Raw genomic sequence first — 110384 nt, 5'->3', positions numbered from 1 at the left:
ATTACCCAGCATTTATCATTGCCCTAAGATCCAGCTGGATGAAAAGATTATAATTAATTCTAATGCAAAATGGGTAAAACTTTTAGAAACAACCATAGAAATTGAAATATCAGATTTATATGGAAAAGAGGATTAGATTTTACTTTTAAAATGATTAGAAAAATACCAAATTTATTTTGGATGAAGTGTTACTTAGCTGGGCAAAAGTAATAAAATCAACAAGAGAGCAAACTGAAAAACAATTTAATAATGAGATTTTATGGGACAACCCAAACATTCTGATAGGAAATTGTTCAGTATCTTTTTAAAAAAATTATTTTAGAGTAGGGTTTATGCTAATTAGTGATCTGTTTGACTGTAATGGGGATTTTCTTAGCTTAGAAATATTAAATGACATGAAAGTGAATACAAATTTTATTGAATATGCAGGTTTAAAAAAAGCAATAAAAATCACATAGGTAATACAGATATGAGCAAAGAACATGGACCTAAAATTCCAAACTCTATTTATCTTTTTTATAGGGATACAAAAGGATGTAAGGACATTTATAACATTTTAATTGAAAATAAAAAAGAACCGATAACATCATCAATTAGATGGAGAAAGCGGTTCAAGAAAGTAAACTCAACTGGCTTCAATATCAAATTTTACATAGAATTTTACCTACAAATTATTATCTGCACAAGTTGAAATTAATTGATTCTCCCTTATGTAGCTTCTGTAAAACAAATATTGAAACAATTGATCATCTTTTTTATGAATGTTTTTATGTATAAGAACTATGGTGTGATATTGAGGAATGGTTTTTAAATGATTATGATATTTCCATAGTTTTTGATAGGAAATCTGTTTTATTTGGTAAATTTCTAAAACCAAGCATCTATAAAATGTATAATTTAATATCAATGGTTATTAAATGGTATAATTTTGCAACCAAATATAACAAAAACCCATACCTTAGTTTTTAATTAGTTAAACATATTATGATAAAAAGAGGATTTAGATGTTATTGAAAAACTGTAGATACTCAGATTGTGAAAACCACTGGCAAACAATTTGTGAGAAATTATAACTCTGTTATGAGAAATCATAAGTTTTATGACATCTGTGATTGCTTAAATTATTCTTTTTTTAACTATTGACTTGTGAACATGTATTTTGATACATGTCCCCCTTTTCTATTGTATTTTTTTTATCTTCTTCTTTATCTCCCTTTTTCTTTTTTTTATTCACTGCTATTATTTATTTTTTTTTGCAAGAAAAACACATGTTTTCACACTATACGGATTATCCATTTTCTTTACATTAATAAGATATTACAATATGTAGAATCTTGAAATGTATAAAATATGTCTGAAATATGTGTGTATTTGGATTTATTTGTAAATAAAAATTAAAAAATTAAAAAAGAAAAAAGAAGAGGTGTGTTGGTAGGGGGGTGGTTACATATCACGCCACCAGAATTTCGATTAATTGTAGACTTGTTTTTTTCTTTTTTGCTATATATATAATCTGCCTTTTTCTAAGGAAACAATAAACATTTTCAGCATTTCGTTCTGCAATGTATTATATACATCTGCATTTGATAAGGAAAATATTTGGTAATACTTTTAAAAAGATGAATAATTCCTTCAATCTTGTTATTTCTTTTTTGTTTCACTAGAGTTACCGTTCTTTTCTAATACTGTAAAAGATTATGATCAGAATACAATGATGTATATAAAAAAATTTTAAAGTGCAGCTCGTAACGAACTTAACTTCGTTACTCGAGGGAGAGGGTAGGGCAAGGGTGGAGTTGTCTTCGTAGTTGGTAAATGACCGAAATCTCTCGCAAGGACTAATTTCCTCACGTGACTCTATATTCGGTGACTTCATGGAAATCAGTACCGACTTGAAACATCACTTTATCAACATATTCAGAACCGCCCCCTTGCGAGGAGGGTCGCTAATTAAGCACGGGGGGAATCCTGGACGGCTTCCTGGCTCACGGTATACATGTAAAAGGTTTCATCTGATTCTGGAGACATGGAGAATGTAACATGTCGGCGGGCTAATATCAATGTAGACGTCATAATGAAGAACAATTATGTCATCAACGACCGGCTCAAACCGGAAAAGTCGACGTCTGTGGCGTAGTTGGGGAATAGTTGACGTACAGCCAAAACTTATGATTGCTTCTATATTGTCCTCCCCCTATCTTTTATTCTTGCATCTTCTGATCTTGGTATGCCACAGAGAAAACGGGAACAGAGAAGGAGACATACGGACGAACAAATAGACAGACAGGCAGAAGGTCTTATTAAATAAAAAAGTATGGGGTTTTCTTTCGAGCTAAACGTCCTCTTCAATTTCAATTTGCTAGATGCAATTAAACTGTCTGTGTATAGGTAAGTGCATACAGGGGACGGGAGGTGGTCAAGGGTATACCTATATTAAGTAATAATATAATTAAGGTTGTCCTATTAAAAATTATTAAACATTTTTTCTTAAAGGGTAAGGGTGGTCACAATGAAATTTAAATGAAACTTATGCTTGCGTTACAGAACATATAATTATGATCCTATAATCAAGAGTTTGTGTCCTATATATTACTCAAAGGTTGACTGTGAGAGGGATTTACAGACAATCATAATGAATGGTGTAATAGCTGTCCTGTTTTATCGGACCCCTTGTTACACAGACAGAGACAGACAGATGTAATAATCAGCATGTAATATCGTTGTGGTGGCGAAAGCATGTGCATTAGAAGAAAGCACGTGATGTGCATGCAATTATAAGAATAACCGAGTAGTGGGAGTCACTTGGCGATAGATAAAAAGTATGTAAGTATAATGGAATAGACTCGGGACGCGTGCGGAACATTATATCGCCTGGAGAATGTAGCAAATGATGCCTAGCCGCATTCCGTCGGTCCATTGTCCTCAAAGATCGGCAACGGGAGACACCATCTGTATTCATAGGGATGATTTGTGTAATTAATGTCAGCGATATCAGATTCAGGCACGATAGAAATGAATCTATCACTCTCTCTCTCTCTCTCTCTCTCTCTCTCTCTCTCTCTCTCTCTCTCTCTCTCTGTGTGACTCAGTCACACAATAAAGAACATGTGATCTAACATCTTCACACAGGCACATATGTGCACACACATACACACGCATGCTTATTCATAAATATCGCTGCATGACCCGCGGTCCATCACTTTTCATATACTGATAATTTGCCTGCCATTTTCCTCTGTTAATCATAAAGAACATACGGATACAACATATTGTAGAATGACTCACTTAACGAGCAGAAAACGAGAAGTAAAAAATGCAAATTGGTTCTCTCTCTCTCTCTCTTTCTCTCTCTCTCTCTCTCTCTCTCTCTTACTTTTTGTTATTCTCATAGTGTGCCCGAAAGTCATTCGCTCATTCGTTTTTCTGTTTTACAAACAATCACTTTTAATTCACTTTAATTCACTCTTAGACCTGCATGAATTCTTTTATATTTTCTCGCATGCATGGTTTTTCGATATAAATTTTTCCGTGTGAACTTTCTTTCTTATTTTTAAAGTACTTCTGTAAAAATAGACAAAACAGCTAAATCCTTAGATCTGAGAAATTATCATTCGTCAGTCATCAAGCTCTGAACGAAACAATCCCCGTACATTATGTATAGATAGGATCGGAGGCTATATAACTAAGTGAAGATTCACCATTTACTATCCCAACTTTTGTCCATGACACAAAACAAACAGTTTATGAAAAGACAGCGAGTATAAGAAAACAACGAGGCCCATTCATTCCCTAAATCAGGTCACAGGTAACCAGAAAAGAAAAAAAAAAGCCAGCTTTCATTCATATGCGCCCCTCATTACGGCTGAAGTGCATTCCAACCCCATTGATAAGCAGATTAGAGACGGGCCGGAACTACTTTTTTTCCATCCTTTTAAACATTTCTTTTACAAATAAATACTTAGTCTTTTTTCACAGTACAATGATTTGTTATGTCTAGTGCGTGACGAGCAAGGCTTTAAACATGCCAAAGGTGTATATAGGTAGGACATAGGGGCTTGGTATGACCTGACCACGAAATTTGTTATTTCATAATTCATTTTTTTTTAATTACGGTGTACGTCAAGCATATATAAGTATATGTAGATAAATATATATGTACCTACTCGCTGACTCGAGATTTACGTGAATTTTAAGTACATTTTACGTCCCCTCACAAACGGTGTAAAGAATCTGTCGTCTTATAATTATATGTACACATAGAGCTTCACTGCGAAGTTTTAAAAGTCTACATGATTAGGAACTGTACATAAGACTAAGTGATTTTATGAAAGAAAGTCCTTTTAATGAACTTCGTAAATCTAATCCCAACAAAGTCCTGTAACTTCGTTAGTATAGAATGACCATTCCTTACTAATTGCTTAATGTAGATGCAGTATATATAGGAAGATTATATGAACAAACAAAAATTCATTAACTATATTTACGAGCCATTGTTGAATTTCCTAAACGACGAAGGTAAAATAGTCTTCCTTAGATATACTTCAATATTAAGCTTGACTCTCTCTCTCTCTCTCTCTCTCTCTCTCTCTCTCTCTCTCTCTCTCTCTCTCTCTCTCTGACGGTAGGCTATAATAAACAAATCTAACTACTAAAAACAGAAACGTTATCACGTGTATCGTTTTTACATTTCACATTTTACAAAGTTTACACATTTGATTTTTTTAAGTAAAAAGCTAAATTCATTCTAGTGTATGGCCATCGATCATGCCTAGAACTTTTGATATGTGTAAAATAATTGATAATGCACTCCTCTAAAACATTTGGTGCCCTTTACTCAAAAGTTCTGGTTATAAAGAATATAAAGCGAAATTCATTTTTTTTCCCGAGACTAATAAAGTTTTATCATTTTGCACACGTAAAACATTGTTTCATCGATGGTACTTTGATTATCAATTTTCTATACGTAAATATTACGTGGGTGGGGTAAATAGTTTTGTGTGAGAGAATTCGTCGCAACCCCCCCCCCCCCCACCCCTACACTAACCCACCCACCACTTAACCGATTTAACAAACCTAATTTAAGGGGACTGGAGGTCAACAAATTAGCCATAATATCTCCCTATCTTTACGAGCCATTGTTGAATTTTCTAAACGACGAAGGTAAATAGTCTTCCTTAGATATACTTCAATATTCAGCTAGACACCTCTCTCTCTCTCTCTTTCTCTCTCTCTCTCTCTCTCTCTCTCTCTCTCTCTCTCTCTCTCTCTCTCTCTCTCCTCGAGTGCATTAATACAAATGCATCAATATGATCAAAATCATTATTACATTAGCCGAACAGGATTTAACTTAATCTAGTTCATGCAACGTAAAAACCGCTGTTTCTTTTAAATATATATATATATATTATTTATATTGATTTATACGATTTTTTTGCATACTTATTTTCAATTGTCAGTCATTTAATAAAACGTACGCCATCCTACAAAGTACGCAATAATTTTGCCGCAATTGCAATTCACTTTGTTCGCGAACATTTCTAACAACCCTCGTATTTTATCTTTTAACGTTTGAACATTTTCTATGTTATGATAAAGAACTCTTCTTTTTAAGGAAATTAATGAAAGCTAAAAATGGTTACGACCACTGAGACCTCTTAAACGCACTTAGTTTATACATACTTCAGCAGTTTTTGACATATTTTGGCCAACCTAAACTTGACCTAAATTATATAAAGAATAGATATCTACGTGATATACTGTCCCTGGGATACTATAACCAGAGGAACTAAACACCCGGTATAGGGAACAAGCACGCACATTTACCGGGTATGATGCCAGAATCGATAATAATTAATTTTGTGTGCATATGTTTCGCGGTGCACGTCTGCAAAGTTGTCGGGGGGGGGGGGGTCGATTGACTCAGAGGGGCATACAATGGCGTTAAAAGTAGGTTATTGGGGCAGATCATGAGATATCAACAGGCATATAGCAATGTATTTTGTCGGTTGTCAAAAGTTACTTACTTATCATGCATTACTTTCTCTTTCATCTTTGTCTCATTTCGTGTAATTTACAATTCGTTGTACAGGAGAGGGGATACAATGTTTGTTCCAGTACATGAATTATACATTTGAGTGTGGTTTAATTGTGCAGTGTACTAACTTTGCCATTAAATGAGAGAGATTAATTTGTGTGGGGGTTTTGTGTGGAGGGTTTTGTCCTCATTAACTTCGCCTGTCAAAATTAACTTTCTCATTTTGACCACAATTTAAAAGCACTTGAATTCATATAAAAGGCTTTGTTTTAACTCTTTGTCGAGTTAATCACAGTCAGCACATTTAATCGTTATTTAAATCAATCTGTAAAAAAGAGACACAAAACAAGTTAATGCTAACGACACATTTGTACAATTTTGTTATAATGCTTGAAAATATGATTGAATTAATTAATTAATTAATCCTTAAGTTAAATCCTTTTCCGAACCATGAAACATCGCCACTGAGTCATGTGCTCCACAAGTTTAAATGAATACCAGTGTTAATTCTTTCCGTAAAATATATTCTTTTGTTAATTATAGAAATGTATTGCAAACGGAGATGTTATGATAATATTTGGCGTGTACCTTTTTAATTTTATACAACTATATACTCCAACCCCCTCCCTCCCACACACACACACACACACACACACACACACACACATACATACACACACGCCAATATTGTATCTCATATAGTTATGGTTTGTAATAAATGGTAAATATGTACCTATAAAACTAGTTTCTCAACGCAAACAAACAAAAAATCATAAAAAGGGGAAAACTTTATTACGTAAAGTTGAAAAAAAGTTCCTGATTGTGTCCTTTTGAATAAATCATTCATTTCTTAAAAAACAATAAAACAAATAAAACATGTTGCAAAATTATTTGAGAAACTAGTTTATGGTGTCTGCTAAATTGAGGTTTTCCAGGTGTCACAAACGCCAGGTAAATCTTACCTGCATGAATAGAGTCGCTCGATCGTCGGGCCTAATTACGATGATTGATACCTCCACTTACCTGCATGTCTTCAGATAACGAAAATTGAATGTCTATCTGCATGCATGTACAAACGGACCTTCCCATTTAATAAATTATTTTAACAATCGAAACGCCGTTATCTCTTTCAATCTTCACTCTTACTCACTTACTTCAGACATAATATCAATCAATATTCTTTTTTTATCGGCCTTTTTCACTTTTCTTTTTAAAAGCAATTACAAGGACATTTGGTTAAATAAATTTATAGATGCGCACTAAAACACCTATTCCCCCTCAAATGCACTAATTCCCTTTCTGCAATTGTCTAGTTTGTCAAACCTCGAAAGAAACGTTGCGAAAAAGCCCAGGGCAGGTTTTTTTTTTTTTAATTGGTGTCTGAAGAAACTAAACTGGTCCTTACAGTGTTTTCTCGGTGCAAACTCATACAGAATACAGGGATATTGTTCTCTTTGATCTGTTCAACAAGCTTGTCTACAAGCTTCCTTTCAACTTGTGGACGTTCCTGTAATGTGATTGAAACATCTCCTGCATTGTATAGATTCTCCTTATCCTCTCTTGTAATGAATTTACCTCACATATCGGATTTCTTTGATTTTTTTCTTCTTCCCATTTTTGTTTCTAGTTTGGTCTGCGTGTGAGCAGGTGGTATTTTTCTTACATATGAAATATCAATTTTTGTCTGAAACAGCTGAAAAAACTAATTTTGATTTACATTTTTAATTTTGTCTTTTTTTTTTTCTCTCAAATGCATGTTTAATAGGATTCATATAATTATGTAAGTTTTGCATTGACACTACACATCTCATTTTCGCCATTCTTCCCTAAATCTACGTCCCCCCCCCCCCCCCCTAAATCTACGTCCCCCCCCCTAAATCTACGCCCCCCCCCCACATGCACACATAATGATGTCGATTTCATTTATAATCTTTTTTCTTCAGCCTCTATGCATGATTCTTTTATGGCATTATATCGCAAAAACAGTATCTTTCATGATATCACTAAAGCGCATATGCTGTAACAAATGAATTACTCGTGCCTTTCGTGATTACACGTGAGGGAACAATTCAAAATACTCAAGTGAAATTTACGATTTTCAATTTTCACAAATTTACATTACTTTTTGTTTTGTTGTATCATACGAAATCATATTTTGTGTACTAGGCCTATATTTAGTTTAAAAAGAAGCGAACTCATTATAAAATTCATTGAACGAAAATATCGCTTCTCAAAATTCAGTAGCGCTCATGAAAAAATGACTTAGTTGCAAATGGCCGCTAAAATGGTATGTTAAAGAGGTAGTTCATAAAAATACTGTAAAATACGTTTCGGCGACTTTAACAGAATTATCCTGTTGTTAATTTGTTTAAGTACAAAGTTTGAACAAACTAGTCCGGAAGTTTGAAGATGAAAACTACGGAAAGTATCTTTTGTATGGGTGGTTCCAATACGACTTACAATCGTGTTAGCAAATTGGAATGAAAACTTTACAGAAACTACATGCATATCAATATGCATGCGACTGTTTCACATTATCGATTTTTTTTCGTTGAAATATTCAGTCGTTTTACACAAAAGCAGTGTCAATTTAAGAAAAGCTCTAAAATTGTAATGAAGAAATTGGGATATGTCTTATATATCACACAGGTAAATCAATTTGTCCTTGTACTGAACTTCTCAGTGAATACACAAGATCGATTGATCCTCACCTAGCACCTGTGATCGACAAAACTCCCCGGTAACTCAGCGTCATCACCGCATTAGTCAGCAGACGACAAAGCTGTCACGTGGCTTAAACGTTGTTACAATGAATAGATCTATACATTGTAGATGCGTACAAATGCTATAGGGTTTCTTTTTTTAAGATCTGATAAAACATAAAATATGCACACTAATTACTTTCTTCACGTACATGCATGGGTATTATTGTTAGTACAAAACTTAATGATTTCATGCTGATTATTTGGATTTTACTCAATTTATAACTCATTTTGTTAAAACGATTAAGATATTCTCAAATTTGGTATAATCATACATGTATACAAAATGTATTAATACATATATTGCACTGAAAACTTTACAGCAACATATTGACCCAAACATGTAGAAATGCATATACACAAAAATCATGATATAAAGTTTTCACACTCTACATGCATATGATATTCCACAAAAAACAAAAATGTAGAGTTTGATAATCAGGTAAAAGAACAAGATCTGATCTTGAACATATAGAAGTTACATGAACTAACAGAATAAGGACTGCATAACAGCTGTTTTAGACTGATCTGTCGCACAGATGAATCTACTAAGCTCTGATATTCCATAAGATATACATTATACATCATCGCTTTTTTAAGCGCAGTCAAATGCACACAAATCCAAGACATACTGTCTTCTCTTAATTTATATTTATACTTTCGCACTGGCGAAATTAATATAGAAATTGGTAGGTGGAACTCAACGTGAAGACCGCAAGTGCAGCTTATAAATGTGAAGCCAATCGGATTGGCGATGAATTTAATTATGTTTTAGAATGTAGTGCATTCTCACATGTAAGAAAAAGGTGTTAAGTAATTATTCTCCAAAAAACGCAAACACGTTAAAATCTAGAACACTTATGTCATATTCAAACCATGTAATTCTTATGAAATTGTGTTCTTTAATGATCTGGTCGGTCATCCTACGTAACAACTATATAAATTCATTGTTTATTTTTTCTCTTCTGTTTCTTTTTTTGTAAATCCTGCTTTTCTTATAATTTTGTATATAATTCTTCTGTACCTCATGTAACATATGTTTTGAGTGATAATAAACTAACTTGAAGGCATGTCACAATCTTTTTTTCTATTAAAACACCTGGCCAATTTTATTAGAAATTCTGCGACTTGTTAATAGAGCAAACACTTTAGATGTCCCATTCTCCATTTCTTAAAATCAATTCCGTTAAAAACCACAGTACGGAAAGGAAACGAAAAAAATATCATTATTAAATATAATTATTAAGCAGTTTAAAGTGCGCCAAGTGGTTGCGGCTTTAGGAATCAAAAAATAAAATATCACATGCAGACATGGGTTTTTTTGTTCATTTCCTGCATGACAAGTTAATAACTGCGACGATTAGTCACACTGTATTTTTGCCAAGCTTCTATAGAGTGAATTAAGACCCTATCCGTCTCTATATAGGACCACGACTCTCGCGCCTTCGTGTTTACACGACTGTCACAAAGACCAGTCGGCGAGATTTCGTTTCTCGGATACCCGAATGTACCTACTTACCCCAACTTCATAAACTTTTAAAGAAACTAGGATTGTAAATATATACACCCCAGAGTCTACGCTTTGGTCTACATCTTAACTCGATGAATGAAACACCTCGTCGTTGATAGGGGCTCTTTTTCATTAACTTCCAAGGGTGCACTTTTTCTTCCCGTCCTTCAGCAAAGGAGGTCTAATGTGTGTAGGAGGTTAATATCGTGTCTGCATGGGAAGATATTTGTCACAGCTCTGTGCAATTTTTTGACAGGCGAACTAAGTAAAACGAGGGGAAACTTATAACACTTCATCTCAGATCTCTATCGCCACTAAGAAATGAACGAGAGAGAGAGAGAGAGAGAGAGAGAGAGAGAGAGAGAGAGAGAGACACTATTACGTACCTTGACGAAAAGTAAAGGAATATACACAAACTAATACAAAACAATTGTTTCTTTTATTTTATATACGTTGTATGTTCCATCAAGAGAAATTGTCGAGCACGCTGTTTGGGCTAAGGAAGATAAAATTACGTCACCAACCTTCACCGATGCTCAAAGCACCTGCTGCAAGGAACCAAAACCACGTGAATAATACTTGATGGCAACTTTTTTCACAATTAACAGTTTTTTAAAAGAAGATATATATATATATATATATATATATATATATATATATATATATATATATATATATATATATATATATATATATATATATATATATATATATATATATAGTTCTATGATGTCAAGGGCTCTTGCGTGTTTTAACGTAAAAAAGGATCATTTTACTTTTGATATTTAAAAGGAAGATCCATAATGATATTACGTATATCCACGTGGAAACAAATATTACAATTATACGATAATACAAATTAAGGAGAAATCGGACATCAGATCGAACTGACAGGCTGTAACAGAGGAAATTGTATTGATATTTAGAATACAATTGTTGGAAAACGGATAACTTGCCTAAGTTACAAAAATGTCGAATTCTCTTTTTTTTTCAGCATAATAGCAGCAACTTATTCTTTAATGAGATTTTGACATTCATGAAACACGTCCTAAATATTAAAAAAGATAAGCTCGACTGTGCCATTTATGTCTTATATAAACTTCACATCGTTTTAATGAAGTCGCTTTCCCATTTTTAAGTACACTGACATTTTCGTAAGAGGACCCATAAACCGCTTGGGACAAAAACAGAGAAAAAGCCACAAGTATCTCGACAAACACTTCATCTACATATTTCCATTCCCTGTCAACAACAATCCCAAGGGATGCTTACGATGCAAATCACTCTGCTCTGACCGATCACGGGGTCATCCATGAAGTTCACAAGGTCAACTCGTGACCTCTCTCGATCCCCGTCAAAACATAAAGGAATGTGTATATATTTCGTACGCACCTTTCCCCCTACTTTTTTTTTTATTCAAGGCCCGCGATTACAAGAAAAGGTCACTGGCTTAGACAGACCGGTCATGTAGTGCAAAGGTTGTTTACTTTTTTATATTTGCCTTCTAGGGTAGAAGATGGGGGGGGGGGGTGAGAGGTCGCTAACTTACCTTGTATATAAATGTATTTGGAAAACAATACATTTTTGACCTCTGCGGTAGAAATTCGTGAGGGCGGGGGATTGGGGTAGGAGGGGAACAGGGGAGGAATAGGGGGTCATCTAAAATATATTATAAAAACTTCTTCGAAATGACCATAGTGCATGATTTCCTATTCATGATTTCCTATTCATGTACTTTTAACTTTTATGTTAGATAGAAATGCAAATTTGGGGATTAGATAAAACTCGATACGAAGACTTGAAAATATGTGAAAATGTAAATGTGTTTCTGATCTGTATACTTGAAATTCATAAGCGAAATTGCGATCGGGTTCACTAGCTTTTCATAATGAAATTATGAAAATAATCCCCCTTACCCACCCCACTCAATAGTTCAGATAAATTTTAAATAAATGCATTAATTTGAGGTACAATTATATCTTTAAAAATGCAAAACAATTACACAGTCAGTTTGTTTTTGCATTCTAAATGTATCCTTATTTAAAGTTTTGGATAATAATACACCAGTAATTGAAAAGACAACCATTCATAAAATTATAATCTTCATTTTATGTACCAGAATATGTGTATATACAATTGATCATGTAAGCAACGATTTTAAGAAAAGAAATTGATTCTAGTAGATATATTATCCATTTGCATTACTGATTAACTATATCTCAGGCTACAAAACATAGAAACTGTTTGTTATCATGGAAACGCTATGTGATCTACATGAATATACAGAAAAACAATATACACAACGATTCACTGACCAGACTTATTAGGCCCTGCAGGAGATACAAACCTACAATTTGCTGAAATTAAATAAATTGAGTTTTCGGCTAGTATTTCTGGAAATCAAAGTCAATCGAAGTCCAGCCGCTCCTCTGAAGCTGACCCTATTTCACAACTAATTGTAGACTCAGACCTTACTTCCTGGCCACACATGTTCATATATTTTTGCAGCTCTTGGGATGCAGAGGTGTGCTGAGAGTGTGAAAAAAAAAATCAAAATGATTCTATATAGAGTTTAATACACCAATGGTCTCAAAAAACGAAAAAAAAAACATATATTTTAAATCTAGAATCAAATTTATTTTCTTGCCACACAAGACTAGGACTGCTTTTTTCAACAGAACTTACGACTTATGACCAAATTAATGAATGCTAATTAAAAACAAACAAATCAATATTTCATTTTCATGGCTGTAAAATATTTTCATGGACATTAGAGTAGTTTTATAAATATGGTTATGTCTAAGTTTTGTTTTATAAATTATCATTCCATGAGACTGAAAATATTTACGACTCTGTTGTAAGTTCTTTTGTAAAATGCAGTCCTGGTTTTCAATTAAAAGGACCTATGCAGGGGTTGGGTGGGTGGGGGTTAAGGGATGGGAGGAAAAGGACCAATGGATATAAATTGAATATGTGAAAAAAAACAACGTTTTTTTCCATCTCTGTACTCCAGTGCTTATAAGTTGAAATGATTTCAAAAACGAAAATGAAATCGCTTTTATTTATTTTTTTATTCATTTATATACTTTATCTAAAATTTATATCCCTTCTCTTTTTTTTTTTTTTATATTTTATCAATAAATGTGTATGTACTCGATCATCGTTGCAAAAAAATTCAAACTCAAAGGTGGTATCCTATACATACATGTATATACACTCGCTCGACGCTGCACAAATTTCAAACTGTATCTTATATACACATATTGATAGATGACAGAGATTCAATGGCGCTTTATGATGACAGATCTATGACGTCGGCTGAATGAACTCGTCGACAAAAGCAACGCGCACACTAGAAAAAATTAAATGAAAAAGTCAATTTTAAGTAAAACTAGGTCGCTCGAATCTAAAACACAGTTTACCTAAGGGTTTTTTTTTATCTTTGTCGTTGTGAAAATGAAAAGTAAATCTTAATGAGGAAATATTCATGGCAAAGTGGCACTAAGTAAATATGAAACTCGGTAATTAAATGCGTGTGTATTAAACACTTTGCTTTTACTAACAGTTCAGTTCAGTTTATTTCACTCAACACCATATAATGGTACAAGAGGTACAGAAGAAGAACAAACATATTTACATATATACAATATAGTTGTAAAGTTCAAGAAAGTAAGTGGGGTGAACGAACAGTATGATTAATTTTTGAAATAAAGAAACACAATTTTCTTAATGTGATATAATCGACTGAAGACATGATTTCATAGAACTTTTCAGTGATAGGAGAAGAACAGTAATATGTATCTAGAAACTGACTTCGTAATTTACTTAATGCCTTGCATTCTAATATAACATGAAATTCATCACCAATTTTGTTACAATTACACAAATTACAATAACGTTTACTTCTTTCAACAGTACCCCACCTTCCTATTTCAACAGGAAGATGATGATTTGTAGTTCTAAACTTAACTAATATTTTTCTTAATTTACTGGGTAACAAGAGTAAGTAGCGTTCACATTCAAAATTTGTTTTATAAATTCTATATATAACACCTTTAGTCGATTCCTGAATATCGTTATGCCATTTTTGTAAAAATTGATCTCTTAACCTTTGGTTAATAGTTGTCTTAATCCAACTGGAGTTATGATGGTAGATAAAGATTCATGATCACACCATAAATTTGAAAGCCCGCATTTATCTAAAACAGTTTTTAAAGAGCATAGCCATGGATTTAATATTTGTCCCTTATCAAAAAGAATACGTACATACAAATATATGATTTTGCTTAACTTGTTTTCACTGCTATTGATTATGTTGGCCCAGAATGAAATCATTCTAGTAAAAATGGTTATATACAGAGGAAATCGTCCAGTTTCACCATATACCATGTAACTAGGTGTACAACTTTTCAGATTAAGTATATGTTTCAAATATTTTGAATGGACACGTTCAATAATCTCAATATTTTCATAACCCCAAACTTCGCATGCATACAATAAAACTGGTACAACAATTTTATCAAATAAATCTAATTGACAATCAATAGGTAAATTAAAAGTTCTTATCTTTCTTATAACTCCGTACATGGATTTCTATCATATACCTGATACATATGCTCCATAAAAGCTTCGCACAGCTTCAAAGAACAGATATAAGGGCATGAATTATATCTTTCACAATGTAGCTATGCAACAAAGCTAAATTATAGCGAAAACAACCAACAAAGAAAATTATATATAGTGTGTTCAAAAGACCCCTCGTATCTATATATCAAAATGGTTGAGCAAAAATAAATATTTGAAATTATTACGTGAGAGTGTTATTTTGACTAAAGATAAAAAACTAGATTAAATCTATCTAAAGGGTTAAAGTTTTATAGCTAGTCGTCATAGTATCTTTGTTGAAAGCCATGGAAATGATACCCCCCTCCCCCCCCCCCCCCAATATAGGTCACTGCTCAAGAAAACGTCGAACCCTTCTCGGCAAACTTTAATTGACTTTAATTGACAGTTCCAATGAATTGTCCTAAAATTCCCGCTTAGTTTTTCTCACTTCTTTCTTTCTTTCTTTTCTTTCATTCTTTCATTCATTCATGCAGCCTTCATTGTAACTTATCGAGCGAAAGAATGACCCTTTCATTGAACAAGCAATCGACAAGCTGGGGAAAGGCAGCATAATAAACGACAGAGGGCCAAAACAGTGCGACGTTTGTTCATCTGTACAACCCCCCCCCCCCATCCCCTCCCTTTCCTCTGTGTCCCATAATGCAACTATTCCCAATGATTAACATTAAGGAAATGGCCACAGAAAGTGGCTTGCCAGATTCTGTTGTTGGTGTTTCATCAGTATTGTTGAATCGCACGAGTCTAGAAAACATTTGCCAAAAACCCTTACTTATTTTCTACTTCACTGCAGCATGTATGTTAATACTATACTACACTAAACGGTGGATCTAAAACCAGTTTTGGCCAGTTTGCTCCCCCCGTTCATTTTCTTTAGGGGGGTCTCCATCGACTATGGTTCTCTATATTCCTCAAGTTCTTTCAAGGGTTTTTTTCCTTAACCCTTGTTTCAAACTTTAATTATAGGTATCGTTTTTCTTTACGCAAAGGTTTCATTTTCAGTAAAAGTATACTAAAATGTGATGTATGGGTTTATATGGACAGCAATCGTTGCATTGCTTGTAGATACGTGTTTACGGATAAACCCAATTCTTACACAGGACAACAATATATATTGCAATTTTCAGCAAATGTTAAACATACATAATTAAGTTAGAATGTATCTTCAATAAAAATAACTATGCTGCAAGTGTATATCATTTTTGATGGAAAAGTGTCAAAGATAAAATCCGCAAGATTTTTACCCGCATATTCTACCAACATATGCGCCTATAAATTATTGTTCAATACACAAAAAATAATTTTATGAAAATAAATGTCCAAATACCAGCATGTCGTATGAAATATATTTCCAGCGGAATTTGATACTAGTACACAATTCCCACATTCATCCGCAAATATGCAAAGATTTTGATCGATGCATGAAAATCGTTTTCCTTGCCAAACCCTTTATTAATTCATATTTCACATGCATATACATACTATATAAATGCCACAAAAAGACTCTCTTTATAGAGGCTTATTTTTTTTCACCGTTTCATCACTTACAACCATGTTAAAGCTTCCCCCTCCCGCAATTACAACATTCCACTAGAACTTCTGGGTGATGGAAGAGCCACTTGTTGGTAATATTACTGACCTATTTCATTATTGTATATATAGCGGCTGCTGGCTCGTTAAAGTGCGCGGGTTTATAGTATATATACTTATTTATAAGTATATAGCATTCCTCATTTGCCAAAATGTCTAGTACATTATAATCTGGCTGGTCAATCTAACTCTCTCTTTTTCTCTCTCTTACACATACACACACGAGCAAGCGCGTGCACACAGATAGAGATATGTTGTATATGGTTTAATTTTACCATTTATCATTAGAAGAGTACATTCCTTAAAGTTTGATATATAGGTTCATTCATACATGTTTTTATTAAAGTATCTGAGTAAATACAAAGTTCTGAGTAAAACTTCTATACACTGTATATAACAATCTATTCTCTTTTGAGAAGAGGAATGGCATAGCCTTCATGTAGGGTATATACCTGTCAACTTCTCAAAAGGAATATTTAACAATCATTTAATGTCTGCGTACAGACCCTAGATAGGCTTGCCCCCCCCCCCCCCCACGACACCTATGAATTAAAACTTAAATGTGGATATTGGATGGATATTGTTTAATATTCCAATCATAATCTTTGAGTATATTCGTATTACATGCATAAATCTAAAGTGTTTTTGTGTGTGTGTGTGTGTGTGGGGGGGGGGGGGGGTCCACATGCGTGTAAGTACTGTACAATTGTATATTTATTTATTCATGTATAATTTATATATGGATACTTGTTGGGTAGATATTCCAGATGTAATCAATTGTACACACTACTACTTTGCTAGCGTATCTATTTACCATGATGCACAATACTTTTCAACAATGTTTTAACCTCAATTTTAAAACAAAAGTTTGAACGAAAAAAGTAATTGTAATGCTGAGACTTTGGGGCTTAAGGCACAAGTGCCTTTACATGTAGTTGGCCGTTTTGTTTTTGGAGTTTTTCGGATTTTTTTAAATTATTTTTTTCTTGTTTTTTTTTGGGGGGGGGGGGGGGGGTATTTTTTGTTTTGTTTTGTTTTTGTTTTTGTTTTGTACTCGATGATTTGTTATTTCATTTCCTGAATACTAGTAAAAAAAAAAAAACCGAAACAACATTATCTTGGTTTTTTTTATTCATTTGGAATGTTATCAAAATGAGATTTTTAAAGTATTTTAAATTTCTTAAACATGAGCCAAAGAGAAATATACACTGCAGATAACTTATCTTATTTTGATCTACATGAATTTCAGTTCACTGGGTTTTCATGAAGCTGCATGGAATGTACGAATTTACATCAGAATTTTTTCTCTTTCTCTCTGTCCCCTCTCTAATCGCTATATCCCTCTTTCCTTTATATACCTGGAGTTCTTTTTATCTTATCAATGTTTTACAATACACAGAATCCAAGGCCGACAGGTGCAATGTAGGTACAGCAGAATAATGCTGAACTATCTTATTTCTTGACAGGATTATTACATAATGCACGTGCGATTTTTCAGGGAGGGGATTCGATTGTATAGTCAAACAAAAGCCATGCCATTAAAGCACGGAGAGAAAACCCATAACGCGTGTAATAATTGTAATAAGTTAGCAAACTTTCATATAACAGCTACATATAAGTACGGAAAACTGCTGACTTTTATAAGACAAAATAATAAATCTAAAAAACTAAAAAAGCCCCATGGATGAAATGTTCTCGTTTGTGAAGAAAGGCGGTTTTTACTTTTAACCGCACGCATCATGATCTGTCTTTAAAAAAAAAAGGGGGGGGTAGACTAATAGGCTTTTTAAAACCTGTACTTTCATTGTTGTCATTTCGATATAGACCCACACGATTGATTAAGTGCTTACACTCCATATATTTTAGTTATCTGAATGAGTCAGTGGACTCTCTCACATTACTTCTGAACAAAAGTTTGATGTAAGACGTGCTGGTCGTCTGCTATCCTAACGTTGGGTAAACTCTTTTTACTTTCCAAGGCCGCTTATATCTTCAGTCCTACTTTACCAGCACCCCTTAGATCATTACGGGTAGATCGCTGGCACCTCCTTTTGGCTTTCATCACCTACATCAACAAGATAATAACAATCTGGGTCAACTGGTCACTCTTGTCGATGTGTGGGCTGACCGTTCTCCCCCTTACACCCCTGGTGGTGCCAATGAGGTTAGGCACACAAATATGGCTCCTACATATTTACCTAAACCTATATTTACCTACATAGATATACATGTCTATTTATCATCCCTAATACTTGCCAATGTAAACGTTGGGTGGCTATATCCAGCCTTATATTTCTTACAATGCACTGATACAGTATACTAGTAGCCGATCGAGATTTTTTTAAAAAATGGCTTATTCAGCGTTTTTTGCTATTGCTTTGATGTTTCATTTCCAACAAATGTATTTAGATATTTTTAATTTTTTTGGCTTGTAGTTGCAGTTGCAATTGGAGGAGTCCTCTTCTATAACTCGGCTATGCGTACAGACACATGACAGGAACATCATTTGTCTTACGGTTTAATCTGCAATGATGTAACTTTCTTCTTTCAAGACATGTAAATTCTTTGCCATTTTTTTGGTTTTTTTTGGAGAAGAAGCCCTCCTAGCTCGTAGAAATGAAGTCTTTGAAGGGACTTTATCAGATCTTTGGTTTCTCTTGTGGTTAAATCTCCATGTCTGCCAGATGCCTGACTCACGTGGTATGTATTTCAGCACCCAAAAAATATGATTTACTCACTCGGTTTATATATTCCCGTTTTATCGCCTGTCAGACGCTCATCGAGATAAGAGCAGATATAGAGAGACTTCTTTTATGTAAAACTTTACGCTATGCAGTCAAATAGAAACCTTAGGTTTACGCACTCATAAATATTCTAGATCTGTAACGTCACCTAAACAAAGCATAATGAAAAGTTCAAGATCCTACAATATCATTTGTGAAATTGTTCAGATGTTATATTAAAGAAAAAGTTATTCAATGTACTCCAGAGCACCAATGGCAGATATGTATTCTAATTGCGGCCATAAGTAAAATGTGTGGATCGAACTATATATGTTGTATAAGGAGGGACTGCGATCTGATAATAACCCGTTGGCAAACGCGTAAAATATTTCGGTTGTGTTCGAAAAGGAATACCAGACTCGCCAGGGGTCTCAACCTCTCAAGTCCCTTTCACACTGGGCCAAATCACGTGATACGTCAAAATTGGTACTTTGAATAATCGATCATTTTATCAATACTTCGACAATCTGAAAAGGGGTAATACGCATGACTTTGTCATTTGTGTCAACGGGGAGATTGCTGTCTGTATGTATATATTACCGTGTGCGTGTTTTGCAAGGCGTTATTTGATTGTAAATTGAGCTGTATAAACCCACAGATATAGAGCTGTACTGGGTGTCGAGCCCTCAACACTTAATTGCCAATAAAAACGTCAATATAACTTCTTCTTTTTTTTAATTCTCCCATTCCCATTATCCTTCTCTATTCCTCGTGCAATGTCTTGCCCTGAACTATAATTTCATCAATTTTTTTTAAACACTGATTTTTTTGCACTTCTTCGTTAAGTTGACCCAGTAAATTCAATGTTCGTCGAAGTGCAATATCTATTGAAACTTTCTATTGACAGAACCATTGTCGACGATTTATGTATCCTTGAAACTAAGATTTTTATTAAAATGGATAATTGATATCTACGTGTATATATGTAAGTGACTCTCTCGAAAGGGAGGTATAGCAAAATAAAACAATAGATATCGATCATATTTATTTGACAATCAGAAACTGTTTCAGATTTTTTTTCTGAACCCTAAACCTGGAAAAATCTACTTTATTTTCAACTAAAAGTTATCTGCCCTTTGTTCCGAATTTTACGCGATATACCTAGTATTCATTAAAATTCACCGAAAAGGGAAACCAGTAATATTAATGAACGTAAAAATGAATGATATGAATCGATTCTAAGTTAAATATTTTTTTGTCTGTGTAATCCTAGAAAAGTATGTACCATGAAGCTACTATCTGAATATTCAATGGACACATTATTACAAAATTGTTACATGAGACAACGTGTATAAAAATCGTTTTTTTTTTTCATAGAAATTTGATAAGTGTTAGTTTGTTGTTTTCTTTAATGTTTGACACACTATAATGTAGTCTAATGCATGTATGACGACATTTTAAAAAAAAAAGCCACGAGTTTATAAAACTGACTGAGGGATCCCTATACATCTAAAGATACGTGATAAAGTGCAAATAACCCTGCCCTTCTTCCGTATAGATAGCAATGCAAATATGACCATTTATATTTAGTTTAGATCATACGTAATAGTTCCATGAATAGGTCAGATTATTTATTCAAGATTGGTTACATAAACATTTCATCTTTGTTTGTTTATGCATCTATAACAATTTGTTTGAATTTAGATATAGGGAAACAGCTGGCTGGTCAATTGTACTACCAGTATTATACAGTACATGTATATTTCATTGACCAAACGTCTTTAAGAACAGCAGACTTTCTTAAATAGCACTGACATCCATGAATTATAATTTTTTTTTTTTATTGTAAAAATGTCAGTCATAGCTGAGGGTTTTTTAATGTAATTATAAGAATGAGAAATTGATATCGTCATGGTAACAAGTTAGCTGTTACTAATTTCAGGGAAGAAAGATGCATTTAAATGTAGTAAAGCATTTCCATCAAAATATTGATTCTGTGAAGGACAGAGCGAAATTTGATACAATGAATATGAATGAGGATAAAAAGATATATTTATAAAACCAAAACAATAATAAATCGGAAAATTATTTCAAAAGTTCTCTAACATTACAACAAAAGCTGATTAATTGTTGAAGCACAGGAATGCTATAGATTACACTTTAGTACATACCCCCCCCCCCCCCAAAAAAAAAAAAAAAATAGATGGTTGTCTATCTTATCTCTGATATACAAGGCAGATGTAAGAAGTAAATAGGGACTAATAGGAGGAAATTAAAGTACAGATGGTGGTCGGATATCGCTTCACGAAATGTACTTTAAGTGTTGTGTTGCTATGTTCCGCGTTTTCCGTCTTCCAGACCATGCTACATGTATTTACGGTTTATATATACATGAATAACACCCGCGCATGTCAACTAAGCAAATAACAACAAATTAACATCCGGAAGAGGGACGTCTGTGCTTAATCTTGTTATCCGGACAAAGTCGGCGACAGATCCTCTCATTATTTAGCTAGAGAGGGGGTGGGGTGGGGAGAAATTGCTTGTAGTTTTATAGAAATTTACTAATTAAAGAAATACTAACTAAAGAAATCAACGAGTTAGTGTAGACTTCATTTTGAAACATTAATAGAATACAGCATGCATACACAATGATGAATTCTTCGAATCACGAATTTTTTCTTCGGAATGTCGACATTCGAACCCTTTTGAGAACCATGCGTTAAATAAATATAAATATTATCACGTCCATTGATTGATGAAGGATTGTTTCTAAATCTGAAATGTTGATATCTTACAAGTGATATACTCCTGTGTTCTGTGTATACAGAAATGATTAACACGGACAAAATATCGAAAAAAGATGTAGTTTCCAAGCAGTATTCAATGTTAAAAACACATGGCATCAATGGAAATTGTCCAATGAATCATCACCAGTCCAATATTTCGTTTGCAAAACGGACAAAAAAGATCCAGAATATCGAATAGCTTCATGGCATTAAACACATAGCTCCAGGAATAGTAGATCTTATTTATGCACTGCAGTTTTATCTTTGGTCTAGTACCAAAGGTCGCTGGCCGCCACGTTAACCAGGGTCTGAAGTAAGAAAGCCAACCCCAAACCCCCCCCCCCCCACAACCAAAAAAAAATGGAAGAATTTACATTCATCTTGCGTTCAGTGTACTTTTGTTTTGGGAGGAATGATGCGTATGTTAATGCATACCGGAACATATGTTAGATACTTTTGTGGGAGTATAGTTATCGTACGTCGGTGCAGTCACTGGCACTTGTTTTAAGTTAAGGCGTTTAAGAAACGACACAGCTAGACAAAAAAAATTAAGCAATTTCTTTATTCATTTTAAATCAAGAACTTCAATTGCAACCTTTAGATCTATACCGAAAAGCGAAATAGTGTTTTTTGTTTTTGGGGTTTTTTTTAGTACTGACATTGTCAGGAATTCATGGTTTTTGGTCCGAGCTTCATACTCGACTAACCAAAGCAGAGAATCTGTAAGTCAACCACAGGATGGGTAAGAAGGTTCTAAGTACTGTAATAACTAATAAGTATATTTCAATAAGTGTAAAAATATGTTTGTTATGCGATGTTTGTTTGCTTAACGTTTACATGACTGAATAATATATATATACACGTATATGTAAATACGAATCAACGATGTCTTGATGGTCACAGTACAAGATAAACGTTAAGAAATGCATGAACGCTTGCCAATTGAAAGATTTTAATTCATTGAATACGAAATGTTGTTCAAGCCGTATATTAGCATCATGAAACCGAAACTCCTGCTTCGCGTTAAAACTTAAAAACATAATAACAAGTATTTATATTTTTTCATATTATGTCATAGGCGTCATAGCCCCCCCCCCCCCCCCCCCCCCCCACACACACACACACAAACACACTTTATTTTGCAAAGTTAGACATAACCATAATCAATTTTTTTTCTTATCAAGTTTTCTTAGTCTAGCATCCATCCTCCTACCCACGTTCAATTTGCTTTAGAAGCCACTGCATGTTATCACATGTACACAAGCACATCAATTATTCTTGGACAATTTTTGTATATTGTTTAATATCAAGTTTAATCGAAGCAGCAGTATAATGGTTCTAACATTAAACTCAAATTGCATGCGTTTTATGTTATGTTCTAACTTGATTTAGTGCGTGATAAAAAAAAATATGCATTTTTAAAGTGTTGAAGAACATATGAGGAAGTAGAATACCAATAAGGAAATTCCAAAAGTAAACTTACGCAATTCTAAATATAAATAAATTCTCTGACATAATTAAGTTTCACATCGGCTGGGCTGCAGGGACCCTTTAAATAAATAAATACATACATGTATCCAGGTTATTATTGCATAACATTAATTCGGTCTCGCTGTCCACTCCTACATTTAAAGCTGAGAGAGAAAGAAAGAAGGGATAGAAAAATAGATAGATAGATAGATAGATAGATAGATAGATAGATAGATAGATAGATAGATAGATAGATAGATATTAATTCACAATACAGTAGCCCATCTGATATAAATGGGTATCACGTGAACCTATACACGTGACTTAAAGTTGTACTCATGCGTAATTGTGTTTTACTATTAAATACGTCACCGAGCGTTTGCATTCATTATTCAAGGAAGCGTGCCAAGGACATCATGCAGCCTATATAAGTCATTTGCTTAACAACACCCCCCTCCCCAACCCCACCCCGCCATTTTCTGAAGCCACGGTCCATAGCAATTAATAGCTCTATACTGATCGGAGATTATCCTACATCCGTGGTTTGCGACGATACCACCATCCACGAGAGAGAGAGAGAGAGAGAGAGAGAGAGAGAGAGAGAGAGAGAGAGAGAGAAAGAGAGAGAGAGAGAGAGAGAGAGAGGAAAGATGGGTGGGTAGGGAAATGAAATTTTTTAAACTTTATTGCCTCTAAAAAATGTCATATTGCTCTAACATATTTGTAGAGTGTGGATTAAAGAAGACCCTGCTGATTCGTCAATTATATTGAATTTCACTTCAGGGACGCTATTCAGTGACGTGTATGGGGGAGATAAAGTTGTCGTACTGGTCCCGATTAGCCTTGTTTCAGTTTGATTTGAAAATAAAATGAGGAACAGCTTGTGACGCATCAGTAGGTGGTGACGCACGCACCACAGAGGATGAAAAGTTCACCATTCCGTCCAGTGAATGGCCATCGGGCTCGGTCGAAGGATTAATATAGACTCTCTCTCTCTCTCTCTCTCTCTCTCTCTCTCTCTCTCTCTCTCTCTCTCTCTCTCTCTCTCTCTCTCTCTCTCTCTCTCCAAAAATCACATAAACTTGGTGACCTCGTTATATAATATTTTCATCATTATTCACAACCCGAAAAATAAAACTTTAAAATAAAACATTTTCTTTCATCTGACGCAGAGAAATTTAAAGTTGGGAGGTGCAAAACCATTATCATTAAAAGATGAATACAAAGTGTAACACAAAACGAAATGTGATAAATTGTTGTATTTCTAAAACAACGCCACTTATTACACATTTTTTCAACTTTTCTTTAGTGTTCAACGTGTGAGAAAATGACGTTTATATCTCTCTCTAGCATTTGCTAACCACTCACAAACTGTGGTAAGAGAAAAGGGCACTTGTTGTTTTTAAGGAGATATCATTTCATTTGTCTTCATTTTTAGCGAACGGAAACCGGTGTCTTTTTTTTTTTTAATAAAAACATATCTGCCTATCTTTTTATTTTTATTTTGATTCGTTTCATAAATGGATCTTGAAATATGGTAAATAAAACTTATATTTATTTTTACAAACAAAAACAAAATGTTTTCCATATATATCGCCGTGATTCATAAAGTAATGAATCGCATGGAAATATCAAGCAGTGGCACATCGAAAATATTCACTTTTTTTATATACTGCATTATTATACATGATGTAGGAAACAGCTGGCGGGGTCACATATAGAGGAAAACATCTGTTGGCATGCCGAAGTGAAAAAGCTTAATGATTAAACGTGGGTGATTCAGAGAGTCTATGTCAGTTATTAAATATGTGGAGAGAGAGAGAGAGAGAGACGGACGGACAGATATACTGACAAAGGCAGGCAGAAAGAGACGGACAGACAGAGACTACACAGGACAGCGATGACAAATGAGCGAGACAGACGTGTTAAATCACAAACGGACAGTCAGAAATTAAAAAAAGGACCCAGAAATGTACCACACGATTATGCTCATCATACAGACAGACCAGCATTATTCATCTAAAAGCAACGATGAGTAACAGCGTGTAATTAGTGGACAAACAAGATGTTCTGATTAAAGAAAGAGGTCTGAATGGTTTATATATATAGAGGAAGGTGTGAAGGGCGTGCGGCCATGTGTTTGTCAGCTGAAGGACAAGGATGAACCATTATAATGAAGGTTTTCTCAGAATTACCCATTATTCTTTGTGTGTTTTTTGTTTTTGTTTCAGTGAATGCTCACTGAGGCATTTTTGTATCGAAATGAATTACTTACTCGTGCATTCATGAATTAATCGTCAATGAATCTACTGGGGAAAATGCTATAAATAGTCATTTAAAACTTACATAATACCAAAAACGTTGATAAATGGATTTTTCCCCCTGGTAAATGGACGGCCAATATACAAATGTACTTAGTACTGGTATACTCCATGTCTATAGTCATTAGTCTTGATGAGATATTGTTATGAAATTTTGTCCATTTTACAATTTTATGCTGATCAACAAAAATTGTTCGTACTTTTAGAGAAAGGTGAAATGAACTTGTATTAAGATTCCCCGACACACGCTCTGACTTCACACCTATACGTCGTACTTGTCAATGCCTATCTGCATGTTAGAAATAAAAATATATAGCCATTATATATTTAATCTGTTTCTCAGAAAATTAATCTGACTTTAAGTATAACGGTACGTCTAGAATCTACATGTACCAGTTTGTGATTTACAATTTTTTTTCTGTAGATAGTTTTGCGGTGAATGAATGTCGCCATTTCAACATTACAAGTTTATCAGTTATATAGAAAATAAATTTGAAGGGTCTATTTTTGAAAACGTATAAATGTGTTATATTTAGCAGCGTTTGTTTATTTATCTAAACTATGTGAATGATGATTTTATTATTGCGATGCATGAGCAAAATGGTGGTAATTGTGTTTATTTATATATCTTCGAAAATATTTCCTATATGTCATGTAGATCTGCAAATGAAATTTAAAAGTGCATGGATGTATGTACTGCCATTCTTATTTTGGGAATAATTCTTGAAATTGTGTATATATAGTTGTGATAAAATAAAACTGTAAATCGGGGCTGGTTAATGTGGTGACGCGACTCGTGAATATAGCTCGAGACTTTGTGTTCTTAAGGTGGAATAACACACCTGGAAACGTCATTCAAAATAACAGTAAATTAATTGATTATGAAAGATATAATGATAAATAAACTGTACATATGTCAAATGAGTTAAAAATTTGCAGTTTGGGGATAAAAAATGAATATCTAAGAAGAAATCCAATTCAGTAAGTAAGAATATAAAAACCCCTGTGGGATTCGAACTGAAGATGTACGGATCGCAAGCCTGACATTTTATCCACTCTGTTATGGGGTAAGTTACATCCATGTTGCGGTCGTTAAAATTCTTTTAATAATACGAAATGTCGTTTGGATCAGCGGTCAGACATTTTGTGATTATGAGTTTTTCCACCTTAAAGTGCTACCCACAGGACCTTAGCAAAAACCAATGTACTATATATCATAGAAGAACAGTGTCCTGTTATCGCACGAATGTACCGTTGGCTCCTCGCACGATCACACACACACACACATATATATAAAACGTAAATAAGGGGTACAGGGAGATAACGTGGGATTAATGAGTAGTTCCTTTATGTACTTAGAGGCCATGTGAATTATAGGAACGTGAAAATGAATCACCCTGAATTTAAGGCCAAAAATCATTCCCTCTCTTACTAATTTATCCATTATATTACAATATACTGAATATACGAATTACATATGGTTATTTCATGGTTATTTAATTCTAGCTGTGGAAGAACAGTTGATCACAAATGGAGCTATATGTACAATTCTGATATTAATTCAGTTTTGAATAAATAGTCATACATTCCCTGTGCTCGGTGCTATCGAACGACAAATTATAAACATATTAACGGAATTCATGTAGATATCGTCTAGACAGCCCAGTATTAGCTTCCCTTCATGAAACCAGTCTGCCCAAATATATATTTATTACACAGTATGGTGTCCTGTCATACACGGGACCAGAAGAAATGACTTACACGCGTGTATGTCGATACTAATTTCGGAAGAGATTGATTTCTCTTCATTTCCTATTGCACAATCAGCAATGGGATGTTTACCTGTCGCTCCACGTCGAACGACCAGGTAAACATATTGCACCTTCCTGTGCAACGCTAAAAATTAATCAAAAATGGTCGCCGATGACGTCATTTAAATCTACCAACGTCATATCTGAAAAGACACCGTGGTTGACCGAGATACGAAACCGAACTCTGATCAGCATGAAACTTGGTAATGAAATGGAAATGATCTTTGATTACCGTAGGCCGCATATTGGGGATAAGTTACAATGACGAAACCGCAGCTTGTGATAATAACCGGTCCCCGCTGAACGAGGGAGACTTTGTATATATATGGTTTATCGATAATTGCGCAATGTGCCGGTCTTTCCGATTTCGATTCTTTTGGAATTGATACACATTATACGAAGATCCCTTAATAATATCTATGGCAACAAGATTTTGTATGGACAATTTATAAGTCTCTGACTTAAGGTGCAAAAGTCCAAATATCGGCACTATAACTGGAATTAGTTTATTTGCCGTCATGGTTAGTATGAGGGTGAAATCTGATCCTTGTTTGTGTATATACAGACGGATAATATTCCCTAGCATTTAAATAAATAAACAGCTTAATGAAGCATGTGTGATTGGCACGTGCGTATATATGTATATATACTGGCACAACATTGTACACGACTTGGTGTGAACAACGACCTTCGGTTTTAAATAAACGTATAGCTTTCACGAGATATATCATAATTCTGTGGAAATCTCCACTTCAGAGTTATGTCATACAACTATATGTTTTAGCGATATTATTCATTTATCACTGTTATTTCCTTACGAAGTCGCAGAATCGTAGATCCGCCACTTTGGTTTGCGTTCGGGGGTGGAAGTGGCGGAGTGCAAATACTTGACGCTGAAAGATACATTGAAGCTCGACAATACTCCCCCAAAAAACTATACCAAATCTGCCTACAACGTTTAGTTATTTTTGACAATGTTTTTATGGTGTATTTTTTGGCAACGGAGTATGTGTTTCTTGCATTGATGAAATGACAGAATCTTATACTTATGTCGAAAACAAATGTCAGTCTTAACCTTTAGATATCTTGTGTTGTTTTCTGTTGGTTTAATGTGTCCATGACGTCATAAGTCTTTTAACGTGGATCGCCTGATAAATAAGTATATATGTAGTAGTGGTGCGAAAAAGCAAGGGTTCATGGGAACTTAACTTATTTATGCCTTACATGAATTATTACCAGTATAATCTTTTAATTACCCAGCGTAAACAAATGTGGAAATGCGTTGTAACAAATTAATGACACTGGATAATAAATTGGAATCTACTAATTACACCGAGTTGCCTTATATTTTGCAACTCGAAGAATTTGACCAAATATGATGCAGAAACAAAATTAGCAAGGCTTGTGCTGCTCTTCAGATTTTTGTGTATAGGTTTTTGTATAAGAGAGAGAGAGAGAGAGAGAGAGAGAGAGAGAGAGAGAGAGAGAGAGAGAGAGAGAGAGAGAGAGAGAGAGAAAAGGGACATGACAAAGAAGACAGACTGACAGAAAGAGAGATAAGTTGAAGAAATAGACGCAGAGAAACAGAGAGAGAGAGAAAGAGAGAGAGAGAGTTAGAGAGAGAGAGGATGAGGATAGTAAGAGATCGGCTGGATAAGTGTCTCTGATTCACGGCGAGCGCTGTGATTAAGTCCACAAGGAGCAGGTACGATCGATATAGCAGCAGATGTAAACAACAGAAATAGGTAAACACACGGGGAGAGGTGAGCGGGGGCTTGAACTCTCCTCCAGCTAAGAATCGAGGTTGTACTGTGTGGGGGTCAATGTGGGTATGCAGGATACTGCAATACTGTATAGGTATGGGCGAAGGAAGTTAGAATGAAAACTTGGAAAGCTCAACGAATCTATGTGTGTGTATCCAGCGTCAAATTATCAGATAAAGTAGGGATTAGATAATGAGTTATATATGTATGTTTTATCGAGTGTGCTTGAGAAAGGGACATTTTTCTAGTATATCTTATCAAAAGAAACCATAGTTAGGTATCTAGGGGGGGGGGGGGGTCTGGGATGGGAGAGGAGAAGCGGGGGTGGGGGTTAGGGGTGGGATGGTGATCGCCAATTGCAATGACTCGTTTCCCAGGTAGAAGAAGATGGAAATATCCAACGTTTTCCTGACTTTTTTTAAACGATTTTGATATTTGACAGGAAAACGTCAGAAATTTTGGACTGATTAGGCGGATAATATAATTTGAATTTAGAGGGAGGTGGGTCCATTGCAAAAGTTTTATATGATCCGTATATGTCTAACTTTAAAATGCCGTTGAAACTATAATTTAACCCACTAAAAACGACGATCCGCCTCCTTGTGGTGCGTTATGATTAGGTCTATATAATTATGATACAATATATTGTTGTCCCAGGATTTAGCTTCTGTAATATGACGCTAGCTGTGTTCTGAAAGTAGGATATGTACCCTGGATGCAGGAAATACTAGCAGCACGGAGAAATCAATCTATGCATGAATGAAGTATTATATATATAAACACAAACATCTATACGTTGTCTGCATGCATTTATATGTTTATACAAACAGTGTTTGCATTCTCAGCTACTTCTCATGAAATTTTGATAATGTATGTATCTAGACAACTTAAAGGGACAGTCTGTGGCTTGTGTATTGACGATGTATATATATGTACACAATTGCTATCTGCAGAAAGAATCGATGAATTAACGTTTTCTTCCATTTAAATAGATACAAAATGCTTTTGCAAATGTTCAATGTTTTCATTAAAATCAGGGCGGAGAGTTTAAGTTTTTCTTTTTCTTTTTTAAATTAATTTGTTAAAGAATGGCTGACGTAGGTCTAAGATTCGTTATGTATTTTTAAGCAACTGTGACAATGTGAATTCATCAAAACAAAAAATGGTTAGGGTCGGTTGTAATTAGGGTATCGCTTTGTTAAGGTTCATTGTTCAAAGTTGTTCCTTGACTTAATTTTATATAACGCTTCTGTAGTTACATAAAGAACAATGGAATTTAAAGTACAAAATAGTCCTGTGAGCTCTTCCATATATATATACGTTCCTGAAAAACTAATTAAATATCTACAACTGACATTCATTTCCACCAAGTTTTAATGTTAAGTTACAGCGAATTACATGAATTGATTTCATCCTGAGCCAACGTTTACATCACAAAAATAACATTTTTACAATTTACATCATTGAATTGAATGGAGTTAATTTGATGGCATGTTTCTCTGTGTGACTTCGGGCAAGGCGTCTTTTGGACAACATGATACAACTACTATATAGTACTAAAGTACTTAGCATATCTCTGCGGAAGATTAAATAAAAACAACATGCCGCCACATGACCTACTTTATTTTTGTCTGTTTGTCGATTTTTTCATTCCTGTTAACTAGAAATATTTCTCATTCCTCAGAAATGACATGGTTATTTTGGATCTCAAGCATAAAATGATAAAAAAAAAAAAAGAAGGTAGGATCTGGTGAATGCGGCGAATTAATTGCATGCGGTACATGTTTGAAAAGTTGAAATTGCTTCTAAGGCATTTTTGTGTGTACTGTGTGAGGCGCAACAGTAAAACATTTATAACATTTTAATTATACAACATTGTTTTGGTTCAGCTCTGGTTGAAAGAATTTTTATTGGCAATTAAAAGCAATGGGGACGCAGTGTTGACATTTGTAAGCTTTACGAAGTTCTAAGAAATTAAATTCTTTTCATTTGTTACCATGCATGCAAAACAAGAACATGCAAAGCCACCTTTTTGCTGCAAATCTATAAAAAAAAAATACAGACAGAAAGGAAAAATCTTAACCCCCCCCCCCCCCTCCCCATACAATGAATACATCTTTATTTCTGCTGATATCTCTTCGTGCGTAAATTGCGAAGAGCAAAAGTTCAAGGACTAGCATGCATAAGTCATGGGGTTATGAATTACGGATATTCATTGATAAAATATAAAGTATATTGTATATATATACATATATTAAGACACGTAGCTGTGTAAATAACATCTTTTAGTACAGCTAGGTGTTTACTGTAAAAATGGACCGAGGTAAGGCGTCATCCCCTATCTACCATGTCCGTATGATAATGATGCATGAATCACCATAGAATTACACAAACAAGTTGGCCCCCATGAAACTTTCGACCAAATTCTGACCTGTAAACATACTTGTAATATATATAAAAGTTGTGGAATATACGCCAGGCCGAGGCATTCACCGAGATATGCCTACTGGGTCAGTATGTGTGTGTGTTAATATAAATTCTCACGGGGACTTTAATATATCGTCTGTACATATAAGCAACCTCTCCAACCTTTTGGTTTATATACACAACGAATAGCTGAAGACGCGATCGACTCAAAATACCGTCTGACTGGTTTAGTAGGTAAAGGTATATACACCCTATTTTAAAACGGGAGGTGATATAGGGAATTTAAATGAAAGATTTGAAGTTTTTTCATTCATAATCTTGACATGTTGTATGTACCTGTTCCACCTTAATGTAATAAACCCTTCGCTATGTTTGTCTGGGATAGGTTGATAAGAAAAACTGAGTTCAAATATCGATTTGATAAAAAAAAAATTCAGTTCAATAGGGATATATTTTATTTCTTCTGTTTTCAACAATTGATTATAGAAATTAGCTTTCGCAAATCTTACTTTATTCAGAGCAATGACATTAATTGCAATACTCAGCATATTCATATAGGAATAAGTTAGACTCGATTGTAAGGACGTCCATTCAAAAGTCATAAAGTGCAAAATCATCATAATATATCATGCGAAACAGCAGTATATTTAAATCAAGGACTTTATTTTTCAGATGAAAATTAAGTGCCATGTTTCAAGTGTTAGTTAGACCTCTCTCTCTCTCTCTCTCTCTCTCTCTCTCTCATATCACGGAAATATTTGGGAAGGTTAAAATTATTAATTTGCAAGTTTGGCAAAGGTTTTTTTTTAAATACTTGAGTCATATATACCCCGTGAGAAAGAGATATAATCCCGTGACGCGATGATAAATCTCGACTTACTACCTGCCTCTATATAATATCTCGGTTAGAGTTGAAACAAAAATAGGAGATTTATAAAATTTAAAAAAAAAAAAAGAAAAAGAAAATAACAACACTTGTTAGACCATGTGTACATTTTTCAAACTTAATGATGAGAATTAATATCAAAATAAACATTTCATTTGGCAAAATTATCTTACTCGATAATTATATATGTATTAATCTTTACTATGGTGTGAAATAAGTTATTTTAAAACGTATCTTCTTTTTGACGTTGCTCTAGCTGACCAACGTACATGTAATGATCACAAACAAATACTGATGAATTCAATGAGATTGTCTGGATTATATATTTTTATTTTTCTCTCGTAGAAGACATATACCCCAGCCACGTCTTGAATGTTGTTCCAGTTTTGGCCTCGTACGTAATTCCGGGATGCCTCCCAGAGGTAAAGCTAAAATCATTCATTTACCAATGCATGTTTTTCTCTCAAAATGCTATTGTGACACACTTGTATACCAATAATATGTTAATATTGAAAAAAAATCTTACATATCCATATATTTGCATGTAAATGAATATCAGGCATGTGGCATCGGGGGTGGGGATGGGGAAACGAAATTACCATTAAAACTAAAGTTTAAGATACCCCCTCCCCACCCAGAAGGTGTTGAAAATTAACAATTTTTCAGTTTTGGTAGGCCTAACTATAAAAAAATACGTATAATATTATTGTAGAAACACTACAATGTATCTATAAGTTTTGTAGGGGTAAACAGTTAACCCCACTTCCCCCACCCCCCCCCCCCCCTGCCAAATAATTCATTTAAAAAAAACGACCTAGACCTGGAACTACTTTGTATCTGGATTTCCCAAGTATGTCTGAAATTTCAAACATTGGTCTTGTGTTAATAAAAACTCGCTGTCAATTATAATCCTACATTTATAACATCTGTACATATACTACACGCACATTCAATACGCCCCAGAAGGAGCGCTAACCGTAGCAGACGATAAGCAGTCGTACTTCCGGCAAAGCAAGTGAAATGTTCGTCACAATATAGTTCTTAAATATTTTATATCATACTTTAACTAGGAATCAGTATTTGCGTTACGTGACTAAACAGTATATTATATCAACACGTTTACTGTATAAAAAAATATTTAGAGAATCTTATAATTTACATTAATAGAAATAAATATCAGTCATATTCATGCGCGAGCCCAATGCATTCTGAGGTGAATCGTCGCCATTGAAAAGGCTGTGATTATACTGTGAACACTGTGGGAAGAGTAAAACTTCAAATATGTGGATTTATATTTGAAAACGAGTGTTTAGGTGTCCGATATGGATATCACATCCATCGGATAGCTTTCTTGTAGGAGAGTAGTGAAATTGTCGGTGTGGGGACAGAGTTTATATTCACACATTGGTTACAAATTATATTCCTGTCTGGTTCATGGAATGCTGTCGTTCAATAAGTGGTCATGATTAATATCAAACTATGACGAGAGACGAGGAGTTAACGGATCCCCAGAAGTGGATGAACATTTCTTTTAAAAAAGCAGGAATTTTTAACTGCGTTTTAGTCCAAAATCTAAAGTCGATCGATTTGATTGAACATAATCGTCGACCTTGTTTAGATTTTGGAAGTGGGTCAGACAGCCAATTATTCTCGTGTTTATACGTATAGCAGGACACGTAATAGGTATATAGTGTGCGGATTATTTCTGTGATACAGTGAAATAGGATAGAAACTGAAGGTTACAGGTAGTGTGACGGACAGTATTGGTATTTACAGTATTAACGAAGTGTTACTGTTGGCTATTATAGTGACATAATGACATTTTTGCCAATGATAAGAAGCTGTACTTTAAACCTGCAGTAGGGCTAGACACTCACTGGTCAGATTTAAAGTATCAGATTTCTTGTATACAAATTTGATTCCAGCTGGTGTTGTGAAAATCATGAGTAAGACTGTCCGACCAAGTGTAAATGGAGATGTATCTCATACGACGGATGAAGATTCTCATGAGTTGCACAGGAAACCTGTGAAACAACAAGGACTGCCTGCCTCAAGCAAAATCAACAAAAGAGTGAGTAATGATATGGGACAAAGGAATACACATCGTAGGATATCTGACAGAACCTTGGGTGAAAGGCAATCTCCAGATCACGTCTCGAAAGTAGGAACACGAAGTTCTCGGTTTGGAGGAATCGGCAAGCAACGGAAGTGTGTTTCGGACGATTGGACGGCAAAGGTACAAGCAATAAACGGAAGTCATAGTGAAAAATATTCACCGTCTGGAAAGATTAAGGGTGTAGGAGTACTTAGAAAAGAGAAAGAGAAACTAAGCAGTATTCCGTCTAGTTCAACAGATAATGCAATGTCTAGTTCACAAAAGACTCATGGAAAGGAGAAAACTTTCGTCAAAGATTCCAACAAAGTAGATACTAGTGTTAGTAATATTAGTAATAATTCAGATGAATCAAGACCAGATCCCAAAAGTGTTCAAAAACCAGAAAATGAAAAAATCAAGCACAAATTTCACGTCATTCCAAGTTCAAGTTCCCGGCGATCTGTTACAATAGACAAGACTACAACTGTCATTCGACCCGATGGAAATAAAGAAAAATCGGCTGTGTTAACCGATGAATCAAGTGATACGATAGACAGTGCGATAGGAAAAAGTTTGAGTTCCAAAGACATTGATGAAAGTGACGATTTGGCACAAGTTGGGGATGGAAGTTCGGAATTCGATGGTGCTACTGAAAGGAAGGATGATGAATCTGGGAAAAAGGAGGATGAAAACGATGAAAAAGCTGTGGCTACGTCGCCAGATGGAAGATTTCTCAAGTTTGATGTTGAAATTGGAAGAGGTTCTTTTAAGACCGTGTATAAAGGCTTAGATACTGAAACTGGTGTAGCTGTTGCTTGGTGTGAATTACAGGTATATAACACACTGGTTTTTTTTTTTTTTTAGAAAAGGAATAAAACAATGATTTAAGGAGATAAGTCATGATTTATGGGATTTTTTTTGGTCATTATTTACTTAAACTGATGAAGGCCATGTTAAAAAGGAAATACACTTTAAGAAACTGCATGTGTAAATCAATTATGAACATGACAAATGATTTGATTTTTTTGGCATTAGACATAACAAATTTTCCCCCTTCTAATACAATTTATTCTGGGCTAAATTATTTTTGTGAGAAGAATGGCCAATTAATACTAGATGATGTTATTAACAGTTATCTATTTAACTGTTTTACAAACACTCTGTTATCTATCATTAAAGTTCCTCAAGCATGTTAATTAAGATAGCACCATCATTTGGCAATAGAAATGTTAGTTTCTTTAAGTAAATTCTGTCTAATTTAGAAGTGGTATAAAGGGTGCAGCTTTTATCACCAAGGAACCCTTGGGGTTCCTTTGGGTTAAAAGACTTGCCAGTATAGTAATTCTCTATGCTAGCCAAATTGCCTTTAGTTCAATTTATCATCATCTTTTATAGTATTTAAAGACCTCTCATGAAATAGTTAAAGTTGAACAATATTGAATATTATCTTTACAATTTATAAACCCAAATACCATGCACAGATGTAGCTGTGTGTAATATTGTTGTGAAACTGTGTGTCTGGCATTGAACACAGAATTAGTTTTATAAAACTCATGATAACCATCATTGGTATTAGCATAAAAAAAGATATGGTGTAACCACTGGAAATTACGATTAAGCAGGAAACTAGACTCTAAAATTATCAATTGTCTCCTCTTGTCCTATCATTTCCTTTTCAACAAAATCTGGGTCAAAGCCGCAGTGTCACACGTTTTCTCTGAAATAGTATCATAGATATAATGCGTCAACAAACATACTTAAAAGAAAGTTTTTTTTTTGGCTTTTTGCACTACTGAATCTCATCAATAGAACTTAAAAAATTGATCTGAAGAAATATTAATTTATTCTGTGATGTTAAATATGACACCACCTATGATTATAAGCTTGTCATGTTCATTATAAATGGGTAATTTTACTTCAGGATAAGAAATGGAACAAGAGTGAAAGACAGAGGTTTCGAGAGGAGGCTGAAATGTTGAAGGAGTTACAGCATCCCAACATTGTCAGATTCTACGATTCTTGGGAAGAACCGAACATGAGGAATAGAAAAATCATCGTACTTGTGACAGAACTCATGACATCTGGGACCCTCAAAACGTAAGTATTGTGGTAGACGAGGAAATGGAATTGGTAGCTATAATACTCAGCTGTCTGTTCCCTGTATTATGCTGTTTGTGTCTGGGAGGCTGGTATTTGAATAGGGTTTCCTGATGCTATCTAGCACGACAGTGCTCTGCTCGCTGCAGATAAAATGCAGTTAATCTGCCAAGCCGCCTCTGTGCAGAAATTGTTGCACCTGTATGAATTATTAAAACGTTTTTTGATTTTAAATCTGTGTGTCCTGCAGACAGCCATTACAGGTTTAACCTGGTTAAAAGCTTTAGCTCTGCAGCACACACACACATGCACGCTCTCATCCTGGCCTGGTTATAATGTGTGAAAAGAACAGGGATAAAATCAATGTTTGTGTGACAGTAACTTGTCCTCCCACTTACATTATCAAAGCGGTCGTGCCGGCTGTAATCTGAATCCTTATTCTGTATTGTAGAAATACATTTATGTTTTTGCAATGCTTTTGCACAGAAAACTTGCCAATCCAACAAATTTCGTCTTTTTTTTTTTATAATGCAATGTACTTTAGTAATTTGTTTTAACAAGATACATATGGTGAAAGAATGCAGAACCATCGACTGTATTATATCCTGTTTAAGCCTCAGAGAATTTATTAGATTCGTCTGGTTCCAACTTCAAGTGTCTTATTAATAAAAGAGTTGGTTACTTCTGCCCCAATTTCTTTCTGAAACATACACAATGGAGAGAGAGAAAAAACCACACTGCCAAGGTTTCTTCAAAGAAAATACAAAGACCAGTGTTCATTGTGTGTGTAGCCAATATATTGATTATCTGTACAGTATTGTGTATCCTTGATGCATGTTGAATACTCCTTTCCTATTTTCTGTATAGCTACATCAAGAGATTTAAGAAGATCAATGCCAAAGTGTTAAAGAGCTGGTGCAAGCAGATTCTGAAGGGGCTTTGTTACCTCCACACACGAGACCCACCCGTTATACACAGGGACCTAAAATGTGACAACATCTTCATCACAGGCACAACGGGGTCCGTCAAAATAGGGGATCTGGGACTAGCCACACTCAAGAACAAGTCTTTTGCAAAGAGCGTTATAGGTAACTATCTACTTTAGTCATTTGAAACATTGTTTAAGTTTAAACTACTTGTGTGTGTGTTTTTTTTCCTTGATTTCTTCCTTATAGGTTTTTGTTAGAGGAGAAGTAAGTATGAGTATATAATGAAAGTTTTAAGAAATGAAATCTTATATTTTTTTCGGAAAGATCTGTCGTTTCCTTGTGATATTATTTTGTTTTGCCCTTTACATTGATTTTTGACCACAAATAAATAGGACATTGCTTTGTATGTGATACATTTGACCTTTGTGTCACCAGACCAACCAAATAGCAAATGTAGTTAAGTGAAAACTCATGTCTGGTCTCAAAGTAAGTATGGGTCCCCACTGAGTGTAAGTATAGAATTTGAAAACCATGTTTAGCAAGTTACACAATTCACTTGAGCTCTAGATTAAAAATAATGGTTTCAAATTTAAAAAAAATCTTTTGAAATTGCACAATAAAAATGAATTTCAAAGCCATGGTAAAGTAATGTTGTGAGAAAAAAAAACCAAAACGAAATATATGATGGTGTATTAATTATGGACATGATCTCTCTGATTACTTTCTTATAGACTCCTATTATTCATGATAATGCCAGGTGTTAAGGTAAGATTCCTGTACTGCTTCTGGTGGTTCACACAACTTACAAATTTATTTTTTCAGGTACCTAACCAATCAAAATCTTCATTTACAGGCAGCAGCATCCATCTTCTCATTCTGCACACCTAATCGGGGTTCCTCCTCAAATTTTCCTTTTTCTAGGTACAAAGAACGTCTTCTGTCTACTTTAAGGTACACCGGAGTTTATGGCACCGGAAATGTACGAGGAACACTACGATGAGTCCGTAGACGTGTACGCCTTCGGGATGTGCATGTTGGAAATGGCCACATCGGAGTATCCGTATAAGGAATGCCATAATGCGGCTCAGATCTACAGGAGAGTGACAACGGTATGTGAAAATATCCTTTAAATTTTGTAGCCAAAAAAATGCAATTGATATTTTCCAGCTGCCTTGTAAAAGAGTTGTTTTTAAGTGTAAGAACTGTGCATTCAAGCTGTTCTTGTCTGTTTATTTTAACAGGGTGTGAGACCGGAGGCCTTTGAGAAGTTGGAGAACGAAGAAATCAAGAAGATTATCGACAGCTGTATACAGACAAACAGACAGGACAGGTGATTACACTGTTGATTTTAACTTTAATCTTTTCAATTTTATTATTTGGAATGTTTCTATGTACTGGGACGTAACAGAAACATGTTTAATGTTACTTCTTCTGGGAATTTTGTGCATGTTGTTTATCAGTCTGAGATTGCACACTAAAAATTGCTCTGTGGACATTTTGAAATTAAATTTACTGCATTTAAATGTAGAACTTTATAAAGTCCCTCTCTGATTGTAGACCCTCAGCCAAAACCCTGCTCCAGTTGGATTTCTTCACTGAGGACACTGGGCTGAGTGTGGAGGTGGCGAATAGGGAGGACGGGGAAACGCCCCCTAACATTGTGGCCCTACGACTCCGTGTCGTCGACCCAAAGAAACGAAGGGACAAGCACAAGGAAAATGAGGCCATTCAGTTCGAGTTTGACCTAGATAATGATCAAGCTGAGGATGTGGCTTTAGAAATGGTACACATGCATTGACTTGTTTTATTTTGCCTTTCTTTTTTAAAAGGAGAATGAAATGTAAGATTTGAATAAACTTAAAAATTAGTAAAAATGACTTAATGATGAAATCTGCTTTATAAGTATAAAAACATTAACGGTAATTGTTTTTGAGCCAATGGGTTTTTCAATAAATTTTTTCATCATTTTTTACAGGTGAAGTCTGGCTATCTAGTGGAGGAGGATGTCAAAACTGTGACGCGACAAATCAAGGAGAGGACACAGCCAATCATTGCGCTGAGAATGGCCAAGGCAGCGGAGGGCGTGTCAGCTAGCTCCTCAGAGAGTGGCCCAGCCCAGTCGACCAGCCAGCAGGCCATGCCCCCACCCCCACAGCAAGACCAGTCCAGTCAGCCCCAGACACAGGTTAGTGTGGAGGAAGATTTACTACAGGTCATTGATTGTTGATAATGTATGTAAACAATAAGAAAACAAACTTAATTATCTGGAGGCATGTTAAACATAGCGAGTACTGATGTTTGCTCACCACAATTCCCTATGCCCACAACACAAATTTTGATGGTCACTCTTGAGCACTCTGCTGAACATGCGTCTGGTGAATATTTCTTCTTTTAAAGTATGTAGTTTAATTCAATATTATTTTACTATCTTTCAGCCTGGACAGACTTCCCCTGGTCAGTCATCTGATTCCCAGAACGTTTCCCAACAGCAGTCCTCCCAACAACAACCCCAGCCCCCGACGGTGAACGAAGCCACCCCCCAGACACAACCATTACAGCCCTCCAGCAGCCTAGAGGAAACACAAGGTGAATAAGGGGGTTGTCACGATATGGGTGTCTCTCTCCTGATTAAAGTTAGCTTTGTAAAACGTAGACTGGTCTTTACAGGAAAGAATGGCAGAGCACCCACCCATGCTGTTGTTCCGGGAACGCTTGTTTAAGGGGGATAATTCAATTGAATGTTGTGTTAGATTTCATTTTAACTTTGCAAAATAATTGATTTTCAGCGGCAATTCCTGTTGGTGTTCCCAGAGAGGTATTTGAAAATCTTTTGGACGGAAATCAGGTTTGTGTTCGGTACTTCTAAATCAATAACCTAACTTTAGTCAAGCCAAAATAAAAAGCTTTACACCCTAAAACACCAATAGTATTTGTACAGTGAAATACAAACACAAGGTAATGAACGTCAATTTTTTTGGTTATATTGGCCGAGTTTGAAGTATCATTTAAAAGTATGAATATTGTGTAAAAGATGGATTTTTTTTTTTGATTGCAGTACAAGAAGGAGAGATCTGACAGTATATGTTCCACTTCCAGTGTGGGTCAAGTGGTCAATCACCAAAAACAACTCAGTCAGGTATTGGTCAGCCAGAAATTGTGCTTTTAATATATTCATTTTATTCTAAAAATGAGATGTGTAGCTTTCAGCTTCATGATTTAAGGCTTGTAAGTTCTGGCCTTTGTAATGGATTTCACAGTTATGCTTTCGAAAGAATACATTCTGTTCTTTTTCTATAAGTTTCTCTTGTCATTTGTTAATTCTGCACAGTTTTCATTCATTTAAATGTTCATGCAGGCATCATTGTCTTTAAGTGTTTCAGCGCATTGTTAGATGTGTCAACTATGTACTAATCATGATACACTTCTCTTCATACATGTCTACTTGGGATTGGTACTGATTGTATCACATCAAATCGTCTATTAACCAGGTTGTGAAAGACGCTCCTTCCCCAATGTTAAAGAAAGTAGCAAGTGTCCCGTCGCGATTATACAGCAAGGTCTGGCAAGAGTATTGGGTCATTTCTAATGTACTACATTGTAGATACTGCCTTACATGTAACACACAACTCTGCTTTTCTCACGCCGGTAGTTCACTTGTGTGTTTACTGCCTCCACCTTGGTTATATTATTTAGGGGCTGTGCTTCAGATCTTCCTTTGAACACCTTTATGTTACAGATACATGTTTAAAGAAAGTCACAAGCTTTTCCACATCTTTTTCTGTATCCATAATCTGTTGGCTTTTTGTAGACTTGTTTGTAATTATAAGCTAGCATGAATACAGTGTGAGCAGTGTTTGACTAACAGAAAAACAGTACAGGCTTTTAAGAATGGGCCATGTGTATGTTTGTGTAGACCTCTAAATAGGCCTTTCCTACTTGTAGTGCTGAATTTGTAGTTTTAGTCATTTAATTAAGACTTGAATGTCTCTTAGGCACTGGAAGTTCTCGTACACTGTAACAGTAATAGAGAACTTTGATTCTTAGTGACGCTATCACTACATATTTTCCCCAAATTTAACCCTCTATAATGAATTCCCAAATGCAACATGAAAACACTACTGTGGTTTCATCAATATTCGTTGAATACCAATTTTCGTGGATTTCGTTGTTAAGTTGATCCATGAAATTAAATGTTCATTGAAACGCAATTTCTATTCACATTTTGAATTGAAAGGGTCATTGGCCACGAATTTACGTATCCTTGAAACTCAGATTTTCACTTTATCCACGAAAATTGATAACCTTCAATATTAATGAAACCACAGTATTTAATTGACATCCTTCTCGACATTTTTCCACAAACATGTAACTCTTTACAGTTAGGAAAGAGAATACTATGGACTATAAATATATCCTTATATATGATCTTTACCCTTCAGACATTAGCCCTTAGTACACATAGCACTTAAAGTTGTCTGTTGCTTTCCACTGCTAAGTGTTTCCTCATTTGATTTTTGTTGACACTTTTCATGCTTTTCTCTTAATTAGCTGCTGTTTAAATCTTAAAGTTTGTAAAATGTGTATTGATATATGTTCAATGTATTGTATGTACCAATAATCTTCCCTTTTTTTCCTGGAAGTTGGTGTTATTTAATTTTCTTTAAAGATGCTGCTCTTTTGAAACATCTTCAAAATTTACAATTTACAAATATTGTTGACTAGAATTTAATGGAAACAAATGATAGAAGTTAACATTTATAATTCATTTTCAAAGTGATTCTCTGTTTTGAAAAAAAATATGTCAGATTTATGACAAAATTGATTCTCTAGTTTATGATAATGAAATAGGACAGAGTAGGTAAACTGTGTCCACATTTTCCTAAAGTTTTTTTTTATAAAAAAATGGTAATAATGGATAAAGAGATCTAATGATCACAAGAGGAAATTTATCCATGAATCTGTATCAAGTGTTCCTGATTTAGAAATCTATAGTTGTGAGACATTCTATATAGCGAATGCACGCATGTACCTGCATATTTGAAACAACAAAGATTTAGATATTAGGTAGAAATTATACTGTGGTATATTATGAGAAAAAAAATTATTACTGAAATATAATGATCAGTTTCAAATGGAGAGAATATGTGGAAAAATGAATTTTATTTTTCAATGCATTTTGATTGACAGTGTTCGAGTTTGGAACAACTGAACATCGCTGCGGCCCAGCAGCACCAGACGAAGCACCAGCCCGGGACCAGTACCCCCAAGGCCAGCTCCTCGGCCAGCAGTGGACCCTCCCAGACCAACCTGGGGGCCAGTCTCTCTCTCCTTCAGCAGGAACAAGAGCAGTGTAACAGAGAAAGGTACAGGGCCAAAACTAGAAACGGAGCGAAACACAAGAGATATACTATTAATATTGCTTTACATATCATGTTTTTAACCTTATATTTACAGTTATTTGATAGCAATAGATTTTGGATAGAAGTTTGAATGCATCTTGAGTAATAATTTGTGTGTGATTAAAGATTTACTCTATAGATTTTTTTTTTTACAGGGGTTTGATTTTTTTGCGAAAACATGATTTCTTGAAATTAAGTCAAAATGATCATTTGTGGTATCTTTGAAAACCCCGCCTGATTTTGATTTCCTTTGTTTTCACCTGTTAATCACATCTTGGTGTGTAGTACTTAAAGAATAGGATGATAAAGTGATTGGAGTTAAAATGTAACACTTCTTTGCAACCACCTTTTTAGTGAAAACGAACAGATTGCTGCCAAGACTGAGGAGAAGAAGAAGCGAAATAGAGTGAAGAGGAGGAAGACGCTGGAGAAGAACCCGCGGCTGACGATCCTGAGTGTGGTGAAGGAGACGGGTGAGGTCGAGTGTAAGCTGGAGATCTCCAACAAAAACACCATCTGCTTTAAGTTCTCCCTGGAGAACGACAAGCCCCAGGAGATAGCCGAGAGCTTGGTAAGGATAGAAAGTGGAGTTAGCAATGTAGATGTGATTTTTTTTCTGCGAATGTTATTTCTCAAATTTTCGTATTAGAATGTTGTTTTTATTTTGTATGTGTTACATGAATTTTGAAAATAGCTGATTAGAAAGTAAGAGAATAAGTGTGTTTGGCAACTTGAAAGTCTTAACATTTTTAGGCTTGAATAAAGTCTGGGTATATTGAAAATGATTAATAGCACTTGTGAAATTAATGTTTACAATGTGATTGTGCAGTAAGTTGGATGGGATGAGTTTTAGCATGGTGGTACAGGAAGAAAGTTGTTGAGATGAGGTTAACATGTCTGTATTTGCATTACAATTGAATATGTTCACAATGTTGGTAAATACATTATTTAAGGTTCAAGAAGACTTGCTGCCAGAGGCCCAGTCAGGCATGGTGATCAAACTCCTGGAGGAAGTGGGCCACAGTGTTAAGGAAAATGCAGAGACTGCTATCTCCACCATCCTCAGCTGTTGCACCAGCACCCCCACCTCCAGTCCCTGCACGGTCAGGAAAGTACGACCCACAGCGCTAGAGGTGGAGGCTGTTAAGGTACGTCCCCTGTAGAAAACCCAATTGTCTGAAATTGTACCAAACACTTGAATTTCACTGATAAAATTCTGTTGTTGGCATGCTGTGTTACAATTTCTGGTTACCTTAGACTTGGCATTTAATCATTTCTCTTCAAGTTGTTGTGAAGTCTTTTGAATTCTTTTTTGACCATCTATATAGGCCGTTAAGCGAGGGCATAAAGGGAAGCGTCATTCTACTCACAAGGTTTGCGCCTCTTGTATCTTTTTTCTCTCCATCCAGTCACCTCTCCTTGCATGTTTATTACTGTGTGTTCAAGTATTCATGTTGGTGAAGGAAAGGAAAGATAAAAAAATATATGAAAATTAAAAGTTGTCTCGTCCAGTGTAACTTTTTCCTTTCAGAAACTAGAAGTAGATGCTAGAAAAAAAAAAACTAATATTTCACAGTGTACAAATGTATTAACATGTACTTGTCTAACAAGGATAAAATTTAAGATTTTTAACTGTCTTCATGTATCCATGAGAAAAGACAATGTAGGATAGATTAACTACATGTACATTGATATCCCATGTATAATCTGGATTCTTGCCATGTATTCAGAAAGTCCATTTTCATTATGCACCATTCACTTTCTAGAATTTATTATTGTTGGTTAAAAGTTTTTTTTTTTAAAATTAGAAAAAAAGTTTTTTTTCAGCTGCTTTTAAAATCCAGCATTTAAAATTTATTTTGTCAGACCTTTTCATCTCGGATGGCATATTCTCAGTGGGGGGGGGGGGGGGGGGGGGGGTTTGAAAAACAAAATTAAAGGATTGTGATCTTATTACACTTTTAATTTCTGGCATGTGAAAATCTGATGTCTTTCTTTCGATATATTTTGGGTCGGGTACATACTCCTTATGAATGCTTTGTATGGTAATAGGGAGTATCTTGGAAATATTTTACGTTTTTGTCAAAATGAGATTACAAAGGTTGACATTTCCAACACATTTTAATTTGCAAGCTGGCTTTTGCACAGAACATTGTTCACATTAAAGCAAGCCACTCCCAGAAAAAAAAAAACTTTGAAGAAATTGCGTATAATTTTGTTTGTTTTTTGTAGAGGCTGCATTTTGACATGGACGGAGACAGTGGACAAACATCGGATGATAGTAGGAACGATGCTGGTGTCCACGAAATCTTGGACGGGGTCGATGGACTTCATCAAGTTCAGATGAGGGAGAAAAAGTCAGAGTCTCGTGTTATAGAAAGCAAGAAGAGAAGTTTCATCGTAAGCAAAGTTATGGAGCCGACAATACTGGAATCGAAAATATCAGAAGACGACAACGAGGAACAAACAAACATTTCCGACAATTACATTTCCCCGGAGAATACCCATAATTCTCTACCAACATCCAATCAGTCCACCACACAGGGCGCTGGGAGTATCATTGATAGTGATGCAGGAAATGGCACAGATTCTGATAAATCCATCTCCAGGAAGGCTGCCGTTCCCGTGGATTTTTCAGCTTTACAGGAGCAGCTGAAACAACTGACCCACACTTCTCAGCAACAAGCTCAAACTGAGGCTACAATAGAGAAAGGGTCATCACCAAGTGTTCCAAATCTGACACCTGTTTCAGAAAATCAACCAAATCAAATTGGAGAAGACCAGTCTACTGCTTCAGTAAATATACCCAGGAGGCGAACAAGTGTTGAGAGTTCACATGCCCCTCAGATGGTGCCACCGAAAATGGCTCAATCTGCACCCCAGGTTAATCAGACAAGCCAGACCACACAAGCAATAACATCACAGCAACCGTCGATGCCACAACAGCCGATACAGCAACAACCTGCAACACAGCAACACCAACAGGCTGCTGGGCAACAGCAGCATCCACAGCATGTCCAGGCTGGACAACAGTCAGCAGTGCAACATCAACAACCCACAGGACAGCAACCTGTGCAACAGCAACAATCCCAAGCACAACCATCTGTGCAACACCAACAATCTCAAGGACAACAGCCTGTGCAACACCAACAATCCCAAGGACAACAGCCTGTGCAACACCAACAATCCCAAGGACAACAGCCTGTGCAACACCAACAATCCCAAGGACAACAGCCTGTGCAACACCAGCAATCCCAAGGACCACAACCTGTGCAACACCAACAAGGGAAACATGTTCAGCAACAGCTGCCACCCCAGCCATCACAGTTGGAAGAAGCAGCTCTGCCTGGTTCTCAACATCAGGTTACGCATCCACAGGTTGACCCTCTGTCCAGTAGCCAGGGAATGGAGCAGAGTTTGAATGCCAGTCAGTCTGCTCCTGGGAATCTCTCCAACATCGTACCGCCAATAAGTCTCCCCCAGAACATCCAGCCACAGCAACCAGTGCAGCCACAGATGTATCCCAAGATCCCAATGATGATGCCGCCAATTCCTGCGTATGATCCCATGTACCAGCTACAGATGCAATACTACAACAACTATATGTGGTACATGTCTTTCCTGCAACAGGCCCACTCTCAACAGCCTCATCCTCAACAGCCTCATCCTCAACAACCTCATCCTCAACAACCTCATCCTCAGCAACCTCCCCAGATGTTCATGCAGCCCAACCCTAACTGGATGTTCCCTGGTCCGTTCTACCACACAGTGACGGGGGCCTCGACCCAGACACAGCAACACCAGCAGATCCCGCCCTCCATGATGATGGACCAGGGCGTGACCGGATCCTCTCATCCTTCCTCTCCGACTTTATCCAGGAGAAGAGACCCGGACAGTCAGGGGAAAATGTCCAGCGCCTCTGATCAGCCACCAGGGGGATCCAAAAAGGCAAACATTGCGGATCTACAGACACTTGATCAGGAGTTAATGAAAATCCGTACGACTGGCTCACGCAGGGAGAAAAATATTGGAGGGGCTGACGTGTTTCCCTCTGGAAGTGAAACACATGGTGCTCAAAGTGTAGGACCTTCTGGAAGTGAATCCGGTTTTGTGACTCCAAGTTTGTCCTTGGAAAGTTTGAAACAGGAGGATGTAAATAAAGTTCCTTCGGAGGTTTCTCAAGAGAACAGTGTCAAAAAGAGATTTCAAGTGAGTGCGGTCAAGGACGATCCTCTCATCAGTAGATCTATCTCCGACGAGTCGCATTTGGTCTCTGATGCTAGTAGATGTTTGACTGACATTTCGGACGATGTGAAACAGACAATGCAATACATGGTGGACAAAGTGTCCAATGATAGAGAACCAAAAGTGGAAACATGCAAGAAAGGCCGTTTCCAAGTGACTAAAGTTAAAACTGAATCCCAAACTGTTGCTCCTACCGAGTCGGTTGGTGACAGTGAAAGTGTATTAGGTGAAGGGGCTAGTGCAGCTAATCCAGAATGTGTATCGTCTCAGCTTGCTAGCAACACTGTAAGTAAATCGCTTCCCAAGCTTTCTCCCTATCTTTCAAACTTCTCAGAACCATCACCTCTGAAGAGCTGCAGCATCAGTGGAATGGGGAGCTTTACCCCACTCCCAGCCTTTTACTTCCCCCATGAGCATACAGTACAGTATTCTGCTAGGTTGCCCCGCAGGCGTAGGTTAAATTCCACAGGGAGTTATGATATCAATGATTGTAAGGAATGTGGTGGTAATTTCAAAGGTGGTGGTTCGTTCTTTGCTAACCGCAAGGCTCATGGTATGCATGTACATGTACCTAAGATTAAGTATGAGTTTTCCTCGGAGGAAAGCTCCACTGATGATGAGAGTAGGGCTGTAGAAACGGGTATTCAAACCTCCCCAGCTTTGATGTTAAAGGACTTCTGGAAATCCCGGGTCCAAAGATTTCGTAAAAAGGTAATTAAATGAAAAAGCAATTCTGTAATCTCAAGTATCCAATCGGAAAGAAGCACAGCTCTATTACTCTGTATCACCCATATATATATATATATATATATCTGTGTGAATATTTATCTCGCTGCTGCATTTTAATGGAATGAAGTTGCTATTGGCCTTCTGTTTTGACTGATTTTTAAGGGTGGGATGGATAAATCACATGATTAACATCTCTATTTCTTTATGACTAAAACAAAAAGAGCCAATGGTACATGTCCTGCCTTCACATTTCTTCCTTGATTTTATTCCTAATTTGAAACATTTAATTGATATTCAGTTCTTTCTTTATTGATTTCCTTTTGTGTTAAACTTTAAAAATAATTTTATATTCAAAACTTTTCTGGTTGATTACTTCATCCTACAATTATTTTGGATGTGTATTACAATGACTTTTTCTATGAACTACAGATGCCCAAGACTCCCACAAGTTACGACGATGATTCCTCGGAGGGTGAAAGTTTCACTGAAACAGAGGTGGTGACAGTGCGGGAGGCAGATGAAGAAGACGAGGAGGGGCTAGAACCTCTCCCTGAGGAATCCTCAGACAGCCAGGAACCCAGTCAGGCTGCAGGGGGGGCCAGTCCCAAACAACCGGTGTGGTGGCAGGATGACCCAGAGTATCAGGAACTGCTCATGAGGTAAAGGACCATCTCCTATACTAGCCAGTTCTATTCAGATAATGCGTGGTCTAGAATAGAATTCTCTGCAAGTACTGTGGTTTCATCTCTATTTGTTGAGTTTTATATTTGGATTTCATTGTTGAAGAGATCCATAAAATGTACAATATCATCAAAGTTGGGAGACGTTAATATAATAAAGCCACTATCATTGAATTCATGCATTCTCAAAATTCTGTGTTTTTAAAAAAATCCTGAAAACTGATGCCCTAGAATTTCATTGAATCCACAGTAAATTTTTTCTATTTATCCTACAAACTTCGTTCTGAAATATTCATGCAATACAGTCAATTACACTAAAAGCTAACATGCTTATAATGAGTTGACACTTACAGTGTAGTGATTTTCATTCCCCATGGGTTTTAAATATATTGCGAATCTTAAGGATATAACGAATTACATTTTAAATGAGGCGAAATCACCTGACCTTGCCACTTTGTCATAAGTGTGTTTACTGTATATCAAATACTTGATCACTCACAATAAGTATTTATTGAAATCGCTAATGTCTGTTTTCTTTATTAAAGGCATGAAGAGGAACGGAAGTCACTGAATTTGAAACAGCAGAGAGAAATCCAGGCGTTCATGAAGAAGAAGGGCATGCCTGTCCCCCCTCTCCCTCCCCCGGCACCCCCACCCCCGCTACAGATGCGAGGCCATGGCCCAGGAAGTCTGATGAGTCCTCAGATGCAATCTTTGCAGACATCTCTACAACAGTTAGGAAGTTTACACATCAATGGCAAACTCATGCCAAGCCTTACCAAACAGCACAGGCGCTCAAATTCTGGGGACATGTCAAAACTACACGATCTGGCTAAGGAGGAGGAGGAGGCTGCATTAAAATCCTTGACAAAACTGGAAGGACAAAAAGATTCTGACTCAATTTCGTACATGTGTGACCTTTCGCAAAGAGGTTCGAGTCAGGGTATTCTCAAGATTGAGAATGATTCAACTGTGATGTCAGACAATGGTAGTTTAGAGAAAAATGTCAAAGCCAGCTGTGATACAGTAGACTGCATGAAACATGGCTTGAACCAAAGTAGTGAGAAACTTAGCGTGGACTTCTATGTCCCGACCAATGTGCAGACTCCAGTGACGGAACAGCCGCTGCACGTGATGACGAGCCAGCCGGGACTTTACCCCACTCACCCCTACTCTTACAGCTTCCCATACACCAACACCCCCAATTCTTCACCTTATGCACAGGCTGGCTTCGGTGGTCATGGGTACTTTTCTTATCCCCAGTTCATTCCGCATAGTGTTGCCATGATGCACAGCAATTCCAGCAGTTTGCTGGCCAAGTCTGGCGCTGCGCAGCCGGTAGTCACGACGGCTATCCAAGCGACGACGGTCCCAGTAGATTCGAACTCTGTGCCCGCTATTTCATCATCTCAATACACCTCATCCCTATCACCGCCGCAACCTTGAACAACTTTAGCCAAATGTCTTTCATAACATTGTACCATCATTCTTTGATACAATATCTAAGGTTTTTATGCTTCAAGGAAAATGCACACAAATACTGTAGTTGTAAATTGTTAAAACTTTTTAGCTTAAGAAAAGGTGGAGTCAGCATCAATGTTATCATTGCCATTTCTTTAGAGTTTGGTGAAATGGGAACAAATATGAACCTTATTCAGGTCATGAGTAAATGGAGTTGGATATATTTTTTTTTGTTGAGAAGATGTATGCTTGTGTGTGTGATTGCTGCAGAACTGTGAATATCTTCACCAGAGTGCAAGTTGTGTTGACTGAAATGCAGTTATTGAATATTTAACATTGTAATTAAAGTATCCTTTAATTTATCATTTATAAGTACATTAATTAATGTGTATTATGCCTGTTATAATTTGTACTGTCAAAAGTGCTATAGAGTATTTAAAAGAAATTTTATATCTACACACATAGACACACAATTTTTGATGGCTGTAAATGGTTGAGAGAGAAATGAGAGAAAGAAAAAAAAAGGTGCAAATAGTCCATAACAGTATTGTAGGCCAAGTTAAAAACAAAAACTCTGAAGAAAGGACTAATTACAGCATTGTGTACAATGTTTATGGTTGCCATGCAATCAAAATGTTTTGATGTAAATAGACTTTTCATTTTAAGAATTGTGCCAGTAGTTTGCACTTTTGTCTCTGTTTTTAAAAATTAGAAAAAAAATCTTTTTTATTCATTGAAAAAGTTTTTTCGTTTTGTTTATTTGGGGGGAAATTTTTGAATGAAATCATCAGTGATGTTGTTAGAACAGAGAACTAGTTTATTTTTTCAGGACAGACTTGGTGTACATATATTTATGGAGGGTTTGTTATTTTCAGTAGGAGTTCTGTCAGCACTCCATCATCTGCTTTCAGTCGTGTAGTGTGGGTTGGTTTTGTGTGAGAATTACCATACATGTACAGGTTAAAACACACTCGCACACAAAGTATTTTAACACTGTTCAGAATCATTTGTACATTGTTTTATTACCCGTTTCACTGGCAGATTTTAAACAGTCATACATTGGAAAAGTGATTCATGTTGAGCCAAGATGGCCTGTACAATCACATTGTTGATCTTTTTTGTGCATAAAAAAAAATAAGATTAAAAAAAACAGCAACAAGAAAATCAAACAAAACTAGAATGCTATTAAATGTTTGGAGTGTATTCTTGCATTGACTTCTCATTAAGCATAACTAGATACAAACCCAGTCCTATGCTTTATATGCTTTAGTTTAAATTTCTAAATCCTATTTTTCTCCAGGGTTACATTATTTTAAACAACAAAAAAAACAAGGTAGGGGTTTAATTGAGCATCAAATAGAAGGAAGAAAATTTTATACACTAGATTGCTTATAGTCATGGATTCTTTGATGAAAAGGAAGAGGTCAATTTTTAGGGGTAAAGATGTAATCTAATTGTCTGGCATTTAGTATCTACGAATATATTACATGTTAGGGCACTTGTTTTTAAAATTTTTACACTTCGCTAAATTTGTTATTCCCCCCTCTACATTTATTGTACATGAGCAAAATTCTGTATATCCTTGGTTTTCACAGATTTGATGTTCAACATGTGAAGTGTTTAGCTATGTAATTATTTTTTCACATCTATATTGTAAAGCAACGTACTTTATAAAGCGGATGAATTATTCAATGCAATATGTATTTTCAATTGATATTCTTTAGTGTTTATAACGTGATTAATTGAAGCAATTGCTTGGTCCATTCAAAAAATGGTAGAATCTGGTCTCATAAGAAAATGTTCTCAATTAACACATTTGAAATATATGTATTTTTCCAAATATTCTAACTTGTATAAGAAATAATTACTGCAATACCTTTTAACCTCCAATAAAAAAGAGCATTATTTTTAATCAAGTTATGCACCACCATGCATCAGTGTATATAACTGAATTGAACAAAGATTAGATTTGGTAACTTGAAAGTCCATTAATGAATTACAGTGGACATTCAGAAAGGGGCTTTGGTTTGTGTGCAATTTTTATTTTATTTCATTTTTTTGGTTTGTAAATCCAATTTCATAATATTTCTGTGATACCATAGTACGTTGTAAACTAAAGGATTCTGAAACCTCCTAAATTTAGGATGGGTAGCCTGTACAGTCAACCAATTCTATGCTTGACTTATTTCAGATAATTTGACGTTTAATTGATGCCACTTTTGCTGTATGGTTTTTAAAGTTTTGTTGCAATGTTACATATTTTTTGACAAAGTTGAACAATGCAAGGTGAAGCTTTTTTGCAGTAAAGCGTGCCGGAAATGATAAATAAGTTGTTTGTTCTTTGTTATTTTGTGGAGACACAAGTGACCTTAAAAATCACCAAAAGGGAATCTGCATTCTTATTTACTTACTTCATTGGAAGTATGTACATACATGAAGTATCCATATAAAAATAGAAACCTGCTTGGTAGTAAAGAAGACATTATTAAGTTAATCAATGGATAAAATACCAGTATGAATAAGAGCCATTTTAACAAGAGCTTGGACTATTGGTGGGACGTTACCATCTAGTTGCTCATCAAATCAAGCTCTCAAATACTGACCTTAATTTCTTCTAATTCAAAAAGAAAGATGGTCGGTTCTGTCCTCAAGCACCTGTGCAGAATCCAAGCTCTTGTTAAAATTCTCTATAATAATTTTTATGTCAAGAAGAATTGGACATTATTGCTCAGCTTTGTATCTTATGACCTTGACCTTATATATATATGACCATGATATACCGGTAATTTATCCCAGTATTTTGAAAATGGCTCAGTTTAAAGAACAGTTATTAACATGACTAAAAATCAGATTCTGAATAAATTTAACCTATAGTATTATAAAGTAATGTCCATTGTTAAACAAAAGTTACTTTTAAATACAATTTCATTGATCACTTCTAATAAAAGCATTTTACTAATAGCCTAGTTCTTAGACCAAAACGCAGAGGAATAATTAAAAATATATTCTGGATAATATCAGATATCATATTGGATATAAAGTGCGTACAATACCAGTATTTCAAATGCCAATGTATTATTTTGTCTAACTTGTTAATTTAAGAGAAAAAAAGAAATGTCAATCCTTATATAACAAGAGGCCCAGAGGCCTTAACAGTCACCTGTCACTAAGTACCATAGCTCATACACAGACCTTTCAATGAATCTGATAAGCTTCATTCTGGAGTAAAAAAAAAGTGAAGTATGGTAATGACCACCACCCTTCTCTTCCTGAAATCTTACAACAAGATCTATGAAATTACTTTTCAAATTGGTAAAAAACCTTAAGAAGTGTGCACGGCAGAATATTGAAAAGGTGCATGACTCTATTGATAAGAAATGATTTACCAAAATTTGATCACTGTCAAAATCAGTAGCATTTACATGCATAAATTTTCATTAAAGAAACTTAAGATGGCTAGTATATTTGTTTTACCTAAACAATACCCCCAATCCCTAGGGGCCAGACAGAAAATCTGCCCACAGGGCGTTTAAATGAAAATAAAAAACCCCCAAAAAACTGGTGGACTGCCTCATTTTTTTTCTCCCTTAATTTGCAATCATTTGTATGTCAGCATAAATAAAGATCAGAATCCAGCCCTTGCTTGGCCAACAGCTAAATGTAGCGTTGTATATGTATTTCTTGAAAAGAAGATTTAATAACATTTTCCTTAAATATTTCTTGGCTGAACTTTGAACCCCTGTTGAGCCCTAGTAACAATCAGGATGATATGCTTTTAACAATTTAGAATCTTCACTGCATTACAAGCTTTAATGTGAATATTGGCATTTGGTGCAGTGGTTCTTGAAAATAATTTTTTTTAAGACACTCACACCATATTTTCACTGTCTGACAATTATCTCTCTTTTAAAAAAGGGTTTTGCCCTTTATTTTAACAATTTAGAATCATCTTTCCATAAGAACGCTTTGTACCAAGTTAAGTTAAATTTGGCCAAGAGGTTCCAGAGAAGAAGAAAAATGTGAAAAGTTTACAGACATATGGACAGACAGATGGACGAATGAACCATGGATAACACATGATCGCTTCAGGTGAGCTAACAATATGTGCTTGAACCTTTGGTGAGCTAAAAACTGAAGCCAACTGGCACTACATTCCTTCAGCTTTTTCAATTAACGGCATTGGCATTAAAAAATAAAATATTTCCATCAAATTAAAAACTAGATTTATTGGCTATTCCATAATGAGTCTCTAAGTAGTCCAGCACGGCTGACGTACTAGCTAACACATTGAACACCCTCCTCTCGGCCCGACAGAATATCCTCTCCATCATGTAAATCAGGTGTTGGTGGAATATAGGGTAGGTCATCCCTGAAGCCATAGAAATGTCAATCTGAAAACAATATTGGAATTGTGTCTCAGTATAGGAGTAACTCTAATACATTTTTAAGAAAGGATCTTACAACTTATTGCCACACCCTCAAAACAGTATTAATAAAGTAAGAGGAATCAAAAATATGTCTTATAAATCAATTTGGACATATGTCCTGCCTGACTATTAGAAAGATAAAGACAGAAAAAAAAAGAATCTTGCAAAGAATGCAACATTTCTGAGCTTTACAGGAACAGTGTTGAAAGATTTTACCCAGTCTTGAACACACTGTAAAGGGGTGTTCTCAAAACCGCTATACATGGCAGGATTCTGTAGTATTCCCCTGGCGGCCATAACACCGTCGACTTTTGTCACAGCCTGTATTTCCTCCACATCTTGTAAGCTCTTAATGTCACCATTGGCTATCACAGGTATGCTAAGACTCTCTTTGATTGTCTTTATGGCTTCCTTGTTGACTGGTTCTGCTCGCTGGTCCTTTGTTCGGCCATGAACTGCTATCCACGACACCCCAGCATGCTCCGCCTTTTGACAGAGGTCTACAGTTTCCCTAAAAAAAATTGAATTCCACCTTTAAAAATTTTACGAATATTTGTGAAAAATATTGGAAACAAGAGGCCCATGGGCCACATCGCTCACCTGAGGAACAATAGGTATGATAAAATCAGCTTAATGGAGTCATAATACAAACTATCTGGACAATGTACAATAATACATGTAGATCCTGTATAAATAAAATCCATTTTTCCCCTGGATATTCTTATGTTTATAATCATTAGTCCCTTTTCTAACAGGATGATTTTATAGTCATATCATATGTTGAATATTGCAGTTCTCAAAAAGATCCTTAACAATTGTTTATATAAGGGATATAAACGTACATCAAACTCTGAACCTTCTTGTGAGGCCAAATAATTGTCCTGGGGCCAAAGTCTTAACAATTATAAAGAATCATCTGGCTGATTAGTTTTAGAGAAGAAGATTTTTAAAGATTTACCATATATATTCCTTTGTTAAACTTTGACCCCCATTGTGGCCCCACCCTACCCCCGGGGATCATGATTTTCACAACTTTGAATCTACACTACCTGAGGATGCTTCCACACAAGTTTCAGCTTTCCTGGCTGATAAGTTTCTGAGAAGAAGATTTTTAAAGATTTACTCTATATATTCCTATGTAAAACTTTGACCCCCATTGTGGCACCACCCTACCCCAGGGGATCATGATTTTCACAAATTAAAATCTACACTACCTGAGGATGCTTCCACACAAGTTTCAGCTTTCCTGGTCTTATGGATCATGAGAAGAAGATTTTTAAAGAATTACTCTGTATATTCCTATGTAAAACTTACAGACGGACGGACAGACAGACAGACAGACAGACAAAATGTGATCAGAATAGCTCAGGTGAGCTAAAAACCATCTTTTATAGCAGAATAAAAAAATAGGTGTGCTAATTAACCTATATGCACTTCTGATTTTAAGCTAGCTAGTACAGCATATTATAAATCTATTAATCATTTATTTCTATGTCAATATATATTCCCAATTCATGTACAATCAAACCTATCAAATTTAAAGATGGACAGCCATTTATTATAAAAAAAAATTTAAACGCTAATTATATAATAGTGTTGTGTTGTGCATGTACTATGCCTAAATAGTAGTCAGGGTTTGATACATGGTGCACGAGCCGGAGGCGAGTGCACTATGTATCAAACCCTGACTACTTTTTAGGCATAGTACATTCACAACACAACACTATTGTTATCATTATGCCGACTGTTAAATATACTGACGTGCTTTGCTATAAGTAGCTCTGACGTTCGAGTGTTGACAAGTCCCTTAAAATAATCACCGGAAAAGCATGCAAGCGTTTGTTGTTGTTTTTCAAACAACGTGTAATCAATTGATTTGATTGTTTATTTAATCAACAAGTTGTTGTACAATAAAAAGTCAACAAAAGTTTATGTTCTTTTCAAGAAATAGAGAGACGTTTTGCCTTACCGAGAAAACTCGAAATGTTTAGCAGACTAAATCTCAGTGATTTTTTTTTCTTGAACATTCTTTATCAAGCGTCATTTAAAAAAGTGTTTTTGTGATTCTCATGTAGAGTTTCTTTGAAAAATGTTCAATCAATTTGTTCAAAAGTTTATAGGAAACTTTAACTTTAAAATTACCGTCAATAATGAAGTTTTTTTTTGGAAAAATGAATAATTTTAATTGCTTGATGTCAGTCGTATATCTCCTTTTTATATACCTAAATACCGGTGTTCAAAATAACGGCTAATTTAGCGTAGCGGTAACGCGTTGGGCTTCATGCTCTAGCAATGATTTTAGCGTCATGAGTTCGAATCCCGCTGTCGGCGCTTGAAAGATTTACGTTGAAAATTTTTGCCGTGCTCTATTTCGGCATAGTATGCTTACGCTATATAAATCCTTTGATACTATGCGAAAATAGATGAGTTTTGAATATATAGAGACAAACTGACAGAAGGCATAACGTTAATAATACACAATACAGCAATATGACCAGCTACTGCAATATGCTTTACTAAAAATCAAAGAAAGATAACTCAATATGATCAGATTTACCTGAGATCATTGTGGATCCTGATTTTTATTGAGACAGTGAAGTCTGAACTGCAGACTCGAGCTCGAGTTTGGTTCACCATATCTCGCACCAATTCTGGTTTCTTTATCAAACAGGCACCATATCCTTCTGCCATGGCCCATCTGAAAAATAAAATTAATAAATTATTACCGGGTAATTATGTAATATGTATCTTTTATGAATTCAAATTATTTTCAATAGTGAAAAAAAATTTGTGTCTCATATCGTATGGAAAACAGTCTATCTTAGCAGACATGAATTTCTTTTCAGTTTGAAGCAAAATATTATCAATTTTTTCAGGGGAGACTTCTACATTTATTTGATATAAACTTACCTCTGGGGACATCCACAGTTTAAATCCACTCCATCAGAATATCTGAAATCAAATTATGAGGACATGATTACTCCAATATCACACTCAATTTTAATAAATTACGGTAATTGTTTTTTTAATTGAATGATACTGCTGGAGAGTGAGCCCGTAATCAAGAATGCAAGGAGTGTTAGAACCAAACAGTTATGAAGAATAATGCAGGAGTGACTTACGGAGAAACTATTTCAGCAGCTGCGGCCAAATCGCTGCCATTGTTAGCTGCAAACTGAACTATGAGTGGTCTGTCAGCTAAAATTATACATTGTTGATAAAAAAAAAAACCCACAGAATTGTTAAATTTAACAAATCTTTAAGTTAATTAAGTTAATCAAAATTAAGATACCGGTATTTGCTAATGCAGTTGTTTGCCTGACTGTTCTACAACACACTTAATTGACCCCCTCCCTCCCCCCCCCCCCCAAACTAATTTAAATATTAATATGCTATCAAATTAATACAGTAGTATTTGAAATATTATGGAATCATTTAACTTTGTTTAGTGATCAAATTTTCTTTGGTTAAATTCTAGGTATTCCTATTATTATAACTATCAGAGTTGGGGTCAATTACTTTGAAAAGTAAATAATTACTTTCAAATACATTGGCAATTTTATCAATTACTTGCAATTACAATTACATGGATTTTTTAAAAATGTAATTAATTACTCTCAATTACTTTGATAAATGTAATTAATTACATCTCAAATACTTTAGTTTTATTTTTTAAAATCTTGAGAACATATACATATATTAACAGCATTAAGATAAACAAAGCTTTATGTACGGTTATGTTTTTAAAGGTTGTATAGTTCAGTTCAGATCAGATTTCTTGAAAATTTCCTTTAACATTAAATTCATTAAGTACCATTGAGTTCATTTTTGGTTCTGAATAATATTCTCTCTAATGTGAATTAATTTGTATTCACATATTAAAACTATGTTTATTCAGAAAGTACAACTTTTGGCAGTACAGCATATCAGTATAGAAAAAATAATTGCTATAATTCACAGGAATGAGATATTTTGACTCCCTTAAGTCTAAAATCAATGGGGGTTCTTGGATATTAGAGGAGTTCACACCTCCACAAAATTAGATCTTTACCTATTGCCCTGGGCAGTGTGTTATGCTGTATAAACATATGAAACATTATGGGACATTCAAATATTGTATAAACAAAAGTCCATGCCATACATGTATAAAATCTATTTATTATTTTAAGACACCTTTTTTATATTTCAAACTCGGAAAAAAAGTAATTGAGATGTAATTGAAAAGTAATTGAAAATACACAGTATTTTTGGAATGTATTTGAATACATTTAATTGAAGACAGACTCAATTACAAATTATTTTCAATTACTTTGAAAAATGTAATTAATTACACTCAATTACAAATACTTTTTTCAATTACCCCATCCCTGATAACTATTATATTCCCTCAAAACAGAATTCAAACTATCCTCAAGGCTTGTGTAATTTTCTAAAGCCTTAGTTAGAAATCACAAGATGCAGTAATTAATCATGAAAATTGATCCCAACATGCATGAATGTTTATCAGATTCATATCTGATAAAAAAAGGTTTACAAAGAGAATAGACCATACTCCAATAAAAATATAAAAAGATTAACATTCAATCTAAATAAAATTGGATGTTAGATCAGCTCACAAACTCACTACATTAACAATTAAATTTAGATGTTAGATCCCCTTGCTTACTCACTACACAAATATCGATCTTGTAGCGAGGAAGCAAGCAGATATAGACAACATAACCTAGACGAGTTAGAGTTAGAGGGATAAATACAATTGCAGTGTGTATAGTTTGAAACCTCGATTTATATAAATTTGAGAGCTTGACACTACTCGCAAGTCAAGCGTTTCTACTTCTTGTTATGTGTATAATTATGCACTCTGCATGAACCGTGCATGTTACAGTTTGTAACAACAGGAAAATTGAGTGGGGGGTTTCTTCGGAATTGTTAGGCCATGCCCAGCTACGTGTTTGTGTAGTGAGTTTGCGAGCGGATCTAACATCTAATTTTTAATCATTAAATTATGTCATTAGTTAACGAACTGATCTAATTTATAAAACTTACTGGAGCAAGTTGTGAATTCACTATCTCTTGCTTTGACAGAATGGACGAAGGAATTAGATATAATCATTGGAGTGAATGCCAGGTCACAGTTATATTTCCTTACTAACGTCCTAAATGGTAATCTGTAATGGCACAAAGAAGGACTATTATTTATATTAAAAAGGAATAATGAAAGAAAATACAACTACGTTTGATATGGTCGAATTTCTGCCCCCAACCCCCATATTCAAATTTTTAAATACATATACCATCATATCAAAATCATATCTTCATGAAAAACAGAGAATGTCTATCACAATAATCTTGAAATTAGTCATCTATGACATCGCCAAAATAAGCTAATTCCTGTATAAATTACTGTATACAAATAATGAAAATACTGACAATTTTTGTTAGACCATGTGCTTTATTCAACTCGTTCACTAAAAGTAACTTTACAGGATGAAGAGCTCCCTTAGAGGGAGATAAGTAAAACATAAACAAGAGTTACTTCTCTTGTCATTGCATATTAAGTAAACTAACATTAATTATACTTTTCTCTTTTTTGAGCATAATGTACAGGTAAACAAAACTAAAAATGACAAAAGTTCAGAATTAATTAGAATGTGTCTGGTTTAAGAATAACAGTAATTCTGTCCATTTAAAACACAAAGTCTGGCAACATCCGTCCTGTCTGAAGAATCTTCAAAACACATACACCATTTGCTCCTGCTTTTGTTAGGCAATTTGCGAGCTGTTTTTGTCCAGAACACCACTGAATTTTCCTCACATCTCCTTGAGTAACTGCTTCAGTCAATGCAGCGATATCAATACGAAGTCTCGATCCTGTCCTCCACCAGTTTTGTCGAATGCACAGATTCTATCACACTCTTATTGTCTATAAATGCATAAATTTCAATGGATTTGCTGGGGACTCCTAAAATTTCCTCTAACATGTGTCGATAGTAAAAACTTGCCTCCAGTCCTTCTTGTAGACTAAGCGCCTCTGCTGCTAGCGTGGAGCGGACAACTCTTCTTATCTTTTTAGCCTGCCAGAAAAGGGGACAGCATTTCCCTTGTCTATCCATAATCCAGATAATGACTCCTTGAGTACTTCCCACTCCATCATTCAGGTTTCCTAGAGATGCATCGGTAAATGTCACTATCTTCACTGAAGTGAGATCTAAAGCTGGAAATCTCAGAATACTTTTGAAGTCTTTAAGCCTATTTATGGTTTTCGTTGCTCTGATTAAGTCTGCCATGTTTCCACTTCTTAGCTTAGTGCTCATGTCTATCATTTCAAATGCAAGGTCTGGTCTTGACCCCTGCACTGCCCAATTGATCTGCCCTATGATCTGTCTGTATGCAGTCTGTTCTTCAGTGCTTAGCTGACTTTCCTTCTGATATGCTCCCAGGGGATCAATCTCTATACTTTGTAACTTCTCCATGTAACTAGTGTGATCCAGTTCTATCCCTTCCTGAGTTTGCTTAACATAGAAACCAATATATGGAAATTGGCATTCAGCAATTTTTCCTGCTGAAAACATCTCTCGAAACCTGCAAATCTGCCCCTCAAAGATTTCGTCCCCAGCATGGAGAAAATCATCAACATGAGAGCAGATGATTCCATGAAGCCTTCCATCCTTTCTATAGCAGAAGAGAGCCGGGTCTACGCTACACTGTTCAAAGCCGAGTTTATCAAGTTCTTCTTTAACACTTAAGTAAAACTGTCTGGCACCATCTTTCAGTCCATAAAGACAGTGTTTTAACTTCCATATCATTCCTACAGGAGTGATACTTTCCTTTGGAGGTTGAAGATAAACATCTCTATCAAGTTTTTTCCTTGTAAAAAAGCTGACTTAATGTCTGTGGTTTTGACATCCCAGAATTTACTTGCTGTTATTGTCAAAAATATCTTAAGACCCCCTTTTCCAACTGTCGGACTGTCTCTTGGAATATCAAATTCCTCCTCAAATCCACGTGCTACAAGTCTTGCTCTTACTTGTTCTTCTTTTGAAGTGATAACCCATCTTGTAGATAGTCTATTTTGTCCTTCATCCAGAACTTCAGTGTATGTGTCAAAGTTTTTGAGCTTCTCTAGTTCATTTTGTTTAGCTAGGGATATATTGTCACAGCTTGTATTTTCACATGTTGTAGAATTAACACATTCATCGCTGATTCTTTCCCAAGGGAGCCTACTTAGGTCTATGCTCTTTTTTTCTTCACTCTCAACATCTTTTACATTATACCAATTTCTGTTATTACCAGAAGCTTTGCCTGCTCTGCCAAGAATTGTTGCCTTTATCCAATTTTCATCCTCCGATCCCATCTTATACTGAATGTTGTCATTTGTTTTTAATGCAAAATTGCGTTGAGGAGGTAAAGGTAACTTCTGTTCCTCTTTGTTCTCTGACAGGTATTCAGAAACTGTACACTTTTTAAGTTGCTTTTCACTTGCTTTTCCTTGGTGTGGTGTTCTTTCTTTATTTGTGCCTGTAGTTTCAGTGTCTGATATCTTCTCTTCTACTTGAGTACAGCTTGCGGTTGCTTTTTGTAATCTGTTAGGGGACACTCGAACAAAAACTCCCCCATGGCGAACAAAAACAACTTTTCCATCCTGAAACACAACTCTACCAGGTCCAAGCCATCTGTCTCTACCCTCACGCTTGTAGTACACCAAATCTCCATTTTCATAACATTGTTCAGCTGCCCTCACTTTGTTCAGTAATGCCCGTCTGATTCTCTCATCAGCTTCTGCCTCTATGTATGCTCGTCTGGTGCTGTGCAGTAAATTCAGATGTTTAGCAAAAGTCTCACTCACTGTACGGCCTTCTAAAGCTGGTAACTTGTCTGTCATAATGTTGGGTAGATTGGGGTTCCATCCAAACACAAGCTGGTGGCTACTAAAGCCGTTCCACATCTGTAATACATTCCTTGCCATGTTAGCCCAGCACAACAAGCTCTGCTCATTTACATCTTTGTAGTCCTGTTCCAATTTTGTTAGCATCATATCCGTTACGGAGTGCACTCGCTCACACAAGCCGTTCTGAAATGGGCTTTCACCTGCGGATGTGCACACTTTGACGTTCAAAATGGATGCCACTTCTCGCATTTCGTCAGAGTTAAATTCTCCTCCATTATCTGTCATAATTGCACCCATAACACCAAATATCCCTATCCAGTGAGACATGATTTTATCAATGACATCAGTTGTCTTTTTCCTCTGGATAAAAATGGAAATTGTGTATCTGGACCACATGTCAATCAAATGTAAGATCCACTTTCCTCTCCAGTACTCCAGATCCATGGCCACCTTCTCATTAAAGTAAGTCGCCATTGGAAATGACACAACAGGCCGTGAAGGGGTTCTTGCATAGGTCTTGCACACATCACATCTCTCTTCTATTTTTTCAAGATCCTCGTCAAAGTTGTCTCGCCAAGCAGCGGCATCCTGTAAGAGGGATACTAGTCGTTTCTTTGGTGGGTGCGCAAACTGTCGGTGCAGTTTTAACAGAGTTGAGTATCTCTTTTTTGGGTCTACATCATCAATCCTGACTGAGCAAACTTCCTCAACAGGTATCATTTCTGCTTTATCTATGGGAATACAATAATGTCCAGAAGAGGTCACATTTAGGTTCATTGTTTTCCCTAAAATCTCCGCTGTGTCATCCTCTAAGTTCAACTTCACACCAGCAGTTTTCATAGCCGTTCTTGACAACAGCAACGGAATGTCTGAATCAACAACATCAGTTATTATGGTCACATCTTTCCCTGCTATCAGGCTGGAATTGCAAATTCTCCTTCAGATTTCAGACGAGTCCCCCCTCCAAACTTAAACATTTTTCTGCCTTCAGTTTTCTTAACTCTATTTTTGTCCAAATCATTGAGTGAATCGATGTATGTGTTGATCCATGCACTACCACACACAGTACTACTGCAGGCACTGTCTAGGACTGCACAATTTCTAGCTTCCATCCCCAGGTGTCTTATTTCCTTTGGTTGGTAACCTGTAAACAGTACGAATTCTTCTTCTTCAGTTGAACATGCATTTACTTTTGCCATATTTTCCCAACTATGAGGACATGCTGCCATCAGATGTCTATATGACCCGCAAGACTTGCATGTCAACACATTTCCATCTGGTCCTGATGGATTCATACTCTTTTTAACTGCTGAACTGCCTGCTCGTGATTGTCCCCCATGCTGACCTCGATAAAAGCCTCTACTTTGGCCACTTTGAAATCCTCTGCCCCGCATCTGCTCACTTCTTCCCCCTCCTCGATAAAATTTGTTGTTCCTCATTCTAGCATATCCAGCCGCCATCAGCGCTTCTTCGTTCTCTGCAAGGAATGCTGGTTCAAGTTTAATGGACATTGGTGTAGAAGAAGAATGTCCTTCACAAGTTTCACCTTTGAATTTTTTAAGGGATTTCTTAGCTTCCTCATACAGAGTTTCTTTATTTTCAAAATTCATTCCCGTCAAAACAATCATTCTTTCTTCTTTGCTAATTTGTGATCTTTTGAGTAATTTGAATGCTAAAATCTCTGGAGGTAATTTCATATTTTTCTTCTCAATTTTTCTGTATTTAGCATCAAAAATGGAAATGTATTCATTGACAGATTGTCCATCAGACCTTTTAAAATCTTCAAAGTCTTCAAATTTCTCTAAGCTATCTGCTAAATCATCTTTGGCCAAATGTTTGTCCAAAAATTCTATCAATGTTTTCAAACCTGTCTCTTTTTTGAGATCCTCCAAATTCAGCTGATCAAACACTTTTTCTCTTATCTGGGACTCATCATTTTCAGGAAGAGACAATGCTATAGCAACACCTTGTTTCTTTTTATCTAACTCAGTGACCTCTTTCCATGCTAAAAGTTCTTGCTTGAAGAGTTCAAAACTTTTGATTTTAGGATTGTACAAAGGGGGGTTGATTTTTGTTGACATTTTCTCAGTCCACTAACACCACTGTTTTTCACATTTATCAAACTCTGAATAACAAGTAATTAATTGTCACACCTCGCTTACACTGTTTCTAACACCAGGAATCATCAATTTTCTTTCAACCACGTTCTGCTACCATTGTTAGACCATGTGCTTTATTCAACTCGTTCACTAAAAGTAACTTTACAGGATGAAGAGCTCCCTTAGAGGGAGATAAGTAAAACATAAACAAGAGTTACTTCTCTTGTCATTGCATATTAAGTAAACTAACAATTTTTTCTTCATACATGTACAGTATATTGCCTTCATAAGTATAGAGCACAACAGCTGCACAAGTCTGCTCAAGTATCATTTTTACATACATGGTTGTGTTCATTTAATTAAACATATCATAGTTAAAAATGGTACTTTAGCAAGCATGCATTTGATGTTTTTCCAATTGAAAATTTGTCAGGAAATACCTATGTTTTACTCTAAAACCATATGTAAACATTAATTTATCATTAAAATAAAACAATCTATATGAAATATAAATTCCAACAGATTAATAAAAATTGGGTCAAAACAGAAATCAGAATATCAGAAGACCTCTTACAATCATAGTTATTTAAATCTCTCTCTCTCTCTCTCTCTCTCTCTCTCTCTCTTACTTTGAATATCTGACCATTGGTGCACATATTTTAACCATTTTCTGTTCCGCAAAAAGCTCCATAGGTTTGGCCCATGTAAATTCTTTATTCGTGATCATCTTGAATCCCAAATATCAGTATAAACCTCATAAGTTTACGTCCGATTTAGAGAAACAAACATCCAAAACGATGACCAACTTGCAGCATGTTAGAATCAAGTGAAAGTGAAAGTAAAGTGGTTGCTGGTTTTGTGTAGTTTCGAATCCTTATAAATTAGCACATCAGAAAATAATTTATTTGATTTATTTGCAAAACAGTATGTCTTTAGTCATTGCAATCGAAGACACTTGCATCGTTTTTCTTCTTTTATTAATTTATTTCTTATCCGAAACTAAATGTTCGAGAAGCCGGATGTGAAACTTGTCAACATGGAGGACAGTGTCATCGAACAGCTAGCTGATGACGGTAACTTTGTCTTTTATCCGTTATTTTAAAGTGCTTTATGGTCGACATTTAATTCGATACATTGTACACACATTCTTTAACACCTGCTGTAGTTTTAAAGACAGGACATTGTAGCTTATGAACAATAATCCATTTATTTATAGAGGAGTTTAGAAAATTCCTGGATGAAACATTTGATGTCAAAGCTCATGCCAACCAAGCAATACAAGGGAAGGCAATTTCAGATCAGCTTTCAAAACTTGCAGAGGGAATATCTCTTCTGGACAGAGAAATCCATTCACAGGTATCATATCTACATTCTTAAAAGCATGATTTACACAGCTGTAGCCTAGCTGTTACATGTAACATAACTCTTTCCTCAGCTCAAATGCTTGCGCTTGAATTTATGCAGACCTTAAAGAGGTTTGCAGAAAAGAGCATTACATAAGAAAAATTCTTCACTATGTGTTGTTGCACTGTTACCTATAGGATATCCCCCTCAAAACAAACAAAAAAATTGACAAACAACAAAAACCATTTTTATAACAGGAATATTTAACAGGTAATATATAAACGGTGTAACCATTTAGCTGAGTGCGGATTTTTGTGATTTGGAACGCAGACGATAGGATCCGCCTGCTCACTCAAATAATAAGCCAAAGGCCCAAAGTTAAACTGAAATGTTGCATGCTCAGTCTACTTTATGACATCATGTTTCATACAGTAAACGTAAAAGTTGTGTCTTTGAAAGTAGCCGGAGAAAAGAACCCATTTGGGCAATTGGTCTCAACTTTTTTAATATCTAAGTGCTGGTGCCAGTCTTTGATCTATATGTCTCTTTAAAAAAAAAGTGCTCCTGTTAATCCATTAAGTTTCACATTGCACCTCACCTCAGTATAATTTCTCAGCCTATCCTATCAGCAAAAAATCGAGTGTTACAAGCAGTTAGGGTTTGACAGCTTTTTTAGAGTTTGCATCAATCTCATTTGTTGTATCAAGTCCCTTTTTAATACTGTTTACATGTAATTAGAGAGCTGATCATTCAGATAAGATTATCAGAAATATGGAAGTCATAAAGTTGATGTAAAATTACAGATTGTTGCTCACCATGAGGATCTGCTATCACAAGCTACTGGGGTGGAGACACTGGAGGGGGTCCTACAGATGATGCAATCCAGGATCCAGTCCCTGCTGGCAGCCATGGATCGGCAAGTCAACACTTAGATTCCTAATTAAACGCGAGGAATTAATATCCGCGTAAAATCACGAGAAGCACAATCTCGCGAATTTTAATTTTTAAAATTTTTATTTTTTGGACGTGTGTAAACTACATGAAACTAAAATAAGAAATAATTAATAATAAAAATTCAGCATTCGCAATTTTAAGTTCTCGCAATATGATGGCAAAATGATTGAATCGCAGAATTAAGTACTGGCGTAAAATTAGGAATCTACAGTGATGTTATTGGGGAATAACATTTAATTTGTTCATTAAGAAATAAGTTTATATTTTGGACTAAGGAAGTGGGTTTTTAATGCACCACACTGTCAGGTGTTTTATTTATTGGTTTTCTTTAAAATGTATAAAGTTGTTCCTTTTTTGTTTCAGAATACGTTCAAAAGTCTCAGAACCTTTCAATAAAATTTCATCAAGAACTACACAGCTGAGGAATCTGCAGGTATGGTAGTTGTTGTAGATCAATACTAATTTCATCACAGTCTCAATTCTTATTTTTATTTCATTTTCTTTTTTTGTATATACATGTTCTATTAACTAAAAGAGAATATACATATACTTTCAAAAATATCAGCATAGAGTACATGTATTATCTATATCAATGAAAATAAATATATTACTGATAGTACTCTTAAATTAATAGATGTACATGAGCTTATCTGTTATATTATTTGCTCCTGAAAACTGCTCTGAAAACCTTTTATAATGTATTTATAAAATGACTCTATTTTGAAGGATACATGTGATCTCCTCAGAAGAATCATCAGAATTATGTACCTTGGTAAGAGATTAAACAGTCAGTTACAGGGAGGAGCAAGGGAGATAACTAAGGCAGCACAGAGTCTGAATGAACTAGGTAATCACAAGTTTTCCTGTGGGAATTTATGTTTTTCTGTTGAAAAATACATTATGTTTCTGAATTAATGCACACATGTATAGAATGATATGTAATTACAACTTACAGAGCTTTAATTTTAGTCCATTTTTTGTTTTGTGCAAGTTGAATAATCATGGGGATTATCATGAATCATCCCTGTAATTATTCAAGAAAGAGCTGTAAATGGATTTTCACATGAGCAAATTTTACTGTATATTCATATAAAGACCTCATGAACTTTGAATATTATTAAATTATTCTCAAATAAAAAATTGAAAAATATGAAAAATCTTACATTTTAGGTGTTATTTCTCTATTAAAAATAAATACTTACTGACTAACTACTGGTATTCAGGAAAAAAAAACACCTTTTTTTGCTGCCTAGAAAATTAAATATTAATTTTCACATTGTTTTTTTCACAACTGTGTCTAATGTAGCAAAAAAGAAGATCACAAGAAAAGATAGTGACCAGGAACATGTATTAGTTGCATCACATTGAATTACATGCAAGTAACTTTAGCGTCTACATTTTTTTAAAGATTATATTTGTGAGGGAGTGGATCTAAGTGGGGTGGAGATTATAGAACAGGATCGGCGCTTCATCAAACAGGCCCGCAAAGACGTAGAATCTCAGGCCCACAAAATGCTGGAACAGGGAATGGAAACCCAGGTCAGGGGTCTGATACAACGCAGACCAATATGTTAATTCTCAATTGATTAATGGGGTTTTGTACAGAAAAATTACATTGACTCTTAAATGTTTAGATAATGCCATAAGTCTCTGAAGAGGTTTTAGTTTATAATGTGCATGCTTAGTGCTTATTCATTGTTGCCATATTGTATGATCTTAAAATGATTTCTGGTCCAAATCAATCCATTGGAAATCAGTAAGATTGAGTCACTGTCTGATTGGAACTGTTTATTTTGTTGTAAATTGAAAAGTGAACTACTTAATTTAAAGAAATATTTAATCAGTTGCTTGTATTGTAATGATTTCTGTTACGTTCATACAGAACCCGACACAGGTGGCGACCTCTCTCCAGGTATTCCACAACCTGGGCAGTCTCCACCACACCGTGGAACGGGTCCTCCAGAACTGTCAGGAGAACCTGAACCGGAATGTCCGCTCATGTCTGGACGCACAAAGCCTCGCCCAGCAACACGCCCCCCAGGGCCGAGGTCAGTCCCTAACTTCTCTCTCTCTCTCTTAAAAGAAATAACTGCAACAGTACATTGGTCAGTTCTTGGTGTACAGTGAAACCTTGTTGCTTCAAGCACAGTTTAGATTAGAGACACCCCCCTCCAAAAAAAAAAAATACAAAAAACAAAGCAATAAAACATAGAAATAAAGTCATAGTAGTGCAGATTAACTTATTTCTTGCTTTGCGCTAAGTATCAAGAACTATGTATCTATTTTTATGTACAGCTGGACCTGGCCGGGCGGCCATGCCGGTGACAGGAAACACAGCGGCGTTCCGAGCCTCACTCTGGACAAACATGGAGAAACTGATGGACAACATCTACGCTGCATGTGCCCAGGTTAGTCAATAAATATTGGTGTACTGTTAATGGTAGAGGTCAGTTTAATCTCGATCAACAATCACAAAAAGGCTTAGTTTTCTGTGGCGTGTATAAAGTAGGCGCTTTGTCTTAAAGTTTGATGATTAAATAAATAAATTAGTTTTGTATCTTACAATGTAACTTGTGTAAAATAAATATAAAATTTCCTGCTGGGGTTTGAACTCGTTTCCTCTGACATACAAATCCAGCACTTTACCTGTCCAATTCAAGGGTTAACCCACTAGCCAGAGCTTGTAGGAATTCAATATAAATGAACCTGACTCTACTTCATTTGGCATGACCAGATATTCGTCAGAGTTACTAGTGATGAGCCGATTATCGCCGACAATCGAAAGTCGGTCGCTAAATGTCTCCCGACGTCGATGATCGATTAAGATTTTCATAATCGATTATTTAAAAAAAAAAATTTAAAAACCATAATTTACGAATATTCTTCGTACGACTTGACTTTTTTTTCAAACATCAAAACGAAAATAGGTTTAAACAAAATGGCGGCGCCATGTGCAAGCCTCACGGACGAGGCAAATGCCGCAAATCAAGATCCTATTAGTATTGCAGGGGAACTAATTAATTAAAAAAAACTACATTGTGCAAATGTTGACTTGCTCATTTTCTTGAATAAAAACCTTTATTCACTTATAACACTGAAGTTGTATGTAATGTGACTCGGTCAGTTGAGAACTTTCTAATTACGATGTTTAAAAACAGTTAAAATTGTTTTTGTTTAATGTTTTTGAAATGGGATTTGAACTCTGAATTTCAAATTTATTTGTAATATTTTCAATTGGTTATGGTTATTGTTTGAAGTTGTTCCTAACTTCTTAGTTACTATAAATGGTACAACATTTTTTTCCTAGTTCTCTTTTATTCTAACCAGGTGCAGTAAATAAGATTGTTTGTGCATAATAACATTAAAATTCTATTAACATATTTGATTTACTTGAATAAATATTTGATAGTTTCAAACAACTGAAACAAGTACATGTATATTACTGTATATACAACGCAAGATGCAAGTTTTATTCAATTAAACATAATTTAAAAACTTTCGATTATTTAATCGATTTCACACTTTCGATTATTTCCGATAATTGATTATGAAAATTTTCCGATTTCCCATCACTAAGAGTTACTGTTTGGTTGAATAGATCTTTTATTTGAAACTTACAGGTGCAGCATTTACAGAAAGTTCTGGTGAAGAAACGGGACCCTGTCACTCACGTTTGTTTCATTGAGGAGTTAGCAAAGGTATGATACATTGTATACAGCAAACCAAAAGTTAAATAAGATTACTTTTATTAATAAAACGTTCATATATTCCATGATTTACTATGAAACATATTTCTTTATTTTTATATTTTGATAAAAGAACACACTCTCACTTTTATTTCCCCCCTTTCATTTAATCCTGTCTTCTTTCTTTCCTCCCTCCTATTACTTTCCTCTCTCTCTCTCTCTCTCTCTCTCATATTTTATATGTTCAATTGTAGAAATGAGACTATTTAATAATATATGCTATGTCCTATGTTTATCAACAGCACCAAGAAGGTCATGTGAACATCATGCAGGAATTCTGGGATAGCATCACTCACATGCTGACCAATGAATTTAACAACTCAACAGAAGGTAGCAACAACATTATATCTCTATTGTGTTTCCATTTTTATTCTATGCTCATTTTCTGTCCATGTTTATAGAACTTTTTATGTGTGATTTTGAATAACTCTTGATCAAAACTATTTTTTATTCTTTTGGCAATGCATGAAATAACTTGAATTTATTACTTTTATACTCATATTTTGACACTGCATTCATTAGGAAGTAGAGGTATGTAGTATGTAATTAATAATGTAACTCAATAATGTAACACAATAATGTAACACAATAGTGTAACACAAATAATGTTCACTTTTCTCACAAATAAGGTATTTGTTAAGGCTGTTCTTGCATTTCCTATCAGTAGGGTCAACAGAGGGTTATAAGACACCCTTAAGGGGGATGGATGGTCGTTGCCATTTTTACACTATAATGATCTCCTTTTAAGGAAGAGCTCTTTATAAAGATAATTGCATGTAAATGAAATTGTTAAAAATTTAGTTTAAATATTTGGATTTCATCTCTACTAAATAATAGTTTATGGTAAAAAATATCATGATATTACAGTAAAACTTGTTTAGTACGAACACGTTTATTGCGAATTCTCGGATATAGCAAAGTTTTTTTGAGTCCCGTAGAGGTGAATAATAAGGGAATTTAACACTTTTATTATGAATTTCTTTACAATTTAATCCAAATATTAAAGATATCAAAGTAATGCATTTTTATTTTAAGCCTCAATTAGCAAAAAATATTGTCTGGTGAAAAAATACATGTATGTATATATAGAATTCGCCGTATATATTATTATGAATTCGTTATACGGATATAACGAATTAGGGATATAACGAAGTAAATCCATTGGCCCCTTAGACTTCGCTATAAACGAGTTTTACTGTATAGAGGTAGATCTGATGGATAACTTGTTGACCATCCAGCCTCCTTAAGATACTTACATGTATACATTTTTGGGGGGAAAATGTTTACTAAAGTAGTTATAATTAAATTGTTTTTTTATCATGTTAAATTCCCATTGCAGTGATTAAGAACAGCCTTAACAAATCATATTACAACTCAGACCCTCTTGAACATTCTGATATTCTGAACAGAATCTGTTCCTGTATATGACCTTCACAAAGCATGCATTCCTTGTCAGGATATATTTATTGTGTCATGTACCATTATTTTCTGTACACTTATATGTACCGGTAGATCTTGTTTTTAATATTTAATTTGTAAGCTGAATCAAAAATGTTTCAAAAATGCATGTTAACTCTTGTGAAATTTATTGTAATACAAATGTCAGTATTATTTAGCACTGTGCATATGCATGTACATTTATCTGTACATTTCATTTTTAAAATATCAAATGACCATGAAGATTTAGCCAACCAACCTCTCAAACCATTATATCTTATTTTCATCAACGATGAGAAATTTGAAGAAACATTTATTTTTCTCTTGATTCTAGTAACTGTTAAAATATTTCATTTGTGGGATATTTTGTATTCAAAGCATCACCAGTCTTAGTAAGGGTTGTGGTCATATTCATTGTTTATATGTAATCTATGTGCATTACATATGTATAAACTGTTTTAAAATGAGGAAGTAAAATCTTGATGTTGATACTGAAAAAAAAGAAGGAAATAATGAATGATATGTATGATGTCAAAATTTACACCTTCTGATTTTGTAAGACTTAGAATAATAGTATTATTATATATCAATATTAGTGTTTACATTCACTTAATTTTGAAGTGATAATATTATACATTCACACATAAAGAAGATGGGGGAACATAATAGCGCAATTGCCCATTTGGTTTTGTCGTAAAAAACAATTTCAAATTATTTTTTTTTTCCAACTAAATATACTGGATGATGTTATATTACAAGTTTACAAAGGCACAATTTCTAACAATATTCAGTTTTGAATATTTTAACAAAAGATAAGTAAAAAAAATAAATTCTAAAGTTTTGATGGTATCAAACCAACAACCTAAAAACCCTAGCTCTATAATGTTACCAAATGTCTGGTGCTCTAACCACTAAGCCATTTCAGTCACAACAAACTTCATTGTTATACTTTCATGTTAAATACTGAAATCTGATTGGTTAAGATGCAGTTCATAATCCTTTCTATTACCCTCAGCATTAGCAACGCACTTAGCAACAGGTAACATTAAAAATTGTTACATGCGCGAAAATTATGCGCGTACGGTTCGCTGTAGAATTCACGTTATTCCTATATAAAAGAATTGAAATTTTCTTAAAAATTAAGACATTCAGTATAACAAAATAAATAGTGCCTGTTTGGGAGGATAACAGTTGAAATTGACAGCCCTCAAAAACCATTGTCAACCTCCGCTTCGCGTCGGTTGACAATGGTTTTCTCGAGGTGTCAATTTCAACTGTTACCCTCCCAAACAGGCACTATTTATATAATGTTAAATGCTAAATGCAATTTCAACCACGAATTTACGGACTTGTAGTATTTCTCTAAAACGTTCAATTGTTGGGATACAAAATGACATTTTTAAAGTATAGTGGGTCATCTCTCCACGTTTTTGTTGATTTAAATCGGTTTGATTTCCGTTAAACCTTATATTGACTATGAAAAGAATATGGAACCTAGACCCACTCTATAAAAGAAAGGCATTGAAGTTCTAAAAATGACACTATTTGGAGGTTTTGACACGCATACCCCAGTTTAAATCAACCTGTTCGAAATATTTAAGACATTTAAAGGTTATTAATCGATGTTACGGTAAAGAAACAATGTTTTCAATATTAATTTAGAAAGAAATTATGAGATTTGTTCATATTTTAATTTTATAGTATCTTATCTATCCTCATATAGGCAGTTTACACGCCTTATTCACCAATCTTCTTTGTTTTCTCTCTCTGAATTCTAGCTTCCATGCATTTGAAGCAGGCCTTTGAAGGAGAATATCCCAAGCTGTTACGTCTGTACAACGACCTCTGGCGCAGACTTCAACAGTTCAGTATCACTACGGCAACCTCCCTGTCTCAGTCGGAGCCGACCGGAGAGGAAGATGTGAGCGTGGAGGACGATATCTTCATCCCTGGAAGTAAACGGAATCAGTATGAGTGAGTGATGCTTGAACCTAGATGTTGTATTTATATTGGGAAGTTAAACATGTGTGTAATCTTCCCTGTGTGTTTAGTTGTGAAATTTTGAATGCAAATATCTGGAATGCCATGGATAATTTGATGTGAGTTGGAAATCTTATTTTTAACTTTTAAATCTCAAATCCTTGTCTTGAGAAAAAAAAATAAATAAAATTGAACGAAACTATTGATCCAAAAAGTAATTGATTAGTTTCTGGTGATAATGTTTAAAGATATATCTAAAATGTCAAATGTGGGTTACAAGTCTGGAGAAAGTTAAAAAGTCGAAATGTAAAAAAATTTTCTGGGGAAAAATTGTGAAGAATCTGAGGAGTGTTCAGAGTGCTCACCAAAATTTGTGTTGCATGCAGGTATAGGGAATTTTGGTGAGCGCTAACGAGCACCCTCTTCTATGAACACATCTCTGATGTAAGATTATTAGTTAATAGATGTTCCAATGTTTATCCAATATTACACTATACAGCTCCGAGAAAGCTTTGCGGGACACCCTGACGAAGTTTGAGAACGCATACCTTTCCAAGTCTCTGTCAAGGCTGTTTGACCCAATTAATCTGGCCTTCAGTACGGGGAATCCCCCAACCACACAGGAAGTGGAAACAATCGTTAAGACCATTGCCAGGTAATTTGACATGTGAACTTTGGTAATGTACAATTAGATTTAGCTAACTCAAAAAATACATTTGGAGATAAATTATTGCATTCATTTATTGTATAATTTTATATTGTCAATTGATGATGCAATGTTTTGAATTTTGAAAGCCAGTAATAATTGTTAAACATTGTCAAAACCAATGCAATATGCAACTTGCACTTTCCTCATGTACTAGATTTTAAACAAAATCAAAGACAAGTGTGTTTTTCACAATGATAATCTTCTTACTACCCAAATCAAATATTTAGACTTCATTCAAAGTTTATAGGTTGAGGTTACTATTATTTATTAAGGTCAAGGTCATAGATGGCAAATTGACCATATCAGTTATATGAACAATAAAATTGGCTAAACTAAAAGCAAACACAGATGTAGCCAAAAAAAAATCATTTAGTAAATAAATACTTTATTACCGGTATTCATGACTATATTTGATCAGGCCATTAAGACCATGGACATTAAAGAGTCAAGGTCATTGATGGAGGTGAAAGGTTAAAATTTCTGCCCTGGGACTTTATTACATTGATTGAGAATGTAGTGTTTTACAAGCTCATGTTGTATTTTTCCTCTGTTGCAGTGAGCTAAATGTGGCTAGCGTGGATACACAGCTTTGTATAACTGTGGCTAAAAACGTGGCCAAGACGATACAGCTGTTCTCAGTGAAGAGTGAACAACTGGTTTGTGGTTATATTAAAATCTACTTAGTACTCGGAATTGTCTTATTTGAATTAATTTATCTGATGTTATCTGGAGCATTAAGAAATATACACACTGTCAGTTGATATGTGTAACTACATGTATATATTTTTGTAATAAAATTGACTCACTATCTAAGGGTTAGACAATTATTACTATGAAAGAATTATCTATAAGAGTTGTTTTTCTGGAGTATAAACAAAGTAAAGATTTATATTATGAAGACTAGTTCTTTCTTTTGTATTGATATATTGATAATTAGTGAAGAGTTCTCCTTTTGGTCTTCAGTTGATTACGGATGGTGAGGCGAGTCAGGTGATTGGTCCCTGTACCCCGGGGCAACAACGGAATGTCACCGTGGTCAACATACTGTATCTACTGCATCAGTCCATCACCAAGGTAACAGTGTGTGTCGTCAAAAACATTAAAAAAATTAATTTTTTTCAGACACAATTTCAAATTAACTTTGAGAATGATGATTGTGTGGACATTCATAAAAAAAGGACTGTATTGTTACTTTAAGGTACATTCAGACTGTCACAAGATGGGGATTTAAATGTTTTGTTAAGTTGTTTGTATTAATTGATTTTGCTGAATATCATGAATAAAGATTCTTATATTTCTGCTATTTGTAGTTATTGGAGGGTCTACAGAACTTTCCCCCTGAAGCCATGGAATGCATTCAAAAGTCGTTAGAGGTAAACCTGATTTTCTACACTGTCTGCTTCTCAAATTTCTTTGATGTCAAATTTCAAACAACATTTTGTATATATATGAATATTTCAGACATTTTTATTTTACAATATGTATGAAAACCTGTCTATAATACAACTTTCATTATTAACAGGAAATCTGTTTAATAAGGCACTCTAAAATGACTAATTTCTTTAGTGTAACGAACTAAAGATGCACACAGTTTATTTGGAACACTCTGTCAATTTGTGTACAATACAATGAATAGAAATGTGAAACTTATTTTTTAACATTAATCTCTTAATGCTTTCATTCTATTTTATGCTTAATGTTTTGATTTCTTGATATGACAAAATTAATGCTTTTCTGCATGTAATCAATAACTAATTAGAAAGAATGTTAAATACTTTTAGATTAATGATATCACTGTTTGTTATATAGGAATTCAAATGTAGACATTACAATTGAATTATAATTCATATGAAAACTACTGTAAAAGCAGATATTTTTGTTTGGTTAAAATTTTGTTGTATTTAAACCAAATACAATTTTGTTGGCATTTATTTTTGTTATATAGTAAATCTTAGAATTTATCACGTATCAACTCTGTATTTATTAAAACTGGGGTGAAAAATTCGTCATGGATTTAATTTTGTTGCATTATACTGCCAACGAAAATAACGAAATTAAATCCTGAACAAATGATTTTGCTTATACGATAATTCAAGTAATATAAACACTTGATTACAGTGCAGTGTGCACTGTAGCAACAATTTCTTTGTAAAAGGAACAGGAAATTCATTTTAACAATAACCTTTCTGAAAAATAATCTAACCTTAACAATAAAAGAGAAGTGAATGTATGGTTTCCATTATTAGGCATATATTAAGTCCTTGCATTTAATTAGGAATCTACAGTATGCAGAAAATACTGGATTGCACTTAATACTCTGACAGTGAGCTTTAGTTGATTTAGTGAAACCTAAAAATCTGTCACTGAAGGGATGAATAGCACCATAGGATAAGGGGAACTAACTCGTATAGGCCCAACCCAAGAGACAGGGGGTTAGCCTATAGTCATTAGGCTTAAATTGACCTTTAAGTCGAATATGCATAGAGCTATAACTCGAAGGCAGGTTTCACAATTTATTGATCAAGTGATTTGAATTAACTATGAATTATCAACAATAATCAAGTGGAACAATGTCAAATAGAACAGGATAAAAATAATTATTTTTTGAAATGCCAAATGAATCAGAATGAATTGAGCTTGATGTTGCTTAGTCTTACTGACCGACTGGTGGACAGTCAACGAGATAGTCAGTATGAGGACATAAGCAACATGAGGTAGTGGCCAAAAGTAAGGCTGGTGCTTATCACTGGCTTCCACGGTGCTTAGCGGATCAGAATCATTGACTCCCCCTGGATGGGACACAAGTCCATTGCAAGTTAGCTCCCAGAGTAAAGCCAGTACCCAGTTTCAGCTGGGTAGACTGAGACAATGTAGATAAAGTGCCTTGTCATAGTGCACAACACACAACATCAAGTTACCACTGCTGGGTTTGAACCAGCGACCTTTCAGTTGCTGGCCTAATGCCTATGACCAATGTGCCAAGTGCTCTACACAAACTAGTACTCACAATAAAAATGCTGTACATATTCATGCGCACTATATGTTTTAGATACTTTATACAAAAAATACTGGTTGTTATATAATGTTAATTTATACGAAGGGATTGTGTCAACAACTTTGGTATTTAAAAATACTATGAAGTATAAAATTACTACAAACTGAACTTGTATTCATTCCTTCCTTAGGGAAAACCCCCACCGGTAAGCTGGTATTTCATTGGTCATTTTCATGTAACACACACTCCTATACAGTACAAGTTATGATGTATGCAAATAAAATCAGTATTGCAAATGAAACATAATAGAAATGCACTAACACTGCTTGTGCATAGAATTTCAGCCTCTATTCCATTGCCTGCAAACTCTTTATAAGACCTGACTATATGAATGTTCTAATTGACTTGGTCTGAACTTTATGAAAAGCAACTCAAATCAATTTAGTATTTTTAAAATTCTAACAATATTGGAGATTGACAGTGTATACTTGTACTTATAAAAGAAACAGTTGAGAACTTTATCTTATAAAATTAGGATTCCATAAATGCAATTTTTACTTCTGCAAGATTTTGCTTGATTATTTTAAAACTATTTCATAACTCCCATCACCCCTCACCCCAACACATTCTGGCTCCCATTCACACAGTATAAAACCATACTCTGTTAGTACAGGGGAAATCCTTTTACACAAATAATTTTTTAAAGTTATTTCAGTATTTGTATCAGAAACACCTTCAGGTATATTTGACATATATGTACAAGGCATTGAAAAAAATCGTTGGTAATTATGATAATGTAAAAAAAACTATGATTACATAATTTCCACATTTGTAGGGAGTGGTTGTCCTTATGAGCAGTGCTCTATCTCCTCTGATGTCCTCAGTCCTAGATGCCGTGGAAGCAATAATTCTGACAATGCACCAAGAAGACTTCTCAAGGTAGTTTTTTTTTTAATAATTAAAAATTGACAAAACCTGACATACAGTCACTTTGCTGATTTTCCTACTTTTTTCTAACACAATGTCTTTAGAATAAATTATTATTAGAAATTTAAGAATGAATATTTACACTCCACATATTTTTTTGCTTGTAATGTGTGTTGAAAGCTACGGCAGTTATAACTTACACTGTAATACACACAGGGTACTCAAGGGTTAAAGTGACGAGTTTTATCATGACATCACAAACGTTGAACACTGTAAACTGCAACGCCACAAGCGAAAATCAAAGTTCACATTTGTGCCTATTACTGTGGCTCTTCCATTAATATGAACTTACCCTTAGGATAAGATAGGAATTTTAAGGTATAAATCACATTTGCAGACAAGGCAAGAGGTTTAAAAAATGAAAATATAAGCATTAGATCATGATTTTTTGAAGTATACAGTCTCATAACTGCAGCGGTGTGTGCATACAAATTGAGTAATGTGTGTTAGCGTGTTATGAATATTTGTATGCACACATCGCTTCAGTTTTGAGATTCAATGCTATATTAAATCAGAAAGAAAATAAAAGAAATGAGATAGAGTATTTTACTTTGGAAGTGTAGATTAATAACTTTCTATGAATACTTCAGTGTAATGACTTTGTTAATTTGGTTCCCTGTTGACAGTTCTGCTGTACCAGACCCAGGGAAGGAGTCGCAGTGTTCTCTGTATATGAGGGAGCTCCAGGAATTTGTGTCCAGGTGTCAGGCTGATTACCTGTCTAGATACGAATGTCAGGACTTCATATACGACAGGTAAAAATGTACAGATATCAGTGTCAATACTTCAAATATTACTGGTAAATATCTAGATATCATTGTCAGAACTTTAAATGACAGGTAAATTTCAAGATATCAGTGTTAGGACTGTTCATATAAGACAGGTAAATATCTAAATAGAGTGTCAGGACTTCAAATATTACTGGTAAATATCTAGATATCATTGTCAGAACTTCATGTATGACTGGTAAATATCCACATATCAGTGTCATGATTAACCTATGTGTATTTTGAAATTTGACATCAGAAATAAATTTACATTGTTAAATCCTTTTCTGATTCCAGCATCAAGCCGATAGCGTGTCGTTGTGTGGAGCTGTTTGTCAGACATGCCAGCCTGATCAGGCCCCTGGGTGAGGGAGGGAAGATGAGACTGGCTGCTGACTTTGCCCAGATGGAGTTAGCCATCTCTCCCTTCTGTAGAAAAGTGTCTGATCTCGGCAACCATTATAAGCTTCTAAGGGCATTTAGGTATGAATACTAATACATTGCTCTGGTAGTTTTTGAATGTGTAGTCTAAGAATGTATATAGAGTCAAATTACTATTTTGGGGGGAGTTTTTTTAAACCACCAAATTTTTATCAAAGTTAATTGATCTCAGTTCTTGTTTTCCATAAACTTTGATATAGACCGGTTGTTGTTTCAGATGTATTCTAATTGTCTGCTTTTCACAATTTGAAAGAAAAAATAATTATATTCATGGTCTTATCTATTCAATTAATTGTTCTATTCATTCTTTTTCCTTCTCCAGACCACTGCTGTTCCAGAACGCTGAACATATCAGTAAAAGCCAGGCCATTGGTGACATCATTCCACACAGCACCATTCTTCACTTCTTGTTCGCGAGAGCTCCACAGGAAATGAAGTCTCCTCACCAGGTATCACTGATTTGATGTATAAACAGAAAGCATAGGGGCTATATTGATATCATTAATTATTCATCTATTTTTATGGTTACACATTGAATAATTTTATATGATATGAACAAGCACATTGTACTTTTAGTATTGTATTGATGCCTTGATTCGGATTCTGCATTGATTTTTAGTTTTATCATTAAACAGAAATTTGACATTATGCCATTCAAACATTACGTTGGGCTTTTGTTTTCAGTCGGCTGATTGGTCAATAAGTAGATACTCCCAGTGGTTAGAGGACCACCCCTCAGAAAAAGACAGACTCACCCTGATCAAGTAAGTACAACTCTCTAGGTCTAGAAAAGTTTGTTGGTTTCTAAAAATGATGACAATTCATGACAAACTCATATGTATTATCCCTTTAATTTACACAACATACAAGAGAGAGAGAGAGAGAGAGAGAGAGAGAGAGAGGTTGCCTTTATTTTAAAAATTTTCACTTTAAGGTAACTCCGTACCTATAAAATCATGGGTTCAAAGTTAAAAACCTAACTTTTTTTAACTTATTGGACTTGAATTTCATCACAAAATAAATAAAATATATATGTATCCATACTATTTAAGATGTAAGGTAATAAAAACCAAATGCTGAAATTATCATCTGAAAATCACACTTTTTTTGTTTAAAAATTAAATATAAGTGGATGGATACTTGTTTGTCTATTTAAATTTTACTGCTTACTTTGCCAGAAAACTAAAATTAATTAAAAAAAAAAAATTGTTTACATAAGAAAAATTATAGCATTTAGATATATCACTTAGAGAATAGTAGAAAAGAGTTATTTCCCTTTGTCATTATTGAATTATGTCGAATATAAGGATGAAAAATGTTTATTAAATATCTCCAAGTAAACAATGATTTGAGTTTTTGATGTGCACCTATGATAACATAGAAATTACAAATCTACTTGCAAGAATTTTAATGAATTCATGGTTTATGTAATATGTATGACGTTACAGGAGGGTGGATTTACTTTAAGCACTATTTTACAAATACTTAATTTGATCTGTGAGAAAATACAAAAGATCTAGAAAACTAGAAAGATATTTGTAGAATTTTATTCAGAACACATTACAAAGAAATTTTATCAACATTAATGAATAAAAACAGTCAATACTTTCAGTACTTTGATTACATATTTAAATACATGTAGGCCTACATGATATTGCTTTAAAATATTTACGGTTCCAGTACTAAATTAGTATAAAATTATTGAATTCTTTCAAACAATACTTTCAGAACTTTCAAATTGGTTAAATGCGCAACAATCGATCTGCTCTGTTTTCAGGGGTGCGTTGGAGGGATATGTGAATCAGATGAAGTCCCGACAGGCTCGAGAGTTTGCGGAGATTTATCCGATCATGTTGGATCTCTTACAGAAGGGACTTCAGACCTGCTCATGACATATTTATTACTAGAGCTAGTGTACAACATTGGTTCTGCTTTGTATATTATAATCATTTTTATTTAATTAATGAAATAAAAAAATAACAACAGGCTATGGTTTAGTGTTTACTGTTAGATTTTATCAAATGTGTGAAGAGCTGCCACTAGGCCGTTTATTTGTTTTCCTAATAATATTGAAAAGCATTTAAATTCAAAATTTTTACAAATTGAAAATTTTTAAACGGTCGTCACATTTTCATCAGAGTTAAATTTCATCTATATCAATGTCTCAAGGTGCCCCATACCAGCTGAGTTAATCGAGATGAAATTTTTCACGCATGTCATTGAACAAAGAGGAGACGTTACTGTATATCAATGAAAAATACGGTGGGAAATCTACGTTTGTGGCCAGTTCAGTCTTTGAAATATTTCATTGTATAAACTCTTGACCAATCTTCATATCCTTTCTATAACAGTATACTACACATGTACCCACTCTCACTAAGGTGACGTTTTGCAACTGGTCTTCGTACTGCGTCGTGCTGTGTGCGTCGTCCGTTGACAATTTTACATTTTTAACTTCTTGAAAACTACAAGGCCAATTGTTACCATTTTTGGCGTGAAACATCTCTTGGTAAGAGAAATGAAAATTTTGAAATTAATAACTTTCATCCCTGTGGCCAAATATGCCAAAAAAAAAACCAAATAAAAAAAAATCTTCTAATCTACTCCAACACATGTGAGAAGACAACTAAATTTATGGTTATGATGTCCATGAAGCCGTTTACCGAAATTGTGAAATCAATGGCCTTTGGATCAGGGGTTTGGGCCAATGGGTAAGTTCAATAATAAATGACATAATGAAAATGTATATAAGATTGTAAATTTTCTTCTGTAATTTCACTTTCGTATGAAATCAACTTAACGCATGGTTATAGAGCCTTAATTTAAGCAATATTGAATTATTGTCGTCCTGTACAAAAACTGATCTGCTATATATTCCTTAGAATATTCTCAGACTGACAAAAATTAATGAGTTTTACCAATCTTAAATACCATAAAAGATTAAGTTACATGCAAACTTATCAAACTAGCAGGTTTTTGCAGCAAAATAAAATACTAAAATACAGCTTTTATTGCTTTAATATCCCATGCAGTGTATGCTTAAAGCATACAACTGCTTAATGTGTGGATTACTTAATTAATGAACATCAGTATGAAAGGCCTGCAGGTCTCTTTTTCAAAAACAGTTTACAATTCTTTGGTCCCTTGAGCTGGTGTATAGATAATCCTAGATTACTTTGACTCTTTCCCCCTCCCTTGCAAACATCAAACAATAAAATTAGGGGAAGCGCAGCAGTCGGAGGGGTCTCGTTATGGTTTACCCAGATTTTAAAATGCAACTTAAAATACATAGGACTCCCTGGCATGTCCATCCAAGGGCTATGGTACTCAGGTGACCGTCAAGGCATGTAGACCACTTGTCTAATTTTTTTGGAACCGGGTATAAGATATACATGTTTTGTTCTGGGTTTTTTTTTAAATGTACAATTCCTTTCTGATCGGCGCATAATTCCTAAATCCGCCACTGTCAGGTGTTTGTTAATCACGTGATACAGGTAAACAGACCAGGAAGAAAAATAACCCCAACAATTTCTAGACTCGCCATGTTGGATTAGGGTTGGTATATTTATGTTATTTTACGAAAACAGAAACTATTTGGGCAAGCATGAAAATGCAAGCCGCACTGTATGAATGGATTTCTCCCGATATAACAAGTGAAAGGTTTCAACGTTTATTTTCGATTTCCTTTTTACAATTATACTATAATTATGAATGGTAAATGTAGGTCACATGCATGGGAGATGAGTCAAAATAGATCTATAAGTAATTTTGTTTTGATCGGTCGAATTTAGGCCTATTTTTTGTATTATACATGTATCTAGCTCACAGATCATTTAACAATTACTTCATAAACTACTGTGTTGTCGATATTAACACACGGGTACACTTTTTTTAATGCATTGAACAATAACATGAATCAAGCATTGATTTTAATGTGTAAGTAAACTAAATTATTCTAAATGAAATTTATGTTCTGTGTTCTCTCTCCAGGAATGTCTACAGCTAATGTGACCATGGACAAGAGTTGGGCCCAAGATGTGTTACGGTGTCAACTCTGTGAGACCCCAGTCCCCCCTTTGCATTGTGACATTTGTCACATTTATCTGTGTAAAGTCTGTGTGGGGGAACATCTCTTAGATCTATCAAAAGAACATAAGGTGGTGCCATTGGAAAAGAGGGGATCCGCTCCAAAATGCTCAAAACATTCTACAAAGCTATGCGAACTACATTGTGAAAAATGTAACATTCCAATATGTACACTCTGTGTTTCGACTGGTGAACATTTAGGACACAAACAAGTTGATTTTACTCTGAAAAGTCTAGAAACCAAGAAAAAATTTTTAAAGGAAGATTTAAAAGAACTAGAGAAATTCATTTATCCAAAATACACTGAAATTGCATCCATCATTCCAATTCAGAAAGCTGACCTAAATGAAAATTCCAAGAAATTGACAACAGCTATTGACAAACATGGGGAAGACTTACATACAGAAATTGACGCCATTATCCATAAACTGAAATCAGATCTGAATGAAATGGACTCCAAACACATGCAAGCCTTAACAAAGCAGGAACAAGAAATCAAACGCACCACTTCTGAAATCACAAAGATCATTGCTGAACTGAAAAAGATACTGGACTCCAATGATGAGAGCCTTGTCTCTGCCTACAAATCCAGAAATGCCGAATTTAGAAGATTGCCTTCTAAATTCACAGTGTCCTTACCAAGTTTTACCCCTCAAGAGATCAATAAAAAACAGCTTTATCAACAGTTTGGTTCTCTGTCAGCGTCATCTATCAAAACAGAAGAACATGGCTACACAATGGATTCTCCAGGTGCTGAGTCCTCTTCCCCGGACAGACCGCTCATTGATGTACCACGGATCATCACAGATATAAAGACCGAGTGTAAAGGATTATGCTGCGTGTCTTGTCTGAGTGATGAAGATATATGGACTTGTGGTACTGACAACATCATGAGACTTTACAACCTTCGAGGAGAACTAGTGAAGTCCATTCAAACCAAGTCAGGGAACCGTCCACGGGACATAGCAGTGACAAGGAGTGGGGATCTAGTTTATACGGATGAAACAGATAGAAGTGTGAATATTGTAAAGAATACAGAGATACAAACAGTGATCAGACTTAAAAAATGGAAACCTCTATATATTTGTACCTCCTCCACTGGGGACCTACTGGTCATCATGAACAGTGGTGAACAAACAAAGGTTGTGCGTTACGCTGGCTCCACAGAAAAACAAAGTATTCAGTATAATGACAAAGGACAACCAATCTATTCACGTGGTTGCTTGAAATACATTTGTGAGAACAGTAACCTAGATATCTGTGTTTCAGACGTTGGGGCCAGTGCAGTAGTGGCGGTCAATCAGGCCGGGAAACTCCGGTTTACCTACACTGGTCCTCCCTCTACTATCAAGGGACCATTTAGTCCACTCGGCATCACAACAGACAGCCAGGGTCGGATCCTGACAGCAGACGGTGACAACGACCGTATTCACATTCTGGATCAGGACGGACAGTTCCTCCGCTATATTGACAACTATCGTTTACAGAGTCCATGGGGTTTATGTGTGGACACCAAAGACAACCTCATTGTGACTGAAAACAGCACAGGTAGATTAAAGAAAATCCAATATTACATGTAAATGTACTGTGCATATACTTAATATATAAACTTAAGATAATAATAATCCTGATATCATTGCTTTTTAAATGTATGGACTGGTATTATATAAAAACTATGTGTACATAAACTGTGTAGATATATCAAAGATTATGGATATATGTTTCGTGTAAACAATTTTAGTCTGTTATATGTAAACAAAATATGTTTATTTCATGTGACATGTTGACCATGTTAAAATGTTATTTATACTGTTCAATGATGTATATAATGAACAGATTGTGTCTAATAAAACTTTTGATGATACATTCAGAATTTTTTTAATCAAGTTTTTCCTTCACAAATGAGCATTAAGTATTTTTGCTTGAATAATGCTAGTAATTTAAGTCTGCAACAACAAATCAAAGTACTGAAGAACTGACGGGAGTTGATTTTGTCGATGTTTATTTATTTTAAAATCAATGATATGTTATTTTGCATGACAAGTACATGTAGTTTCTAATTTGAATTACGCACTTTTTTTATATTATGAATTTTTGGACTTTTTCGACAAGAATGTCGAGAAACCCCAATATGAATCATGTTAAATAATATTTAAAGATAAAATAAATTCAATCAAACTATGTATCAGTAATAGAAATATTTCTCGAAAATTGTATGGATCCAAGCAATATTGAACTCTAGTCTCGTTCAACCAAACGCTCGGCTGACATCGTAATTTAAGTCTCCGACAAGGATTTACGGAGACAGCCGAGCGTCGAGCGTTTGGATAAATAATTAGTGCTTATAATTTATATGATAGTTCTATGAGAAATAGGTTAATCTGTGGAGATCATTAAATATAAGTTGAAAAATACGGAGATATAGCTTACTCTTAACGATGATCTGATAAAGAAATTCCCAGGAAGATTTAGATCCTCCACTTTCAAATGAATTCTGTCCGTTTATTGATTTCCGTTTGTTGCTTTTGGAATGAGAGTACCAAACCCCCGGATGTTTACATCAGAGAAAAGTTATAGAACGTTGTAATAAGGAATGAATGGGTAGGCGTTAGGCGATTGGCTGAATTCAGGTATGTGACAATTCTCATTTTGTAGTAAAATTATTAGTTTTTAAAATAAATGATGGAATGGGGGAATATTTTAAAGAATATAGCAACACTAGGAAAAATTGTAGGGGTGGGGGTTGATTTTTTATGTAGAGTGACATTTACTGCCGATCGCTGTAAGTTGTAAACAACTGCAAATTTGACCTATAAACGCCACGGGACCCTATATTTTTTTTGTCATTTCCTGAAAGGTCTTGAATTGAAGTTTCAAATGATACCAAAGATTTGACTGAAACTATTATAGTAAAGTACTGAGAGGTCATAACATTTGTATGGAGTTCTATGGGAAAATAATTGGTAGGCTTTTCCCTATAGAGACCCTATTTTTTTCATGTTTTCTTTCTTTAAAGTCAAACAAATGTCAATATTTCATGATAACTAGACTTTGACCCGTGTGTGCACGGGTTGACATTGCATATCGGACATTTAGAAATAGGTACATCGATACACCTTATTATTGACATTTACATAACAAAGCTATAAGCCTACAATAATGCTATTAATTTCACTACACTTTCCTTAGTTTTAATAACCTAACTGTGTCTCGAGAAAGGCCCATCCCTTACTTATACCCGTAAAGTAGCAGAAAATTGCAGAATAGCTCCGGAACGATTTTGGAGAAAGTTAATGAATGAAGTTGCCTTGAAAATAACAGTCAAATACATCACAACAAACCTTTATGAGACTGCAAATCTCTTTCAACTAAAGAATTTTATCCATAGAATGGAAGAACTCAACACCTTTTCACCAACGTACACGTATATTCTTTGTAAAACTGGGTCTGTAGGACATTATTAATTTTTACGATAAAACATATTCTATCACTCTCCTAACAAATATAATGTAACATTTTTGCATGTAATCAATATTTTTTGATATCACGAAGATGAAAGTAAGTGCTTAGTTGAAATGTATATTTGTTATTTTATACTTTCTCTCGTAAGAAATCATTAATTTATATGAACAGAATATATAGCAAAAGTCCAATGAAAATTTACCCGTATTTGTATTATCATTTCTGAGTGTATTCAGGGAGAGGTGATATTGTGAAAACAAATATAAACTAAAGATCCCGTTAGCGTGAATGTATTGCGCAAGCGCAAGATTGTAAAATCCAAAAAATCCAGGTGATTTCCGGGATTTTTTGAGGAATTTTCGTTGATTATTAATTAGCGAAGCTTAACTGAGAAAAAATAAAAACAAATTGGTAATCTTCAAGTACCAAAGATGTTTAAAATATATAAAACAAAAGACAGTATTCTTCCGATTTCTCGGTATTAAAGACTAAAAATTCGAGTCTATTATTTTAATATAGTAGTATAGATTTGGACAGACTTGACATTTCAATACACTTGCAGTAAAATTAGTTCATTAAATCTAAATTTTAAGATGGGAGTGGCTGTAATTTAAAATTGAGGGGGACTGGAGTATTGTATATGTGTAAAGAGTAAAATTAGAGGGACCAGGAAAGAAGAAAAAGCAAGAAATATTGGTTTGAATTCTAAATTAGAAAATATTATTGTTGATTACATGTGTAACAATTCATTTTTGCAGTTCTTTGCTTGTTTTTTAAATTTTTAAATTCATATTTAACTCATAATTGATGGGCTCAATTAAGGTCTGCTGATCATCTGTCAATAGAATTTGGACAACAATTATGTTGTAAACAAGGTTTTTTATTTGTTTTTCTTATTTTTTGTAAGCATCATATTTGCAATGCATTAAAAAATGTCTATTCTTTTCAAATTGATGACCTGATGCTATTTAATGTCAATTTAATGTCATCTTAATGTTTATTTTTCAGCAGATCTTCATTGTTCGGGTATTCTGCATCTGGACCAGCAGAGTGATTTGGATCAAATACTGCCTCCCATGCTTCCCAGCTATTCACGTAGAGGAGTTCTGCAGTCTTTTCCCTCGCCTAAATGGTCTTGACCTGAGTAAGGTTGATGTACAAGACGGTCTCACCCACACGCCCTGAAACTACCGCAGTTGTCAACATCTAGTGCCTTCACCTGGTAAGTTACCATGTTTCATTTTTTTATCCCTAGATTTGTGATTGTGAGTGTTTAGCCAGGAGTACATGTTAGGCATACATATGGTCATGAATGAGTGTCTCTCACCCCCCCCCCTTTTTTCTCCACCCACTCCTCTTAAGAGAGGGGTGGGGAGGGGAGTGTTACACATGTTTATTGCACATGAATGGGAAATTGGGGTTATGACACATTGGACTCATGTCAGCCTAGTATGGGGTATATGTTATTGGAATGATTATGTTTTATGAGTTTAGTAGGGGCATTTTGTAAAGTTTTCATGGTTAAAATTGCTTGAAACTGTCAACAGTGTCCATTGCAAGATAGCAGTTTTTAGAGTTACTTCCCTTAGACTAACTGACTGAGTGATTCAAAATTTTCAACATGATGTAATTCTATTTATTTGGACTGACTGTATGTAATTTTTGATGAGTTACTTGAATTATGTTATGACTGCATAAATCACATTTGGCATTACATGTTATTACATGTATTTACATGTAATAGTGTTTATTTAAGTACCCCACCCTTGACAGATCATTAAATTCTGTATTTATGTGTGTAATCAGAATGTATATATTTTATTTGTAAGGAATATATGAAAAAATTTGATGTATTAACATTGTTTTGTGCAATGAATAACTTATAACTCTGATTTTTCCTCATTCGTGCACTTATGATGATCTCCATTGTTCAGCCGCCTCAGCTTTGGAAGATGATAGTGGCAGGGCGGTGGGGTCATTTTGCCCCATATTGATGCTGTCGGACAGTCGGTAGCCATCTGATTCATCACGATGGACATTCTTCTATATAATGAAGGTAAACTTTTCAGCATACTATCTTCTGTCTCTGTACTTGGAGGCGCATTTTGTGATTTGACACTAGAATAGTTACCCCTCTTGATTTTTGACATTGGCAAGAACTTGGCCTTTTCTAGATTTAATTTTCAATAATTTTACAATTAAACAGTTCTGTTCATTACCCCAGGTACCTAGCTCTAATATTATATCAAAATTATGTCCTTTTTCGTTTGCTAGAATAGTGTTTTAAAGAAAGATAAGGGGGCACCTGCTAGTTCTGTAAGCTGCATTACACTGGGGGGTGGTGATATTGTTCGCACATGCTCAATCAACAGGAAAGGCCTGATTAGAATTATTTGGCTTATTAGAATCAATAATGGATGATTGTTCATGATATGAACATTTTTTTACCAATTTGTCAGTATAAAGCATGTATATTTTGATTAATTTACTAGGATTTCATCAATTTTAGGAGGTTTTCTTAAAACCTGGGTAGAATATACCCTTATTAGGAAATGAATAAAATTTTGACATTTTATCATATAGATAATACCAATACTCAAAAACAAGTAGTAAACAAACTATTTTATTGATTCCAGGCACTAATTATATACAAATAGATTCAGAGGTCTGAATGTCATTCACTCCCTGTAACGCCAGCATCTGCAGCATGATGTCATCAATTGAGCTAGTGACAACATCCATGACATTGGACTCATGGGACTCAAATTTCATACATAAACTCAGGTAGGTCTAAAGTCTTTAAAAAATAGCAAATGGACTAATTCTGAGGTAGGTAAGATTCTAAGTATATTTTTTTACACAGCGTAAAATATGGTTAGTAGCAAATCAAATCAAGGTGCGTTTGGATAAATTTGTCAATTAAGCAAATAAAGACACACAAAACTAACCGTTATATTTTTTTTCAGTTTATCACAAAGACACCCCTAACAAATACACCCCCAAAATGCAACCTGCAGTTTCATTAGTGTATATAACTTAGATTTGTCTTCTTTTGCTGCAGTTACAGGGCATCTTAATGCGTATGATAAACATTTCACATCGGTTAAAAACATACAAAATCAGTCTTGAAAACTATCAAAGCTATCTCTAATTTAGTTAATTACAAAACACCCCCCCCCTTCCAAAAAAGAACGGAAAGCAGACTTTTTATGATACCGTAGATTAGGCTTCAAGAGAAATGTTATTGATATAGTTTTTATTCATAGAAAATATAAACTCGATCCTAACACTATACTTATTTGATAATAGGATAGCAACTTAGAAGTTTACTGAGATACAGAATAAATTAATAGGAAAACACATGATTATAAAATTCATAGTATATGCTTGCAGTTATTGTAGAAATATTGAATCGTTCACATTTTTTATCACCGTTAAAAAAAATCAATTGCAAAACAGTGTGTTTTAATATTTATTAAAGCGAATTAACTATTCACTGCTTGCCCAAATATATAATACAGCTAAACATCGAAAGATAAATAAATAAAGATTCCATAAAAAAATTCATTGAAAAAAAATATAACACGTAAACTTGTAGCTTAGTTTATGGCTATCGACAAGGTTGTAAAAGACATTGTGATACCTGAAGGACAATCTGACATGTGATTTGTTGAAGGGGACACACTTCTTATTTTACCCACATTTAATGAATGCTTAAGAACGATTACTCTAATTTTAAAATTAGATCATAAGGCCTAATACTTTACGTAAACGGTATTTAAATAGCATATGTTTTCTCAAGTTACACGACTCTGTTTGGGAAGATTTGAAAACAAAAGTAAAGTATTTTACATTTTTTCAAGCGGAACATCGTCGGTAAGAAACGGCCAGTCTTACAATTGCCTACGGACCGTCGGCCAACCTGTAAACTTTTTTCCATTATTATGAACAATAGTTGTGATCTATCTTGTATTTGACTTAGGCGAGTTTCTACTGATATGACCGGATACGTACCCACAGGGTTTAAATATATTAACCGGATGTTAGACTAAACACCCTTTGCTGTGTGAGATTAATACCACTGATAAAAGATACAAGGGTATCAATTAAGTTTACGTCCCGGAAATAAAGGATTCTGAACATTTTAATAGTAAAATACGCTCATTTGTTCGAGATTAATAATTGTTGTAATATACTTTAGAAATATGTTTTGTTATCCATTATAGATTTCTCATTCTTTTTTCTAAAAAATAAGATAATAAGATAAAAAAAAAATACGATATCTATGTTATCTTATAAAAAATACAAATTTGCATGAGCTTCACATTTGATAATTTAAGAGGAAAGAGGGTGTGTGCATTCATATGTTAAGTGATTGCGTTCTCTACTTCTTTACTCACGACATGAGCTCTATCTGTCTTAGAAATGAAATATTTGTTGGAATTATTTTTTAATGGTTTTTATAGGGATAGCAATCGATTGCAGAATTGATAATCGGTTAATCGCAATTCGTTCTGACCGATTAACAGGTTTCTCATATCAACATGCGCAGATTTTTGACATGTTATTTATATTTAATAACTGTTTTGAATAACCACGAAGCACTATATTAATTCCCTGTTTAAGTGTTAATAGAAGTTCAAAATTGTAAATAATGATATTTTTTAAAATATCTTAAAGGGGCATGGTCACGATTTTGGTCAAAAATTATCTTGTAAATGTATATGTAAATTTAAAAAAAATTCTTGCTGCGAGATGCTACGTCCCTGATGTTTTATAAAGAATGGTACAAAAAAGGTGTGAAAATTGTTAAAGACCTCTTACATGATGATGGGTCATTTTTATCAAGATCTGATTTTGAAAAAAGATTTCATTTGAACAAAGTATATTTTATGCAATATAACAGCATAATTAGTGCTGTTCGAAAGTTTGTTAAAGAATCAAATTTTTCAAAGGAGAACTATGTCAATATTGTTGGTTCTTTTCTACCCTTTTACTGTGTTGAATTACTTTTGTACAAGAAATGCACTAAAACTATTTATAATATAATCAATACAAATGTCCAATGTATTATTCCAAACTCAATCATTCGATGGAATTCAAAAATTGTCATGAGAGGCTACTCCGAACTAATTTTACAGGATATTTTCAAAGTATGTTTCAAAGTTGCAACAGATACTACTGTACAGTGGCTACAATATAGAACTCTACAAAGAATTCTTCCTGTAAAATCGTATCTAAAAAAGATAAAAATAGTTGATAATGATACATGTTCTTTTTGTAAAAATGAAGTAGAAACTATTGAACATGTTTTCACATCCTGTTCCTTTGTTTTAGATTTATGGAGTAGTTTAAGTATGCATATATATTATGCTGTTTCAAAAAGAATTGGCTTTAATGAGTATAACATATTATTTGGAGAGACTCCTCCTTCTAATTCTAACTTAGTCATCAACTTTTTGATCCTGTATACAAAACAATATATTTTTCAATGTCTGTACAACAAAAAAGTTTCAATATTTGCAGGTCTAATATGTCACTTAAACCTTAGATATGAAATTGAAAAATGTGTTGCTATAAGAAATTCTTCTTATGATAAACATAATGATAGATGGTTTGAATGGAAAAATCTTTTTCTTAATATTTAACTTCAAGAGCTTTATTCATTTCAGTTTATGCAAACTTGTATCAACTTGAATAGTTTTCTAGGTTTATGAGATCATGACTTGTATGTATGTGTGTATGAATGTGTTATATGTATTATAAAATGAAAAACTGTAAATAAAAAAAAAATAATCTTCCGATTTTAATGTTTACAATGCTTAAGTAATTCATTTTTAATAGGCAACCAAAACTTGAGTGTCATTCGTTGAATTATAAGCAAGTTACAGAGCTAACAATTCTCTGCTATGTAAACAAAGCTTATGTTTACATTTTGAGTGTTAAAGTGAAAATTCCAGTTAAAACGGATGTTTTAGGCGTTAGGAAATGTTTATTTATGCTTAAAATGAATAAGAAGATAGATAAATTGGCTTAAAAAAGATCTTTTACTGGTATTTTGCATCTATGTCAACACAAACAGGACACGAGCCTTGTTTACATGACAATGAATTGTGAGCCCTGTATCTTGCTTATAACTCTACGACTAACTTTCAAATTTCATTTGATAATTAGAAATGCATTGCTTAAGCATTGTAAACAATAAAAACAGAAAACTTAAATTTGACCAAAATCGTAACCATGCCCCTTTAAACAACGATCGCGAGCACACAGTCATGAAATAATTTTAATGCCCAATGACCTCTCAAAACAAAGTATGCTCATAACAGGTTACATGTTTAGATGTCCATTTGAAAAATAATATCCATTCGGATCGTACAGTTTAGTAACATGAACGTGCCCGCTTTAGACAATATTGCATTGATGTGGTTTGTAAAAAAAAGTGAAATAAACACATTGATATAGGTACAATAATGATAATTATAACGGTAAAAAAACAGTGGTATCTATAAAAAGCTAAACAGATCAATCAGTGACATGCTATTTCCACGGTCAATATATTTAACACCTGCTGACTAACTTCCACACAGGTGCTCTACCCTGGGGTCGTACAGTCTTCAGTTTAATATAATTAGATGGTAGTCTCGGTAGACAAATATCAAACTTACCTTGAAATTGCGTTAAAATGTACATTATTTTTTATTTTGAGTCGCATATTCCTAAATACATCAATTTGAGCATCTTTTCTTCTTTAATAGTTTTAAAAATGTTTCTCCTTTTAAAGATATTAATCACGAGAAATTTGAACTTTAAACCCGTTTAAACCTCTTATTACGTAACATACGAGATATGTTTTATACTGTTCCATTACACCTATACGATAGAGGTAAATATTTAGACATCAGTGTCAGGATTCCATTTATGACAGGTAAATATCTAAATATCAGTATCACGATTCTATATATGACAGGTGAATGTTTAGATATCAGTGTCATGACAAACCTACATATGTTTTAAAATTCACGATCTAAGGAAGTTACTTTTTCCTTGTTGAATCCTTTTTTGATTCCAGCATCTAACCGATAGCGTGCCGTTCTGTGGAGCTGTTTGTCAGACACACCAGCCTGATGCGGCCCCTTGGGAGGGAGGGAAGATGAGACTGGCTGATGACTTCACACAGATGGAGTTAGCCATCTCTCCCTTCTACACAAATGTGTTTCATCTGGGCAACGATTATAAACCACTCAGGGCATTTAGGTATAAATATAAATGAATTACTCGGGAAGTTTTTAAACCACCAATTTTTTTCCCAAAGATAATTGATACCAGTTCTTGTTTGTCATAAACTTTGACATACACCGACTGGTGTTTCAGAAGCTTAAAGATGTATTTTTATTATCTCCTTTTTCTCAAATTAAAAAAATCACATTCATCATGGTCTTATCTGTTCATAAAAATTGTTTTGATCATTCACTTTTCCGTCTTAAGACCACCACTGTTCCAGAATGGTGAGCATATGAGTAAAACCCAGGCCATTGGTGACATCATTCAACATAGTACTATTCTTCACTTCTTGTTCGTGAGAGCTCCACAGGAAATGAAGTCTCCCCACCAGGTATCACTGATTTGATGTATAAACAGAAAGCACAGGGGCTATATTGATATCATTAATTTTTCATCAGTTTTTATGGTTACACATTGAATAATTTTATATGATATGAACAAGCACATTGTACTTTTAGTATTGTATTGATGCCTTGATTTGGATTCTGCATTGATTTTAAGTTTTATCATTAAATGGAAGTTTGACACTATCCCGTTAAAACATTACGGCTTTTGTTTTCAGTCAGCTGATTGGTCAATCAGTAGATACTCCCAGTGGTTAGAGGACCACCCGTCAGAAAAAGACAGGATCACCTTGATAAAGTAAGCACAGCTTTCTAGGTCTAGAAAAGTTTGTTTGGTTTTAAATATGAGGAGCATTTTTCAACTCCCCTTTAATTTACACAACATATAAGAGAGAGAGAGAGAGAGAGAGAGAGAGAGAGAGAGAGAGAGAGAGATTACTCTTTCCTTTCAAAGGAGAGACATATTGTTTTTGTCGGCTTTCTTCTTCTTATTCTTATTCTTCTTCATCCAAATTTGTCCAGGCTCTAAATTAAATACCCTTTGACATTAAGACTTCAAACTTGGAACATAGGTAGATGGTATTGAGAAGGAGTGTACACCACCAAAATTTTTGACCTTGACCTATTTTATTTTTCAACGTCAAGCTTTTTATAAAAAATATTGTTCGGACCATAACACAAGACTCCTTTAACATACAGACTTTTAACTTGTATCATAGATAGATGGTAAATAACCTAGCTGATCCCTACCAAAATTTTTGACCTTGACCAAAATTTTATTTCAAGGTCAAATTAGAAAAAACCTCATTGTTCAACTCCTTAATATACTTTGACAAAAGGACTTCAAACTTTAAACAAAGAACAATATTAATACATTGAGGTGTACTATTGATTAATATTTGACCTTGACCTTGTTTTTACTCAAGGTCAAATTAAGAAAAAATAATAAAATTTTGTCTGGGTCGTAACTTTAATACCTTTTGACATTCAAACTTGGAACATAGGTAGATGGTATTGAGAAGGAGTGCACGTTACCAAAATTTTTGACCTTGACCTATTTTGTTCTTCAAGGTCAATCATTTTATACAAAATATTGTCCGGACCATAACATAAGACTCCATCATCATACAGACTTTTGACTTGTAACATAGATAGATGGTAATAACCTAGCTGAACCCTACCAAATTTTTTGACCTCGACCAAAATTTTTATTTCAAGGTCAAATTAGAGAAAAACATTCTCGGCTTTATTTAAGATATACTTAGACAGAAGGACTTCAAACTGTTAACAAAGAACTGAAATACCATGAGACATACTGTTGTTAATTTTTTTTTACCTTGACCCTTTTCTGGACTTAAGGTCATTTTTTTTCCAGACCATAACTTCAAAATTCTTTGACAGAGAGACTTTAAACTTAAAACATAGTTTGATGATCTAGCAAAAAAAGTGAACCAAACCCAACTTTTTGACCTTGACATATTTGGATCACGGGGTAAATTATCATGAAAATATTCCTTACAATAATGACTTGTATAATATATGAATGATATATAACATATAGCTGACATCATTCTTTTTCACTTATCAAATTTGCCCCATATTACAATCCTTGGGGAGACATGTGTTTTTTTTTGTAAAAAAAAAATACCCACTGGTTTTCAATTTTGCATTTGAAGCACTATTTTACAAATGCTTAATTTTGTCTTAAAGAAAATACAAAATATCTAGAAAGCTATAAAGATCTTCATAAAATTGGAACATAACATATCATATGAAATTTGTCAATATTTACAGCAATGTATTACATATGATTACATATTTGAGTTCTATCAATCAATCAATACTTTCTGTAATTTGATTAAATGTTCAGCAAACAATATGCTCTGTTTTCAGGGGTGCGTTAGAGGGATATGTGAATCAGATGAAGTCTCGACAGGCCCGAGAGTTTGCGGAGATTTATCCAATCATGTTGGATCTCTTACAGAGAGGACTGCAGACCTGTTCATGACATTTTTAACACTAGGACTAATGTGCAACATTTGTTTTACTTTGTAAATTAAGTATAATCGTGTTTATTTAATAAAGAATTTTAAAAAAGGCTTTGTTTTAGTGTTGACTGTTTAATTTGATCATATGTGTGAAGAGCTGCCATGAATTGGGTCATTTTTTTTTCTCTTAATAAGATTCAAAAGCATTAAATTTATAGTTAAATTTTATACTATTCGAACATTTGTAAATGGACGTCACATTTTCATTAGAGTAAAACTTCATCTATTTTAATGTATCTAGATGCCCGATACCAGCTTATTTATAGATTATGTCAATGAAAAATAAGGTGGAAAATCTCTGTTCATGACATGCCAGTCTTACCATTGTAAAAACTAGCGACCATTCATCATACGCTCTCTGACAGTATACTTACTCACACTGTTCAAATGTCTATTTCTTTTTATATAAAAGATTTGATTTTTTATTCAATCCACAATTGAAAAATTCAGCTCTTTGTTTATATGTTTTGTACATAGAAGATCACATTTAAAACTGGTACACGTAAGCATGGTAAGAGAAATCTAAATTGTGAAATTTATAGCCTTATCATCCCTGTGGCTTACATGTGTTAGGGGTTTAGCCCTAGTAGAGGGGCCCAATATGATCATATAATAAAACTGTATAAAATCTTAGAAAATCTTCTACACCCCTAATACATTTGTGAAAAACTAAATGCATGGTTACGATGTTCATGAATCCCTATACCATTGTGAAATCCATGAACCCGTGGTCAGGGGTTCAGGCCCTAGGGTAACTCGAATGTGACCCCATAGTAGAAAAGTTTTAATTTAATTTTTTGAAATAATTTTTTTCACCGTATATTTTCTTCCGTAATTTCTCAGTCGTGGGAAATCAACTAAGCATAATTATTATGCTCATAATGTCCTCCTCGAAAATTAGGGCAGGGTCTAAGCTTTTTATTTGGGAAGAGATGGGGTGGGGTGACAATTAATAACGCCATTTAGTGAATATGTTTTTTGTTTTAGGTTACTTGGGTCGCTTGGGTATCGTATTAATATATTCACCCGGGTAAACTGTTAATATACATGTATATTGCTGTTGAATGTGTGTGGTCTTTTAAAAAACTTCAATATCTCGTGCATTGTATGCTCGAGCATTTAACTGCATGTATGTTGTGTGCATTAATAATGAACTCATTAAAATTATCATTATAAACGATTGACAATAAAAGGTTTCAGGCCTCTTTTTTTTTTGTACAAAATTTTTGGCCCCTGAAGGTCTTGTGATTACTCTTACTCTTCTCTCTCCCCTTGTTTTTGTTTAAATGATCTGATGTTTGCAAACATTAAACGATGAAAGTAGGGATAACAGTCGGAGGAGTCCCATATTAGGGTTAAGACTCCAAAATAAATGAAGATTAGGGAGGCAGGATTGTAAAAACAAAATAGCCAACAGATCTACCTAAAATTTAAACATGATTTGTTTAGCTATAAACTATCTTTTGTAAAGAAAAAACCATATATTTTTTAAGTTTAAAATTTGGGTATTTTTCTATATTTTGATATAGAGTTCTTCTTTTACAGGAGACCGATTCAGTTTAAAAATGACCACAACCATCGAGTCCTCAAAATACATGGTACTCCATGACAAGCCCATCTCTGGGCAAAGGCACTGAGGTGACCGTCAAGGCATGTTGTTTTTATTTATTTTGAACTCTATATTACAGATAAATATTTTGTTCCATTTTATAAATGTATTTTGTCCTTACTGATCGCGGCGCTTAACTTTTATTATTATCTTTTGAGAAGTGGACAGGCATAGCCTGGATGTAGGCTATGCCTGTCCACTTCTCAAAAGAGAATAAACTTTTAAATCCGCCACTGTCAGGTGTTGCTAATCACGTGATACAGGTAAACATAAAAAATAACCCCAACAATTTTTGGACTCGCCATCTTGGATTAGGGTTGATATATTTATGTTTTTTTTTTACAAAAACAGAAACAAATTTAGGCAAGTATTAAAAATGCAAGCTATGAATGAATGTCTCCTGATATAACAAGAGAAAGGTTGAAATGCTCTTACAAATAGTAAATGTACGTCAGATGGTAGATGGGTAAAAAGTAAGTAATTTTGTTTTGATCGGTCAATCAATTAGGGTATGTTATTTGTATCATATCTAGTTCATAGATCATTTAACAATTACTTCATAAACTACTGTGTTGTCGCTATAATACACTTTTTAATGCATCAAATATTAACATGGATCAATCATTTAATTTAATGTTAGTAAAGGGCGCCTGTAAAGTGCGAAACGAAATCGAAACGAAACGAAATGAAACGAAACCGAACGAAACGAAACGAAACCAATCGAAACAGAACAAAACTGATCGAAACGAAACGAAACGAAACCAAATATCGAAACGAAACGAAACGGAATTAAACAAAACTAAAAACCTATTATGACAACATAAAGGTGAAAAAAAAATTATTTGAAATAAAATTTTTAAACATCAATACATGTACATGTACATGTAATACCTGTATGTGTTTAATTTGCGGTTGTAAATTCTTAAACCGATTACCCGGAATTTGTTAAAAAAAACTACAAAAACCCAAACAAACAAAAAACACATGACATAGTAAAAAAAACCCACACATTATAATATTTATATCTTTTTGCACGCACTCAAGTTTGGAGAGAGAGAGAGAGAGAGAGAGAGAGAGAGAGAGAGAGAGAGAGAGAGAGGATGATTATAAAAAACTGTCTTTAGTCCTTTTGCTGTGTATTCTAAAATCAAGTACATTGCCAAATGTAAAATATTTAAGTTGATAAAAAGGTAAATTCAGAAATGCGCTAAATAAAATCCATGCTAACTTGTTCAGTAATTATATTCCGCCAAATATTGTACACCATAAATATAGTAGGTTTACAATATTTACGGAGACATTCCAACCACACGATTTTTTTGGAATATTGATGTGGAATATTGTAAAAATGAATCAAATACAATGTGCGTGCGTGTGAAAGGAAGAGAAAGAGGGAATTATGTTTGATTTAAAGTAATACACAGGTAAAAACCTCTTTATAATGCAAGTTAAACTCAAATTACGACGTCCAAATTAATGCTATACATATTAAAACAATTCTTATTATATGTTAGAAACTGATAACCAACCAGTATGCTCTAAATCACATTGTATTCGATCGTTTCATTTTTACAATATTTCAAATCAAATTCTTGTTAATTAGAATGTTTCCTTCATCATCATCATCATCATCATCATCATCATCATCATCATCATCATCATCATATCTCTTTCTTTCTCTCTCAATCTCACAAACTTGCGTACAGTGTATATACTTTGCTATATATGTGATGTCGCTGATAAGTTTTAAGGCAACTCTCTCTCTCTCTCTCTTTTTCTCTCTCTCTCTCTCCGACTGAATATCATTTAATGAAACAAATTAGAAACGTTAAAAGGTAGGGGAATGTACATCATTTATTTACATAATTATATAATTTTTGCAAATTTCGGATAAAAGGCTTAAAAACTTACAATCTGAAACATACAGGTAGTTATATTTTATGGTTCAAAAATTTATTTCAATGAATTTATTTTCACTTTTATGTAGTCAAAATTGATATTAGTTTTGTTTGAATTCCGTTTCTTTTTGTTTCGATTGGTTTCCTTTCCTTTCGATTGGTTTCTTTTCGTTTCGTTCGGTTTCATTTCGTTTCGTTTCGATTTCGTTTCGCACTTTACAGGTGCCCATTAGTAAATCAGATTAATCTGAATGAAATCAAAAATATACATTATGTGTCCTCTTTTTTTTGGACTAGAAATGTCTACTGTTAATGTGACCATGGACCCTGAGTACAGCCTTCAGGATATTTCACGGTGTCATCTCTGTGAGACCCCTGGCCCCCCAATGTACTGTGAAATTTGTCACATACATCTGTGTAAAGCATGTGTGGGGGAACATCTTTCTGATGTATCAAAAGAACACAAGGTGGTGCCATTTGGAAAGAAAGGATCTACTCCAAAATGCTCAGAACATCCTACAAAGCTATGCGAGCTGCATTGTGAACACTGTAACATTCCATTATGTTCACTCTGTGTTTCGACTGGTGAACATATAGGACACAAACTAGTTGATTTCACTCTGAAAAGTCTAGAAACAAAGAAAGAAATTTTGCAAAAATATTTACTAGAACTAGAGACATTCATTTATCCAAAATACACAGAAATTGCATCCATTATTCTAATTCAGAAAGCTGATCTGAATGAAAATTCCAAAAAATTGACAACAGCCATTGACAAACATGGGGAAGACCTACATAGAGAAATTGACGCCATTATCAAGAAACTGAAATCAGATCTGAATGAAACGGACTCCAAAAACCTGGCAGCATTAACAAAGCAAGAGGAAGAAATCAAACGGACCACTTCCGAAATCACAAAGAGCATTGCTGAACTGAAAAAGTTACTGGAATCCAATGATCTTAGCCTTGTCTCTGCCTACAAGTCCAGGAATGCCGAATTTAGAAGATTGCCTCCTAAATTCACAGTGTCCTTACCAAGTTTTACCCCTCAAGAGATCAATAAAAAACAGCTTTATCAACATTTTGGTTCTTTGTCAGCGTCATCTATCAAAACAGAAGAACGTGACTGCACAATTGATTCTCCAGGTTCAGAGTCCTTTTCCCAGTTTAGATCGCTCATTGATGTACCACAAATCATCACAAATATAAACACCGAGTGTAAAGGATTATGCTGCGTGTCATGTCTGAGTGATGAATATGTATGGACTTGTGGTGATGACAACATCATGAGACTTTACAACCTTCGGGGAGAACTAGTGAAGTCCATCCAAACCAAGTCAGGGAACACTCCACGGGACATAGCAGTGAAAAGGAGTGGGGATCTAGTTTATACTGATTACGATGATAGAACTGTGAACGTAGTGAAGAATACACAGATACAGACAGTGATCAGACTACGGGGGTGGATACCTCTCTATATTTGTACCTCTTCCACCGGTGACCTTCTGGTCATCATGAACAGTGAAGGTGATGAACCAACAAAGATTGTGCGATATTCTGGCTCCACAGAACAACACCGTATTCAGTACGATGACAAAGGTCAACCTCTCTATTCATCTTGTGCCATTAAATACATAAGTGAGAACAGGAACCTAGATATCTGTGTGTCAGATTATGGAGCCCGTAAAGTAGTGGTAGTCAATCAGGCCGGGAAATTCCGGTTTACTTACACTGGTCCTCCCTCTTCTTACGAGGGATCATTCTATCCGTACGGCATCACAACAGACAGCCAGGGTCGGATCCTGACAGCAGACCGTACATATACCAACAACCAAATCAACATCCTAGATCAGGACGGACAGTTCCTCCGCTACATTGACAACTGTCATTTACAGTATCCATGGGGTTTATGTGTGGACACCAAAGACAACCTCTTTGTGACTGAAAGCAGAACACGTAGATTAAAGAAAATCCAATATTACGTGTAAATGAACTGTGTATATACTTAATATGTAAACCTAAGATAATAATAGTCCTGATATCATTGCTTTTTAAATGTATGAACTGGTAATATATAAAAAAATGTGTACATAAACTGTATCGATATATTAAAGATTATGGATACATGTTTCGTGTAAACAATTTTAGTCTGTTATTATTATGTAAACAAAATATGTTTATTTCATGTGACATGTTGACCATGTTTTATATTGTTCAATGATGTATAAAATGAACAGATTGTGTTTAATAAAACTTTTGATGATACATTCAGAATTTTATTTTATTCAAGTTTCTCCTTCACAAATGAGCATTAAATATTCTTGCTTGAATAATGCCAGTAAGTCTGCAACAACAAAACCGATAAAGCTGAAAAATGTATGATAGTTCTATGAGAAAAAGGTTAATCTGTGGAGATCATTAAATATAAAGTTGACAAAATCAGAGAGAAAGCTTACTCTTAACGATGATCTAATAAAGAAATTCCCAGGAAGTTTTGGATCATCCACTTTCATTTAAGTTCAAATGAATTCTGTCTCGTTTGTTGAAAAATAATTTATTATTTACAGAGCGTAAAACATGTTTGGTAGCAAATCAAATCAAGGTGCGTTTGGATAAATTTCTCAATTAAGCAAAGAGACAAAAAACTAGTCTAGCTTTATTTAATTCAGTTTATCACAAAGATACCCCTGAAAAATACACTCCCAAATTGCAACCTGTGGTTTCATTAGTGTATATAACTTAGATTTGTCTTTTGCGGCAGTTACAGTGCATCATAATGCTTATGGTATACATTTCACATCGATTAAAAATATACAAAATCAGTCTTCAAAAACTATCAAAGCTATCTCTAATTTAGTTAATTACAAAACGACCCACCTTCCAAGAAAAAGGGAAAGCAGCCTTTTATGATACCGTAGATTAGGCTTCAACAGAAATGTTATTGATATAGTTTTTATCCATAAGAAAATATAAACTCGATCCTAACACTATACTTATTTGATAATAGGATAGCAACTTAGAAGGTTACTGAGATGGAGAATAAATTAATAGGAAAAAACATAATTATAAAATTCATTGTATATGCTTGCAGTTATTGTAGAAATATTGAATCGTTCACCTTTTTTTTATTACCGTTATAACAACATCAATTACAAAACAGGGTGTTTAAATATGTATTGAAGCGAATTAACTATTCACTGCTTGCCCAAATATGATAAAACATTTTTAAGAATCGGATTTCATAAAAAAAAACTTCATTGCAAAAAATATAACACTTATATTTGTAGCTTAGTTCATGGCTATCGACAAGGTTGTAAAAGATCTTGTGATGCCTGAAGGACAATCTGACATGTGATTTGTTGAAGGGGACCAGTTCTTATTTTACCCACAATTAATGAATGCTTATGAACGATTACTCTAATGTTAAAATTAGATCATTAGGCCTAATACTTTACGTAAACGATATATAAATAGCATATATTTTCACAAGACACACGACTCTGTTTGGGAAGATTTGAAAACAAAAGTTAAGTATTTTACATTTTTTTAAGCGGAACATCGTCGGTAAGCAACGGCCAGTTTTACAATTGCCTACGGACCGTCGGCCAACCTGTAAACTTTTTTTTCATTATTATATTATGAACAATGGATGTGATATATCTAATGTTTCTAATGATATGACAGGATACGTACCCACAGGGTTCAAATATATTAAGCGGATGTCAGACTAAACACCCTTTGCTGTGTGAGATTAATACCACTGATAAAAGATACAAAGGTATAAATAAGTTTACGTCCAGGAAATAAAGGATTCTGAACATTTTAATAGTACAGTATGCTCATTTGTTCGAGATTAATAATTGTTGTAATATGCATTAGAAATGTGTTTTGTTATCCATTATGGATTTCTAATTCTTTTTTCTAAATAATAAGATAAAAAATAAGATATCTATATTTACTTGTATACTATACAAGTTATAAGCAAGTTAAAGAGCTAACAATTTTTTGCTATGTAAACAAAGCTTATGTTTACATTTTGAGTTTTGGAGTGAAAATTCCAGTTTTAGACCTAAAATGGATGTGTTAAGCGTTAGGGAATGTTTATTTATGCTTAAAATGAATAAGAAGATAAATAAATTAACTTGAAAAAGATCTTTTACTGGTATTTTGCATCTATGTAAACAAAAATAGGACACGAGCCTTGTTTACATGACAATGAATTGTGAGCCCTGTTTCTTGCTTATAACTCTACGACTAACTTTCAAATTTCATTTGATAATTAGAACTGCATTGCTTAAGCATTGTAAACAATAAAAACAGAAAACTTAAATTTGACCAAAATCGTGACCATGCCCCTTTAAACAACGATCGCTAGCAAACAGCCATGAAATAATTTTCAATAGCTACATGTTGCAATTTCGAAGTACAGTCAGTTCGAACCCAATGACCTCTCAAAACAAAGTCTGCTCATAACAGGTTACATGTTTAGATGTCCAATTGAAAAAAGTATCCATTCGGATCGTACAGTTTAGTAACATGAATGTGCCCGCTTTAGACACTATTGCATTGATGTGGTTTGTAAAAAAAAAATGAAATAAACACATTGATGTAGGCACAATAATGATAATTATAACAGTGAAAAACAGTGGTATCTATGAAAAGCTAAACAGATCAATCAGTGACATGCTATTTCTACGGTCAATATATTTAACAACTACTGACTAACTTTCACGCAGGTGCTCTACCCTGGGGTCGTACAGTCTTCAGTTTAACATGATTAGATGGTAGTCTCGGTAGACAAATATCAAACTTACCTTGAAATTGCGTTAAAATCAACAATATTTTTATTTTGAGTCGCATATTCCTAAATACATGATTTTGAGCATCTTTTCTTCTTTATTGCTTTTAAAAATGTTTCTCCTTTTAAAGATATTAATAACGAGAAAAATTTGAACTTCAATCCCGTTTAAACCTCTTATTACGTACATTTTAACATACGAGAAATGATTTATACTGTTCCATTATATCTATACGATAGAGGTAAAAATTTAGACATTAGTGTCAGGATTCCATTTATGACAGGTAAATATCTAGATATCAGTATCACGATTTTATATATGACAGGTGGATGTTTAAATATCAGTGTCATGACAAACCTACAGTACCTGCAACGTTATTTTTTACAAGATAAACGATAGGATAGGATTCACGCACGATAGGATAGCATTAACGCACGATAGAACAATATACACGCACGAAAGGATAGGATTAACGCACGATAGAACAGTATACACGCACGATAGGATAGGATTGATACACGATATAAAGGATAAACGATGTTCATGATAAACGTATGATCGCTTTAAACGATATTTACGAACAAACTGATAATGGCCGAATTTGAGAGAGAACACGTACAAATAAAGATTTACGTGGAATTTCTTATAAGTAACAATTGCCGAGTTGTTGATCATCGCTGCATCATTTATATAATGTATAAAAATGACCAGTTAATTTTTTTCAACTAAAATTATGAGCTTTAATGATCAATAAATTTTCTGTATTGTTAAAATTATTTTCATTACCGAACACCATAGCTGATCGCCGCGAATATTTCAACACGAGATTAAATCACTCGGACAATAGCGGGTTTAATCATATAAATCCAACTCTTGTATAAAGTTAATATAAAATATATCATATGTATAAGAAAATGATGCATTAAAAACGATTTATTACAGACAAGTTCAATAATTATTTACGCAGATACACATTTTACGCAGATACACGGAGATACACATTCTGCGTACGATTTGTTAACATTGTTTTCATTACCACACACCCTAGCTGATTGTCGAGAACATTTCAGCCTAAAATCAAATATCACATGGAAAATAACGGGTTCAAAATACAACTCGAGTTTTAATTAAATATAAATTATATCATAAATAGTTTTGTTTCTGTGAAATATGATGCAACAAAATTATATTGCCTAAAAGTTAATGTTTACGCAGGTATACACTCTGCATACGATTTAATATATTCGATATACAGGTAACTATGTTACCTTGTTCCTAAGAACTTCGTTTTTCATTTTCAATGTTAACAGATATAATTTACATATAATATGGGTTAATTTTGATCTAAAAAAAAATAAAAATTAGTATCCTGACGGAATGTTGGATAGGATTTTACAATTTTTGTTCGATAAATATTCGTATACGGCGCGCCGAACGAGTTGCAACTTAGTAATAAATTTACTTACTTATTAAAAGGCACGAAACGATGAACACGAAAGGATAAACGAAAGAATTGTTGAAATTAAACGATAAACCTGATAGGATTAACGCACAATGGATAGGATTAACGCACGATAGAACAGTATACACGCACGATAGGATAGAATTAACGCACGATAGAACAGTATACACGCACGATACGATAGGATTGATACACGATACGATAGGATAGGATTGTAATAAATAACGTTGTCGGTACTGTACATGTATTTTAAAATTCACGATCGAAGGATATTACTTTTTCCTTGTTGAATCTTTTTTTGATTCCAGCATCTAACCGATAGCGTGCCATTCGGTGGAGCTGTTTGTCAGACACGCCAGCCTGATCCGGCCCCTGGGGGGACAGGAAAGATGAGACTGGCTGCTGACTTCGCACAGATTGAGTTAGACAGTTCTCCCTTCTGTACAAAACACTGTGCCGGATAATTATGCCAGTGCCAAGATGGCATTTTTGCACCCGCTTAAGATGCAGTTTCGGAAAAATCCATGTATACCAAATGATAAACCATTGTCTAGAGAGTATATAACCACTTTTGTTTTTAGTGTGTTTCACCTGACAGGTGAGATATTTACCTTTAAAAATGAATATCCCATCGGAAAATGATAATTCTCATAGGAGAATTGACTCTCCTACAGGAAATATTGACAATCCTACAGGATTTTTAAAAAGTCCTAGAGGAATTATATTTCCTACAGGAGAATGGTATTTCCTGTAGGAATTTTATTCAGATATGTAGTTTTCCTATAGGATATTAAGTTTTCATATCAGATTTTATCAAATCCTATCGGAATTGAAATTCCTATAGGAAGTTCTTGTATTCCGATAGGAAATTTCAAATTACCTTTAGGAATATTGATTTTCCTATGGGAAAAATTATTTTCCTATAGGAATTTATTTTTGAAAGGTAAATATCTTACCTGACAGGTGAGATACACTGATAACAAAGGCGGTTGTTAACTCTTTAAGCAATGGTCTATCATATGGCATATTTGAATTTTTCGATATATGCAGCTTAAGCGGGTGCAAAAATGCCACCTTGGCACTGGCATAATTATCCGGCACAGTGTTACAAATGTGTCTGATCTGGGCAACAATTTAAGCTACTCAGGGCATTTAGGTATAAATACAAATGAATTACTATGGAATTTTTTAAACCACAAAAGATAATTGATATCAGTTCTTGTTTTTCATAAGTTTGACATACACCAACTGGTGTTTTAGAAGCTTAAAGATCTATTTTTATTATCTACTTTTTCACAAATTAAAAAAATCACATTCATCATGGTCTTATCTGTTCATAAATATTGTTTTGATCATTCCCTTTTCCGTCTTAAGACCACCACTGTTCCAGAATGGTGAGCATATCAGTAAAAGTCAGGCCATTGGTGACATCATTTAACATAGTACTATTCTTAACTTCTTGTTCGCGAGAGCTCTCCCCACCAGGTATCACTAATTTGATGTATAAACAGAAAGCATAGGGGCTTTATTGATATCATTAATTATTAATTAATTTTTATGGTTATACATTGAATAATTACATATGATATGAACAAGCACATTGTACTTTTAGTATTGTATTGATGCCTTGATTTGGATTCTGCATTGATTTTAAGTTTTATCATTAAACGGAAGTTTGACACTATGCCATTAAAGCATCACGATGGGCTTTTGTTTTCAGTCAGCTGATGGGTCAATCAGTAGATACTCCCAGTGGTTAGAGGACCACCCCTCAGAAAAAGACAGACTTACCCTGATCAAGTAAGTACAACTCTCTAGGTCTAGAAAAAAGTTTGTTGGGTTCTAAATATGATGACAATTCAACTCGTCTGAAGCATCCCTTTAATTTACACAACATACAAGACAGTGAGAGAGAGAGAGAGAGAGAGAGAGAGAGAGAGAGAGAGAGAGTTAGAGTTTTTTTAACTTTCTTTTTCAAAAATTTCACTTTTAGCACTATTTTACAAATACTTAATTTAATCTGTGAGAAATTACAAAAGATCTAGAAAGCTCGAAAGATATTTATAGAATTTTATTCAGAGCACATTACGAGAAATTTTATCAACATTAATGAATACAAACAGTCAATACTTTCAGTACTTTAATTACATATTTAAATACATGACATTGTATAAAATACTTACATTTTCAGTACTAAATTAGTATTACATTATTAAATTTTTTCAAACAAAACTTTCAGAAATTCTTAAATTGGTTAAATGCGCAACAATCGATTTGCTCTGTTTTCAGAGGTGCGTTGGAGGGATATGTGAACCAGATGAAGTCCCGACAGGCCCGGGAGTTTGCGGAGATTTATCCAATCATGTTGAATCTATTACAGAGGGGACTGCAGACCTGCTCATGACATATCTATTGCTAGAGCTAGTGTACAACATTGGTTCTACTTTGTGTATTATAATCGGTTTTATTTAATGAATGAAATAAAAAAAAACCAAGCCATTTATAATGCTTACTGTTTAATCTTATCAAATGTGTGCAAAGCTGCCACTAGGTCATTCACTTTAATTTCCGCTAATAATAGTAAAAAAGCATTATGAACAAATATATATGGTCACATTAAATTTTTCATTAGAATTGAGATTTTAATTTAAGGTGAGACGACACACTCCTCAAAAAATGATGATTATTTTTCAATTGTTCAATGGCCTGATAATATATCAAATATATTTGATGATACAATGTATATCAAATAAAATTATTATTTATTATCTTTTTTAAAATGATTAAAATTTTAAAAATATTTATATATATACCAATTTTTTTTATATCAGCAATTCAAGTGTCAGCAATTTTCTATTAAGATTATATAGGAAATTGCATACTCTAGTATCTTGCACAAATGCCTGGTAAGGTACCCTAATTTTTTGCAAGAAAGCTTCTCAAAGTAGTAATAAATCAATAACAAATTCCTGGAAACTGGAAAAAGTTACACATGTATATAATCGAGGAACCTTAATACACAAATAAGACAATTCAACTTTTTAATTAAGTCCTATGCACTGAATAGCACATTAATTTTAAAATCATTTGTTATGAAAATGACGATGGAGGTACTCACAACCCTAAAATGTGAATAGTCAATTAAAGAAAATGTTCATTTGTTTTAAACTGTCCATCAGATGATCTGACGAGTGTCTTTTTGATGAAGTACTAGTATGTCAAGAATTTTATTGGCATCGCTGCAAAACTAGCTCTAGTTGAAAATTCGGGTTAC

The 110384-nt window shown here is 34.4% G+C and overlaps 5 protein-coding genes across 9 annotated transcripts; 4 read left to right on the top strand and 1 right to left on the bottom strand.

Annotated features, from left to right (window-relative positions):
* Positions 1–33906: 33906 nt before the first annotated feature.
* LOC128158324 (uncharacterized) lies at positions 33907–52673 on the top strand. 3 transcript variants are annotated; one of them, XM_052821102.1, is made up of 18 exons: positions 33907–35635; positions 36726–36901; positions 37769–37989; positions 38782–38939; positions 39072–39160; positions 39388–39613; positions 39806–40015; positions 40266–40416; positions 40617–40675; positions 40886–40966; positions 41319–41387; positions 43018–43193; positions 43584–43800; positions 44183–44377; positions 44558–44602; positions 45462–47759; positions 48633–48862; positions 49429–52673. In XM_052821102.1, exons 1-18 carry the CDS (start codon positions 34652–34654, stop codon positions 50327–50329), a joined length of 6486 nt encoding a protein of 2161 aa, XP_052677062.1. In that variant the 5' UTR covers positions 33907–34651; the 3' UTR covers positions 50330–52673. The 3 variants fall into 3 exon arrangements, with proteins under 3 accessions (XP_052677062.1, XP_052677061.1, XP_052677063.1); XM_052821101.1 differs by lacking the exons at positions 41319–41387; positions 44558–44602 and having other exon boundaries at positions 45462–48185; XM_052821103.1 differs by lacking the exons at positions 33907–35635; positions 36726–36901 and having other exon boundaries at positions 37856–37989; positions 38752–38939.
* Positions 52674–54550: 1877 nt separating this feature from the next.
* LOC128161789 (tRNA-dihydrouridine(20a/20b) synthase [NAD(P)+]-like) lies at positions 54551–65585 on the bottom strand. Its single transcript, XM_052825181.1, has 7 exons — positions 65388–65585; positions 59818–59939; positions 57894–57969; positions 57682–57723; positions 57329–57469; positions 54988–55282; positions 54551–54735 (listed from the first exon to the last, which is right to left on the bottom strand). Exons 1-7 carry the CDS (start codon positions 65483–65485, stop codon positions 54556–54558), a joined length of 954 nt encoding a protein of 317 aa, XP_052681141.1. The 5' UTR covers positions 65486–65585; the 3' UTR covers positions 54551–54555.
* A 176-nt stretch (positions 65586–65761) lies between these two features.
* On the top strand, positions 65762–97376 carry LOC128160012 (conserved oligomeric Golgi complex subunit 5-like). 3 transcript variants are annotated; one of them, XM_052823250.1, is made up of 22 exons: positions 65762–65831; positions 65975–66114; positions 66906–67018; positions 67420–67489; positions 67783–67903; positions 68465–68595; positions 68939–69104; positions 69352–69464; positions 70677–70754; positions 71045–71132; positions 74018–74213; positions 74719–74874; positions 75485–75584; positions 75892–76002; positions 76239–76301; positions 78114–78128; positions 78759–78862; positions 79537–79665; positions 79975–80160; positions 80441–80567; positions 80803–80882; positions 97188–97376. In XM_052823250.1, the coding sequence occupies exons 1-22, from the start codon at positions 65762–65764 to the stop codon at positions 97300–97302; spliced, it is 2472 nt and encodes an 823-aa protein (XP_052679210.1). In that variant the 3' UTR covers positions 97303–97376. The 3 variants fall into 3 exon arrangements, with proteins under 3 accessions (XP_052679210.1, XP_052679209.1, XP_052679211.1); XM_052823249.1 differs by lacking the exon at positions 97188–97376 and adding an exon at positions 81896–82104; XM_052823251.1 differs by lacking the exons at positions 78114–78128; positions 97188–97376 and adding an exon at positions 81896–82104.
* On the top strand, positions 83612–86044 carry LOC128160015 (uncharacterized). Its single transcript, XM_052823253.1, has 2 exons — positions 83612–83673; positions 84109–86044. Exon 2 carries the CDS (start codon positions 84111–84113, stop codon positions 85782–85784), a length of 1674 nt encoding a protein of 557 aa, XP_052679213.1. The 5' UTR covers positions 83612–83673; positions 84109–84110; the 3' UTR covers positions 85785–86044.
* A 1886-nt stretch (positions 97377–99262) lies between the features above and the next one.
* On the top strand, positions 99263–102913 carry LOC128160013 (uncharacterized). Its single transcript, XM_052823252.1, has 2 exons — positions 99263–99424; positions 101147–102913. Exon 2 carries the CDS (start codon positions 101149–101151, stop codon positions 102835–102837), a length of 1689 nt encoding a protein of 562 aa, XP_052679212.1. The 5' UTR covers positions 99263–99424; positions 101147–101148; the 3' UTR covers positions 102838–102913.
* Positions 102914–110384: the final 7471 nt, after the last annotated feature.

This window comes from Crassostrea angulata, chromosome 8, assembly GCF_025612915.1.
Source record: "Crassostrea angulata isolate pt1a10 chromosome 8, ASM2561291v2, whole genome shotgun sequence".
NCBI lineage: Eukaryota > Metazoa > Mollusca > Bivalvia > Ostreida > Ostreidae > Magallana > Magallana angulata.
The sequence above is the reverse complement of the archived record's forward strand: the minus strand, read 5'-3'. Positions and strand labels throughout refer to the sequence as shown.

What these genes read in the sequence shown, in the direction of transcription:
- LOC128158324 (XM_052821101.1), top strand. Translation starts at nt 34,652, where the DNA reads ATGAGTAAGACTGTCCGACCAAGTGTAAATGGAGATGTATCTCATACG. An exon ending in TTGCTTGGTGTGAATTACAG is followed by an intron (nt 35,636 to 36,725) that starts GTATATAACACA and finishes ATTTTACTTCAG; the next exon opens with GATAAGAAATGGAACAAGAG. An exon ending in GAGCAGTGTAACAGAGAAAG is followed by an intron (nt 43,194 to 43,583) that starts GTACAGGGCCAA and finishes CCACCTTTTTAG; the next exon opens with TGAAAACGAACAGATTGCTG.
- LOC128161789 (XM_052825181.1), bottom strand. Translation starts at nt 65,485, where the DNA reads ATGATCACGAATAAAGAATTTACATGGGCCAAACCTATGGAGCTTTTT. An exon ending in CCAATGGTCAGATATTCAAA is followed by an intron (nt 59,940 to 65,387) that starts GTAAGAGAGAGA and finishes GTGCCATTACAG; the next exon opens with ATTACCATTTAGGACGTTAG. An exon ending in TACAGTGTGTTCAAGACTGG is followed by an intron (nt 54,736 to 54,987) that starts GTAAAATCTTTC and finishes TATTGTTTTCAG; the next exon opens with ATTGACATTTCTATGGCTTC.
- LOC128160012 (XM_052823250.1), top strand. Translation starts at nt 65,762, where the DNA reads ATGTTCGAGAAGCCGGATGTGAAACTTGTCAACATGGAGGACAGTGTC. An exon ending in TCATTGAGGAGTTAGCAAAG is followed by an intron (nt 70,755 to 71,044) that starts GTATGATACATT and finishes GTTTATCAACAG; the next exon opens with CACCAAGAAGGTCATGTGAA. An exon ending in AAGCTTCTAAGGGCATTTAG is followed by an intron (nt 80,161 to 80,440) that starts GTATGAATACTA and finishes TTCCTTCTCCAG; the next exon opens with ACCACTGCTGTTCCAGAACG.
- LOC128160015 (XM_052823253.1), top strand. Translation starts at nt 84,111, where the DNA reads ATGTCTACAGCTAATGTGACCATGGACAAGAGTTGGGCCCAAGATGTG.
- LOC128160013 (XM_052823252.1), top strand. Translation starts at nt 101,149, where the DNA reads ATGTCTACTGTTAATGTGACCATGGACCCTGAGTACAGCCTTCAGGAT.